Source organism: Lissotriton vulgaris, chromosome 12 (assembly GCF_964263255.1).
Source record: "Lissotriton vulgaris chromosome 12, aLisVul1.2, whole genome shotgun sequence".
NCBI lineage: Eukaryota > Metazoa > Chordata > Amphibia > Caudata > Salamandridae > Lissotriton > Lissotriton vulgaris.
Window position 1 is genome coordinate 567891325 of NC_141700.1, and position 144179 is coordinate 568035503.

The 144179-nt window shown below is 43.0% G+C and overlaps 1 protein-coding gene across 1 annotated transcript; it reads left to right on the forward strand.

The window, feature by feature from the left end:
* The first annotated feature begins 48493 nt into the window (after positions 1 to 48493).
* LOC147677757 (intelectin-1-like) lies at positions 48494 to 96087 on the forward strand. The gene is made up of 7 exons (XM_086945397.1): positions 48494 to 48560; positions 53495 to 53788; positions 72838 to 73085; positions 79506 to 79664; positions 79772 to 79892; positions 85320 to 85423; positions 95725 to 96087. The coding sequence occupies exons 1-7, from the start codon at positions 48497 to 48499 to the stop codon at positions 95875 to 95877; spliced, it is 1143 nt and encodes a 380-aa protein (XP_086801523.1). The 5' UTR covers positions 48494 to 48496; the 3' UTR covers positions 95878 to 96087.
* The last annotated feature ends 48092 nt before the right edge of the window (positions 96088 to 144179 follow it).

Below are 144179 nucleotides of genomic sequence, written 5' to 3' on the forward strand. Positions count from 1 at the left end.
ATTCAGTCTCTCTCAGTCAGTCAGTCTCTCTCAGTCAGTCTGTCAGTCAGTCAGTCTCTCTCGCTCTCTGTCAGTCTGACAGTCAGTCTCTCTCTCTGTCAGTCTCTCTCAGTCAGTCCCTCTCTCTGTCAGTCTCTCTCTGGCTATCTCTCTCAGTCAGTCTCTCTCCCTGTCAGTCCCTCTGTCTATCAGTCTCTCTCTCAGTCTCTCTCTCTGTCAGTCTCTCTATCTCTCTCTGTATGTCAGTCTCTCTCATTCAGTCAGTCTCACTCTTTCTGTCAGTCAGCCTCTCCCTTTCTGTCAGTCAGTCTCTCACAGTCTCTCTCTTTCAGTTTCTCTCAGTCAGTCAGTCTCACTCTCTCAGTCAGCCAGTCTCTCTCTCTCAGTTAGTCTCTCTCTCTCTCTCTCTGTCAGTCAGTCTCTCTCTGTCAGTCTCTCTTTCTCTCTCTCTCTCTCTCTCTCTTATTCTCTCTCTCTCTCTCTCAGTCAGTCCCTCTCTCTGTCAGACAGTCTCTCTCTCTGTCAGAGTCTCAGTCTCTCTCTCTGTCATTCTTTCTCTGCCAGTCAGTCTCTCTCTCAGTCAGTCTCTCTCTCTGTCAGTCTCTCTCAATCAGTCTCTCTCTCAGTCAGTTAGTCTGTCAGTCAGTCAGTCTCTCTCTGTCAGTCAGCCAGTCTCTCTCTCTCTCTGTCAGTCAGTCTCTCTCTCTCAGTCAGTCTATCTCTCTGTCATTCAGTCTCTCTCAGTCAGTCAGTCTCTCTCAGTCAGTCTGTCAGTCAGTCAGTCTCTCTCTCTCTCTCTCTCTCTCTCTCTCTGTCAATCTGTCAGTCAGTCTATCTCTCTGTCAGTCTATCTCAGTCAGTCCCTCTCTCTGTCAGTCTCTCTCTGGCTATCTCTCTCAGTCAGTCTCTCTCCCTGTCAGTCCCTCTGTCTATCAGTCTCTCTCTCAGTCTCTCTCTCTGTCAGTCTCTCTATCTCTCTCTTTCTGTCAGTCTCTCTCAGTCAGTCAGTCTCACTCTTTCTGTCAGTCAGTCTCTCCCTTTCTGTCAGTCAGTCTCTCACAGTCTCTCTCTTTCAGTTTCTCTCAGTCAGTCAGTCTCTCTCTCTCTCAGTCAGCCAGTCTCTCTCTCTCAGTTAGTCTCTCTCTCTCTCTCTCTCTGTCAGTCAGTCTCTCTCTGTCAGTCTCTCTTACTCTCTCTCACTCTCTCTCTCCTATTCTCTCTCTCTCTCAGTCAGTCCCTCTCTCTGTCAGACAGTCTCTCTCTCTGTCATAGTCTCAGTCTCTCTCTCTCTCTGTCATTCTTTCTCTGCCAGTCAGTCTCTCTCTCAGTCAGTCTCTCTCTTAGTCAGTCTCTCTCAATCAGTCTCTCTCAGTCAGTCAGTCTCTCTCTTAGTTAGTCTCTCTCTCTGTCAGCCCCTCTCCTTGTCAGTCTCTCTCTCAGTCTCTCTCTCTCAGTCAGTCCCTCTCCCTGTCAGTCCCTCTCTCTGTCAGTCTCCCTCTCTCAGCCTCTCTCTCTCTTAGTCTCTCTCTCTCAGTCAGTCAGTCTTCCAGACAGTCTCTCTCTCCCTCTGTTGCGCGACTGTGTCTCTAGCATTGCTACCCTTAAACAAGAATTGAGTAGCCCCCAGGGAAACATGAGGGGGGACTAGCGATGTGGAAAAGAGTGGGAAGCTGCCTTTTCACTTGCATTGTGCCTCAACTGGTCTGCATGCCTGAGTGGCCCTTGAATATTGCCTCAAACTTCCTTGGAAAAAGTATAAGTGAACTGGCAGGAGGTAATCTAAAGCCACCCTATTGTGAACTATATTATACAAGACAGTGGTCCCTATTCATGGGAAAATGATGTACAGAACCAATAATCATACACCTGATAAGTGTTACGTCTTTTGTCCAGCTGGACAAGGAATTTATTTTAGCATTCTAGTAGATAAAACAAGCAGTTTGAACAAATTATTAACAAGTGGGCACAGTCGTGACCCACAACATTCAAGACAAAACAACGAAAAGAATGGCCAAAAGGGGCAAAGGAAAAATATGTCTGTGGAACTAATAAAAGTTAAATTTGATAGAGATGTAACGTAAAGAGTACTAAACACTTACCTTATAATTATTATTAATTTAGTCAATTGTAATTTTTATACTTTTAATCTGTGTAAGAAAGAACAAAAAATTTTAAATTAATAGAAGGTAGTAAAAAAAGAGTGAGCATGAGACAAGATGAATACATATTATAAATCACAATTCAAAGTACAAAATTAATTATACATATTTAATGGTTTATTTTTGCTGTTCTCAGAATATATCAAATTTCACTGAAAACAGTGAGTTGAAGGTATTCATCATATAACAGCGGGGAAAAAAAACACAGTCAAAATGATTGTGTTTAAAAAAAACAAATAATATAACTAATCAGAAATTAGAACTCCTCAAAAGTAACTTACTTTCTATGACATCAAAGGATGTCCTATGAACAGCTTATACTCTGTTGTGCTGTTACTATTTTCTGCCCACCACTTTCTGTAAGATAAACTCCATCGATGTAAGAAAAATGAGACATAAAAAGCAATTTAAAACAGCACACTAAATTACAGCAACACCTAGAATCATTATAGTCCAGTTACCTACCCTAAATTCTCACTTCAGATAACAAGTCAAAAGGCAACATTGCTTCATACTCAATTGGTAATGTTTCCTGAAAGACTAGCCTTTTTTTTATTTCAAATAAGCAGTGTAATATCCTGATGTTGTCAAAGGACCATATTAATATATAATAGCTGCAGTTGCAAATGTTCTTCCTGAAATCGATGACTGTGTAGCCAAAACATTTTTAATTAGACTTAACAACTTTTTTTCATCTAGTTTATGTAGTTGAAATTGTAAAATGACATTTCACTCATAAGTTTCCATAAATATTATGGACAGCATTGCAGACTTACATTTCCTCTACTCCTTGTTTTGATCTGCTGCTTGAATTAGCTTATAAACACAAACAGTTTTCGCTCTGTACTACACTTATCCACAAGGCCATATAGAGTAGGAGCCATTAGAACCTCTTGAAATTCCTCAGAACAAATCCCAAGATTCCTTTCCTAAAATTTTGGTTGTAAGAACACCAGGTAAGAATTTTGAAGGTGGAAAGGCAATCTTGTTTTGAAAGTTAAAACAGAATCATTGCAGAATGACCAGCCGTTTCCAGATTTTAAATAAGCTGCGTAATGTCCTGAAGTAGTTGAAGGACCGTCATGATATATAATTGCTGTAGTTACAAAAGTCCTTCCTGATATTGACAACTGCGAAGCCACAAAATTATTAATTAAAGTTGTCAATTTAGTTCCATCAGGCCTACATCGTTGGAACAATAAAATGACATACTGGCCATAACTTCGTAAAATTAACATGGACAGCATTGCAGACTTACATTGGCTACACTCCATGTTTTGATTGGCTGCCTTTACTAGCTTATTGAAGGATACTGATTTACTGTCAGGCAAAGTTAAATATATAAATCTTTCTGAGTCTACACTAGTAGTACTTGATAGCCTACAGTTCTCGCAATCATGCTGCCATTGATAAGAAAGGCCAAACAGATAATCTACATCTACACCTTCATCTTGCAATACATCAAGCATATACATTAAAAACTCCTGACAATCCTGCTGAATTTTTGAGAGAATTGTGTTTGACCTGAACATTCATCTAACAGATAACGAATTTCAGACACACTTTCTACTCTTGTTCTATCAGCGCTACATTTCTATAACACAGAATTCAACAAACAGCATAAACTTTGTTCCGAATTGATCACAATCTGTTCTTTTAAAGTCTCTAGTGAAAAGAGAACATTAACCACTACATTAGCATAGCAGTTGACACCAGAACTATTTTCAAAATGAAAACCAACAACATCTTCAACAGAATTCATTTTATTTCTGCTTACAATTTTCGGTTCATCGACTTTTGGTCTTTTTGCTACAACTTCCCTACTATTACTGATATCTCTTCGTTTCCGGCCTACCACACGTTTCTCAAACAAAGGATATTGAGGCAAATGTGGCGCATACTCTCTTCTTAACCTATGGTATTCCTTAACACAATCTAGATCCGCACAAATGTTTGTGACATCACAGTCAATCAAGTACAATCCCGATAAAGTTCTGACTCGTGACAATGCTACATAAGCCATACCCTCTTTGAACACAAAACTGCCAATATTCACCAAAGCACTGTCTACACTTAAACCTTGCGATTTATGAATTGTCACCGCATATGCCAAGCAAACAGGAAACTGCTTACGGCGAACATATAAGTCTTTTACAAGCAAAAACCTAGCTGTGCAACGGCCAATTAGCTGTACTTCCTCAATGTCATCAAATTTAATTTTTAAAAATTCAATTCCATCTCTACTTCTGTATTTCTCAAAATCAACAACATTACCCATTGATCCATTTACCAGACCTCTTTCTACATGTAAATTTCTCTCAAAATGATACGGCAATTTAAGCACACATTCAGAGTCTTTTCAAAACCCGCAGTTTTAGATATAGTCTTCTCTAATTAATCCAATTTAGATTTCAAATTCTCAGACAAAACAATTGTTGCACCCATATGCTCTATTCTGTCAATAGCTTCCAGTTTCACAATCTCTTGGTTCTCTAAATTCAACATTTTGTTGTTGAAGATGGAACATTCTGCAAGAGTTGGCATCAAACATATTGCAGATTTTTTCTCAGTAATTTTCTGAAAAATATCCTCTGGCAGAACGTCTTCTTCTGGATACAAATTTGACAGTAATCGTGCATGTAAAGCTTCTTTCCCACGCTCAGTCACTTTCCCGATTCTAACATCTTGTAGAATATTCTTGTAATCTTCATCCTTCGCCTGACGCATATTTTCACGCAGCTCAGCATAATTGAAGTTTAACCATATGTTAACGTTGCCACTGCTCCCTAGGCACTTCCTGGTATCTTCATGCGTAAGCAGTTTAAACACTGGTTGTCCTTTCACTGGTGTCAGCTGCAGAAGATCACCGAAAACAATGATGTGTTTGCCACAGAATAACACATCATACTCTGTTTTAAGAACTTCCTGCATTCTCAAATGCACAAAGGCAAGCATGACATTGGAAACCATGCTTACTTCGTCAATGATAAGAAGTTTCATCTTCTTCAGAACTCTAGATACTTCCCAACAAGCATCCCCAGATAACTTGTGGTATTGTAATTTGTTATCATGCTCCACTGGCAGCATCAGTAGCCGATGCAAAGTAATCCCTTTAATGTTATGTGCTGCCAGTCCAGTTGGAGCGGTGACAACACAAGATAGCGATGACTCAGTCCTTTTCTGCAGATAACATGAAATTGCTTTAATGAGAAAACTATTTTCCAGTTCCTGCTTCTCCACTCACGTACAGTCGGACAGGCTTCAACGACGTACATGAGCACTCTTTCTTCTCATGACTTAATCCATGATCAATTTGTTTGGTAACTTCGTCATATATTTTCCTCTGCTCAACGTTGAGTTGTCTTTCCAAATCTTCTAAGTTAACCGCATCCTTCTGAGCATGTGCCATGGCTCTTTCCACTTCAATCATAGCAGTGGCAGCTTCATTTTCGATAACTGGTTCTCCTAGTGGATCCTGACTCAATGAAACAGAACTCTGACTGTCCTGAGAACTGTCTCTAGCAATCTCAGCTGCAATTGTTGCTTCCTGCTCGATTTCTGCATTCAACATTTCTAGATATTTTGGAAAAACAGGACATTCTATGGACTCCTTGGCTGCATTAAAAGAGTCTTCGTAACAGAGGAAATCTCCAAGCAGTTCCTCTTCTGCACGCCAAGGCTTGAAAAGTTGCAAAAGAGCTAAATAGAAAAACTCTTTTCTTTCTGGAGATTCGCAATTCAATTTTCGATGATTTACCAAATGACATTTTCTTTGCTTGACCAGACATCCCTCACTTCCAATTACAGCATACACTCCTTTATCAATATCTTCTTTGATGTTCCTCTTGAAAATGTAATTTTGTAGAACATCATACAGACAAACATTCTCCAGGTGACTGCTTCTATTTGGATAATATGTATCCAACATGTTGGTCTTCAAAATATCTGTACTGCCTGGCTCCTTCTCCGCCAAATACTCAATTTCCCGTACAGGTTTCAGAACTCGATTACGCGTTGCAGCAAGACCAAGACTCGCCCAAATGATACTCCTAGATTTGGCATAGAGAATTGCTGAAGATAACCGGTCAGAACATTCGTAAGCTCCGATTTCTCGATGCGACAACATCTTCAGACTGAAACTGTACAACTTCTTACTGAGGCTCTTTTCATGGGAAATATCCTCCCACATATCCTTCAGTTCTGTCTTTTCTTTTTTGGTGATGTAAGACGTCACATACCGAGCCACAGCCATACAGTTGTCAGCCACAAACTGTATATCCATGTTAGCATTCCACATGGACAAAATCACTGGGTTGTAGTCGTTAATGTACTTGGACTCTTCGTTTCTTTTCAAATTGTATGTGTTTTTGGGTGATTTCCTCGTCACATTATGTCGCAGCGAAGACATCAAATTGTTCACTCTTCCTTTAGAAATCACCGACCGTGGAAATGCAAAACGACATTTGGTGTAGTACTTGTCCTTGTTTCTGAATTTACGACGACAGTACTTTCCACAACGATGGCTTTGAAACCGTAAAACTTGTTCTCTTAGACTTTTATCTTCGTTTGTCTTTGGAACAGCACATGTAGCATACTGTTCTATGAAACTCATCACTAAGTCATCCGGATCTGTTCCAAATTTGGATGCATCTTTGATCCATAGCAGCATATGTATATGAGGAGCACCTCTTGCTTGATACTCCTTTCTCCAGAAGAAATCCAACACCTCTCCAAGAGGTGGATTTTTCTTGTTCGTGATGAAAGACATCATAGCTTCAAATCTATGATTGAAGTATCTGCATACATTCACTGGATTGAAAGAGCACAGTTCTCCGGGTGTCTTGAATTCGATATTTTCAATGTTTCCATTTGCCTCTCGTAGAAATTCAAGTAAGTCTTCCCAGCCATACTCAGCACAGCTGGGAGTGAGGAACCATGTGGGAGTTCCTAAGTTCCTCAGCATACATTTTAAGTCACCATGACGGCGGTACCAATACTCATTAGTACCACGCTGACAAGCCATGAGATTAATCAGGTGAGAATCCAAAAATACTGTCTTGCACATTGACTTTATCCATAAAGTCCCTTGCCGAGATATTTCGCAGTTGTACACCACTTTTCAAGATGTGGTTCACTGCATAAGACAATACAGAGAGATCACTTTCAAACAGTAGATGAAATAAATAGGGAATGCATTGACGAAACCTAGGATCTTCTGCATACAATCGTAAAGTCCGGTATTCTGAAGCAGGAATTTGAACAGGTCGCTCATCATATCGTCCTCCTCGACCTGTGGGAAATAACTGTGGGAAACACAGAGCTTCCAAACTTTCCTCCCAAACAGTAATGGGACTCCCTTTGGCTTGTTTCATTTGAAACAACTCAATAGCATTCCCCATGAGTTCCTTGGAATGCAAAGGATGAACACTATAATCTTCATATATTTCTTCATTTTTAGAGGCTTCTACTTTCTCAATTTGTCCAGCTCACAAATCGCTGTCCTCTTCTTCACTTACTTCCTCTTCTGCAACACATACATTCTTGTAGTACTCATTGTTTTTTATCAAATACAATGTTGCCTTTTTGACTTTCCTAACATCCACTAAATCTTGCCAGATTTTCTTACTCTTTGTCGGAACCCCATTAACTATGATAACCAGAGGTTCCTCTTCCACTTTCTCTACTCCAATTGTATTAATGTTTTTCTTCAAATCTAAAGGCAAATAAACAACTCTTCCCTTTAATCCTCCCTGTAAATCTGATGGAGGCAATTTCCCTGTTTTTGGCTCCATTCGTACAATAGCCTGGAAGGGATGGACACTTTGAATCAAAATAGATTCATAAGTATTTAAATCCTTCAATTCAGAAGGAATGTCAACCAATTTCAGATTATTATAAACCGCTCTGGCAGGCATCTGGTTTTGGTTTAATTTGTTATAACAATAAGTACGCATACGTTGCTCAGCTCCCAAATCAAAACAATTTTCTACCATCAAGTATGTGGCAAAATCCTTCCATTCACTATTGTTTTCCATATCACTTTTTGCATATAAATCCACTAACTTAGTCTGATTCCGTCCGTCGACAACACACACAAGTGAAATTAGGCCTCTCACTTGATTTCACCATAAACGTGGAAATTTCCTTGTGAAACTTATGTTTACTGAAAATCTGTACACTCTCTTCCACATTACCTTCTTCTAGTGGGTCAATTTCAACATTGTTCTCTTTACCAGCAAAGTAACAGAACTCAATTTCTTGACAAATATTCTTCACATCTACTTCAGAACCATGCAAAAGAACACTGCTTAATTGTTTAAGCATAATTGCTGGACTCTTAGCATAATACAACATTCTAACAAATTTCCTCATTTTATTATGATGCACTGCTAGCATCCTGAAATGATGAAAAACACTCTGGCATACTCTCCTGGAAAGACAAGCCAGTGAATGACCATGCAAACCTGTCACTTGTCTCACTCTACAAGGATCTAATTCTTGCAACAACTTTATTTTTTGTTTTAAACTTTTCTTATTAAATGTCCGTACAAATTCACAAAGCAAATTGATGGAATCCTGTCGCACACTGCAAATAGAACTACACTTCCAGGTGTACACTGGTCCCTTAGGATGTCTCCCTAAAACCTCATCACTTAACACCTCTTCTGCATCTGCAGACACAAGTTTTTCTTTTTCAACCGGACGACCATCTTTTACCTCATATGCTCGACCATTGCTGTCAACTGCATGCACCAAATCATTGTCCTGAAAATAACTCTCCTCATTAAAAAATGCCTCACTATTTGAACTATGCATCCATTCTCCTGAGAAAACTTCACAAAAATTACTTCGATTACCTACTCTCTTCCATCTACTATTTGATTTGAAAACATAAATTACCTTGTTTAGTTTCCTAATTCTATTAATTACCAAAATAAATAACTTTCGCTTAATTTCGAAAGCCTGATCAATAATTTTCTCTACATTTTTCTTTTTCTTAAAAAATGCCACTTTCTGTTGGCCTTTCTTAAATTGTTTTAGCAAATTGACAATTACCCTGTTGCGGAACATTCGCCTACGAATGTCCCTGAATGTATTTTCCCTTCTACTGCCATGCACAGAGTTATCTCCTGCTCTAGCAGAAACTTTTTTGACGGGCCTTTCCATTCCATTTAAATTGGCTCTCTTTTTCTGGACTAAAACTTGTTCTGTAGTTATACTTTTGTTTCTACAAATGTTTCTAAGGAATGATTTTGTTCTCTTACCCGGAGCTTTCTTCATGCGTTGACGTGATTTTAATGTAGAGGACTGCTGCAAGCATTTAGTAATCTGCTGTCTTTGACGTTTCGTAGCCTTTCGGATTCTATCCTTAGACGGCATTGTCTAATTTCTAAATAATCTGCAGTTGAATCTGTGTTAAAATATAATAAAAAATGTTATTAACCACTATTACCAAACAGTAAATCAATAACAGTAAGGATTTGATTCAGCAATGCCATAAAGATGATTCAGTGAAATCTTCTTAATTTTACTGTGATAGTTTTACAGGGTTTTCATGCAAATGACTGCCCACCCTGCAACAAAAAGCCCACATGAAACTTGACGCACATTAAATTGTCTACTTACCTGCAATAATCCATATGCCAGTGTTTAGGTCCCACCACCCTGCCCCTCCCCCTCCCCACCTCCCTGCCCCACCGTAACTCCCTCCACAACCCGCGACTGCTATCTTGCAACATGGTGCATCTTGAAAATCTCTCCTGCATTATAAAAGTGACGCAACAGCAGCACAAAATAGGCGCACAGCCATCATAAATCTGCCCCTAACACTTTAAATGATTGATTCAGGATGACGATAAGGTGTGGACTATCTAAAAGTTTGTTTGAGGTGAGGCCTACTCAGGGTTGCAGATGAAATTTAGGCTTGTTGAAGAGTACAGAGGTGATAATACATGTACAGGCCTACCAATGAAGTGAATCATGTCCACTGCACTCTTGAACAAAGGCCAGACGTCCTCTATCTCCCTGAACACGCCTAAACCTCATCTGCACAATGTGATTCGTAATGTTAGGAAACACAAGTGATATAATTGAAAAACGTGCAAATATTTTTGCACATTTAACAATCACATCACCTGTATTTCTTCAGCTTACTTATCTCATTGTGCAGATGTACTCTACGTCCTATGTAGAAGCACACCTTATCAATACTTAAATTACCCAAGCACACATGGGAGCGTATTTACAAGGACCTTGCTCCAGGGGAAATGTCTTAAATTAAAATTGGAAAAATTACATCAAAGGGACTCAAAGGCCTTGTAAATATGCCCCAAACAACCTATGAAACACTAGCAGTACATATCAAGAAACCTAATTGATTTCAAAAAACGTTTTTAAACCTTTTATGTAAAACAATTATATACCTACATTCATGGGGAACTGACTTAAAATGCCCTAATACACATGAAAACGTTTTTTTAAGGTCCTTGCACCTTTTTTTCAATCACTTTTAACATGGCTATGTAACTCAAACAATCAAAATCTAAATTTACCAAGCACACATGGGGGCGTATTTACAAGGAGCTTGCACCACGGGGAAAGTGACTACAAATGACCAAACACACATGGGGACGTATTTACAAGGCCCTTGAACCAGGGGGAAGTGACTTGAAATGGCTAAGCACACATAGGGGTGTATTTACAAGGCCCTTGCACCACTTATGCATCACTTTTAACATGTACACTGTAGAGCAGCATGGGGCAATAACAACACAGATGCATCATGCATCTGTTCCGCAAAAGCGAGGCATTGCAGGAGTCACATCGCAAGTAAATACATTTTCATTATTTTTAAAAGCATTCCTTTTCCTTAAAAAACGATTTTCTGATCATAATTTGAAAACACAGCACAGCTCCTATGTACAACCACACCTTGTCAGTACTAATACTTTACATTATCTGCAATTACAATTGGTAAAAGAATGCAAAATCTTCTTTGAAAACATAATGCAAACACTTGACTCAAAACATCATTTTAAATGCACAGCTGGCTTTCTTATTTTCTCAAAAAAGCATACTAGTCTCTATCTAAAATAAAGAAACGATAACTCACCTTAACAAGTGCTTTTTGAATTTCAAAACAGTCTCAGAAACACACCAATTTTTCTTTAGCAGAACAAAAGGTATGCACTCCAGAGGCTGGAACCAACAAAGGCACTGAAATGCTGATATTCATCACACATATCTCTCATGTCAGCCAATCAAAACTCTTCCCTCACTATTTTCATATCAGCACCCTTCCCCCCTCTGCCCTTTCTGCCCTTTTTCCATAGCAACTACCGCCTGCCAGACCTCTCATGTTTACAAGTTCACACAACAATGTTTCAAATGAACTCTGAACTCTCAGTACACCTGATAATCCCCTGCAATCTTTCATAGCATCATTTTTTATTAACCATTCAAATTACATCTTTCAAAGAACACATCCATGCACCCTAACTTTCTGTTTTCAGCAATGGAAATCCACGAATCACTGCTAATGAATCATTAGCACTCAAACTCCACAGTTTTTTTCTTTACAAACTCCACTGTTTCAACTGCCATTTCATTCCCATACTTCATCTGACTGCAGCAGAACCTCCTCTCGCCATGTTTTCTGTCTGGATTCTAGGACATAGCTACATCCACTGGGCTCACAGGTATGCTGATAACAGAAATTTACACAACCTCAATTTACAAAATGTGGAAATCAAATGGATTGGCCAAAGAGGATTGAAATGTCACCAATTGATACCATTGGTGAAAACCTTTTTACATTTGCCAAACCCTGACCTCATAATAGTGCATTGTGGAGGAAATGATTTGGGCACTTTGACTGGGGTAGGTCTGGAAATGCTTTTAAAAGACACCTTTGAGCAATTAATGGCACTTTTTCCTCAAACTGCCTTGGTATATTCCAATATATGCCAAAGACAAAATTGGAGGTGGTCCAATCAATTTTGTCCACAAATTGAGAAATCGAGGAAGCATGTAAATAAGTCTGTTTCAGCTTACATGAGAGACCATGGAATGGGCTCCATCTACAACAATAACTTGCGTTATTACATGCAAGATATCTACAGAGGAGATGGTGTGCACTTCTCAGATGAGGGGAACAGAGTTTTCATACAAAATTTAAGACTGTGTATTGGTACCTACTTATAAGTACCTAGAACTTACACAGAACCCAAAAGCTCTTTTCAGAGCTACCTTAACTTTAATTACTCTTTTGAAATTTCGAATGTACCTTTTTTCACTAATTTTCACTTATGTTCGCTTCCCGGTTCGCTACCCGGTTCGCGTACCGGCAGCTAACAGCGCGAAAAATTCAAATTTTTTTTCCGACATATATGAGCCTCCTCAGCCACCCTCAAAAAACCTAGGGGGTCAGGATACGTCTACCGTGCCCCCTTCTACCCATTCTGAACATTATTTACCCTCCATCCTGTATCTCAATTCTACCGAAACACAAAATGGAGGACTCCCGTAACGCTGCAGGTTCGCGTACCGGGACACGCACTGACAAGCACTCGCTCAAAAAAGGTGGGAAAGTAATTTACAGAAAAAAAACTGGAGACGCTTTCACCAATTATACATTAGCTCATACTACATACCAATCCCTACCATTTTCACAAATTTGGTTGGAATTCCATTTAGCCATTTAGCATGTAGACCTCTCTAAATTCCCTGAGGTAAATTACTTCACAAAACACATATGAAGTGTTGGAATTGACAACCAATTAAAATGTTACTTTCATTTTCTACTATTATATCATGGCATTTGATTGGTTATGTACCTGAATATATATAAAGAAAGAGAGAGAAACACAGCCATTTTGACTACTACTTCCTGAAGTACATTTCAAGAGCATTTTCACTGACAAATTAAACTTATTTTTGAAAGGTAAGAAGTTATTTTAAAAATTTGAAATGAGAACTATGTTATGGTAATTTGTGAAAACGTTTTCAGATAGTTATATACTGTCCCTCTGTAAGAGTTAGAGATTGAGATAGGCTTCTCTGTTATAATTATGGATTGAGTTAGACTTCTATGGTATAATTATGAATTTACTTAGTCTTCATCACAGGCACTTTGTAATAGTTCTACTTCCTGCCTGAATCCATACAGTGCCCAAAGATAACTTCACTGTTAAAAACTCACAAGTACCTGCCTAAACTTTAACCCAACAGTAACCTATCTCTACTGATATATTTTTATTTGTTATGCAATTTACAGCAAGAAAATGGAAGCACAACAGAAAGAAAATAATATTTCCTTTCAAATAAATATTGAAAACAATCCAAATGAAGAAAAGGATGAAAATGACTTTTTGGATGACACATTAGACGAAGAATTAATTGAATGTGTAGAAGAATATGAATCATGGAATGAAAAGGAGGACATACCTGATGAATTGATGTTACAAATTCTTTTCATTTCATTTCATTCTTTTAGATTTTGAAAAATCTGAACAATAAATTTAAATTTTAAAATAAAAAATTGTTTGAGACATTATTCTTTTTTATATGTAAATTATGAAATAGTACCAAAAATAGATACAATATAAAGTGAGACTTAAAATATACTGTACAACTTTTTTGTGTTACATAGTAAGTTTGCTCATAGTTACTTCCTTTCTCCAACTATATTATCTCCAATGTGTATTTAACATCTCTTTATCATCTCCTGCCTCCATATTGTTTCGGCTTTCCAGACAGACTATGGTATGAATTCCATATACCACAATAACTTCTGAAACAACTTGCAAGATATCTACAAAGGAGACGGCGTTTATTAATTTTTAGACTCTGCATTGGTACCTACATGTTGCTACGTAAATAAAAAAAAACAAAAAAAAAACAACAAAACGAACAATCAATAAACATACAATATTTAAAAAGTCTATCATTCTTGTTTCCTTATAGTACGCTCCCCGTACCGCTTTCCGGTGCGCGTACCGGGCGCACCCCACGCAAAAAAAGCCTCCACATCAAACCTAGGGGGTCAGGGAGGATCTACTATGCCCCCTTATGGTCATTTGCCCCTTCGTTTTGGCCTCCTCTTTTCTCTCGATCCTACCGAGAGACAAGATGGCGGCCGCTCTGGACTGTTTAGAATGTTGACAGACACCGGAGAGCCAATCAGCTTCGCTTCGCAAAGTTCCGTTACGCGAAAAGTACGCGAACCGGGTCGCTACCCGGGACGCTGTCACAGATATATCTGTTTTTTAAAACGTTAATTTCTCAAAATCCACTGGAGCACATATATTGAGACCCAGCAAAGGCACATCGGGCTAACAGTCCCTACAATTTTGCCAAGTTTCGTGCAAATCCATTCAGCCGTTCGAGCTAAAAGTGAGGCCAAACACCCTATGGAAAATGAATGGGAAAAACGTGTTTTGGGACCCCCCTTTTTTCTCGGCCCCCCCTTGTTGAAACCCCCCCAAATTTTCAGGAGCTGCTCAGAAACAAAATGTGCCATTTTCCTGAAAATTTCAGCCGATTCCGTCCACAAACGCCAAAGTTATTAGACATAGAATTTTCAAAAGTCCCATAGAGAAAAAATCCTAACTATATATACCTACTGGCGACCGCCAGTAGGTAATATATATATATATATATATATATCCGCTTATCCGCTCCAACTGTCCCTCCCCGCAATGCTCGGGAAACAGGAAGCAGCACTCCAAAGATAGGTTTTCACAGAAGTTTTAATCTCACAAAAACGCGCGTTCGCCACTCGGCCTTCCTCAGTTATGAGACAGTGAGAAGTTTCAACCATCATTCATTTAAACCTTCACGTTACGTAAATAATAAACATAAAGATAGGACTTAAAAATAAATCGGCATCCGCCATCTTTGAATGGGGTTTGTGTACATATATGAAAGCATAGTGTTAAACAATTATGTCGACTTATAATATACATAAATCAATGTTATGTGCAAAAAGCCCAATATGGCTAAGATCTCTACTCAATGCAATCGATCTCCATGTGTCGTCACTTTATCACGCCCTGGATGGGCATAAACCATTCATTATGTCAGCAACGTGATACAACCCCCAATTAAAGTTATAACTCTTACTGAAAATCAGTTCATCATCATTATGGACAAATTGGAAAGAAACCAACAGAAAAAGCAATGATGCAGTCAATCCATTCTTATCAAACAATTCAATTCAAAATTGCGGTAATCATACTAAATGAACAGCTAAGTCCTCATGCATATTTAGTCCAATAGGCGTTTTACTTAACAAATCTATAATGTACCGCGATTCTAATCGCCTCAACTTCAAGAGTCTATCACCGCCCCTGGCACTAACCGGGACAGAATCCAAGCAGAAGAAGGTTAGCAATTCCCTGTTGCGTGCATGCTCTTTGTCAAAGTGTCTGGCAACCGGGTAGCTCACATCTGCATTCTGGATAGCTCTCTGGTGTTCTAAAATTCTTAGCTTCACCGGATTGGTTGTGCTGCCCACATACCTTCTGCCACAAGGACATGTCAGACAGTACACAACGTAAGGCGTGGTACAAGTGAGGAACTTTTGTATTCTCTTAGGTTCTTTAACACCTGGTATGCTGTATTGAGTGGTGCGTTTGCTCCCCTTACACGCCTTACAGCGTCCACAGGGAAAAAAACCCTTCATGGGTTCTATTTTGGGTTTGGACTTCAGTTCCTCATGGTGACTATGAACCAAATAGTCTTTTAATGCTCTGGCTTTCCTGAAAGTTACTAGAGGATAGGAGGGCAGATCTTGTTTTATAACACTATCCGTCATCAAGATATTCCAATGTTTACGCAAGATGCGTTTGATATCATTGGAATTTCTAGAGTAGGTAGTTATAAGGCTGGTGCGAGTGGAGCCTTCATATATATATATATATATATATATACACGCTCCAGTTGACACCATGGAAACAAGTCACTCTACAAGCGGGTGCTTCTACCGCGATGGTGTCCGCGGTCATATGTCAGCTCTGTATTCCTATTATTGCCCAGCTGGGTTCAGGAAACAGCACTCACGAGCACAACAGTGTATTTAGCAGGGGGGTTTATTCAGAACAGACGCGTTTCGGGAGAACACTCCCTTCGTTGGTATTCAATCAGTAAGACACATTTTATCACTCACTTAAACAGTCAGTCACACACCTACTAAATCCTTCACCCAGACACTCATACATCCACTCATTCTTCAATATGTAAATTATTAACTTTAACTTAATTGTATTTTAACTTTTCAGAAACACACAGACACCGGATGATGTCATCAGTGATGTCATTTGAGATGTCATCAGTGATGTCATCAGTGATGTCACTGACCATGTCATGAATGATGTAATATGTGACATCATCAGCAGTGGATTGCGGGCGCGCAAGTTATCGTGAGTCCAACTAACTATAACGTGGGAATTTCAATGGTTTTGTATGAGTAAAATGTTCAGCTAACTATAACTGGTGTGAAACCTATGGTTTTTTTAAGTGTATTTCAAAGGTTTTTTTTTTTTTTTTTTTAATTTTTTAAAACCTTTATTATAAAAGAGCACACAGCTATTCAGCCTAACATCCTGGAGGCAAGGCAGCATAGACTCAGGAGGAGAAAAGTGCAAGGTGATACACATCAGAACATTGCAGGTTGTTTTTTATTTTTTAAGAAAGATAACTAAACCAAGAAAAGAAACGCCAAAAGGCGCGTGAGATTGGCAATGGAGCAACAGAGCATAAAGGAGTCGGCTAAGGGCAGAGGAGGACAGGCAGAGAATCGATAAAAAGAATGAGTGGTAGGATGGGGAGGGGGGGAGGAAAAAGCAGGAGAAGTGCAAGCAGTATAAAACAGTTGGTGTCACAGGTTACGGTGATAAGTGTTCGTCCAGAGGGACAGGTTCCGGCGGCAGGCACACATCGCCCCTGTACGCATTCCATGCCCCCCACACTTTATTCCATGTCTGAGGCCTCCCCCTAGCAACATAGACCGTCTTTTCTCGGAACATGCACCAATCCATGTTGGCTTTCCATTGTACCACCAGGGGGGCTGTAGCAGCACCCCACTTTTGAGAAATATCACGCTTGGCAACCATATTGCCCAATGTCACCCAACAAGTCTGCGCCGTGTTGTGATCAGACGGTTCCCAAACGTTAAGGAGGCACCTCCGCGCCTCTGCTGCCAACACCACACCAGTCACCTCTCCCATAATCCGGTGCACTCTCGCCCAGTAAGGGGCAATGACGGGGCATTCCCACAGGATATGTAAAAAGGTTGCGAGAGCCCCGCAACCTCGACGACAAAGGCCATCGGGCGAGAATCCCATGTGTAAGAGCCGGGGGCCGGTAACATACACCCGGTGAAGGAATTTGAATTGCACCAATCGGAGACGTGAGGAGATAGCGACCTCCTTAGGGGATGACACTGCACTCTGCCAGTCCTCATCGTCAAGTTCCAGGCCGTCCGCCGTCCATTGGTCTCGCAAGCACAGGAGGAGATCAGTTCGAACGTTAATCAATTTCTTATAGGACAGGGAAATAGCACTATCAGGCATATGGCCATCCAGAATCCTGTCCTCTAAGGGGGAGCTCTCGGGGATCTCTCCCTCCGTCGGCTTGGCAGAGAGCAGCGCGTGTCTCAGTTGGGCGTAGCGGAAAAACTCTGAAGCGCCCAAATGGTATTCGGCCTGCAACTGAGGAAAGGTTTTGACTTCGCCCTTAGTAACCATATCGTCCACCCTGGAGATGCCTATGAGATCCCATTTGTCGAAGCCCTTGGTGTGCCACAGCCTGCCCAAGATATCAGAGTCATACAGTGGGGTAAACCTAGTCAGTCTGCCCTGCCAACCCTGCGCTTTAGTGATCGTCCGCCAAATGTGAACCGCTGCCTTGGTCGGGCCTGATAGGCGCTGATCGAAGGATCTGGAATACAGGGCACGATAGTAGTTGCCACCGCGTAAGAGCCACATGTCCATTGCGTAGCCTGGGCTATCCATAGGGCCATAGAAGCCGTGGTTGATAGCAGTGAGCTGAGAGGACCAATAGTACCGACGTACATCCGGTAGGGCGATGCCTCCGTCGTACCATGGCAATGGGAGCTTCTGGATGGCGACACGGGGTCCACCATCCCAGAGCAAGGCCCGTTGCAAGCTCTCAATCTCCCGAAAATAGCGGGCCGGAACCGGGTCCTGAGTGTTCTCTAAGGCGTACAGAAACCTGGGCAAGGACATCATTTTGAACAATGCTGCCCGGCCCAGGAGAGAGAGCGGGAGCCTGCGCCAACTATCCACGTCTCTCCGCAGCCGCTGGAGAGGGGGGAGCAGATTGTTATCGTATCGCACCTTAGAACTACCGGAAATGTATATTCCCAGGTACTTAAAGCCCTGTCCGGCCATCTGGATATTGCAGCCTCTGGGGAGGCGCAGTGTGTCCCCCTTTAGAATGTAAAGAGAAGACTTGGCCCAGTTGATGACCAGGCCAGAGTGGAGTCCAAACAGTCTGAGCACGTCGCACGCCACAATGAGCGACTTGCAGGGGGAAGTAAGGTAGAGCAGAATGTCGTCTGCGTACAGGGAAACTCTATCTTCAAAGCCCGGGGCCCAGGTTATACCATGTAAGTCCGGGTGTGTACGTAGCATGGCCGCAAGCGGCTCAAGAGCCAGGGCAAACAGGAGAGGTGACAGGGGGCAACCCTGCCTGGTACCTCGGTGAAGGGTAAAGGACGCTGACACGCGGCCATTAACTGTGACATTAGCCAGCGGGCAAGCGTAAAGGAGTTGTACCCAACTCAGAAAGACCGGTCCAAATCCAAGCTTCGCCAGCACCGCCCAAAGATAACTCCACTCAAGGGAGTCAAAAGCCATCGTGGCGTCAAGGGAAGCAAGTACCGCCGGTTCCTCGAGGGTGTGAGCTCTGGCCATAACACCATGGAGCCGACGCAGATTAAGGGCAGTGTTACAGCGGGGAATAAAACCCGACTGGTCCGGGTGCACCAAATCACCAATGACTCCAACCAATCGATTGGCAAGCAGTTTGGCTAGGATCTTAGGCTCCACATTGAGGAGAGAGATGGGGCGATAGGACCGGCACACGTCTCTTGGTTTTCCCTCTTTGTGAATAACCACGATGGTGGCCAGCCTCTGATCTAAGGGAAGGAGGCCCTCGTCCAGTGCCTTCAAAAACATAGTCCGCAGGTGCGGGGATACCACGTCCGGTCGAATTTTGTATAACTCAACCGGGATACCATTGGGGCCAGTCGCTTTACCCGACCTTAGCGCACGGATCGCCAAGGCGACCTCGTCAGCGGATATGTCTCGGTCTAAGTCGGCACGTCCTCTTCAGAAAGACAGGGAAGGTCAATCATTGAGAGGAACGCAGCCGAGTCAGCCTCGGAGCGGTCTGAGTTGGAAGTGTAGACACCCCGGAAATAATCAGCAAAAGACTCGGCAATAGCACTTGGGTCCATGACGGCGACCCCGTCGTCGCCCAAGATCTCAGGCACCACGCGGCTAGCCATCTCGCGCCTGTCCAGCCAAGCCAGCAGTTTCCCAGCTTTATCCCCAACGTCGTAGATACGACCTTGCTGTTCCTTGGCCAGGGTAAGGGCAGCATTCGTGGCAAGATCATGGTATTCCGCCTGTTTAAGGGAAAGGTCATGCAAAAGAGAGGGGTCGGGCTCGGGCCCCAGTCGGGACTCAAGGCGCAAAACCTCGTCTTCAATACACGTGAGGTCGGCATCTCTGACTCGCCTGGCCGCCGCAATGAGAGCAAGAGCCTCACCCCTTAACACAGTCTTGAATGCCTCCCACAAGGTAATAGCCGAGCCAACCGAGCCCACATTCTCCGAGAAGTAGAGGTCGATGGCCTTAGCAAGGAGCGCACGAGTCTTGAAATTACGGAAATACCATGGGTTAACCGCCACCGGCCGGTCAGACAGGACGATGTTAAAATCAAACGAGACCCACAACGGGGAGTGGTCGGAAATACCCCGTGCCAAAGAACGGGCCTCAGACACGGCAGACGCATGTGCAGCTAGGGTAAAAACGTAGTCTATACGGGAGAGACTACCATGGGCACTCGAAAGAAAGGAGAAATGGCGGAGCGCGGGATGCAGTAGTCGCCAACTGTCTACCAGACCCATGGAGTCAAGAAAGGAAGGCAACCACAGTTGGGAACTGCGGAGATCTCTCGGCGGTTGGCGGTCCAGGGTACCAGAGCAGACTGAATTGAAGTCACCCCCCATTATCAATAGACCATCAGGCAGGGACAAAATGGTGCCACCAAGGTCCTGGAAGGTACTAGATTGTAGGCCTGGGGGAACATAAACCGAAAGTAGCGCTAGGGAACGCCCTTCCCATCTCCCCGCCACTGCAGCGTAGCGCCCCCTCTCATCAATCACAGTGACGTCTATCTCAAGAGGAAGGGACGCACGCACCAGGATACCCGCCCCCCGGGAGCCCGAAGAGAACCCAGAGTGGGCCACCATCTTGTAGCCTTTACGGTTAAGAGCCTTGCAAGAGTTTCCTATCAAATGCGTCTCTTGTAAAAGCACAATATCGGGCATATGTCTCTTAAAACAGTTGAATCACCACCCCTCTCTTAACACGGTCACCCAACCCATTAACATTCCAACTGATCACTTTTAATTTCCTACCCCCCATCGTCCCGCAACCCGTCCCACCCAACCCCAGCCCACCCAATCATCAAGTGGAAAACAGCAGTAAACACGATCCATTGCTAGAGGAAAGAAGAGAGAAAGAACGAACAAACAAATAAACTTGTATAATTGCACCCCCCACCCTGCACCCCTGCATCAGACTAAAAAGCCCCCCCAACCAGCAGTGTGCCTGTCGCCCCATAAACTACTCTACAAAAAGTCCCAGAGGAGTAAGGAATCTCCGCGAACACCTCCCGCCACCCTCCATGTAACGACAGGAAAGTCAACAGAGTCACTTAAGAAACAATACCAACAGTCTCATGAAGCGGGGTCACCAAGCGCCGGTGTTACACAGTAGAGCCAAGTCTCATAGACCCGAGCCACCAGCCGCACCTCCATCTTGTTCATCTTGAGCGTCCCGACGTGGCGACAAAGTGTCCAACCATTCACTCACATTTTCGGCGAAGTCAAAGAACAGGGCACGGCCCTCATGCTCAATCCGGAGTTTGGCAGGAAACATCATAGAGTACTTATATCCCATATCTCGCAGTCTCCGCTTTACTCCCGCATAGCTCTGGCGCTGCCGCTGAACAGTCCTGGTAAAGTCCGGGTAGAAGTGTATGTCAGCGTTCTGGTACTTAAGCGGCCCATGCCGTCTGGATGCCTGCAGGACCGCATCTCGGTCCCGAAAGTTGAGAAGCCGTGCCACGATGGGCCTAGGCGCCACGCCAGACTTCGGCGGGCCGCCCGGCACCCGATGGGCACGCTCCACAGAGAAAAAGTTACTAAGACCAGACGGTGCCAAATGGGTCTTTATCAGTTCCTCCACAAAGAGGTCCGTCGCCGCTTCCTCCGATCCCTCCGGGACACCGACAATGCGGACGTTCTGCCGCCTGGCACGTCCCTCAAAGTCCTCCAGCCTCCTCGAGAATTGGTCCGCAGTCATCCGCAGGTTCCGGACCTCGGTTTGCAGGTCCGAGACGTCGGCCGTCAGGCTGGAGGTCTTAATGTCCAGTGTCTTCACTCGATCATTAGTCTTGCCCAGGTCGGCTCTAATGAGAGTCAGATCAACAGCCATAGTGTCCACCTTGTGGGTCAAGATCTCATGTTGCTGCTGCATGTCAGCCCGAAAACTGGTGATGGCTCCCATGATGTCGCTCAGGGTGGGCTCGGAGCCGTCAGGCGAGCTCGCAGGTGGAAAGCTCTTGGCAGAGGATCCCGTGACAGGCGGCGTCTTCGGCTGGACATATCGCTCAATTCTACTCTGTTGCGACTGTGTTTTTCCGCGGACGCCTTTGTTTGACGTCTTGTCGGGGTCCCCTCTGCCCGCCATGTTGGTTCCGATGAGGACAAAGGGCTGCACCAGCCAAGCCCGAGCCCAGCGAGCCAAGTAGAAAATCCGGGCTAGACAGTTAGGTCAGGCCGATGAAAGAACACACTGTAGGCACTAGCACTCCGCCAGCAGGGACAACAGGCAGTCACTCCGCAGTCCAATCGTGCGGAGTGGCGGAGACCGGAGAGACAATGGCACTGCCCTGGCACGGAGTTCAACTCGACGTAGCTCAGCGTAGGAACCACCGATTCGAAGGCGGAAGGCAGCTCCCGCCTCAGTAGACCATCAGCAATAAGAATCCACCCGCGTGGAACAGGATTTCAGACAGGATATATGAGGAGGATCGGAGGGTCCGCGGAGCTCCGGGCTTACGCGGCCATCTTGGTTGCCCGCGAAGCTCCTCCCCCTCTCAAAGGTTTTTTAAAAACTAATTCCTAACTATAACGTTCCTGAAACCTATGGTTTTTTCAGTGAATTTCAAAGGTTTTTTAAAAGCTAATTCCTTTGTCTGTCAACTTTGTAACCTACGATGTTTTTTTTAATTATTTTTTTTCCCCGTGGTGCGCTCAGGGTGCGCGTACCGGAGCACGCACATGGGAGCGCACCCAGCGCTTACCCCGCGAAAATGTAAAAAAAAAAATACTTTTAATTATTTCCCCCTTTATTTTTCACCTCTTGTGTCTCTGTTCTTCAGAGTCACAAGATGGCGGACTATGCAGACCATTTAGAATGTTTACAGACACCCAAGAGCCAATAAGGTTTTGAAATTTAGAACCAATTAATATGTTTCTTTGCATCTGAATTTCTGTGTGATGAAGTTTCATTGGTTTTCTACATGAATATACATGAGAAATGAGAGGGAAACACAGCCATTTTGTGATAGTACTCTTTGAGGAACATTTGTGAGGAATCTTTGGTGTTCTATTTCTGGAGTGAAATTTACACAGTACTAACTCTTCAACTGCTTCTAAAAGGTGAGGTGTTAATTTGTAAGGGGAATTTAATACTTGATATCTATTACTAAAAACGAAAAAGGAAAGTGATTTTTTTCCTGCATTTTACAGCAAGAAATTTGAAAAGAATATGGATCTGAATGAGGATACCAATGATATTAATTTTGAAATTTCTGCAACTTTTGTTGAGGCGAGTTCTATTGAGGTCTTGAATGATCCTGTTGATAACACTATCCATGATGAAGACCTTATTTTGACAGGAGATGGAATGGAAGATTTTAATGATGAGACTTTGGATGCTGAATTAATCCAACGTTTGGACTATATTGTCAAGTCAAGTCAAGTCATAAAATTTGTATAGCGCACTACATACCCAGAGGGTTTCAAGGCGCTTAGGAAGGGGAGGAGGATTATTTGTCAAATATCCACGTTTTAAGCTGCTTTCTGAACGCTAGGTGGTTCTGGGTGAGGCGAAGGTAAGCGGGGAGTGAGTTCCATGTTTTAGCAGCCAGGTATGAAAAGGATCTGCCTCCCATGGTGGTCTTGTTGATGCGAGGTACAGTGGCGAGGGCTTGGCTGGAAGAACGTAGTTGGCGGGAGGGGGTGTAGAAGGACAGTCGAGAGTTGAGGCAATCTGGTCCGATGTTGTAGAGTGATTTGTGTGCGTGGGTAAGCAGTCGGAAAGTGATCCTCTTATTGACGGGTAGCCAGTGGAGGTCTTTAAGGTGACCAGAGATGTGTTCGTTGCGTGGGATGTCTAATATGAGCCTGGCAGAGGCGTTTTGGATTAGTTGGAGTTTCTTCTGGAGTTTTGCGGTAGTACCCGCGTAGAGGGTGTTTCCGTAGTCTAGTCGGCTCATGACCAGAGCGTGGGTGACTGTTTTCCTTGTTTCGGAGGGGATCCAGCGAAATGTTTTTCTGAGCATGCGAAGAATGTTGAAGCAGGAAGAGGATACAGCGCTGACTTGTCTGTTCATTGAGAGTGAAGAATCCAGGATGACGCCAAGGTTCCGTGCGTGGTCTGTCGGGATGGGTGCTTTTCCGAGGGCTTCCGGCCACCAGGAGTCGGCCCATGCAGAGGGGGATGTACCTAAGATGAGGACTTCTGTTTTGTCTGAGTTCAGTTTCAGACGGCTTTGTTTCATCCATTCGGCAACTTCTTTCATTCCTTCGTGTAGGTTAGTTTTGGCGGTGCTGGGGTCATTGGTGAGAGAAAGGATCAGTTGAGTGTCGTCCGCGTAAGAGATGATGTTGAGGTTGTGTTGGCGTGCGATGGCCGCGAGGGGGCTCATGTATACGTTGAAGAGGGTGGGACTGAGTGAGGATCCTTGAGGTACGCCGCAGATGACTTCAGAGGCCTCGGACTTGAATGGAGGAAGGCGGACTCTCTGGGTTCTTCCGGTGAGGAACGAGGTGATCCATTCAAGTGCTTTTCCTTGGATTCCGATGTTATTGAGGCGTTGTAGAAGGGTGCTGTGGCAGACTGTATCGAATGCTGCAGAGAGGTCGAGGAGGATGAGGGCGACTGTGTCTCCATTGTCCAGTAGAGTTCGAATGTCGTCTGTTGCTGCGATGAGGGCGGTCTCAGTGCTGTGTTTTGCTCGGAAGCCAGATTGTGAGGGGTCGAGGGATTTGTTGGCTTCGAGGAAGGCGGCGAGCTGGTTGTTGACGGCTTTCTCGATGACTTTGGCCGGGAATGGAAGAAGCGAGATGGGGCGGTAATTTTTGAGTTCGGTGGGGTCTGCTGTTGGTTTTTTCAGAAGGGCGGTGAGTTCAGCGTGTTTCCAGTCTTCTGGGAAGGTAGCGGAGTTGAAGGAGCAGTTGATGACGTCTCGGAGGTGCGGTGCTATGACGGAGTCTGCTTTGTTGAAGATGTGGTGAGGGCATGGGTCTGTGGGGGATCCTGAGTGGATGGAATTCATCAGGCGGATGGTGTCCTCAGTGGAGATTGGGTTCCAGGCGTTAAGGGTGTTCACGGGGGGAAGATGGTCAGCAGATGGTGGGGTGGGTTGGTTTCCGGGTTGGTTGTCAAAGCTGTTGTGGATGTCTGCAATCTTGTTGTGGAAAAAAGAGGCTAGGGAGTCGCAGAGGGTTTGAGAGGGGGTGATGTCGTTGGAGTTGGCCGATGGATTGGAGAATTCCTTGACGATGTTGAAAAGTTCCTTGCTGTTGTGGGCGTTGTTGTCAAGTCGATCCTTGAATGCTGTTTTCTTGGCTTTTCGGATCAGTTGGTGGTGAGTGCGGGTGGCGCTTTTGAAGGCGTCCTTGGTGCTGGTGGTTGGGTCTTTTTTCCAGGCCTTTTCAAGGGAGCGGCAGAGTTTCTTGGACTTCTTGAGATCATCGTTGAACCATGAGGCTTTCTTGCTGCCAGGTTTGCTTTGACGTTTTTTCAGTGGAGCTAAGGTGTCGGCGGTGTTGGATAACCATAGGGTGAGGTTGGTGGCGGCTTCGTTGGCGTTAGAAGAGAGGGCTGGGGAGTTTCGAAGGAGCGATGCGGAGATTTGGTCCGTGGTGATTTTGTTCCAGTTTCTTTGCAGGGTAGGTTGGGAGTGGTTGATGGGTTTCGGCTTGTTGTAGGTGAAGTGAACGCAGCTGTGGTCGGTCCAGAGGAGATCCGTAGTGTGGCTGAAGGAGACATGATTGCTGGATGTGAAGATGGGGTCGAGTGTGTGACCTGCGATGTGGGTGGGGGAAGTGACTAGTTGTTTAAGTCCGAGGTTAGCGAGGTTGTCCAAGAGGGTGGCGGTGTTGTGGTCGTTTATCTTTTCAAGGTGAAAGTTGAGGTCTCCCAGAAGGATGTAGTCTTTGGAGGGGAGCGCGTGTGGGGTGATGAAGTCTGTGATGTCTTCACTGAATTTTGCGCGGGGTCCTGGTGGTCTGTAGAGGAGGGTGCCTCTGAGTGTGGTCTTGGGGTCGATGTGGATCTGGAAGTGAAGGTGTTCAGAGTTAGCGAGGTTGGCGTCCGAGCTGGTTGAGATGCGGATTGATTTCTTATGGACGATAGCGATTCCTCCTCCTGTGTGGCTGGTACGGTCTTTGCGGGTGATCTTATAGTCTTCAGGGATGGCAATGGTGATGTCTGGTGCGGAGGAAGCATTCATCCATGTTTCCGTAAGGAAGGCGATGTCCGGAGAAATGGTGTCTAGTAGATTCCATAGGTCAATGGCGTGCCTGTGGACCGAACGGGTGTTGAGAAGGATGCATTGTAGGTGGTTGGGGTCGGGAATCTGTGGTGTGGTTGTAGCGGAGATGTTGTCGGTGCCGCTGAATTTGCAGGAGTAGCAAGAGAAAGGTCCATGGGTGTGTCCAGGAGCGGCTTGGACGCAGTTGGGGGCGCGACCGGGGTTAAGGGCTAGGAGGGTGGCGGCATCGTAGGTAATGCGGGAGGGCTGGGCAGCGCGAGGGGCAGGGGGTCTGGCGCTGGGCGCGGTCCAGGCGCGGACGGGCGTAGACGGGCTTACCTTTGGCGCACCTTCGGCGCGAATGGGGCGCGGTCGCTGCGCGTAAACGCTGCGCGCGGGAACTACTGTCATATATGGATAGTGGAGGGGGAGGGGCGAGGGCGGCTCAGCTGGGAGGCGTGGCGGGCTCAGGGGAACACAACAACAGCAGGATCAAAATGGAGGGGAGGTCAGAGCAGGGCGCCGGGGGATATCACACACAACAATGCAATGTAATGCAAGCAAAGCAATGAAAGCGCTGTGGAATAATGGCGCTATGAAATTACGAAGCTTACTAACAATGGCGCTATGCAAATAACAGAACTTGGTTACAATGCAGCAATACGATACCACGCTGTAAAGAGCAGCGAGGGGAGCGATCACTCAAGGCGGAAGCGGCGAGTGAATCACAGCGCTGCGAGGTTTGGGGAATGCTTTTGAATGCTTGTGGGAGGGCGGCTCAGCTGGGAGGCGTGGCGGGCTCAGGGGAACACAACAACAGCAGGATCAAAATGGAGGGGAGGTCAGAGCAGGGCGCCGGGGGATATCACACACAACAATGCAATGTAATGCAAGCAAAGCAATGAACGCGCTGTGGAATAATGGCGCTATGAAATTACGAAGCTTACTAACAATGGCGCTATGCAAATAACAGAACTTGGTTACAATGCAGCAATACGATACCACGCTGTAAAGAGCAGCGAGGGGAGCGATCACTCAAGGCGGAAGCGGCGAGTGAATCACAGCGCTGCAAGGTTTGGGGAATGCTTTTGAATGCTTGTGGGAGGGCGGCTCAGCTGGGAGGCGTGGCGGGGTCAGGGGAACACAACAACAGCAGGATCAAAATGGAGGGGAGGTCAGAGCAGGGCGCCGGGGGATATCACACACAACAATGCAATGTAATGCAAGCAAAGCAATGAAAGCGCTGTGGAATAATGGCGCTATGAAATTACGAAGCTTACTAACAATGGCGCTATGCAAATAACAGAACTTGGTTACAATGCAGCAATACGATACCACGCTGTAAAGAGCAGCGAGGGGAGCGATCACTCAAGGCGGAAGCGGCGAGTGAATCACAGCGCTGCAAGGTTTGGGGAATGCTTTTGAATGCTTGTGGGAGGGCGGCTCAGCTGGGAGGCGTGGCGGGCTCAGGGGAACACAACAATAGCAGGATCAAAATGGAGGGGAGGTCAGAGCAGGGCGCCGGGGGATATCACACACAACAATGCAATGTAATGCAAGCAAAGCAATGAAAGCGCTGTGGAATAATGGCGCTATGAAATTACGAAGCTTACTAACAATGGCACTATGCAAATAACAGAACTTGGTTACAATGCAGCAATACGATACCACGCTGTAAAGAGCAGCGAGGGGAGCGATCACTCAAGGCGGAAGCGGCTCAGGACTCATGTATGGAGACTTCTGATGAGGAGATTCCTGATCAGTTAATGTTAGAAGTTCTTCTAAATTATGAAAACTCTGAAGAATAAATTTATATTAAGAAATTATAAATTGTTTGAGACATTTTTTATTATTCTATTTGTAATTTATGAGATAGTAGCAAAATGATTGTGGTATAAAGTCAGACTTATAGTATAGAGTGCAACATTTCTGTGTTACATAGTAAGTTTACTCACAGTTACTTCCCTTCTCTCACTATATTTTCTCCAATGTGCATTTCACATCTCTTCCTCATCTCATGCCTTCTTTCTCTCACTGTCTCTCTCTAATGTATGTATGTATGTCCGGGTATGAATTCCTGCCGGCCAGTAGTATATTGTTTTGTTTTGTAGGATTTCGTTTTAATAGCATTTCTTATCTGTGACAGGCCTGTGAAACTCTCTGATTCACAGTGCACTGCTGATGCACTTAAGAGTGCGTGTGTTCAGTAGTGTGTGAACTCGAGTTTCCCTACTTTATTCTTCCTTGCAATATTATATAGCGCAAACTCGACAACATGGCATAAGCACAATTTACATTACAGAAGAACACATTCATTTGTGGTAGGCATGGGGAGACAAAGTGATTTGCCTGGAATCACAGGATGTTGAGCTGATGCCGAGATTTGAACGTAGCTCCCCAGCTCTAAAGTTCGCAATTCTAGAACTGGTGGCGGGAGGTGTGTCTAAAAGTTTATGTCGGTGCTGGCCATCAATGAGGGAGACCTTTGCATTTTTCAAATGGGTGGTGAAAAAATATGAGTATGTTGCTGGAGATGTGGGCCGCCGTGCCACCAATGTACTTACCGGGGGAGGGTAAACACCCATTATTCCGCAACTTTCTTTTCGCATACCATGACTCCGCATACTTTCATTACGAAAGTACCATGACTCCGCAATGCCATTATAACGCATGGCATTACATTTTATATGCTTTTACCACGCATACATGTACAACGAAAATCGTTGTAAATGCATGAATGGTAAAAGCATGTTTTTTTTTTTAATGTTTGGCTAAGATAAGTATGGGTATAGGGGTATATGTTTTGGGGACTGAGGTATATGTTTTGGGGTGTTTGGGTATTTTAAGGGTTCAGATATAGTTTTGGGTTATGGGGTAGAGTGGTAGTTTTAGGGTTTAGGGATAGGTATGGGTTTTGGTGTACAGGGGTATTTTTAGGGTTCAGGGGTAGGTTTGGGTTTTGGGGTATAGGGGTATTTTTAGGGTTCAGGGGTAGGTTTGGGTTTTGGGGTACAGGGGTATTTTAAGGGTTCAGGGCTAGGTTTGGGTTTTGGAATACAGGGGTATTTTTAGGGTTCAGGGCTAGGTTTGGGTTTTGGGGTACAGGGGTATTTTAGGGTTCGGGTACGTTTGGGTTTTGGGGTACAGGGTTATTTTTAGGGTTCATGGGTAGGTTTGGGTTTTGGGGTACAGGGGTATTTTTAGGGTTCAGGGTTAGGTTTGGGTTTTGGGGTACAAGGGTATTTTAAGGGTTCAGGGCTAGGTTTGGGTTTTGGGGTACAGGGGTATTTTAGTGTTCAGCGGTAGGTTTGGGGTACAGTGGTATTTTTAGGGTTCAGGGCTAGGTTTGGGTTTTGGGATACAGGGGTATTTTTAGGGTTCAGGGGTAGGTTTGGGTTTTGAGGTATAGGGGTATTTATAGGGTTCAGGGCTAGGTTTGGGTTTTGGTATACAGGGGGATTTTTAGGGTTTGGGGATAGGTTTGGGTTTTGGGGCACAGGGTATATTTATAGGGTTAAGATGGGTTAGTGTTTAAGGGTGTTGGGGTATTTTAAGGAGTAAGGGTGGGTTATGATTATGGGGTGTAGGGGTATTTAAAGGGAGCAGGGTGGGATTAGCACACGATATGAGACATGGCATGAAGGGCGGAACGTACCGCACGCCCCCAGCATTTGTCACGCCCCCAGCACACGCCCACAGCACAACGCAGACACGCCCACAAGGGACTACTTTGCTGGCACGGTTCTTTTACCTTTTAAATGTATATGGTGGGCGTCTGCATAGCCTATGTCCTTCTGCTGCAACTGCCCTTTCCAATGCTGTATTGGGTGTTGTGATTGGTGCTGTGGTTCCTGAGATTACCCGCCTCAAAGGTTTGGGCTCTCTCTTTATTATATTAGTATGGATATGTATATATATATATACACATATCAGACCCAGTTAAAAACGGTTGCTGAAATGTGACAGTCGTGCTCATTTGTAGCATTTGGTGTAGACCACATGACCTTGGAACTTTCATTTACAAATTTTAAAATAAAATAAGAAGATCGAATGGTCAAACATCTTGAAGAGTCTTGGATCACCTTTATCCATCTGTGCCTCTGCAGGATTTCTATCTATCTATCTATATCTATATCTATATCTATATCTATATCTATATCTATATCTATCTATCTATCTATCTATATATATATATATATATATATATATATATATATATATATATATATATATATATATATATATATATATATATATATATATATCCTTGTACTCGTCTCACACCACTGGAATTCTTTTCCAAAAGAGACGAGGCAAACCCAATTGCGTGCTGAATATTTTTCCTGCTTGTTCTTGCCCAGCCCCGCCGCCTTGACGCTTTTCGGTCCTACTCGGACCTTGATCACATGACCTTCCCTATATATATATATATATTCACTGAAAAAAAACATAGGTTTCAGGGGCGTTATAGTTAGTTGGACATTTCACTCGTACAAAACCATAGAAATGACCCCGTCATAGTTAGTTCAGCTAACTACAATTCGCGCACCCGCAATGCACTGCTGATGGCGTCACATATTACATCACTCATGACATGGTCAGTGACATCACTCACAACATCACTCATGACATCTCAAATTACATCACTGATGACATCACTGATGACATCATCCAGTGAATGTGTGTTTTTCTGAAAATTAAATATGTTTTATATATGTATATCTCAAGGTGGATGGAAAAATAAATGGGTATATAAGTGTCTAACTAGATGGTTTTTTTTGTAAAATTGATTGTATAACTGACTGATTAAGTATATCTTAGTGAATACATGGGTTAGCAAGTAATGATTAAATATGTAAATATCTGTATCAGTCTCTCACTTTGTGTATAAGTGGCTGTATGGGTTGGTGAGCAGCTACATGAGTGTCTATATGGGTTATTAGTTTTTTTTGAGTATCACTATGAGTGTCTGAGTGTCTGTATGGTTCGGTGGGGGTATTACTTAGCGCTTAGATGCATGATTGAGTGACTCACTGTTTGTATGTGTTGAAGACAGCATGTGTGCAGGTCTGTCAACTGTTGTTTTTGCATTTGTCACCCCGAGTGGGACGGATATGCTCAGACGTGAGTCCCGTGCTCTCCACGCCACTGGAGACAAGCTATCCTGGCTGAAGATGGCTGATAGCCAGAAACTGGTCCTAGGATGCTTGATTCCGGTCCAGGGAAGACATGGCTTGGTAGTTCGGGCTGGACTGTTCCCATGAGGCACAGGGTCAAGCCTGATTTGCATATGGCCATGTCTGAACTGGGGTGGTGAGGTGAGCAAAAAAACGATGGATTTAGGCCCAGATCTCTGTACTTGGGTGAATGTATGACATTGTTATGCATTCTGTCCATCAACTGTTGTTTTTGCACCGGACTGTATGGGTGGCTGCGTGTGTGTATGGGTGTGTTAGTAAGTGAATGACTTTCTCAATAGTGTCTTTATGAGTAACTACATCTTTTTAAAACTAGTATATGTGAGTATTGGTGTATATAAGTGAGTATATGGGAGAGTGAGAGATTGGAAGAGTTCCTGTATAAATAAGTATGTGTTTCTATAAGTGATGGTTTAAGAGAGTAAGTATGTGTAGGTTTCTATAGAAGTAAGTGTGGTGATGTGTGTATAACTGTATATGCAAGTAAATGGATGTTTGATTCGTTTGCACACTGATGAAGGAAGGGGAGTGCCTGAGGTGACATGTGTGCAAACACGCCCTGTGGCTGTTTTACATTCGGGGATAAAGTCCCCTTGAATCCTGAGTGTCCCTTGGGTCCAACTAGCCCACCAGTTATCTCCAGTAAGCGCCACAGAGCTGCGTTGCAAAGAGGTGTAAAAAGGGGCACGGCCTGGACCACCTCTCTGCAACGCAGCGCAGTGGCGCTTACTGGAAGCTCCTGGTGGGCTATTTGGCCCCCAGGGGCCCTCAGGATTGGAGGGGAATTATTTCCCCAACTTAAAACTTGCCACATCGCCTGTTTGCACACTTCACCTCAGGCCCCTCCCCTCCCTTCCCCACTGTGTAAACACACCCTGTGGCCATTTTAAGTTGGGCGATTAAGTCCCCTTGAATCCTGAGGGTCCCTAGGGTCAAAGTAGCCCACTAAGAACCTCCAGTATGCCCCAAAGAGCTGCGTTGCAAAGAGGTGTAAAAAGGGGCATGGTCTGGACCACCTCTCTGCAAACCAGAGCAGTGGCGCTTACTGGAAGCACCTGGTGGGCGTTGCAGAGCTCCATTTTACAACACTATGCAATGCAGCTCCGTGGCGCTTACTGGAGGTACCTGGTGGGCTAGTTGTCCCCCAAGGGACCTCAGGATTGAAGAGGAATTAATTCCCCAACTTAAAACATTCCGAAGGGCGTGTTTGTACACATATCACCTCAGGCTCCGCCCCCTCCCTTCACCACTGTGCAAACGCGCCCGTGGCATGTTTGAAGTTGGGGGATTAACTCCCCTTGAATCCCGAGGGTCCCTGGGGAGCAACTAGCCCACCAGGTAAACCTACATTAAGCGCCACAGAGCTGCGTTGCAGAGAGGTGTAAAAAGGGGGTGGCCTCTGATCACCTCTCTGCAACGCAGCTCCCTGGCGCATACTGGAGGTTCCCCATCTACAAACGTGCCAGGGGGCGTGTTTGCAGAGTGCTGCAGAGAGTGGGCGGGGCCTCCAGTGCGATGCTGGTCTTTTTTTTAATGTATTTTGTTAAGAAGGGGGGGCTGTGTGGCCCCCCTTCTTTTCCTATTTTATTGGCCCTGGGGACCTCATCCCCGGGCCTGACCACTATTTTATTTTTTTTAAATTGGAAAGGGGTTGCGTGGCCCCCATCCCGATGCCATAATCGGCCCCGGGGACCCCATCCCACGGGGCATGGCCAGTTGTTTTTTTTTCATTTATTTGGAGGGGGGCTGTATTGCCCCCCTCCTCAGGCCATTTATGGCCCCGGGTACCCCATTCCCTGGGGCTGGGCTTTTTTATTTTATTTTTTAACATTTTTGAGGAGAGGGGCCGTATGGCCCCCCTCCTGGGCCACTTCTAGCCCCGGGGACCCCATTCCCCGGAGCTGGCCCTCTCCGTTTGGAACCGTGGAGGGGGTCTCCAATCCCCCCATGGTCCCTGCCGGTTCCCGCGTTCTGCGGGAGCCGGCATTGCTTTTCCACATGGGGTGCTGCTAAGATGCAGCTCCCCGTGTGGAAAAGCAATCAGCTTTGGTTTTTGGAAGAGAGAGCAGAGTTCTTGCTCTCTCTTCCAAAAACCAAAGCAGAGTTTGGCTCCCGCCCTGCCATAGCAAACAGCAGTGTGAGTGGGTGAGTGGGTACCCCGTGACACTGCAGGAGCCAGCCCTGGGTGGTGGCAGTCCCCAGGGCCATCGAGGGCTATATATATATATATATATATATATTACCTACTGGCGATAGCCAGTAGGTATATATAGTTAGGATTTTTTCCCTATGGGATTTCTGAAAATTCTATGTCTAATAACTTTGGCATTTGTGGACGGAATTGGCTGAAATTTTCAGGAAAATGGCACATTTTGTTTCTGAGCAGCTCCTGGAAATTTGGGGGGGGTTCGTCAAGGGGGGGCCGAGAAAAAAGGGGGGTCCCAAAACGCGTTTTTCCCATGTTAATTTCCATAGGGCGGTTGGACTCACTTTTAGCCCGAACGGCTGAATGGATTTCCATGAAACTTGGCAAAATTGTAGGGACTGTTAGCCCGATGTGCCTTTGCTAGGTCTCAATATATGTGCTTCAGTGAATTTTGAGAAATTAACGTTTAAAACAAGATATATATCTGTAACAGCGCTCCGGGCTGCGCTCCGGTCCGCTTACTTTTCGCGTATCGGAACTTTGCGAAGCGAAGCTGATTGGCTCTCCGGTGTCTGTCAACATTCTAAACAGTCCGGCGCGGCCGCCATCTTGTCTCTCGGTAGGATCGAGAGACAAGAGGAGGCCAAAACAAAGGGGGAAATGAAGGAAAGGGGGCAAGGTAGACCCCTTCTGATCCCCTAGGATTGATGAGGGGATATTATAGAGTCACGCTGGGCCCAAAAAAAAAAAAAAAATCCGATTTTTTCGCCGTAGAGACGCGTCTTGGTACGCGAACCGGGCAGCTAACCGGGAAGCTAACTGGCAGTGTAACGGGAGTCTGACGAGTAGCTGATTGGCTGTCAACATTGTAAACAGTCCGGAGCGGCCGCCATCTTGTCTCTCGGTAGGATCGAGAGACAAGAGGAGGCCAAAACAAAGGGGGAAATGAAGGAAAGGGGCAAGGTAGACCCCTTCTGACCCCCTAGGATTGATGAGGGGATATTATAGAGCCACGCTGGGCCCAAAAAAAAAAAAAAATTCTGTTTTTTTCGCCGTAGAGACGCGTCTTGGTACGCGAACCAGGCAGCTAACCGGGCAGCTAACCGGCAGTGTAACGGGAGTCTGAGGAGAAGCTGATTGGCTGTTATCATTGTAAACAGTCTGGAGCGGCCGCCATCTTGTCTCTCTGTGGGATCGAGAGGTGGAAAAAAAAAAGGTGTAAATGAATGAAAGGGGTAAGGCAAACCCCTCCTGAACCCCTAGGATTGCTGAGGGGGCTATTAAAGTTCCCTGGGGGGTGAAAAAAAAAATTGCGATTTTTCGCGGTAAAGGTGCTTCCTGGTACGTTAACCGGGCAGCTAACCGGCAGCGTAACGGGAGTCCGACATATTGTGTTTTTTGAACGTTTATGATATGTGCACGTGTGGATTTTGTCTAATTTAGGTTAAAAAATATATATATATCTTTAAGCGTGTTCTGGCGCGCTTACGTTTTGGGTTTGGTTTGCGCTGCAGAGACGATACGTCACGGTTATGCGATGCATCATGAGGCGTCTCACGGGCTACGTGATACGTCACTTAATAAAGAATATATTTTACAGCTATAGATATTAGCTTTTAAAAAACCAATGAAATTCACAGAAAAAACCATAGGTTATAGACCATATATAGTTAGGAATTTGCATTTACAAAACCTTGAAAATTCACTGAAAAAACCATAGGTTATAGACCATATATAGTTAGGGATTAGCATTTAAAAAACCTTATTTTACTCGCACAAAACCATTGAAATTCCATATATAGTTAGATGCACTAACTATATATCGCGGACCCGCAATCCACTGCTAATGATGTCACATATTACATCATTCATGACATGGTCAGTGACATCACTGATGACATCACTGATGACATCTCAAATGACATCACTGATGGCATCACTGATGACATCTCAAATGACATCACTGACATCTCATTTGACATTACCGATTACATCACTGATGATATCATTTATGTGATAATACATCTTCAGACTCTAATATAACCTTAGATACACTCAGTGTAAACAGGCACTCACAGACTGTCACACATCCATGGAGTTACCCACACACCTAGTCAGTCATGCAAAGAATCAATCCCACCTCCATTTCCTCAACTATACAGTTATACACACCTTACTTATTCAAACATATACTAACACATATTTACTCTCTTATACAATCCTTGATACAAGTTCACAATAATTCATACAGCCACTCTCACATTCACTGGCTCTTATGTTCAGTTATTTATATGTCAACTCTCACATGGAGTGTGTTATACATATGTACTTACTTTAACATGTAGAACTGAGATATCCATTCACTCACCAATATACTCATGCACACAGTCAACTGTCCATACAGCTGTTTCTACATGCACTTTTGAACCCATACACCTAGGGAATCAACTGCTCACACATCTATGCACAGAGTTATACACCTCCCAGCCACCCACACACATACTCAGTCTCCCATACAAATACTTGGGCAACCATTCAATAACCCATATAGTTAATGATATAGCTACTGATTTAAACATGCAGCAGTTTACAGAAAAACATAAATAATGATTGCCAAATTAAGACACTTTAATCACTAACCCATGCACTCAGTGAGACACATTTAATCATTCTCTCATACAGTCAGTCATGCACCTACTAAATCCTTCATCCAGACACTTATACATCCACTCATTCTTCAATATGTAAGACATATTTTAACTTTACAGAAACATACAGTCACTGGGTGTTGTCATCAGTGATGTCATCGGTGATGTCATTTGAGATGTCATCAGTGATGTCATCAGTGATGTCACTGACCATGTCATGAATGATGTAATATGTGACATCCTTAGCAGTGGATTGCGGGTCCGCGATATATAGTTAGTGCATCTAACTATATATGGAATTTCAATGGTTTTGTGCGAGTAAAATAAGGTTTTTTAAATGCTAATCCCTAACTATATATGGTCTATAACCTATGGTTTTTTCAGTGAATTTTCAAGGTTTTGTAAATGCAAATTCCTAACGATATATGGTCTATAACCTATGGTTTTTTCTGTGAATATATATATATATATATACATATTCAACACACTCCTGGTCAAACTTCATCCATGAAAGAACCAGAGTCGGAGCCCAAATGTAGTACGGCGCTGTCAGTTTATTCAGCAGCAGAGAGAAACACCCAACTCGTTTCGAGATCCGCCGATCTCTTGCTCACGGGTGGAGCTTACCAGTACCAACATTCTTTTAAAGCAACATGCTATTTTGAAAATGTCACACGTGATCATCGACATAAAGAAAATAAACAGATTATGGCTATGTCTGCCACAATAGAAACAATGTTTCATGTAAACAATAGTATCAATTTCTTAACAGAAAATTAGGTTGGATACACATGGATTGCCACAGTGAATGAGAGGTCAATTAGGACTTTCGTGGGTATTTAAACAGTGATTAAAGTTTTTTTAACTACATTAGATAATTCTGTAGTTCACCTTTAAAGCGCGCCGTTAGTAGCCCGGCATTAGATTACGGTACCGTGTTTGAAAATTCACATCGGTACGTGTAAAAAATTTGTCCATGAGTTGTCTTGCCCCAGTGGGCGAAATTCAATCAGTTACCCAATTGCCGTGACCTCCAATAATGTCCAAGTGGGCAATGAGTTAATCCATATTCCTGTAAGGAAAAAAGACATAGCTGTATGTGACAAGAATTACAATTTGGATCAGTGCATAGTTAAAACCAATTAAAATTTTGAATTTTGTTACCAAAGAAGCAGCAGCATTATCATTTCACATAATTAAGAACAGTATATTAAGTTTGGAGATGGATAGCTAGTTCTTCCCCCAAATTATGACCTGTGGGTTGCAAGGTGTTATACATTATAATGTATTTCGATTCAAGTTTCCTTAAATCTATCCACCTATTACCTCCCCTCTCATTGCTTTCAATGCTGTCCAGAACGCAGAATTTCATTACATTAGGGTTTTTGTTGTGTACATCAGCAAAATGCCTGGCTACAGGATACTGTTGGTTTTCATTCCTTATTGCTCTTTGATGTTCTAAGATCCTGAGTTTAGCCTGTTTTGTGGTGCACCCTATGTAAAATTTGTTACAGGGGCATTCAAGGGCGTAGACAACATACTCTGTAGTACAGGTAAGGTGTTTGGTGATTTTATGAGCCCTTCTTTCCTGTGACAATTTTACTGATTTGCAATTGTTGCTGTATTTACAGGCTTTACACCTTCGACATGGGTAAAAGCCTTGAATGGGATTGATTTTCTTACTCTCTTTTACCAGTGTACTACTCAGTGTGTCTTTGAGTGATTTCGCCTTCCTGAATGTCTGCGAAGGGATTTCATGGATTGCCTCTTTCACATCACTGTCAAGTTTTAATGTTTCCCAATATTTGGTTAAACATTTGCGTAATTTCCAGGATTGATTACTATAGGTAGTGATAAAACGTACCTTTTCATCAACTTTGTGTTGTTTAGGGACTAACAATTCCTCCCTGTTCATGGCATTAACTTTGGTAAGGGCCTGTTTTATTATTTGTTCACTGTATCCCCTCTCAGAAAATCGCTGTGCCATAATCTGGCTCTCTTTAAAAAATCCCGCTGCCGAGCTACAATTTCTCTTGGCCCTGATAAGTTCACCTAAGGGAATACTGCGAATGAGACTGGGGGGATGTCCGCTCCCTGCATGAAGCAGGCTATTTCCAGCAGTGGTTTTGCGGAATAAGGTGCTTTTCAACTTCCCCTCCTCAACTTCAAGCTTGATATCCAAGAATTCCAATTCTTCTTTGCTGATTACACTGGTTAGTTTTAAGTTCAGAGAGTTTTTATTTAGAATAGATTCGAATTCATGTATCTGGTCGAGGGTGCCGTGCCAAACTCAGAAAATATCATCAATGTACCTTTTCCAGAGGATGACGTGGGTACTATAGTGGGAGATCTTATTCACCACTAACTCCTCCCACCAGCCCAGGTATAAACAAGCCAGGCTGGGGGCAAAGCAAGTACCCATCGCCACCCCCTGCTGCTGGACATGATATGGGAATGCATGACTAACAATTATTTCATTTTCAACAAATTACTTTTCAAACAAATCCAGGGGGTGGCGATGGGTACTTGCTTTGCCCCCAGCCTGGCTTGTTTATACCTGGGCTGGTGGGAGGAGTTAGTGGTAAATAAGATCTCCCACTATAGTACCCACGTCATCCTCTGGAAAAGGTACATTGATGATATTTTCTGTGTTTGGCACGGCACCCTCGACCAGATACATGAATTCGAATCTATTCTAAATAAAAACTCTCTGAACTTAAAACTAACCAGTGTAATCAGCAAAGAAGAATTGGAATTCTTGGATATCAAGCTTGAAGTTGAGGAGGGGAAGTTGAAAAGCACCTTATTCCGCAAAACCACAGCTGGAAATAGCCTGCTTCATGCAGGGAGCGGACATCCCCCCAGTCTCATTCGCAGTATTCCCTTAGGTGAACTTATCAGGGCCAAGAGAAATTGTAGCTCGGCAGAGGGATTTTTTAAAGAGAGCCAGATTATGGCACAGCGATTTTCTGAGAGGGGATACAGTGAACAAATAATAAAACAGGCCCTTACCAAAGTTAATGCCATGAACAGGGAGGAATTGTTAGTCCCTAAACAACACAAAGTTGATGAAAGGGTACGTTTTATCACTACCTATAGTAATCAATCCTGGAAATTACGCAAATGTTTAACCAAATATTGGGAAACATTAAAACTTGACAGTGATGTGAAAGAGGCAATCCATGAAATCCCTTCGCTGACATTCAGGAAGGCGAAATCACTCAAAGACACACTGAGTAGTACACTGGTAAAAGAGAGTAAGAAAATCAATCCCATTCAAGGCTTTTACCCATGTCGAAGGTGTAAAGCCTGTAAATACAGCAACAATTGCAAATCAGTAAAATTGTCACAGGAAAGAAGGGCTCATAAAATCACCAAACACCTTACCTGTACTACAGAGTATGTTGTCTACACCCTTGAATGCCCCTGTAACAAATTTTACATAGGGTGCACCACAAAACAGGCTAAACTCAGGATCTTAGAACATCAAAGAGCAATAAGGAATGAAAACCAACAGTATCCTGTAGCCAGGCATTTTGCTGATGTACACAACAAAAACCCTAATGTAATGAAATTCTGCGTTCTGGACAGCATTGAAAGCAATGAGAGGGGAGGTAATAGGTGGCTAGATTTAAGGAAACTTGAATCGAAATACATTATAATGTATAACACCTTGCAACCCACAGGTCATAATTTGGGGGAAGAACTAGCTATCCATCTCCAAACTTAATATACTGTTCTTAATTATGTGAAATGATAATGCTGCTGCTTCTTTGGTAACAAAATTCAAAATTTTAATTGGTTTTAACTATGCACTGATCCAAATTGTAATTCTTGTCACATACAGCTATGTCTTTTTTCCTTACAGGAATATGGATTAACTCATTGCCCACTTGGACATTATTGGAGGTCACGGCAATTGGGTAACTGATTGACTTTCGCCCACTGGGGCAAGACAACTCATGGACAAATTTTTTACACGTACCGATGTGAATTTTCAAACACGGTACCGTAATCTAATGCCGGGCTACTAACGGCGCGCTTTAAAGGTGAACTACAGAATTATCTAATGTAGTTCAAAAAACTGTAATCACTGTTTAAATACCCACGAAAGTCCTAATTGACCTCTCATTCACTGTGGCAATCCATGTGTATCCAACCTAATTTTCTGTTAAGAAATTGATACTATTGTTTACATGAAACATTGTTTCTATTGTGGCAGACATAGCCCTAATCTGTTTATTTTCTTTATGTCGATGATCACGTGTGACATTTTCAAAATAGCATGTTGCTTTAAAAGAATGTTGGTACTGGTAAGCTCCACCCGTGAGCAAGAGATCAGCGGATCTCGAAACGCGTTGGGTGTTTCTCTCTGCTGCTGAATAAACTGACAGCGCCGTACTACATTTGGGCTCCGACTCTGGTTCTTTCATGGATGAAGTTTGACTAGGAGTGTGTTGAATTATAGGGGTTGGCGTACCCCGTCGAGAGCCCGCCGTTAAAGTAGGCTTGAGCACGCCATTCCGTGTGTGTTTATATATATATATATATATTCACTGAAAAAACCATAGGTTATAGACCATATATAGTTAGGAATTCGCATTTACAAAACCTTATTTTACTCACACAAAACCATTGAAATTCCATATATAGTTAGTTGCACTAACTATATATCGCGCACCCGCAATCCACTGCTGATGATGTCACATATTACATCATTCATGACATGGCAGTGACATCACTGATGACATCACTGATGACATCTCAAATGACATCACTGATGACATCTCAAATGACATCACTGATGACATCACTGATGACATCTCATTTGACATTACTGATCACATCACTGATGATATCATTCATGTGATAATACGATGAACCTCTTCAGACTCTAATATAACCTTAGATACAATCAGTGTAAACAGACACTCACAACTGTCACTCATCCATGGAGTTACTCACACACCTAGTCAGTCATGCAAAGAATCAATCACACCTCCATTTCCTCAACTATACAGTTATACAAACTTTACTTATTCAAACATATACTAACACATATTTACTCTCTTATACAATCCCTGATACAAGTTCACAATGATCCATACAGCCACTCACACATTCACTGGCTCTTATGCACAGTTATTTATATATGTCAACTCTCACATGTACTGTGTTTTACATATGTACTTACTTTGACATGTAGCACTGAGATATCCATTCACTCACCAATGCACTCATGCACACAGTCAACCGCCCATACAGCTGTTTCCACATGCACTTTTGAAACCATACATCTAGTGAATCAACTGCTCACACATCTATGCACAGAGTCATACACCTCCCAGCCACCCACCCACACACACACACACACTCAGTCTCCCATACAAATACTTGGGCAACCAATCAATAACCCATATAGTTACTCATATAGCTACTTATCAACACATGCAACAGTTTACAGAACAACAGACATAATGATGCACAAATTAAGACAGTTTAGTCACTAACCCATGCACTCAGTGAGACACATTTAATCACTCACTCATACAGTCAGTCATGCACCTACTAAATCCTTCATCCAGACACTTATTCATCCACTCATTCTTCAATATGTAAGACATATTTTAACTTTACAGAAACATACAGTCACTGGATGTTGTCATCAGTGATGTCATCAGTGATGTCATTTGAGATGTCATCAGTGATGTCATCAGTGATGTCACTGACCATGTCATGAATGATGTAATATGTGACATCATCAGCAGTGGATTGCGGGTGCGCGATATATAGTTAGTGCAACTAACTATATATGGAATTTCAATGGTTTTGTGTGAGTAAAATAAGGTTTTGTAAATGCGAATTCCTAACTATATATGGTCTATAACCTATGGTTTTTTCAGTGAATTTTCAAGGTTTTGTAAATGCTAATTCCTAACTATATATGGTCTATAACCTATGTTTTTTTCAGTGAATTTTCAAGGTTTTGTAAATGCTAATTCCTAACTATATATGGTCTATAACCTATGTTTTTTTCAGTGAATATATATATATACATACATATATAAACATATATCATCTGTATATCTATATAAATACAAACATAAATGCATCCATACATATACTTATATGCATACAGATGCATGTTATTTACATGAAAGTTGAAAAAACACTAATAAAAGCAAAGCTAAAAAGCCACCTCATTACAAACAGAATGGCTTTAACTTAAACGAGGGCGAGATCTATTGCATTTTCAATGCTTGTTTACTTTGGTTCCATCAAGAAGGCATTCAGATGTGTCACACATTTGCCATAAATTCTGAATGTTAGCACTCTAGTTGCACATTAGATCACTGTAGTAAAGCTACTGCTCACCAGGGATGTCTGCTGCTGGTATTCAAAGTGCATGTTTCAGTCTGCATGTCAGAATTTTTTTAATGAAATAGAAGAGGATTTGAGAAGTCACTCAAAATGATCCCTAATTTTTCTTTCTGAAGCACTAATCATACTTTCTATGGCAAAATTAACCCCCTCATGTTGTTCCTTTTTAAATTGAGTGTTTTCAGACTTACCACTTCATTCCAATCAAGATGGCTTCTGGTGTGCCATACTTTTGTCATAAGTAAGACTGTTAGCGCTCTAGTTGTTCTTTAGAACACGCTGGGACATTCTGTCATTGGGCTATACTTGGGGTACATCTGGGTGATATTTGGGATACATTTAGGCTCTTTTGTCTCTGGTGGCCATCTTGGGAGACTGTATGTCAGAATTTTTTTATGAAATTGAAGAGGGTTTGAGAAGTCACTCAAAATGTGCCCTAATTTTTCTTTCTGCAGCACTAATCATAATTCATATGGCAAAATATACCCCCTCATTTTGTTCCTTTTTAAATTAAATGTTTTAAGAGTTACCACTTTATTCCCATCACGATGGCTCCAGGTGTGCTATACCTTTGTAATAAGTAGGATTGTTAGCGCTCTAGTTGTTCTTTAGAACACTCTGGGACATTCTGTCATTGGGCTATACTTGGGCTACATCTGGGTGATATTTGGGCTACATTTGGGCTCTTTTGTCTCTGGTGGCCATTTTGGGAGACTGCATGTCAGAATGTTTTAATGAAATAGAAAAGGATTTGAGAAGTCACTCAAAATGTGCCCTAATTTTTCATTCTGCAGCACTAATCATACTTTCTATGGCAAAATATACCCCCTCATGTTGTTTCTTTTTAAATTAAATGTTTTAAGAGTTACCACTTTATTCCAATCAAGATGGCTTCAGGTGTGCCATACCTTTGTAATAAGTAGGACTGTTTGCGCTCTAGTTGTTCTTTAGAACACTCTGGGACATTCTGTCATTGGGCTATACTTGGGCTACATCTGGGTGATATTTGGGCTACATTTGGGCTCTTTTGTCTCTGGTGGCCATTTTGGGAGACTGCATGTCAGAATGTTTTAATGAAATAGAAAAGGATTTGAGAAGTCACTCAAAATGTGCCCTAATTTTTCATGCTGCAGCACTAATCATACTTTCCATGGCAAAATATACCCCCTCATGTTGTTTCTTTTTAAATTAAATGTTTTAAGAGTTACCACTTTATTCCAATCAAGATGGCTTCAGGTGTGCCATACCTTTGTAATAAGTAGGACTGTTAGTGCTCTAGTTGTTCTTTAGAACACTCTAGGAGGCTGCAGTAGAACACAAAGGAATCAACTGACAGTCTCTGTCCTTGTTGGATGTACATGTTTTACTGAGAATGTCAGACTTCATTTTCACATGACTGAGAAAGATAATGTGAATTTACAGAAAATATGCTTTCAGTTTAGCTTATAGATCCCCTTCCAAACCACTGTGGGAAAATCATGAGATATTAGTTTTCTTTCAAACAATATTCATGATATCCCAGCAGAAGGTTTTTTCACATGGTAAAATCACCTTAGAACCCACCACAATTCCTAAAACGAGTATGGCACCATCAACAAATGATTTATAATGTAACTAAAGTCCTAAAACCCTCTATTAACTACAATGCTTTTTAATGAGGTGCTATCATGTATATTGGTCCCAAGATGGCTGCCAACACTTCTTGGATGAAGTGCTGACAGCCAATCAGATCAGATGTGTGGTTAGGCTCCGCCCAGATATATATCTTTTTTGAACCTAAATTACTCAAAATCCACTGGAGCACATATATTGAGACCTAGCAAAGGCACATCGGGCTAACAGTCCCTACAATTTTGCCAAGTTTCGTGCAAATCCATTCAGCCGTTCGAGCTAAAAGTGAGGCCAACCGCCCTATGGAAATTAACATGGGAAAAACGCGTTTTGGGACCCCCCTTTTTTCTCGGCCCCCCCTTGATGAAACCCCCCCAAATTGTCAGGGGCTGCTCAGAAACAAAATGTTCCATTTTCCTGAAAATTTCAGCCAATTCCGTCCACAAACGCCAAAGTTATTAGACATAGAATTTTCAAAAATCCCATAGAGAAAAAATCCTAACTATATATACCTACTGGCGACCGCCAGTAGGTAATATATAATTATTTTATTGCGTGATGTTTTTCATTTTTTCACCACCAGCTAAGTTTAAATTATTCATTGACCCTATCATCCTATTAATCCGAGATAGTACCATTAATATTAATGTAAATAAAATGTATGCAAATATCCTTCTGTAAGTATATCCAATTGTACATTTCAGCTTTCAATCCATAGGGTGTGGTTATATTACACGAGAGAGTGTTTGCCAAAACTCTGTTTATGCAGACACTTTAATGTTGGAAAAAGCCCAACAGATGATCCTTAGATAAGCTGCAAACAGACCACACCTGAACCTGAAATGGAAGCACCTTATGAAAACAACAAAGATATTTGAATTGGCATAAACCACTGGTGTGATGCCAATGAGCTAAAACTGTCACTCCTACACCTTAAGAGTGTAACTTCCAAGGCACACGGGGGGGGAGTGCTTGACATTTAATATTCCAAGGACAGGCAGGAGGGAAGAGTTTGCTAAGAAGGATTTCAAATTTGCAAGTATGCCTAAATCTTGTTTTCAAACAAAATTGGTTAGCTTTCAAGCAGAGGCTTGGAGCTTTTGGAATGGAAACTCAGGTTTGTGTCAGTTCAGTAGTTAGCAGAATCCATTAAAATGGTTGGAACTAATATAAATGAATTTCCCAAGAAATGTCAAGTGCAGAAGGTTTTTCCTTCCTCCTTGTTTTATACACTTACAATATAGAAAAATAACATAATCCATAATAGAACATGGGTATGTTGAGTGCTCCATTGAAGACAATGACGTGGCTTAGGGCTTATAACGTCTGGCATAAGCCTTCTATTCCAAAGTTCCAATGTGTGCCTTCCTGTTACTCCCTTTCTAATTTAGAACATTCTACCCTGTTATATTATGTTATGTATATCTATATAGTGTGGCTTATCACCCAGTAGAGTATCCAGACGCTAGAACGCTCTCAGTGGGTGGAATGTTCGAATAGTCTTATTACCCTTCTACCTCGTGTTATAACAGTTGTTAAAGGTCCTCTCCCCAGACTCGGCCCATAACTCGGGTTCAGGGTGTTTAACAATCAGTACAGCCCTCAGTAGTAGGCTTTAAGGCTATATTCTGTTATATAAATAGGTAGTCTCCTGGGATAGTGAGCTTGCTAAGAGGAGCAATTGGTAATCCTTCTTGCAATTTGTTTATGTAGGTATTTAAATGATTTCTTTATGTGTGTATATATTTATTTATGTATTTATTTACTTATTTCCAATGTCTTTTGGAAACGATGCTCCTTCACCGTAAACAGTTCACCCCACTTCTTAAGATTAAACGCACTGGTCCAAAAGCTCATTCCTGGACCTTAAGGATTTACGTGGTGCCTTCTTCTTGAAATATCACTCAGCGCCAATGCCTTTTGAAAGTGGAAACCTGGTGAATTTTAATGTCTGTAGCTTTGAAAGCAATGCTCTTCAATACCAGAAACCAATGCGGTAGACACAGGGAGTTGGAGACCAGATCAAATTATTTTAGACTAAACTATGTTCGTGCAGTGGCATTTTGCATGTTAAATCTGAAATGGATTAAGGTGAGCATGGTTAGAGGCATTGTCTCTGAATAAAAGATAGAAAAGGAAAAATGCTTTACAGTACTTTCAAATGAGAATATTTAAACTCTGACACATTTATCACAAAAAATGCAAGTGTCCAGGCAGACACTCTTGGGTAACTTGGTATTTTAAGTGCCTTTTTACCTAAACCTCTCAATTAGTCAATCTCCTTCTTTAATATAGAGCTCCATTTAGCCTAAGATCTTTGGGCGAGCAATGTGGTCAAGAGGAATTTTCAGAGGTAGACGTGTCTGCCAAATCTTTTTTTATAGCTGGATCCCAGCCTATCTGCATACCTACAGCAAACGCTGCTATAGTTGCTATCCAAAAAGCATGTGGGTTGCTGCGCTATGACCTATTAATCAATGAAGGGTGGGTATACTAGGGATTATAAATTGTACTTCAGAGTGAAACCATCTAACATTCAATTGCCCCAATTAGGAAGTAAGGCAGCACCCTGTTTTGCAATCACCTACTGGAATTGAGAGTTTTCTCTGCTGATGCTGTAAACAGGAAATAAATCCACAATAATAAGCACCTGTGAATAAAGGTGGGGTGTGCAACAGCAAGGACACTGAGCCTTTAAAAGTTCGTGAGATTGGAAGACAGCAACTTTACCTTTCCAAGAACCAGATGAGCTGCATTACTGCAGGTGAAAAAGAGAAAAGAGGTAGGTTAGTAGGGTTGCTTTTTAGAATCTATATTTATCAATTTTCATGGTAGCTTCATTTGCTGATTTTACTTCATTTATTCTATTCGGCTTTGTACAATACAGCAAATAATTTATCAGTAACAGTAATTGAGAACTGGCGTTATGAGATTTGACTGTGTCCTGTCCTTTGCCTCAAGCTGTGCTACAGCAACAAAATCATGGTGTGGTGTAATTCCTTCTAAATGTTTCCCAAGCACAAAGACATAACTCTTCTGTTAAACATCCCTAAAGTGCCATTGTGTAAATCTAGCAAAAAAGGGCGAGCTAGAAGATCCCTAAAAATTGGATACAATTGTATTACGATGATACCGTAGATAGCAGAAAGCAATCAACGTATATGCGTACTGGGCTATTGTGGCGTCATATTGGCATTTTGTTGATGGAAAATTAGGGATTGACTTTGTCAGAACTATTTCTAATTTTGTACTTCTTAGAAGAGCTAGCTATGTCTACTGCTACATATACAATAGACATCTGCATGTACACGTAGGGTCAATGGTCCACTCAAGTCTGATGAATGACAAGTGGATCCTTCTATTTTAATCAATTCCAATTCACCATCACACATAAAAATGCACTACTTCAAGCCAGGCCACAGAGGGGACCAGGGACTCTGGTGCCTATTTCCTTTCCTACTGCATTTTAAAGGGGTTGGGACGCAAGCCCCGGATCAGTGGGAGACTCCAAGGAGGGGGAAGTAGTGGTGTCCTCAGAGAGAGCATTGGTGTGACTCTGAATGGGGGATATCTCATCCCAAAGAGGCGGCCATGTGGTTCCCCCCGCTGGATCAGGGGAGGGCTCAAGATGCTGCCTCAGCATCTAGCTCTTATTGGAGCCCTGTGGCATCTTAAAGGAATAGGAGAAGCTCTGATAACGAGATGAGAGATGGAAAACTAGTAAACAAAGCAAAAGCGCTGTGTACCAGACCATGCATAGCAGAAGATGAAGCAGGAAAGACCTGTACTGTGATCTTCCTTTATCTCCTTGTAGGGGAGTAGAGTGGCTCTTGGACACTATCATGTACGCCACAGCTGTAGATCTTTTCGGCAGAGAGAGGCTCAGTAACCATTGAATGTGTAAATAATGGATACGGGCCCTCACTGGAACTAGAGAGGGGAGGGTACTCCAAGAAGTGTGGGAATTTTTGTTTGTATATTTTCAATACATTTTAATGCTTTAATCTACACATTTGAAATATTTGAATGCCATTACAATGTCATGTATAATCTTTAATAGGCAGATCATTAATGGATATCAATGGAACATTAGATATTTGTTTACATCTCTGTTAAAAGGAAGGTATTTGCGATTAGCATACTGATAAGCAGGTATTACAGCAAGCTGTGAAATTCGTCCATTCTTCATAATAGTAAATACAATATGGTTTAATCTGGATGCTATCTGTGTCTCTCTAACTATATCTATCTTACTTTTCACTGAAACAGAAGATGAAAATATTATGCCTCCTGCTACCAATCCTCCTCCCACTGACTGTCGCCCACTATGTTTGTGGTAAGCTAACCTTACAAACCTGTTTTAAATAAACAATTTTAACCAAAACAAAGCAATGGAGAAGCCTTAGACTGAATTCAACTATCAGTTTTTCATTAATCCTTACTTAGTGCACCTGAGGTCACTATAAAGCGCCCTTTCAATTGCAACCAAAAAAATTCTACAAGACTGTAGCTCAAAAGATAGATGACTTTGCTTTCAATTGTAATCTCTGTTCTCCATCCTAATCTGGTGGAATGCCCTAAAAAGTATATTCAATTCTGATCTCATCAGTAAGTTCACCTCTTCGTAATAGTTTGCCTCCATTGCCTACTTTACGCTCCAAATCAGGGCCATTTCTTGGAATCCTCATGCCTCAAGATATATAGCATCTTGCTGTCCAATTGTCAACTGGGCTCCATTCATTGGTGATTGAAGAGTAGGGAGGTACTATATCTACTCGAGATGACCAACATTTGCTGTTTGTGAGGACTATCATCCTTTGTCCTGCTGGTGGGCCTCTTAGCCTTCTTTGTTCCATGTCTGTGTTCATTGTTGAGAACGTATGAAGTATGTGGAATGCATGCTGTCTGTGTACCACATTGGTCAATAGGGAGAGCCCATTCTAGGTTAGAGTGAGCAAGCATGCTCCTTCTGCGTTTAGCTGGAACTTGAGTCTTATCTGTATCCAGATGTGAACTTACTGTAAGTAACCTACTAGTTTACTTAATACTGAGTGAACCACCACTTCCTAATAATGAGCATAAAATGGGAACAGTACCTTATGTATATGTGCCCAGATCCAAAGGTTCATGTAGGGCGCTTATAATTCTACACAGTTTCATTTGCCATATTCTAATTTGTTCTCTCCTATACTCTTCCTACATGGAGCTATCTGTTGACCCATTGGCCTTATTAGTATCTATGTGGTTCCTTGTTGTATACTGTAATGGTCAGATAACAGACAATGGGTGAAGAGGGTGGGCTGAAATTCAGCATAGTACTATCTATTATATGAATTGCGATTTCAAAGCTTTATTCGAGCAATATACTCATTAAAAAGCACAACATACATTTAGAAAATACAAGACATAAAATTGACCCTCTTATACATTCAATAATAAAAACCGTTGTGCAAGCTTTAACAGAAAAGTAATAAAAACAGTTAAATACACATTTACACAAAAATCAATGTACATTAAAAGAGATAGCCCTCCGTCTGATAGACCATGCCCACCCCAGGTATTTTGCTGTTCCCAAAACAATTGGCAAATCAGTGGAGGTACAAATAATTCTTAGCGCCTCAACACCACTAGATGTCCCTAAGTTCCTACAGAAGGGAACTAGCCATACTCTTCGAGGGGTTGCGTATGCCTTACAGAGGAATAAAAAGTGGCCTATGCTTTCCTTGGCTGCACCACACACCGGGCAGCACAAGGTGGTTGTACTCCTCCACCTGCCCGTCAAAGATCTCAGGGGGAGAGAACCAGATCTTAACTGGAACATTAGCTTCCTGTCTCCTGGGACGGTGATGCTGTCCCAGTATTATTCTAACAATGGACACTGTTTAATTTCCAAGAAGCACCCCCCCCCCCCCATCGTGTCAGATCTCGTTCTGCTCCAGAGTCTGCCATCAATCCTATCCCAATATAAACTTTTGATGGTGTTTTTACTAGGAAAAACTTCCCCAGGGGGATTATTCCAGAGATTGGAGAGGCCGAGTTCACCTAGAGCAGCCCTGAGGTGTTTAAGCCATGTTATTTTATGGAAAACATCAGCTTTGATTATTGCAAGGAACCCATCGGCATAGTGCCGTATCTCTGGGGTGGTCCAGAGGCGTCTCCAATAAAGGATTGGGCGCAATCTTACTCGGTCACTGACTGATCTTCTCCCAAGATCAAGACCAAGCGGGATTAGTGGGGTGCTCTGGGGGAGTCCCGTTATACCCTTAATAAACCTGTTCTCTGATGTCTGCAAGGGAAGAACCTTGTCAAAGCCCCATAGTTCCGCCCCGTACAGGGCAGACCCAATGGCCTTTGCGTCATAAACTGCCAGGACTGGTTTAATAGGTTTAGATTTTGATTTTTTGTGTTCAACCCTTAATGCTCCCGCGATCTGTTGGTGTTTCAGGACCGCCTTTTCTATATGGTACGACCACTTTAGATTGTTAGTGATCTGGACCCCGAGGTAAGTAAATACACTGACCACCTCTAACTCGCAATTATTCAAAAGTATTTTTGGGCGGGCTCTACGCTTAGGCGAGAAAGTCATCAGCTTGGTCTTGCCCACATTCACTTCCAAGCCGTGTTCCCCGCAAAAGTGGTCAAAGATATATAGGGCGCGCTGCAGGCCACCCGGTGTTTAGGACAGAATTAATGTGTCGTCGGCGAACATCAGGATCGGGACCCTGAGGCCCGCCAACGAGGATGCATCGACACAGGCATCCAACATCCGAGCCACAATTCCGTTAATAAATAACAAAAAGAGCAAGGGTGCCATTGCGCATCCCTGGCGAACACCACGTTCAATGGGGAAGTCGGCGGAAGATTCACCGTTCGTGCCCCATTGGACCCTGGCAAAATTAGCCTCATGCAGCCTCATAATCAGGGTAAGTAACTCGGCTGGGAGACCAATTTCACTCAGGACTGCCCAAAGCTTTCCCCTTGGGACCAGATCGAAGGCAGCCCGCAAGTCGACAAAAGCGACATACAGGCTGCCCTCGCCAAGTACCACCGTTCCCCATTGGAGTAAGGCAAACCGAAACACCTGGTCAACTGTACTTGTGGCCCGCCTAAAACCGGCCTGGTAAGGGGACAATGCGCTATTCTTTTCAACCCAATCCATTAGCTTGTTTACCACCATTCTCCCTACCACTTTTTGAATGGTGGCAATCAAGCTTATTGGCCTATAGTTAGCCGGGAGGGACCTATCCCCTTTTTTATATATGGGTATAATGATCGCCCCCTTCCATACTTCCGGGACTTCAGCTCCTTTGGCGATAGAATTTCCCAGAAGGGAAACATACCTGACCCACCGACCCATGTCATTTTTAAAGACGTCAGAGGGTATCCCGTCAAGACCCGGGGCCCTTCCCCCTTGGGCAGCACATATTGCAGCTTCTGATTCTTTAAAAGAGAATAAATTCCCAGTTGCAAATACCACTGGAATCGTTTTCACAAACCCAACCTCCTTAGACTCTGCATATTGGGGTTTAAAGTATTCCACCCAGGCACCCTCGGCGACATTGTTATCGGGTTTGTTCGGAGTGCCACCACTACCCCACTTTAATAATTTCCAGAATAACCTGTCCTTGACCCCTGACGCTTCCTTCAATTCAGCCCAATACTCGTCATCCCATGTTTTTTTCGCTAGTAATATACTAGCCTTGTATTGCTTCCTGGCCTTACTAGTAGCTTCCATATCCCTATTCCTAATAGCGCTACCTAAGGCTAACCTGGCTTCCCTGCACTGGTGGTTGAACCACCTAGCTGGTTTAGGTGGTTGTTTCCTGTTTGTCTTACGTGCTCTCATAAAATGTGGTCTTATGAGGGTAAAGAGCTTGTTTTGTATATCCTTTATTTCCCTAGACCCTGGGTTAACGGAATTTTCAGATTCCATTGCAGCAATTGCAGCATCCAACTCGGAACTTATAAAGTCCATTGAATCTGCATTCGCCAAAACACTTGGCCAATTAAGTCTACGCATATCGTTAGTCATTATGGGCATTAGATCATCATTCAATTGCTGGCTACCAGGCATGATTGACCACCAATTATGGGTCACACAGAGTGGATTGTGATCACTTTCCAATCTACCCTCAACTTTCATGTCCCATACCCACTGCCATAGACTAAGGCTGCAAATGACATAGTCTATCCTACTATGATTAAGACCATTGTCAAAGGTACAAGCACCTTCCCTATCACCTTTCGTTCTCCCGTTGAGAGCTCTCAACCCATATTCCAGGCAGATATCATTCATTAACAGGATATCTTTCGTCCACCGTTTGACAGGAGCCAAGGTTAAGGTCGGGACACCCCATTGTGTGTCCTCGTCCTGCCCCAGGGGATCATCCATACTATCAAGTGGCTCGAAAGTCCTATTCAGGTCACCAGCTACTATAATTTTGTTCCCCAAGGACTGTGATTCTAGGAAAGTGGACAGGGCCTCTAGAGTGGGGGAGCTACCTGAGTTGGTGCCCCTAGCATAGATATTATAAATATCTATCACTCCCCCCTTTTCTGAAGCCAATCTTAGCATTTGAATGTCCCTACAGCCCAGATCGACCAAGTTTGCTTCAATTTGTAAGCTTTGTTTCACCCAAATTGTGAGGCCACTCATTGGTCGACCCCTGGAACCTTTACTTGCCGGGATTGAGAAGTTTAGATAGCCGGGGAGGAAAATAGGATCGCATGCCCATGTCTCCTGGAATAGACAGACTTCAAAACCATTAACAAAATCTATCCAATCCTGGGACATCAGCTTGGTTCATGTAGGGCGCTTATAATTCTACACAGATTCATATGCCATATTCTCATTTATTCTCTCCTATACTCTTCCTACATGGAGCTATATGTTGACCCATTGGCCTTATTAGTATCTATGTGGTTCCTTGTTGTATACTGTAATGGTCAGATAACAGACAATGGGTGAAGAGGGTGGGCTGAAATTCAGCATAGTACTATCTATTATACGTAAAGTTTAGTAAAATAAATAGGTCTTGGCTAATTCCGGACCTAAAAAACTGATTCGTTGGTATGGCACTTCTCCTACTGCACCAGCAACAAAGATATATAGATGTTGTGGCTGACTGGCCATCATTACCTTGATAGCAAAATAGTCATGTGAAAACACTGTCTCCTGTCTAGAACAAACACAAGGAAAATGCATCTTGTAAACTGATGCCAACACTTTGATGAAATGACTGCTTATATCCTCAATCTGTCTTTATTTAGATATCTATGACCCTCTCACTGTGAAGAAACTGGCCATACTGGACCTGGTGGCCAGGTGGGATGACACCGGGGCTACGGGAAAGGATGTTGACGAACATATTCATAACTTGAATGAGGATCACGATGATCATGATGAACACGAAGATCACGACCATCACGATGATCACGAGGAACATAAGGGGCACTCCCATGTGCATGGCCATACACATGAACCAAACCTTTCCCCTCAAGGCAATATCAAAATGTACAGCCACAGCTGCAAGGAAATCAAGACAAGAAATCCGGCAAGCCAAGGTATGTGAAATGTGATGTTCCTCTTAAATGTTCTAATCTTTAATGCAGAAATGTTTCTGATCATTTCAGAAACATGACTTCTTTCTTTAGGATGCATCCCACCTGTCTTTTGCCATTACAGGCCTGGTGAAGATTTTTAAAAGAGAACTAAGTCGCCGCACACTATTAAAACATCACACTTAAAAGGTGCACATTTTTACTGACTCGCAAGGGTGGTCAACATGTTTTCTTCAAAAGAAGCCAGTGCATTATTCAGGACAAACCTGTTGTTCCACCTTAACATGGACTTAATGTAGAGGGAATATCATAGCCAACAGTAAGTAAGTGCACTGAGACAACACACTTGTTTTTCCACTTTTCCAAGTTAAAATCTCACTGGTTGCGTAACTATATAAGCACAACAATGAAAAGTTAAAAATACTATTGTTATAGTAAAAATGCACAGTATTAAGACAATATTCAGCCATACTATTGATGCAAGATAGTTCATACAAAAATAAGCATATATCAAGCATTATTTTACTTTTTGTATAGTAGATCCTCTTGTGTTTGCCTACACCGAATGAATAATTGTTAGAAGCTCATAGGGAAATATCATCAAACTCTACTCTGGATCTGTTCTTTAATGTATATGATCTTAGTCTATCACAGCACTGCATTATAATGCACCCTAATAATAACTAGTTGATACTGTACATCAAGGCCAGGGAAGTAGTCATTTATTCCCATGGCTGTGCATAACCCTGTAAGACTTTTTTTACAGAATTTCACAACATTCCCTGAATATTTAGCGAAACTGTGATTTTATAATTAAGGTAATTTGCATATGTCTAGCGTCACTGTATTACGCCTGCAAGTTCTTTACACCACAAGTGTTTGGATCAACTTAGAATTTTATCCCCCATTTCTGCTAATTCAGTCCTCCATGAAGAAAACATTCAGTAAGATGGTCACACAAAAACTTTTGAAATAGAGTCAACTTCCCAGTTAGTTGCCTGCCTTAAAAAGTCTCAAAGGTAGGTTGGATTCCAGTCTACTCCCAATGGTGATTTGTGAACCTTCCTTCGCAAATTAGGATTTCATTTTAAAAAGTTGGTGCATAATTTCAAGAAATTCCTTGTAATACAATTAAATCTTCATTAAAGATTAATTCCCACTATATAGTTAAATAGTAGTCTAGAGAACAAGTGTGCAATGTAAACTCACTTTCAGAGGACAGAAACCTCTTCACTACCTTGAAGTTGGCACCGATTTTAGAGGTCTAACCAATAAATGCAAGAAGATGTAAGAATACTATTAAATTACAATCCTCATTCAGATATCAACTGTATGGGGTTGAAGTATATTTTTGGGAAGATTTATCTTTATTTTGCAGCCTTTCTTATCATGATATATTGTGAGATTCATGGTGAGGGACAACAAAGTGACAATACGCATGAGTGATGCTTTGGCATGCCAGGACTAGCTTGGATGTCGGTTTGTAGATTGCCCTTGTGTCAGGCACCCTACCTTGCTTGTGATGACACTGTTTTTAAAGTGACAAGAGTGTTAGTGTAACCTGCCAATGAAGGAGGAATTAGTATCACAGCGCCCAAGACAATTTTTTGCCTATAAATGAGAAATTGTGGGGCATAGTTGCTCAAGACACAACCAGGCACAAGTTAGTCAACACCATTGTTGCCTGGGAGGAGAACACTAAGGGGCTGATTAAGATCGCAGGCTTAACGGGGAAGGGGACCACCCAACATAGTGTTGGCAGTCCCACAGCGTACATAAAGATGCAACTGCCACTGTGGCGGTCGTGTTGCCTGTCTTTTACATTGTGGTGGGAGCTGCTGGCTGCAGCACCCGCCGCAATGTAAACAAGCATTGGCATAGCCAATAGGTCTCGCTTTTGGGACCTTATAAGTATTTAGTTATGCAGCACAATATCCTTGGTGCAACAACAACAACTTTTGCATGGCTAAACACTTATAAGGTCCCAAAGGCGAGACCTATTGGCCATGCCAATGCTTGTTCAGAAAGACAAGGATAGATATAGGACCCAGTCAGACACACAACCGCACTAGGATGTGGACGCATTGACAGGCACTGATTGTATCATCCTTCCATCATGTGCAAAGCTTTCACAGGGTATGAATCTGCATATGTCATACAGGTGCAAGGGTGGAGTTTGTTTTGTATTTACGCCACTTATGCAGCTCTGAGTCTGGATTCTCATTTAGTGAACATTTATCATTGGCTACATATTCTTGGCATAAATTGATGAGGTTCAAAATATTCATAGTTGTTTACCTCTTGTTCAGTACATTTGTAAAACTTGCAGCTTTGTCGAGCATTTCCTGCTGAGTGGCGTGTGCTCTTTTTGGGCATTCTGATGTGTTTCACAGGAGTAATAACTTCTCCAGTTTCCTCTTCTCCACCCCCATTGCCCACGTGTGCCATCCTTTTTGGCACTGCGAGAACATCACAATATTTTTTCACTCGGGCCCCATCTGTGACTAGGAAGTGTACACAGAAAGGCAGCTTGGCTAATAGAGTCCTGTAAGGGTTGCCCGTGTGGCACAGCCGTGCTCGCATATGGGGTCATTAAACATAGAAGATGTACATACCGTAATGTTATTGATTTAGAATGTGGAATTTCAAAACCAAGCTCTCTCTCTTTGCCAGACACTGACTGGCTGCTATAACCAGGCCCACTTAACAAGACTAACAGAACAACGTGTTTTACGACCAGACGTTTAGGCTGCAGTGCCTCTGTGCACGATTGTGAAATGAACCGTGGGTATGTTTCACAGAAGTCCAAAGTAGCAGCGTCGCAAGGGCATCTCTCCTAAATGAAACACTGTTAAAAATGAAAAAACACAAAAAACAAAAAAAACAATTGTCTTATCAAGAAACATTGCTGAGCAGGCTGTCAATAGGAACTTACTGGCAAATGTACATGTGAAACAGATGGCGTGAAGGAGGGAAGAGGAGCGAGTGGGACAACACATGACATGGCAGTTTGCAACAGCTATGAGTTGTGGAGTTTACAACTGCAAGGGGCAGTGCATGCTTCTGTGGATACAGCATTGCATGTGTTTGCATGGAATGAGGGGCTCTGCATGTGCACTTGTGTGGGAAACACGCACTTGTGAAGCAGGGTGCATTTGTCTGAGTGTGGATGCAAGGTGCGTGGTTATGTGTTCGGAAGGAGCGTGGGCTTGTATTTTAAAAGAAGAGTGCACACTTTCACCCGGGGGGCCAGACTGTGTGCTCTTCTGTTAAGAGAGGGAATGTATGCGCCTAGTATGTGACTCTTGTTTCGTGCCAAATGCCGCTGTAGAGAGTTTACTTGGCTACCAGTTGCATGGATTGGCTGGGGGAAATTTATGTGTCCGATCCAAAAGTTGTGAGTGAAGGCTACATATGAGTGCGTATACACAGGAGATGCATGTTTGGGAGAAGTTGGACAATGCATGCCTGGCATGAAAGGCGAGCGCCTCGCACAGAAGGAAAAACAAGCTGCGAGACGTGCTCTGTGGTGGGGGAGGAGGGGCATTGAAGTGAGGTGCGCGCCCTGGCTGAGCAAGAGGAAAGCCAGATTGCGCCTCTGTTATTGCCTGTGCACGTAACCGCACACTGTATGCCACACAAAGCTGTGGTTGCACTTTTAAAATTCCACTCCCTAATGTCTCGCCAGAGCAGCGCATGTGCTGGCTCAGGAGAGACCTAAAAAGGGATGTTTTACATATCCCTGTACTACGTGACAGGCACTACGCAGAGCCTTTTCCATGGTACAGGGATATGTAGGGGGCACCATAGGTGCGCCCCAACACCCAAACAAACGGGCCAGAGGGGAAGGCAGCTGCTACAAGACCCCAGTGTCCATCTCCGTCAGCCTTTCCACTGTGGGGGAACCGCTATGGAAAGGATGATGGGCAGGGACCATCCTAATCCCTACGGCAGGCCCCACCACCATTGTAAGGTTTGGGAGGCCCTCTGCAACACCGGCGGGCTCAAGGAACCCATCAGATTAGTGACGGTCGGGCTTGCCGCCTGCCAGCACACCGCCCGCCATCAAAATCTTGAGGGCGGGAAAGCTGATTAGAATGGCTGGGAGACCACCACTGACAGCATGTCAGTACTGGTCTCCCCGCCATCCTAATCAGCCCCTAAATCAGGCCCACAACACCACAATGAACACTTTTATGGTCATTAAGGCTCACTTGCTTTGCACACTTGGTATGATCAAAGTGGGTGTATTTTATTTTCTGGCTATTCGATTACATATAATTTTATCTGCTCCTTTACCAGCAAATCCAGCTATTACTTCCTGTACATCTTCCTGGCCGTTGCTTAGGTGATACCGCGGTCCAAGTCTCACTCATGAGCCAGCATGATAAACTTTTCACCAACTCCTTCAAACAGCACCAAGTGCTCTCTTTTATTCTCTTCCTTCACCAGTGCTCAGTTTCTCTTGCATCTGTTAACTCGCCTTCATTGCATGGTGTGCTTGTCTGGCATTCTTGCACAGCACAGTCCATCAATTTCCACACCCTTCTCCCTCTCTCATCTGCTTCTTCCAATTCTTCGCTAAACAAGCAGACTCATAAGCTAACATTACTGGTTCAATCCCTTGTTCTCTATATCCCTTCTCTTTCAATAGACAGCTGAGTAGAGAGACTTGCTTTTTTTTAATCATGAAAGATTCCCAATACCAAGTTCCAATTTTCAGATACCGACAACCCTCCTTCACACACTCTGGGTGCTCCTATCCTTCCTCTTACATGAAAAGTTATGTACAAGAGGTGTATAAATAGTCCTACATGTAAAGTTTGAAATGTCCCATAGCTCCCAAACACTCCAGAGCTCCTTCTCTTTCTATCACTGAGTAATTTCCTTCTCCACCTAAGTTCTATAGACATACTGTATGAAATCTTATACTCACATCTGTGGTAAGGGTGAGGATCCTGAATACTGAGCAAGGAATATGTTTATAACTTGGTGCCATAGTATCCCATACAAAAATATTGATATAAGTTTAGATTTTCTATACCCAACTCTACATATATGTAACTTGACAATATTGATATCATCAATGTATGTACGTATGGAGCTAAGAATTGTACATCTGTACTTCTGTACCTGCACTTATCTTTCAATATCATTGTACTCAATATATTGGCTACAATATTATGGTGTAACAATGTTCCCTTCTCAATATTCCAGATTACAACCAGTGATAAGCATATTATTCCTCTTCACATGGAAATGCTCCAAAGATTTGCCTTGCAAATCTCTTTCACTACTACTGGGCATCTTGATCTTCTCAGTCCAATAAAATCAGCACCGTTATTCATGGTCTCTCTCTCTCTCTCTTAGTGGTATTACAATATTTAGTAAACTCCTTGCTGAACATGGAGTAGTATTTCCTGAGTCCCAAGAACCACTTCACTTTATCGTTTTATGAAAAGTTTGGCTTACCACTGTCTTGTGGACCAAGTGACCCAAATACACGATTGACAGTAAGCATATACATGACATTTTTACCGGTTCACTGATAGAATATCAATGCTAAAAACATTGATATAAAAAATATCGCAAAAAATATATAGAATGAAAAAATATCGACTCCCTATATTTAAACAGGTAAGTACAATAATATTGAATCAAAACCATTGAAGTTAAAAACATAGATGAAAAAATATTTATTCAAAAATATAAATAAACTAAAATAATATATATTCGTTATATACGTTATTAATATTATCTTTTAACAAAGTAAATTAGATTTAATATACATTTTAACTAAAAATAAAAAATAAACTTCATTAAAAAAATATAAACATGCAAATAATAATTTATACACACACCTATATTTACTTTAAAATAATTTATTAACAATTATCTTTATTTGATTTTTTAACTTTTAAATGATATACAAATAAAATATTTAGATATATCAATAGTTAAACATTTTAAAAAAACATTGTATAATTAATTAAAACAGTAAACTATTAAAATAAAATTCAAACGTACATTTCGCAATAAAATAAGTACAACAGTAGGGAAAATGTTGGATAGCGAAATAATTAAAATTACTATTCCAACCACAGTGAGTGCAACAGTAGGGAAATTATTGGATAGCGGAGGGGTAAACATTACCATTCCCACTCCAAAGAGTGCAACAGTAGGGAAAGTGTTGTATAGCGGAGGGGAAAAATTTACTATTCCCACTCCAGCGAGTGCAAGAGTAGGGTAAATGTTGGATAGCGGAAGAATTAATTTTACTATTCCAACTTCAGTGAGTGCAACAGTACGGAAAATGTTGGATAGCGGAGGGGTAAAAATTACTATTCCCACTCCAGTGAGTGCAACAGTAGGGAAAGTGCTGGGTAGCGTAGGAGTAAAACTGACTATTCCCACTACAAAGAGTGCAACAGTAGGGAAAGCGTTGGATAGTGGAGGGGGAAAAATTACTATTCCCACTCCAGTGAGTGCAACAGTAGGGAAAGTGCTGTATAGCGGAGGGGTAAAATTACTATTCCCACTCCAGTCAGTGCAATAGTAGGGAAAGTGCTGGATAGCAGAGGGGTAAAAATTACTATTCCCACTCCAGTGAGTTCAATAGTAGGGAAAGTTCTGGTTAGCTAACGGGTAGAAATTACTATTCCCAGTCCAGTGAGTGCAACAGTAGGGAAAGTTTTGGATAGCGGAGGGGTAAAAATTACTATTCCCACTCAAGTGAGTGCAAAAGTAGGGTAAATGTTGGATAAAGGAAGAATTCCATTTACTATTCCAACTTCAGTGAGTGCAACAGTAGGGAAAATGATGGAAATAGGAGGGGTAAAAATTACAATTCCCACTCCAAAGAGTGCACCAGTAGGGAAAGTGTTGGATAGCAGAGGGGCAAAAATTTGTATTCCAACTCCAAATAGTGCACGAGTAGGGAAAGTGTTAGATAGCGATGGGGTAAAATTTATTATTCCCACTCCAGTGATTGCAACAGAAGGGAAAGTGCTGGATAACGGAGGGGTAAAAATTACTATTCCCACTCCAATATTTGCAACTGTAGAGAAAGTGCTGGGTAGTGAAGGGGTAAAAATGACTATTCCCACTAGAACGAGTGCAACAGTATAGAAAGTGTTGGATAGCAAAGGGGAAAATTACTATTCCCCTCCAGTGAGTGCAACAGTAGGGAAAGTGTTGGATAGCAGAGGTGTAAAAATTACCATTCCCACTCCAGTGAGTGCAATAGTAGGGAAAGTTCTGAATAGCAGAGGAGTAAAATATACTATTTCCACTCCAGAGAGTGCTAAAGTAGAGTAAATGTTGGATAGCGGAAGAATTAAATTTACTATTTCAACTTCAGTGAGTCCAACAGGAGGGAAAATTTTGGATAGCAGAGGGGTGAAAATTACTATTCCCACTCCAGTGAGAGCAACCGTAGGTAAAGTGTTGGATAGGAGAGGGGCAAAAATTACTATTCCCACTCCAAAGAGTCCAACAGTAGGGAAAGTCTTAGATAGCGGAGGGGAATAAATTTCTACTCCCACTACAAAGAGTGCAACAGTTGGGAAAGTGCTCGATAGCGGAGGAGTAAAAATGACTATTCCCACTACAGAGAGTGCAACAGTAGGGAAAGTGTTCGATAGTGGAGGGGTAAAAATTACTATTTCGACTCCAGTGAGTGCAACAGTAGGGAAAGTGCTGGATAGCGGAGGGGTTAAATTACTATTCCCACTCCAGTGAGTGTAACAGTAGGGAAAGTGCTGGTTAGTAAAGAGGTAAAAATTACTATTCCGCCTCCAGTGAGTGCAATAGTAGGGAAGGTTCTGGATAGTGTTCCCACTCCAGTGAGTGCAACAGTAGGGAAAGTATTGGATAGCGGAGAGGTAAAAACTAAGGGGCACATTACGATCGCGGACGCTGAGTAGGAGGGAACGTCCGCATGTGCTGCGGCGTTCCCTCCTGTGCAATTAGGATGTGACCGCCACCCTGGCGGTCACATCCTCTATTTTTAACATTGCGGCGGGTGCGGCTTTAAGCTCTACGCGCCGCAATGTTAAAAACGCATGCATTGCATTTACATGCACAAAACGGCAGGCACCGCGCGGTGCCTGCCGCTTTCTGCATGTAAATGCAGGGGGGTACCATAGGTACCCCCCATGTGCACCCCCCACCCCCCTTCACCCAGGGGGCCTGCAACGGGCCCCCGAAGTGAAGATCCGTATGCTTTTCCACGGCGGAAAAGTATGTCTGGGAAGCCATCCCAATATGTCTGGCGGTGTCTGAGAGACACCGCCACCATATTAGAGCTTTTCCGCCGCGTTGTAAGCCGACCGCAGCGGAAAAGCGTCGGACTGAAACCAAGACCCACCAGCCATCCTAATGTGGCGGTGGGTCTTTGGTGGGTCCGCAGCGGATTTTCCGCATCCTCCGGGCCGGCGGTGGCTTCCGCTGGCCCGGAGGATGCGGAAGATCCGCGATCCTAATCGACCCCTAAGTACTATTCCCACTCCAGTGAGTGCAGCCATAGGAAAAGTATTGGGTAGTGGAGGGATAAAAATGACTATTCCCACTCTGGTGAGTGCAACAGTAGGGAAAGTGCTGGATAGCGGAGGGGCAAAAGTTACTATTCCCACTCCAATGAGTGCAACAGTAGGGAAAGTGCTGGATAGCAGAGGGGTAAAAATTACTATTCCCACTCCAGTGAGTGCAACAGTAGGGAAAGTGCTGGTTAGCAAAGGGGTAAAGTTACTATTCCCACTCCAATGAGTGCAACAGTAGGGAAAGTGCTGGGTAGCGGAGAGGCAAAAATTACCATTCCCACTCCAATGAGTGCAACAGTAGGGAAAGTGCTGGATAGCAAAGGGGTAAAAATTACTATTCCCACTCCAGTGAGTGCACCAGTAGGGAAAGTGCTGGGTAGCAGAGAGGTAAAAATTCCTATTTCCACTCCAATGTGTGCAACAGTAGGGAAAGTGCTGGATAGCGGAGGGGTAAAAATTACTATTCCCACTCCAATGAGTGCAACAGTAGGGAAAGTGCTGGTTAGCAAAGGGGTCAACATTACTATTCCCATTCCAGTGAGTGCAATAGTAGGGAAGGTTATGGATAGTGTTCCCACTCCAGTGAGTGCAACAGTAGGGAAAGTATTGGATAGCGGAGGGGTAAAAACTAAGTACTATTCGCACTCCAGTGAGTGCAACAGTAGGGAAAGTATTGGATAGTGGAGGGATACAATTCACTATTCCCACTCCAGTGAGTGCAACAGTAAGGAAAGTGCTGGATAGCAGAGGGGTAAAAATTACTATTCCCACTCCAGTGAGTGCAACAGTGGGGAAAATGCTGGATAGCAGAGGGGCAAAAATGACTATTCCCACTCCAATGAATGCAACAGTAGGGAAAGTGCTGGGTAGCGGAGAGGTAAAAATTACCATTCCCACTCCAATGAGTGCAACAGTAGGGAAAGTGCTGGATAGCGGAGGGATAAAGATTACTATTCCCACTCCAATGAGTGCAACAGTAGGGAAAATGCTGGATAGCAGAGGGGTAAAAATTACCAATTACAACCCAGTGAGTGCAACAGTAGGGAAAGTGTTGGATAGCAGAGAAGCAAAAGTCACTAATAACATTTAAACAATTGAAAAACATTTAATAACATCTTGAAAATAAACAAACAATATTTAAAAAATATCCAATTACATATATAAAACACTAGTTTACCAGTCGCGCGTTGCTCCAATCTCAGAAGAAAGGAAATTCAAGGAAAATCGTTATGATAACCTTAAATTTACATTGTGTCATTGTTATTGAAACGTATTCATTTTATTTTTAAAAACATTTCTAAGTGTGGCTTAAGCAGTGCGTCCTCGATTGGCTTCCAATCTTGATTCTGGTTGCTCTCCTGTTTCATTTGAGCGGGCTTGAGCAGTGCGTAATTGATCATTTTCCGATCTTGATTCTCGTTGCTCTCCTGCTTCATTCGTGCGGGCTTGAGCAGTGCGTAATCGATATGTTCCCAATCTTGATTCTCGTTGCTTGTTCGTTTGAGAATTACGGGCTTGAGCAGTTTGTATTCGAACATCTTCTAATCTTGCTTCCCGTTGCTCGTCTGTTTCTGAATCTCGTAATGCCTTTTTCTTTCGTTCTTCTGATGTAGATTGACCAATCGATTTCCGTTTGGGGGCCATAACTGTCGACGATGCTTGCAAATTCGCTGTCTATTTCAGTATTCGAAGGATTATGGAGGCCCAGGGGGCCGATTTAATTTTTTTTTTCCAGAAACCTTCGCGGGAGTGTACTCAACAACTTCCCAAAGTTTCATGGCGATCGGATGAATGGTGTAGTAATGCATAAAGGGCAAACAGACAGACAGACAGGCATACTTTCGTTTTTATATATATAGATATAAAAAGAACACATATTATAATGTTAATTACATAAGACAAATAGGTACAAATATTATATCAAATAAATTAATAAATACATTTATAAAAAATATTTATTTAAAAGGAGCAAATATTAACAAACACACAAATTATGTCAAACAAATGAATGCATTTATTTTATTTCCTACCCTATAACACCACACCAATAAAAAAGACTTCAACATTTTTATTTACATTTATTTCCATAATTAACATAATTAATAATGAATAAAAAAATTGTATTAATAAAAAAAGATAATAAACATTCATTGAGTACACATTCTTTAACAATATATTATCCTCAACACACACCTAAAAGTAATTACACGATTGCCTTAATTAATTACTTATTAATTAATTTAAATGAATTAACAACTATTAATTCATCAATAAAAATAAATTACTTCCCACCCTTACGACCATGTACACCTATAAACACCACAACACACACCTAAAATTAATTACACAATTACCATAAATAATTAGTAATTATTTATTTTAAATTAATTAACAACTAATTAATAATTCATCAATAAAAAAATGACTTCCCAATATTTACGCATATAACCACCACAATACACACCTAAAATTAATTACACAATTACCATCATTAAATACTAATTAATGAATTAAAATTAATTAACAGCTAATTATTAAATAATTAATAATAAATGAGTCTTCACATTTTACACTATAACATCACAATTACACAAATATTAATAAATGAAAATTATTCAATACATTTAATATAATTAAATTACTTCCCAACGTATTACCCTATAAACCCACAACCCACTACAGAACTAAATGCAAAAGTTTTAAATTAATAAAAATTAATAACTACTAGAAATAATCAATACATTTTATATAATTAAATTACTTTCAAGCCTATTCCCCTATAGACCCACAACCTGCTATGGAACTAAAAACGCAAAATTCAAATGAAATTTGTTTTATAACTACTCAAATTATAACACATATAATAAAAATACAAACAATTCTTATACAAAAAACAAACATCCCATACATATGAAATATATACTAAAATACATAACATGAATAAAAAAATCAATATTTTTAACAACTGTATTTTTTGCAAACGCTAATAAACACTTTGATATTTTTTAAATCTATATTACTTACCTAAAATCGATATTCTGGACCACTGGAATTTGTCTGTCGATATTCCTGACCCACAATATTTTTCCCACAATATTTGTGCAATTCGATATGTTTTACTCGATATTCTGTCCCTGCACCAGTTTTTACCATTTAACTATATAAACACCATTTTCCAAACTTTCCAAACCCTTTCATAAACTCACATGTTCTTCTGCATACTTGCCATAATTCAGGACATTGTCTAGGGTCCACATTAGTCTTTCAGTCCCCTTCATAAAATGTTACATTGTTCTAGTAAAATATGAATTGTAAATGGTAGCTCCAGGCGCATGCTCACAAACCTGTATACACATGAAGACATCACAAATGGTATTAAATGCCTGGATCCTTCTTACAGCCACACCAGGTGGTAAGTGGGAAACATCCAGTAGCTTCAGCTAACAACTTTGGGAACTCTGGAACTTTGCGTATTATATGGTTTTCTACCCAAATGTTTTGGTTGTGGGTGCTGAGATCCATGCATACTCTCAATCCTTCTCTTAAGGATACAAAACCTATGAGAGCCAACCTCTCTTTAGATCAGAGGTCTTCAAACTTTTTGTACGTTGAGCCCCCCCAGCTGAATTGTTTTAAATGTCGGGCCCCCCACCACCTGACAGAAATTTCTGGAATCTTGTACACTACATATTCGACCGCCACTCGCATATCCCGGCCATATCCGGCAAATAATGTTCAACACAATAAGAGTGTTTAGTAAACTGCAGGTTTGTGAGTGGGTGTGGTTAAATGAAAGACGCTTATTACACAGCTCAAAACACAATTTTCCAAGATAAAATGTCCACAAATTGTTTTTACTAGGGTGCTTTGTTTTACACATGACATAGATTGATTATAACTCCACCAAAATTAATGTGACAGGTGTGCCTGTTTTTCGCCACAGAGACCTTCAATCTGTGGATGGATTTTCTCTACAGCCATCCTCAGGTTGTGCTCCACATCCAGTCTTGAATGGTACTTGAGGCTCCATTAGGATGGCAGGTGAACTTTGTCTGCCCGCCATCCTTGCGGGAATCGGGAACACCCGCGATATGTGCGGGGGTCCCGCCGTGCAAATGATGATGTGCCCGCCACACTGGCGGGCGCATCATGCATTTTTAACATTGCGGCGGGCGGTGCTTTAAGCAGCACCCGCAGCAATGTTAAAAATGCATATTTTGCATTGGCATTCACAAAGCGGCAGGCACTACGCGGTGCCTACCTCATTGTGCATGCAAATGCAGGGGGGTACCATAGGTACTCACCATGTGCAGCCCCCACCCCCCTTCACCCTGGGGGCCCACAACGAGCCCCCAAAGCAAAGACTGAATGCCTGGAAAGGCATAGGACCGCAAGCATTGTAATATGGTTGGCGGTTTCTCGCAGACACCGCCACCATATGTACGCACTTTTTCCACCGGTCGCAAAGGCGGAGGATCATTTCAGTGAGGATGGCAGGCGGATTGCCCCCGCCGGGCTGGCGGTGGCAAACCGCCAGCCCGGCGGGGGCAATCCGCCCGCCATCCTAATGGGGCCCTTTGTCTTTAATACCGCAAGTGCTGAGAACCCTTTCTCACATAAATAGGACGAGCTGAAAGGCAAGAGAGTTTTGATAGCAGTTGTCCTGTGTGTACAGATTCCATGAGGATGACGCACTCTTGCTTTATTTCCTGAAAATAAAATGTCTTTGCTCTCTTATGTTGTTGTTTTGTCTGGTAACAAGTGGCTGCCTAAGAGTGAGTTGGTGATTCCCATTTGTATATAAGAGTTTTTGTAATAATGTAAAAATGAAAATCTCTTTGAACAGGAGAAGGCGCTGTGCTGCAGGTTTTTGTTGTCTATAATTGGGCACACAGAGTTTGTTTCTTCCTTGCTTTGTTCCTACAGACCTTGCTGAAACCCCCAGAGATGTTTCTTTACACTACAGAAGCATGGGCACCCCATACCCCATTGCAATTTTCTTTAAATTAACTTGCTCTGCATAGGTGTGCCAAGGTTTCAGATTGAAATGTTTGACATTTTCATAATTTCAGTGTAATTGTGAGTGACATTTCAATGACTATAAGTGACACTTTCTCACGAGTAAAATCAAACGTTGAAGACGAGGGAAACATAAGTATTTGTAATTGCACCCATTTGAGCAACCTGACTGCGCCAGCAAATGCACCTTTTCATAGCATACCAAGTCAGTGTAACAGTAGATCATGATTTACACTCTCTTCCTTCACCTGGGCAATGGAGGTCTGACCTGTGTCACCTTAGCACAGTGAGTAACTGAATGTGTTGTACTGTGACACACTTTACAACTGGCACCCACTGACTGTAGGCAGTTCCCTGATCGCGCAGTGCCAAAAAGGAATTCGCTAATTAACACAAACACACAAGGGTGGCAAGTGCACTGCACAATACACTGAGGCCGAATAAATATTTAGGCCTTAACAAGAAACATTTCAATATTTCCTGCCAGGTGACTTGGTGTGAGCTGCGCTGCTCAGCTCACTTTAATTAACTGCATCAATGTATTCTGGGAGCTGTAGTGCAGATCGGGTCCGGATTAGTTGGTCCAACTGAAGACCACACATTGCTGATTTGTAAAAGAAAAGTCCATGGCAGGCACATGTGTGAGAGGGAGGTCTGGAGAGCCACAGGCCCTTTCTAAATAGGTTAGATTTAAATAACCTGCTGAACACGAGCGCTAGAGTTTGCTGGTAACTGTACTAGGGTGAGCAGATTTCGCTCCAAGCTTCCCTCCTCTCTCCCACATCAATTTTACTTGATGCATCTTATTACATCGAGAAAAAAAAATATCATGTGTACAGAAACAGAACAATATTGCAGTTTCTGCTCACAGTACGTTGCAAAACCGGGTACCGTAACCGAGAAGCCATTTTCAATCCTCCCAGATAAGAAACAGTCCTCTGTTCCTGACAGACCTCGCTGAAACTCCCAGGGAGGTTTCTTTAAATTACAAAAGAATGAGCATGTTGTGCCCCAGTGCAAGATAGTTAAAACTAACATTGTGTGCCTTCGATTTCCCTCTCTACGTGGGACATTTGAAAACAAAGGTGAGATTTACAGGTGGAGTGCGCACCACCCTGAGATGATGGCCCTCCCCCTGCCCCCAGAGGGGCGCACCCCACAGATTGAAGAAGTCTTCTTTAGATTATCATTTCTATTATATCATCATTCACCAACCTCTTTAACTCCAACTCCAGAAACACACTCAGTAGGTGGTAACATATTACATTTTATTTATTACCAATATGAACCTACATATCTTAACCTTCCAATGACCTGCAGCTGCATTTAGGGCCTGATTCTGATCTTTTTTGTGAAGACCTCCGTACTACTCGGATCCGTAGGGCTTTACGAGCGATTTGTGCCCCTAGAGTTCGAACGAGCGAGTATGATGCATTCACATGCTTACAGACTCGGTTCGCTCGGACTCCCCTTGAACTCTATGGGAGCTGTATACTGGAAGCGTAGACAGGCTCCCATAGCAAAAAGGGATTGATGGGGAAAAGAGTGCACCCTGTGGCGGGCACCCCATGGTGCCCGCCACACTGTTCATGCATGGGAAGGGGGACCCATGGGAATCCCAAGGGTCCGAATCCGAGGTCTCCAGATGATGGGAGCTCACTATGGGCCCCAAAAGAACCATTCTGGCAGCTTTTTTGACCCAGACATACCAAATCGTGAAGGCTGTCCGAATAGTGCATCTTACTTGCTCGCTCAGAAACAGAGTCCATTGAATTGTACGAAGCGTCTGCGTACGAGTCGTATGGATGGGATCTGGTTGGGAGATGATTCGGTCAGCAAGTACGCCTCCAAAAGTAATTCACGTCCTCTTGCTATTTGGAGGAAGACTTCCCACTACTGATATTTTCTACTTTCCATGACCATGGGAGTGCCTTCCCAGTGTTTTCCTGTGGTGGGAGTGTCTGCCTTTTTGCAGTATTCTCCATGTACTTGTGTTCGGTGCCCTTTTGTAACATGCACACAACACTTTGCCCTTGTAACACACGGTTGCTACCTCACACATGTTTTTACCTTTGATACTTGCACAAGTGCCACCTTGCCTACGCAACGCCTGTTCTTGTGCCTAGCACTTATTGCAGTATTATACCTCAAATTATACTCTGTTTTCTCTTTTAACTGCACACTTGTCACTTTTCCTCTTGTGCACTTTTGACTACCTCATGTATTTTTTGTTGTTCACAATTTTTACTACCTCAAGTATTTTGTTTGCTCACAATTGTCACTATCACCTTTACTACCTCATGTATTTTTGGTTGCTCACAATTTTTACTACCTCAAGTATTTTGTTTGCTCACAATTGTCATTGTTACCTTTACTACCTCATGTATTTTTGGTTGCTCACAATTTTTACTACCTTATGTTTTTTGTTTGCTCACAATTGTCACTATTACCTTATGTAAGTAACGTATGTTGTAGTAATCTGCTCTTCTGTAATGTTTCTCATTATGTTTCATTTCTGTTCCTAATGTGAAGCGCTCTGACGCCTTCGGGTAAAGTCCGCGCTATATAAAAATGCATAAATAAAAATAAAAATAAATAAAATAAATACGCGATCTTTGCATCGTACTTGGTCGTTCAGACCTGTGTACAATTCGTTTGGAAAAAAGGGCTACGAATCAGATCCGTAAAAGCCTAATCCGATTTGTAGGCCTTCCGAGCGAGATTAGAATCGACCCCTTAGTCCTTGATGGATGGGCTACCAAATGGCTGAGGAGGAGACACCACTTCCCCCTCCCCCTCCCCAGCTATAGCCCACCCACTAGTTTTAAAGCCCCCCCCCATACAGTGGGGATGATTTTTCATCCAAACTACTTATGTCTACATAGTAGAAGCACTACAGCAGAATGCTTCAAAATTAGCAATGCTAGCTGGTCTTTCAGCACGGTGGCATAAAAGACCAGGCAGAATTTTTATTTAACACTATATTATCCTCAACACACACCTAAAAGTAATTACACAATTACCATAATTAATTACTTATTAATTAATTTAAATGAATTAACAACTAACTATTAATTCATCAATAAAAAATAAATTACTTCCCACCCTTCCGACCATGTACACCTATAAACACCACAACACACACCTAAAATTAATTACACAATTACCATAATTAATTAGTAACTATTTAATTTAAATTAATTAACAACTAATTAATAATTCATCAATAAAAAAATGACTCCCCACTATTTACACCTATAACCACCACAACACACACCTAAAATGAATTTCACAATTACCATCATTAAATACTAATTAATTAATTAAAATTAATTAACAACTAATTATTAAATAATTAATCATAAATGAGTCTTCACATTTTACACTATAACATCACAATTACACAAATATTAATAAATGAAAAATTATTCAATACATTTAATATAATTTACTTCCCAACGTATTACCCTATAAACCCACAACCCACTACAGAACTAAATACAAACGTTTTTAAATTTAGAGACATTGTTTCTCTTTTTAAATAATGTCCTGAGGCACTGGGATTTGTCTATCATTCCCTGCAGGGCATTAGTCTTGTTTCTATCCCCATAGCTACACTGGGCATGGCTGTCCCACCTGGTAAAAATATACAAAGAGAAAGGCACAGCTTTAATTATATCTGGAGCCATATAATTCATATAGTGACCTTTTCAATACCACATGAGCCAGTTGTGCAACATATGGCCCAAGTCAAAGGTGTTTTAAACAGTGGAGCTGGCTGAAGTTCCACCTTAAAAAACACTGTGATAAACACTGTGGTTAGCACATCTCTGAATAGCATGAGGGAGCCAACAGTTGAGTGTACAGGAAACATGCCACTTTTTTGCAGCTGCTCCAATCCCACCACTAGAAAGTAGACCCTTGAAAACCAACATATCAGGCTCATCCAACTTTAACTGTAGCATTAGCCTCTGGTATTTTGTGAGGCCACTATGTCCAGATGGGCGCTTGGTCAAGGAATTTCCACTTTCTTGTAAGGGCTGCATTCTAACAGACATGGAAACTGCCCAGAGGCTCTTCAGAAGCCTCCAAAGAGCGTTTTTGGCTGGAGGCATATGTTGCAGTGTGACAAGGAAGTATATATCGATATTTTGTGTGAGTGGCATCTCCATTTAAAATCAATGGGCCCGATTCACAAAGGTGAACTGAGAAGAATGTCTTACTTTACGACTTTCGATATTCACAAAGGGCATTTACGAGTAGTAAAGTTAGACTTTTGTCTCAGTTAAACTTAAGTTTTGGTCTTATGTTTAACTGAGACCAAAAAGTTAAACTTAAGACCGAAACTTAAGTTTAACTGAGACAAAAGTCTATCTTGACTACTAGTAAATACTCTTTGTGAATACCATAAGTCATAAAGTTAGACTTTCGTCTCAGTTCATCTTTGTGAATATTGCCCAATGTGTCAATAAATACAACTGGTCTAAATATATTTTGTTTACAATTTACTACTTTTAATGTCTTTAAATGTAGAAAGGTTTTAGAGTATTACTCTTTATCAGAGGGGTATAACATGAGTTGTGAAGGTGAAAATTTGCCTTGAAGTTTTCTTAGGGGAGGGCATAACTCTGGGACCTGCCGTTTTTGGAGTTTTGATTACTTTATCTACTCTGTCTTTACAAATCTGTGTTTCTAGGAATGCATTGCCATATATACATTCCTGAAGTCGGGGATGACTCATAAAACCTGGGGCTATGGACTTTATTGAATGAGGAGTATTGCTTGTCTTTTCCATTCCTAATCATGGTAAACTAATAGAAGCTCTACATTTTGTGGTTTTTCTAGGTTAAATATTTAGGTAATTGGCTAGAAGCCTGCATGCTTTACTATTGTCCAACAATCTAGTTGCAAGTGTTGTCATTGTTCTTTTTTCAATCTCATTGGATTGTTTTTAGAGGGTACTATAACTCCACGCAGAAGATTGATTTACATCATATCCTTTCTAGCAGTTTAATATCAAAAGCATCTTCCTCAAGAAGGTGACTGGTGTCTTTGGTATTTTATAAGTACTCTTCGAAAGCTTTACCTCATATATTACTCATACATAAATTAGACTAGGAAGTAGGTCATAGTTTTATTGTTCTCATGTTTTGATACACTTTGATGTGACTCTACCATGTTACATCTTTATTCAGTATATTCTACTCTTTGAAATTGAGGTAAACTTTTTTTATGACAGTCATATACATAATTCTACCTAACAGTGGCTCATACTCTTGCTAACTCTTAGTATGTCCGATATGTCAAAGTAGAATGTAACAAAAAAATCAAATAGGAAAGCTATCATCTTTTATTTGCATGAGCACTTGGAAACAGTTTTATACATATGAACATACATATGTGTGTGTGTGTGTGTATATACATATATATAAATATATATATTTTTTTTTGCATACATCATATCACAGTAGTCTGTGTTTTATTTATGAATAGATGGGCTATACCAACTCATCACTGAAAATGGAGTGGTGTACCAGACATTCTGCGACATGACAACCAGTGGAGGTGGCTGGACCTTGGTGGCCAGCGTACATGAAAATAACATGGCTGGAAAATGTACCGTGGGGGATCGCTGGAGCAGCCAGCAGGGCAACAACCCTACAAATCCAGAAGGAGATCGGAACTGGGTGAACTATGCCACATTTGGGGCCCCTGAAGGAGCAACCAGTGATGACTACAAGGTAAATGGTTCAAAAACATAACCTTCTTTAGCAATCCCTCAGGAAAACCTAATGGTGCATGAGATTGTGTTTGGTGATGTGTTGCTGTGGAGCTGCTGGCACGAACATTGTTTAAAATGAACAGGTCACAGATTACTGTAGAGACATTTACTGGAACGCCAGTTGTGAAAAACCTTAAATGGCTATTATCATGAATTAATTCTTCCTGGCAACTAACCAACTCCAGTCTTTTACCCTCAACCCCACCAGCCATCATCAGCAAAAAGAGGCCTTAAGACCAAATAAATGTCCCTCGAGCTGATGCATATATAGTATAAAACAGAAAATTAAATGAAATTTGTATAGTGTTAGTCGAAGGAGTCAACTAAAACAAGAGTTTTTAGGGTATTTGCCTGCCTGATGTATAGTATTTCTTTTTATGTCCTATCATGAGTCTAAATTTACACTCAAGTTCTGAGTTGTTTTGGCCTAATGTGGAAGCTGTATCTCTGGTCTGGAAAGTCTTGCTGAGGGACACATTTGTATTCAACCCACCTTTGAGAAAAAGAGTACACTTCTCTTAGGAGTAAGTGATCCATCTCAAAAGCTTCACCGATGACTGGCATGTTGATTTATTAAAGAAAGCTCCCTCTTATCCAATCTTGCAAAAGTTATTTTGGGTCTTAGGGTGTTCAATTACCCACGAGGAATGAACATCCTGTGGTTTTTATACCTAATATGACCAACCCAAGAGAATGAAATTGAGAGCATGTGTTAACTGAGAATTAGTGTGCGAGTGTGAATTTATGTATATGCAAGTGGCACAAGTGTATGAGTGTGCCTGCATTTTTGTGAGTAGCAGCAGTAAGGGGTAGAAAGACTTCCTCACTTTTTCAATCATTGCACAGATTTTACCCTCCTTGACTGCCACCTTCACATCCAAGGTGTGCATCAGTTCTGGTTTTGTCACGCTCTTCTCATTATGTTCCTGGTGACTGGACTAGTTCCAAGGTCCCTAAAAAGGTCCCCATCACAGAGAATTATACAAAAAGAACTCTAGAGTGGACACAACTGCTGATGGTAAGTTCTACGTTGCTTGATCCCGTCCTGGGAGAAGGGCTTTGCCAAAATTCCTACACAGAAACCGAAAAACAGGAATGTCCCCTGTTTTTTTCCTTCCCAGCAGTGAAATTGGGCCATATCCACTGTTAAGTGAACATTAAAAAAATGCACATTTGCTTTTTGAAGATCTGTGAGGGCCTGGGCAGTGTCATTTCCTTAATCCTTAAAGTTAGATGAATTGCCCAGCCCCTGAAATGTGCACTTCAAAGCAACTTCCTCACCAGTGAAGTCTGTCTGCAGTGTCTGCCAGCAGGGTCCAGAGAGAAAGGCACCACACTCAAACTACTGTCTGGCAAGTTTCTTTGGAAAGCACTATAAGATGCTGCTCTTTGTAACTAGCTGAATGTTACTTCCATTAAGTCTATTAAAATGGCACAATGATTCCTCGTTCCAATTAGGAAGCGGGATACACCTGAAATTAGATGGTTTAACGCTGAGTGCTCCAAGGTGCAAAAAGATCTTAGGAAAGCCCTGCAAGTGGTCCCCCGGGATATGGTCCAGGTAAAGTTAGCTAGACAGAATTACAAAAAAGTAATTAACTCAAGGAAAAACGAACTAAGAAGGACAGCCTGGGAAAATCTAGAGAGAGCCAATTCCCTTAAGGACTCTAAAAGTTTTTGGGAGGTTATAAACCCCCCACTCTTCTCTAATGATGCTAGAAGCATGGATTCGACCATTACAGGTGAAGCCTGGGAAGCTCACTTCCTAAAAATGTTTAATCCTGGGGGGATCCCAATACAAGATCAAAGGGACAAGACAGTTATTAATTCACAATCTGCCAATTAATTAAGTATATCCCTTTCCCTAAGTGAGTTCGAAGATGGGATAGCTAAGGGCATATCCCTAAAAGCGCCAGGGTCAGATGGGGTTTCCCTAGATTTACTTAAAAGCAATCTTCAACTATGGGCACCCTTAATACTTAACATTTTTAAAGCAGTAATAGTAGGACATATTCCATCATCATGGAAGGAAGCAGTGGTAGTACCAATTTTTAAAAAAGGAAACAGGAATGACCCCACATGTTTTAGACCAATTTCCCTAATAGGTGCGACCTGTAAGGTCATGGGGAGGGTGATTTTAGCACGATTGGAGTCGTGGGCAAACGCCTCAGGATTGATAGTTAATACTCAGTACGGTCTTAGAAAGGGGATATGAACTAATGAACAGTGCCTTAATTTGTCTCTGATTTTGATGGGACCTGTATAAAGAACTGACTCTAGGAGATCTTTTCGTGGTTTAACTGTAATCAATTAAAATACAACTCTAATAAATCAGAGATCATATTTTTTGGGCTCCCACCCTCATGAAGCCTGGCACTCTTGGTGGCCACAAGGCATGTCCCCCCATTGGCTGAGGTCACTACTTTGAAAAATCTGGGGGTCAAATTGGATTCTGCACTCTCTATGAAGGTGCAAGTCCAATCAGAGGCCGGTACATGTTTTAGGACTTTGAAAATGCTGAAAAACGTCCTCCCACTTTTACCAGTCTCTCACCGTAAAACAGTTGTCCAGGCCTTAGTGATATCGAGACTGGATTACGTCAATTCTTTATATTTAGGACTCCCTGAGTATTTACTGGGTCGTTTGCAGATCATTCAGAATATGGCAGCCAGGGCCATTTTCATAACTACTCCCAGAACACATACCGCTCATCTCTTGTCTTCACTTCACTGGCTTCCAGTGCAAAAAATAATTTCTTTCAAAGCCTTAGTCCTGGTTTTCAAGGCTTTCCATGGGATCGGGCCCCATATCTAAGGGAAAGATTTCAGCCTTACATGCTTCAGCGCTCTTTAAGATCTTCTACCCAGTGCCTGATCTTGACTCCAAGGATCAGACTCTCACGGGTAGGAGGAAGATCTTTCCAGGTAGGAGCATCCCGACTCTGGAATACCCTCCCCCCCTTGCTGCGACAGATCCCGGACCTTCTGACTTTTAGGCGGAATCTGAAGACGTGGCTTTTCCAGCAATAGGATTTTCTTGCACTGTGATTCGGAGTATCTGTTTGTCAGTGGTTATGGTGGTCTTCTCTTAGCACCGGGGCACTCTTTGGAGTAGCCGCGCGCTCTATAATTTCCAGATAACTTAACATTATGGGCAAGTACATGAGGGCCAGGGGCGTCTCGATTCACCTGGCCTTCATGGACTTGTGCAGTGCTTTTGACACTGTTAGTAGGGAGAAGTTATGAACTTTGATGGGGGAAATGGGTTTTGAAGAACCCCTCATCCCCCTCCTATGCAAGCTGCATAAGTCTACCTCAGTAGCGGTTAGTTGTGGACCAGAAGGAGATAAGACCAGGCCGATAGCCTCTACAGAGGGGGTTCGCCAGGGCTGTATCCCGGCCCCCTTCCTATTCCTTATATACACAAATGGTTTACACAAATGGTTTAGAGGCATCTTTGATTAAATAATAACTGGATTTTCCAAAAATAAATGGTATACTGGTCCCCCTGCCTTCATATGCTGACGACACAGTTTTAATGACCCTGACGGCGAACAGCCTACAAAAAGCGTTGACTGTTTTTACTGATTTTATGTTAACTCTGAACCTTAAAGTACATTTTAGTAAATCGTTTGTTATGGTCTGTGGTCCAAAGAAAACTAAAACTAGGAAATTTATGGTGAAGGAAAAAATTATTGAGAAGGTGCCCATTTTTACTTACTTAGGTAATGTTTTTAACAGTTGTTAAACTGGAATGCCCTTGTTATGTTAGGGGCCCAACAGACCAGTGGAATAATAGAGGGGCTTTTCTGTTTTGCTTGCAAATTGGGACATAAGCCTGTAGCAGAGATGATAACTCTATATGAATTGAAGTTCCCATGTGTAGCTACCTTTGGGGCTGGAGTATGGGATGATCATAAGAGCTACCAGATTCAGATTTTAGAGAAAACTTTCTTAAAAAGATTAATAATGATTCCTAGTAGTTCACCAACATTATTTTGCCATTATGAGGTGGGCCTGGAATGTGTGAAAGACAGGATAAATATTGGCCCACTCATGTTATGGGGGAAAAATTGGTCCTCAGAAGATTTAATATTCTCTAGGAGTATACTTATGGATTGTATGAACTTGGACAATGCAATGTCACTCCCTTGGCTATCATATGTAAGGAACACCTTCTGTAGGATTGAACATTAGGAATATTATAATAATCCAGAAATTATGCAGAACAACTGGAAAATGATTATTAAAAATGCATACCGTATTCAATTAAGTATGCCTAACCAGGATCAGGGATTGTTGGATGGTGGGATGCCAAATCATCAGCAATTTTACCTGTCTTCTACTCTACAGGCACAATCGCGTTTTCTGATGCCTAGATTAAGACTTGGCACATTGCAATGTTTAGTGGCCTATCCTAAACAGGCTGGTTGGTGTGAGAGACTAACCCCCTGTCCATGTAATAGATTGGCCAAACAGAGCACAATGCACTTTATGTTGTTCTGCTCTTTGTATGCTTTATCAAGCCCTTATTGAAGACCATTCGGCCTTGCTCTTATATGGAGGGCTTTGATAATTTGAGATCATTATCTACGGATGCAATCTGTAGTGCAGTACTTAGCTTTATTAGAATAGTACTTTTAATCCGAAAACGCTATGAATTATGAAAGGAATCAAATTTTATATTTATTGTAGGTCCTTTTATGAATTAATTAAATGTCTAAATTGTGCTGTCAAAGGTTGGGAGAATTTTAAAATTGATTGAGTTTTGCTGGTATATCAATAATTATTGCAGAGAATTTGTTCATTCCTCATAAATGTTTTTTAATTGTATTTTTATATTTGTAAATATGCATACTTTTATGATTCACAAAAATCTAATAAAGTTATTTGATGATGATTCCTCATTCCTTACATATACGAATGAGGATTTCATGTTATTCAGTGTATTTCTCTCCCATTCCTCTCTTTTTCTAATCCTACGGATGTGGAAAAGGCAAATCCTTCCCACAGACAGGAAATAGGTACATTTTCATCTGCCCTAACTTGGAAGCGGGTGTGAAAACTGTCTTAAAAAGGAACACACAGGAAGTTCATCATCCACAACCTGGAAGTGGCTTAGATTCATCTTTACTCTAGTCCAACCTCCACCATGTAGTCTACCCTAACTTTAACACTTTAGCTGTCTCCAACTCTTTCTCCAGTTTCCTGTTTAGCTTCATGAAACTCCAGACAAACTGCAGATACCTAATCCTTGTAATTATTCACTACAGATTCATTCATGCCACCGTAAGAGTCTCATATCTTTAGACAACCAATGCACAACTTTGTTGTTGTCACCTTAAATACCCTCCATGGTAAAACCATAATCTTGACGTTCGCCAGTGAGTTGACCATCTTTTAATGCCAAGTCCTTAAACACTTGTGTACTAAATAAGTGTACCAGCAGCTTTTGATTCATCCTAACCTTTTAGGGGACTCCCCCTGAATAAATCCAGGAATTACCCAATGTATAGTACACAGCTGAAGCTTGCCAGTTCTGTCACCATTTATCGTTGCTTGGTTTCCCACGCTGCTGTAGAACTGAAGAATATGATAACATAACACAACATGTGTATTTGTAGAGCGCATGCTCACCCAAGGGTATCTTGGCACTGAATAATGGATGTCTATTGTTACCCAACTCAATGGTACTAATTTTATTCACCTTAGAAGGATCAAAGGCTGAGGGGACTCACTGGGGTTTGAACCTGTGACCTTGAGGTTGAACACAGGCCCTTACAGTGGGCACAATAGTTTACTAAGCTACCAAACCCGGGATTGCACATCCCACTACTGCATCAAGTGCCTGCTGACACTCCAAGGTTGACTCTATAGTGCACCTTATCCCATTCAAATATTCAAAGCTCTAGATTTACTAGCAACGCTGGGGACAATTGTGAAATGGACTCAAACTAGACCTTGGGCATTGTGGGCAAAACTTTCATTTTGACTTCCACCATTTTCCCTATAAATGATTGAACTACCTACATCCTTTAACTGTCTAAGCAGGTTCATTTTTCCTTGCTTCATTTCATTCGCAATCTCTTTTTCCTAACAGAAAGGAAAATCTGAAAATAGTTTTTCCACGTTTCCCAAGGGACCATGGCACAGCTCACCAGGGGCAGGCAAAACATTGAGGTGGCACTTTACTTTCCAACATGCTTAACTACTTTTTAATTACTACAGGAAACAATGCGATCTAAATAACATTCGATAGTGTATAACCAATTTGCCCCAAAGAAGTCATCATCATTTTTCCTATTTGTGCAAGTGTGGAACTATTGATGGACTTTATATTTCACGATTATGCATGCAGTGCTCCTTATTTTTCCTTATAGAACCCTGGCTACTATGCTATCCAAGGAAAAGATCTGGCGGTCTGGCATGTGCCAAATGATACTCCATTGGAAGACTGGAGGAATGCATCTTTCCTGAGGTACCACACAGAGACTGGATTCTTTGCATCACAAGGTGGTAATCTCAGGGCCCTTTACCAGGTAATGAAAGCCATTGACCATACAATTTCCAATATCTCTTGATGACTGCTAATGTTTTTAAACACCTCCAAGTTTACCTAAAGATGCATGCATTCTCTTTAATGTAGAAATATCCAGTGAAGAGTAATGGTGGAAGCTGCCCGAACAACAATGGACCAGCTATTCCAATCATCTATGACCTTGGCAGTGCTGAAAATACTACTAAACTGTATTCGCCACATAGTCAAAGTAAGTGTTTAACAATTTTTCAGAACAAATTTAAAATCTTCAAATGGAAGTTGGTGACCAGTTAACTCTACATTACCTTCCTCATAGCACCCCTCAATTAATCTTAAATGGTTGTTGTTTAAGAAAGTGAAATTGCTTAAAATTCAGGGAAGGTGGGATAATTTTGCTGCGTATGAGACTGCATAATTGTAAATTTTGGGATATTTTACTTCCAGAGCCAAATGTGGTATGCTGGTTTCATGTATGACTCTTTTCATGTGATGTTACACTTCCCATAAAACAGTCTTGGGAGATAAGGACAGGAAAAAGCTTCAGACAGAAATATCCCTTCCTGAGAATTTTACTTCACAAAAAATGTATCCAACAAGCAGAAATTGTCCAAAATTGAGTAATGTGAAATGCGGAGAAATTTAGGGTCTGATTCCGATTCGGTAAAATCCAGTCCGAATCTCCGTACGGATCGTTTTTCCCATACGAATCGTATGCCGAACCTTCCCCGTACGTAAGAGGTAGTACGATGCGCACCCAATGCAGTTCTCCGTACGAATCGTACCAAGGACCGTACGACTCAATAATCCGTACGGATCGCACTCGGAACACGCAGTACGTGATGTCCGTACGGATCGAAGCAGCTTTGTACGACCCAGCAAGTACGATTCGTATCGACAACACTATGTACGACTCTTTTTTTTACGGGAGCTGAAAACGTCCGGAAAAGCAGATTTCGCCTCGTAATGCGTACGGAATGGACCCCCCCTGATACGGTGCGTACACCCAATGATTGCAGGGGTATGGTGCGTCGGTGTACGTTGAGTACACCCCTGGATTTCAGGGGTACGGTGCGTATGTCCCTTTGCGTACACCCCATGTATGTTGGTGTACGGAGTAGGGGTACGGTTCGTACCCCACAAGGCCGTAGGTGTACGGTGCGTACACCCTTTGCGTATACCCCTTGAATTCAGGGGTACGGTGCGTATGTTATTGTGTGGCTCCCCATACAATTTGCCTATTCGTGACGTTTCCGTATGAATCGCGTACTCAGTCCCCGGTCGGGATCGTACTTGGCAAGTCGTACGGCATGTTTATGATTCGACGGTTCTATGTGAGGGTCTATGTTGTACGGATTGACCCTTGTTTTTCATACGGTTCGCACGGATTCGGACGGATTTTCTACCTACAGATCATACTACGCGATTCGGACGGATTTGTACGATTCGTACGGAAACGGCTACGAATACGAATCATCGTACGGATACGTTTCCCGAATCGGAATCCACCCCTTAGTGTGACATAACATTCTGTGTTTTCATGGATTTCGCTGTTGTAATTAAAATGTCACATGGTTTCATTAGATCATCACATAGACGAATACTAAAAACTAGTTTTGGATCAGTTTGTAGATATTTAATTTATGAGTACTCGTTTTCATATCTATTTGTATCCAAATGTCTGCAGAGATCAGCTTAATTTTGACCAAATGGAAAATTGATTGGCTCACAAATCCTCAAAACCTAAAGTGCAAGCTAATAATTACTTTTATAAAAGAAATACCCTGTCTTTGTATAATACAGTAAACCAGGATTGAGTTGGGATTTTGTGGAATATTGGAGCAGTGCTCAACATCCTTAAAAATTGTGTTTTGGTACCTAGTGATGCAGAAGTTAAATCCTTTGAGTCCAACAATTTTAACATCTTCAAGGAGGATAACTTCATTATTTTCTATTGAATTCATTTACGGTTTACATATCTGTCACTCATATGTACATATATCTATATCTGTTTTCAAATGTATCATTGATATGTCAATTTGTAAAACTAACGTACTAAGCCACAAATATTAAAGGAGAAATCTGAATGTGCAATATGTAAGAATGTTGATCCTGTATAGCACTCTTACACCAAATAAAAGTTTACTTTGCTGATGTATACTGGATCTGAAACCCAGACCTACCTCACAAGACTGACAGAGGCATTTGATAGTGAGACATGGAACAACCTAGAAAGGCTTTTCCGAAAGGTTCTGTCTAGTGCAGAGAAAGCCTGGTCCCCTTCCATTGCTTCTTGAAAAAGAGCAGTCTCAGCATGTGATGTTCCACAAAATAAAGTTGTCCAGCAGGGATCCACTCAAGAGGATTTCCTTTAATAACAGAGATAACTCTAAACTAACTGAAGAACAAGGTACATCACCTTGATGATAATCCAATGAAATTGCAACCTTTTGAAGAAGGAAAAGGGAGTTAGATCAAATCAACCATGCCCATGGCGGGATATAGCGCAAGTACCCCTCGTATGCCTCCCGATTCCTCAAAGTTCTACACACAACAAATGTTCACTCTTGATGGGATGAATATGACTGGGAAACAGGAAAGTAATGCTGATGGTATTGTGGAATTGATTTCTATTACAAACAAACTTTTTTAGTGAACCAGAAACCTACAATTCTACAAGGCCAATCAAAGTTAATCATTCTGGATTTGGAATCATGCAAAGGTTCTGGTGCTTGAGTCAGACACAGAACAGGTACACATGAGTCACTGCAGCAGTAAAAGCATTCCTCTAAAATGAAAAGGTCCCACATACACAACAACAGTAGAAACATGGTGGTGCCATTCATATGCAGCAGCTTCCAATTAGGCTAAACTATTCTGCAGTCTCTTATTGTGGGTGCATGAAAGGGGGGACTTCGCCGAGCTGTGTGGATCACTTGCTATATGATAAGATACATGTGTTACAGGGAAGCGAACCATCAATCTATATTATGGAGGAAGAGGTAGCGGGTGTGTGATCTTTTTGCAGGTTGATTGAGAGGAACTGCAAAATGGGGCATCAGCCAAATGTTCCTCTGCCTCATGAAGATGAGGTCAAGCATGGGTTTCCCAACAGTGGAGATGGTCCCAATACGGCTGTCAGAAAAACATATAAAACAGACACAACTGCCGTGCGAATAGCATCAAAGGGGCAGACCCTCCAATGCCCTTTCTGTCAGCATAAAATCTTTACAGGTCTTCCATAGAAACTGTGAATGCTCTCAATATATAAAGCCCAGGCATTTTCCCCACTCACTTGCAGAAAATATTCAGGACATGCAAACATTAGTTACATTTTTTCAAAGGTCTGTCTTGAGAAGTAATATAATATAATACAAATGACAAGCAAGTTCACCAAACCCCCATGGAATAGTGGACATACCGTTACTGTTTTGTTCCGCCAAACCTGCTTTCTCCAGGCTGCAGGACCCCTTTGGAGGAAAATAAATCTATTGTGAACCTTCACAATTGGTATGCCTGATGAAGGTCAATTGGAGAATTCCATTTCATTGCCATCCCAATCAAACAGCATTCTGCCTACCAAATTTAAATATGGCCAATTATTGATCTGAATCTTTTTCATTTATTCTCATATTCTTTTGCTCATATTTATCAAGACTTTCTTTAGTGGGAGACTGTGTGTTACGCCCATGTAATTAGTTTGTTAAGTTTGCTGCTGAACACATTTCCTAAACATTTCCTACAATCGGGGAATTTTAGGGACCGGCAGATGTTCCATCGGTGAACAGTCAGGTCCATTGGGCTTTGTCTTTTCTTTCAAGGAAATGGTTACATGGACATTTTATGAGGATTTTGGGGCATATTATCAAGCCTGTGCGCTAAAATTATCGCCGCTTTATCGGCCGAAAACGGCCGATAAAGCGGCGATAATGGGCTTGATAATATGCTCTATCGAATTCCAATCGAAGCACATGTTAGATGTGAAGACATCTAACATGGGCTTCGATTGGAATTCCACAGAGCATATTATCAAGCCCATTATCGCCGCTTTATCGGCCGTTTTCGGCCGATAAAGCCGCGATAATTTTAGCGCACAGGCTTGATAATATGCCCCTCTGTTTGGTACTTGACGAGACTACCGGGTCAGAAACATGGAAGAACAGGTCCCGGGCGGGTATTCACGTTAGTCGGTTACTCTCTTCACTAAGCCACAAAGGATATGTTTATTTTTATCATGCAGAGAAAACAGAGGCTAGTTGTGTTTTGTGTCAGCCGCTAGGCAAAGCATTTTGCATGTAGCTATGGCAGCCACCTTAAATCACCAGGAAGAGGAAGGACAACAATGCAATGCAAACAATGCGTGCAAACTTGCACTTCATCAGACTCGAAAACGCACCAGCACACAAAACTGTCGCAGAGATCAAACATATAGCCAAACCCACACAAACTCACACTACACAAAAGCCGATAAGCGCAAACTTTAACACACAAAAAATCTTTCACACACACACATAAATACAAAATAAGGCATGTATAAGTATAAATACGCACACATAAACAGACCACATATACATACCTGACAACCAAACACAGACAAACATGCTTGAAAACATTATTTTTGCAGTTTATGTTAATGTTTATCAGTTTGTGCATGTAATGCTACTAATCTGCAAACAAAAAGATACAACCAACATCCTCAGAATGACACACACAAAACGCACACACTCAAAATACAGATGTGCACATAGTGACATAAAACACAGACACAGGAACCCCTGTTTCCTCTTGCTCTCAGACGTGGGTGGGCCTCCAGTTCGGACAAAAAAATGCCCTCAAACCAAAATATCTAAAAGCTACACCTCTTGGTGGCTGACACGCAGGTATGCTTTCAGCACCTGTCGAAACTTGTTTTTTTTTTGGTGTCTGCCTTTGACTCTGCCTGTGTGACATCAACAGTTTACACGAGTAGCTCATAGGTTATTTACAACACCAATAGCTCTAACTCAAGCAAATGTGAGACCTATTGCATTTCCAATGCTTTTTTTTTAATCTGATACTTTACCATTGGGAGATCTCTACCACGGTGGCAGAAACCTCTACTTATGTGTGAAAAGTTACTATGAGTAACTTTATACATAAATATTTAGATCTACTCCCTGTTTCTATATCCTGAGCTATGTAAAGCCAACACTTTGTAGTACTTTACACTCAGTAAATGGTGAAGCCAAACTTAGTAAAATGATTACTATGTCTAGGGTTACATTTATATGGGCAGATTTACTCTTGTGTAAATTTACCTTTGTGAATAGGCTTTTATGGAGTATAATAAAGGATGCTTTCCTTTGTGATTAAAGTGTAGAGTTGAGAGAAAGTTTCACCAGGAAACAAAAAACCTTGTAGCTGCCCGCAGTATTTATAGAGGTGATGCACAACACACTCATAGGTTGTCTAATGTACAACCAAATAGTGAAAACACTACAAAATATTGATACTTAAATTGAAAGACAGGAAAAATCACAGGTTGTTGGAGGGAAAATATACATGTAGATAACAAGTTAAGATGTATGTTGATCCATAGCCTGGAATCCATGAGCCTATGTATGCTTTTTATCTGAAACGTGGATCTCTCTAATGATATCATTGCCTATTATATCAACAGAGGAAATTGTTGGAGGCTTCGTTGAGTTCTGCGTGTTCAACAATGAAAAAGCTTCATTTGCCCTCTGTTCTGGAATCAAAGTAACAGGCTGTAACACTGCACACGTATGTATTTGGGGGGATGTGCTATGTTGGGTGATCCATGCCTAGTTTGTGTCAAAGTAATTTGGTCAAAGTAAAAACCTTCGATTGTATGAGAATTTAAGGGTTGCAGCAGTTTTAGAGTTTAAAGAAATGTCATGTGAAATGTTCTGCTTAGCTGGGACAGCTTTGACTTAATTGCACTGGCTGCACCAACAAAGGTGAAAAACTAAAGCCTGACACCGAATTAAGGGGTCTATTATGATGGCGGGCAGGCGGACAATGTCCTCCTGCCACCGTAACAGACAACGGGACCAACCGCTAAAGGTGCGACGGTCCCGCTGTACCTAGCAGGATGCGACCGCCACCATGGCGGTACCATAGGTACCCCCCATTTGCCCCACAACAGGCCCCCAACTGCGATCCCCACATGCTTTTCCGTGGCGGCATTGAAAGGCTGCTTCCCACTTGCATTCTAATATGGATGACGGTGTCTTGCAGAGACCGCCACCATATCAGGCCACTTTTCCGCCTGGTCACCTGTGTGACCGGTGGAAAACCGGTGGACGGCCTTTCTGTCCACCGGGGTCCCCCCATCCTAATCGGGGGGGACATGGGGGAAATGGGTGGCGAGCGGGGAATACTGTCGGGCGGATCGCCACCGTCATATGGGCGGTGGCGATCCGCCCGACCTTATAATTGACCACTAAGGGTTATCATGCACTGCATTTACTATGATGCATCTGGGCAAACTTAGTGAAGGGATGTGAGGCAGTGTGAACCCACCCTCCTCCTAATCAATTGAACACTGTAATAACAGTACATCACTTGAGCTTATGGCAAGCAAGCTATTGCACGATACGAATTAGGAGTATTCAAAATGTTAACATTGCAAAATGTAAATATTTTACATTACACTGTGTAGGTGTGAAATTTCACACCATTTTTTACTGTTTATATTTTTCTCTACCACAATATGTCTTGCAAGAGACTGGATCCAGTTCCAGTAAAAAATTATTTACAGGTGACCTATTTCCTTGCGGCAGTCCCACTTGTACGCATCTCCAGTGATTTCTTTACTAAATGTATACCCTGATTTCAAAATGTTCACAATATGTGGTGTGTATTGAAGGTCTTTTCACATAATTTTAGTGAAAAACATTCATGATTTCACAAACCTTCACAATGCATAAATCACAAGTCTATCGCTTCCTGCAGCTGCAACATGCCCTCAAGGACTATCTAGACCCCTTAAAGCCTCTCCCTCAATTTAATCCCCTTGAGGCACACCTGCTTGACTCACACCTTGTTGAGAAAGGCATGTCCAGCCATTATCGCACAACTCTGGATCTCATGACTACTCTCAAGGAGCGCTGGGAGGGAGACATAGGCCCTTTGGACAACAAGGACTGGGTTGAGGCAAAAATGATCTCTAGATCCCTGAAGATATTGATGGAGCTCTGCCTCATCCAATTAAAATATCGACACAGCATCTATTACAGCCCCTCACTACTACACAGTATGGGGTGCGGGACATCTCCGCACTGTTGGTGGTGCTGACACCCATTGGGGTCCTTTTTCCATGTGGTATGGGACTGTCTTGCCATCCAAACATACTGGCCATGCATTGCACTACCTTTTCTAATGTAATACACAGAACAGTTCCCCTGGAACCGAAGTTGATTCTATATGGCCTCCTGGACACCTGGTGGGGGGAGCCGCGGTGACTTCTGGTCAGAGTGGGCTTTATTAATGCGAAAAGAGACATTTCTCAGTACTGGTGATATCAACGAGCTCTGCCTTTTCTTGAACAGATAAGGGGAATGGACTTATCTGATGTAGCAGAGAAATACATTTATAAATCCAGGGGTGCCCTTAAAAGCATGATAGGATATGGGCAAACTGGTTGTCCTACTCAGAATCGCTCGTATCAGGGGAATTAACTTTATAATGTATATCCTTCCCTTACTGCTTATTGTGAATTTGCAAGAACGGACTCAATGCAGCTTTTTTTTATTGTTATTTTATATTGATTTCATTTTCCTGATTCTTCTGTTCTTTAAAACTAAAAACAGATTTAAAAAAAATTAAAAAAAACACAAATGCCCAAGTGCAACGTAAAACATCCACAAGCGCTCTAGTCTTTCACGCTGTTGCTTTGCTCCAGTGATTTGGATTTTTGTGCTGTCTTTAATTATGCAAAAAGGCATAATTCATGCAATTTAGCTTAACAAACTTAATGCAAATGACAGAAATTAGGGGAGATTACCCCGGTGTAAAAAAGATTTAGCTCAGGTGTATTTACTTATCAGTATCTTCACCAGCTGCATTAAGCTGTCCTGTGAGCAAAACATGTGAAAAAGGCAGAGGTGTATGGATTTATAGCCAATGTCATGCTGTGGAAGGCTGTTAGGGATTGAGAGTGATCAATACCATCTCTGGTGGGAACACCACATCCTTCCGTGCAGCCCGGGACTGGCCATAGCGGGCACCGGGCAATCCCCCCGGTGCGCCGCACGGGTGGGGGCCGGTTTTGGGCCCCTGGGGCCGTTTTTGTTACAGGGCCGTTTTTACAGCATAGCTGCAAAATCGGTGCTGTACCAAAATCGGCCAAAAACGAGCCCCGGCAAAGAGCTCAGTGACACCTCCAACCCCACCCCGAGTGGGGAGGGGGGGCAACCGAGCACTTTGCCAGGGCCGGTTGTGGCTCCCAGTCCGGCCCTGCTTCCGTGCCGCATAATGGGTAACAATTATTTTGATAACAAATGGGAAGCCGCGGCCCGTGCAGGTAAGAGTGGTGGGTCTGGGTTGGGGGAGGGAGGAAATCAACATACCACCACGAGGGACAATTAAATAATTAATTAATTTTTATTGTGAAACACAGGGGCTTGGACTACTATATCCATGCTCAGTACGCCATCCAGAAAAGCTTAAGTAGCTTTACCATACCGCACACAACATAGCTCTTTGAGCCTTGAAAAAGTATTTTCAAGATGTAACACGTGTCGGCTGTTCTTTCTGTCTCTACGTGTCAACATTGGTGAAGATCTGCGAATAAATCTTTTTTATCATCTTTGGAGTGGTGCTATTGTTACTGAACAAAACTCTGACTTACTTGAATCAGTTGTGTAACTATGTTTGGGTTGTGCTCTGTCAACTAATGTATTATTGTGTATATATGGAGGGCATCCTGCATATAAATTAATACGGTAGATGGCACAGTGCTAGACATTGAGCCCGCTGGAGAAGGAGTAGTTTCTTTTCTGTAACTCCAGTTCTGTAGTAGGGGTATCTCTGTTATGGTCATAATCTAGTGAATAGTCCCGCCCATGTGTGTGGACCCCGGAGCAATCAAAAATAATCTCTAAAGTGTCGAAAAAATGCAGAACTGCACAGACACTTAAGAGAGAATTTAAAGACATATAATGCAGCCTAAAAAGGCTACACTGTCCAGTACTTCAGCTAGAAATTCCACCAAAAATCCACAAAACAGCAAAGCCTGTCCAGATTTCCCTTGCCTTCAGCAAAAACCCCTCTGAATGATAGAGAGGAAGACATGGACAGACAAGCCCCATAGGCTGCCATTATGTGGCTCAGAATAGGATACTGTGCCTTTAAGAGAACTTTCCAGAACTTCACAGTATCCCAGAATGCCCTGCAGGTCTCTCTTACTTTCAGTTCTTTTTGAAGGCGTAACACGCCAGACCTGTAGCATTCCGTACATGAACATCTGTCTCCACCGGGGAGGAGGGCGGGCGCTTATGACTATAACAGAGATACCCCTACTACAGAACTGGAGTTACAGAAAAGAAACTACTCCTTCTGTAGTAGGGGATCTCTGTGTATAGTCATAATCTAGTGAATAGAATGGCAAGCCCATCCCCACACCAAAAAGGCGATGGAGAAAAGAGAACCAACACCACTATTGTGCGAACAAATTCCGCAGCGAAGCCTGTCCCACCTGAGCATCTGCCCTGGCATCAGCATCCAGACAGTAATGCTTAGCAAAGGTATGAACCGACTTCCAAGTGGCGGCCTTGCAAATTTCTGCAATCGGCACATTACGGAGCAAGGCTGTCGTGGCAGCTTTGCCCCTGGTGGAATGAGCCTTAGGCTTACCCCCTAAGGTCTTATTAGCTTTCTGGTAACATAGTTGTATGCAGGACACAATCCACCTAGAAATGGACTGCTTAGAGGTCGCAAGACCCGTCCTGACTGATCCGTAATTGATAAACAATTGGTCTGACCTACGAATATCTTTAGTCTTATCCAGATAAAATTTCAACACCCTCCGAACATCCAGGTAATGTAAGGACCTTTCCGCTGGAGATGAAGGATTCTGAAAAAACGTAGGCAAAGATATAGTTTGATTGACATGAAAGTCAGAAATAACCTTGGGAAGAAATTTAGGGTGAGTACGCATAACAACCTTAGCAGCATGAAATACAGTATACGGTTCATTGCAACACAACGCCTGAATTTCACTCACCCTGTGGGCCGATGTAATGGCCACGAGGAACGCCACCTTCCAGGACAGGTGCTGCAACGAAGCCTTATGAATGGGTTCAAAAGGCTCCTTCATCAAACTGGACAGCACCACATTCAATTCCCAAGAAGGCGAAGGAAGCCTGACAGGAGGGAACACCTTCTTCAAGCCTTCCAAAAAGTCTTTGATCACAGGGATCTGAAAGAAGGAAGTCTGTGAAGGGCTTTTCCTGTAGGCAGTCAATGCAGCGAGATGAACCCTAATAGAGTGAACATTAAGGCCAGATCGCGCCAAATGTAGAAGGTAGGGAAGGATGACATCTTCCTTGCACGTCGTAGGATCGAAGTTCCTGGACACACACCAGATACAAAACCTCTTCCACTTGTAAGCGTATGACGTCCGAGTGGAGGGCCTCTTAGACTCCTTCAGTATGTCCATGCAATCGTCTGGTAGATTCAAATGGCTATATTGCACTACTTCAGGAGCCATGCCGCCAAACTCAAGGATGATAGGTTGGGGTGCACCATCCGCCCCCCGAACTTCGTGAGAAGGTCCGGCCTGCACGGCAACCGAATGTGTGGAAGGAGGGACCGGTGTAGAAGGTCCGTGAACCACCACTGTCTGGGCCATTCCGGGGCAATCAGGATCATCCGTGCCCTGGACCGGGACAGCTTGATGAGCACCGCCGGAATCAGAGGGATGGGCGGAAAAGCGTAAACAAAGCTGTTCGACCAGTTGATCCAGAGTGCGTTCCCCAGCGTCCCTTGCTGGTAGTACCTGGAGGCGAAGTCTCGGCATTTGCTGTTTTCGGCGGTGGCGAACAGATCTACGTCTGGAGTCCCCCACCTTGCGAAGACTTCTCCTAGTACGTCGTCGTTTATGACCCACTCGTGATTTTCCAGAATCAGTCTGCTCAGTGCGTCTGCCTGAACATTCTGCACACCCGGCAGATGTGTAGCCGTTATCGTCAATCCTCTCGCCAGAAGCCAGTGCCAGATCGTCTGCGCCTCCCGAGACAGGGTGCACGATCTCAACACCCCTGCTTGTTGAGGTAATACATCGTGGTCGTATTGTCCATCTGTACAAGCAGAGAGTTGGTCCGGAAGGACGGATGAAAGGCCTTCAGTGCCAAGTGAACAGCCCTGAGTTCCAGGAAATTGATGTGATACGTGGACTCCGCCGGAGACCACGTGCCTTGGATCTGTAAGTCCCCCGAATGCGCTCCCCAGCCCTGGAGAGAAGCATCCGTCACGATTGTCTGAGTAGGGATGTCCTTGTGGAAGGGAACTCCTCTGAGGAGATTCTCTGCTGAACACCACCACTTCAGAGACTGAAGAGCATGCAGAGACAGTCGTATCTTGTCGTCCCAAGATCCTTTCCTCTGGTCCCATTGGTCCTCCAAGCACTCCTGCAGAGTTCTCATGTGTAGTCGTGCGTGAGGAGTGAGGAAGATACAAGAGGCCATCGACCCCAGTAGAGAAGACACCGTCCTCACTGTTGTAGATGGAGCGGTCATAAGAGCCTGAGCCTTCCGAAGGATCAATCTCCGTCGCTCCTCCGAAGGAGACACGCTTGCTGACAGCGTATCGATGGTGGCCCCCAAGTATTGAATACATTGGACCGGGATCGGGACAGACTTGGACATGTTGATGTGAAACCTCAACTTGTTCAAGAGAACGCACGTCTTCTGGAAGTCCGCTTGGGCTTCTGAGAAAGAGGAGGCCTTGATCAACCAATCGTCCAGGTACGGGTAGACAAACACCTTGTCTTTCCTCAGGTGTGCCGCTACCACTGCCATGCACTTCGAGAATGTCCTGGGTGCAGATTTCAGTCCGAAAGGCAGCACCGTGTATTGGTAATGATGGGTGCCGACTTGAAACCGCAGAAACTTCCTGTGCTTGTGCGCGATGGGCACGTGGAAGTACGCATCTTGTAGGTCTATGGCACAAAGCCAGTCCCCCTGTTGCAACTGAGGATAAATCTGATGCAACGACAGCATGCGAAACTTTTCTCTGCGAATCCACTTGTTTGCCTGCCGCAAATCCAGAATGGGCCTGAACTCGTTCTTGTCCTTTTTGCGAACCAGAAAGAACCGGGAGTACAGACCTTTTCCTCTTTGAGACAGAGGTACGTCTTCTATCGCCCTTTTTCTCAACAGAATATCGGCCTCCGCCTGGAGCTCGCGCAGTTGATACTGCGAGCTGACCGGAGGCATCGCCGGAGGAGGGCTGATGAACCGAAGACTGTATCCATTGCAAACAATATTCAGCACCCATTTGTCCTGAGTAATTTTTCTCCACTCTGCCAGAAAAAATTGAACGCTTCCCCCCACCTGAGTGGGTAACGGATGACGGGGAAGAAACCGCTCAGGGTCGAGACCCGGCCGGGCCCTTGTTCGCGGTAGAGGGCTGCTGTCCACCTCTACCCCTCTGACGCTTTTGGAAAGGTCTTCGGAACTGCTGCTGTTGATGCTGCTGCTGTTGTCCCGAAGACTGTCCTCTTCCTTTCCCTTGCGAGCCGAACCGCCGTTGGAACTGGCGGTAGGGTTTCTTGTCCTTGGGCTTCTCCAAGCCCACCGCCGTCAGGGTTTCCGCCTTGGCCTTCATCCGGGCCATCTCGTCATCTGCGTGTTTACCGAAGAGCGTGTCCCCGGAAAACGGCAGGTTGGCCACTCGCTGTTGTGCCTCAGGCTTGAGAGACGTAAGTCTGAGCCACGCATGGCGGCGCTGGTTGATACCGTGGCAGTAGCCATGTGCGGCCAACAAGGAGATATCCGCCGTGGCACTGATGGCCTGGTTCGAGACCAGCATCCCCTCCTTGACAATCTCCATGAAGTCCTCCCTCCTGTCACGCGGCACAAGGTCCGCGAACTGCTCCATGGAGTCCCACAGCGCACGGTCATATCGTCCCAGTAATGCCAAGTCGCTGGAAGCCTTCATCGTGGTGGAAGAGGTCCCACATGCCTTCCTTACCGCCGAGTCAATCCAGCGGCTCTCCTTGTCCGGAGGCACGGTGGAGGACGGGGAGGTGGAGTGCTGTTTCCTGGCCGCCGTAACAATCACTGAGTCGGGGACTGGGTCCAAGCTCAGGAAGGCAGGGTCTGAGTCCGGTGCCCTGTACTTTTTCAAAAGTCTAGACGGGGCGGCCTTCACCACTGCAGGTGTAAGAAATAGTACTTCTGCCGGTTCAACCAGTCCAGGAACCAAGGGCAGCAGAGGGCGCGACAGGTGCTTCTTGTGCAAAGTCTCGAATATCACGGACGTCGTAGGTGTAGGAGCCGTCACCGTGATACCCAGCTTCTCTGCCCCCCTCAGGAGAACCTCCTGGAATGTACCTATGTCATCGATAGGAGACACCCTAGTCTCCGGGGAATCGGACAAAGTAGGGGAATAGGAGCGGGTCCTGGAAGATGTGTCGGTCCTGGATCTATGTCTCCTATGGCGCCGTCTGGAGCGGGTGGAGGACCTGTGCCTGCTCCTCGACCGTTCCCCGTGTCTGGAGCGAGACTTCGATCTCCTGGGCCTCGGCCGGTCCACCGATTTCTCCGGGGTGGCCGACTTGGGCTTCCGCGGTTCCTTAGAGGTAGGAGTCTTCTTCGGAGGGGTAGGGAGATCGGGCAACGAGACCGACCTCGGCGGAATAGGTGGAGGCTTTCCATGCGGAGGAGGCAAAGGAGGAGGAGTAGGCATCCTCGGACGCGGGCCTCTAGGTAATGGAGGAGGGGGTGGAACAGACTTCTCTGGAGTATACACCTCCGAGCACACCGATCCCGGTGACCCACCATCCATCCTGGGCTGAGGGGAGCCCCCCACAGCCTTAGGCCTCGCAGCACAATCCTTAGACGCCTCCGACCGGCGTTCAGGCGGCGACCGTTGGCCCCTCGACGTCGAACGACCCTTCGGCGTCGACCGTCTCCTCCTCTTCGGCGTCGAACGGCTGCCGTGTCTCGACGTCGACCCGGACCATCTCGATGACGACCCTCTGTGCCTTGACGGCTATCTCTTGCGCCTCGACGGCGACCTCTTGCGCCTCGACGGCGACCGCCTCGACATCGCCTTGGAGCGTCTCGACGTCGACCTCGACCTCCTACGCCTCGACGGCGAACGCCTCCGTCTCGCCGTCGAGTGCTTCGACGGCGGGCTTGACGACGAGGATCCCCTCAACGACGATGAAGCCTTGTGTCTTGAAGGCGATTGACGGTATTGCCTCGGCGGCGTGCGTCGACGCCGAGAGCTCGACGTCGACGCCGAAGACAGCGACGATGAGACAGTCTCTGCGTTCGACGGCGGCCTATGCAGGTCCCTCGACGTTGACGGACGACGTTTACTCGACCCAGAGCCCTGGGGAGATGGGGAGCCGGCCTTAGACCTTCCCCTCGATGTCTTGGGGGGTGCCACCGACCCAGACGGAGAATGGGGACGTGTGCTGGTCTTCCTGCCCCCGGGGAGCCCCCCAGGGGCCTCAGCATGGGCAGATGAAGCCCCTCCAGACCCACCTTGCGTCTTCTGTCTCCTTTCTCTAGGCCCTGAAGCCTGATTTTCAGTCTGTCCTTCAGGGTCCTGCCAGAGAAACCTTGGCAGATCTCACACTCCTCAGGGATGTGGGAAGAGGGAAGGCAGAGGATACAGACCTCATGGGGGTCTGTCTTGGCCTTCTTCCTGGAGCACTCCGGGCATTTGTCAAATAATGCAGGCATTATGGACAACAAAAGGGTGCAAAAAGCCAAGAAGAAAGTCACCAAAGTACTTTAAAAGTACACAAAATCGAAATAGTGAAAAAAACACCAACAAAACCCTTGAAAAGGGAGAGCTCAATGCTCCAGGGTCCTGCTTGCAGGGGCCGGAAAAAAGAACTGAAAGTAAGAGAGACCTGCAGGGCATTCTGGGATACTGTGAAGTTCTGGAAAGTTCTCTTAAAGGCACAGTATCCTATTCTGAGCCACATAATGGCAGCCTATGGGGCTTGTCTGTCCATGTCTTCCTCTCTATCATTCAGAGGGGTTTTTGTTGAAGGCAAGGGAAATCTGGACAGGCTTTGCTGTTTTGTGGATTTTTGGTGGAATTTCTAGCTGAAGTACTGGACAGTGTAGCCTTTTTAGGCTGCATTATATGTCTTTAAATTCTCTCTTAAGTGTCTGTGCAGTTCTGCATTTTTTCGACACTTTAGAGATTATTTTTGATTGCTCCGGGGTCCACGCACATGGCGGGACTATTCACTAGATTATGACTATACACAGAGATCCCCTACTACAGAATATCTAGGTTACTATATCACTTTGAGGCAAACAAATACAGAGGTGCTGGCTAGTGCAAACCACTGCCATCAATTATATTTCTACAATGATAGGTGTATGTTGACATTCCTGAACAAGATGAAGAGGGCAGAAAATACAGAAAAGTCCTTAAGAAAGAAGTCGATGTCTTAAAAAAAGACTTGTATTAAACGTTTTAAATTGTTTATTCTTTCAATGATTTCAAAGATTTCAAATATTATGTGTGTCAGAATTATGTTTATAATCCTGTTCTAATCTTAAATCACATTGTGCTTGTTGGACATGTGCTTTGAGGCCTACAAGATACTACATTGATAGTTGATGAATTCTTTAAATAGGGAGTAAAATATGTAGGAGTTGTAGGCTAGTTTCTCGGTTATTTATTATTCAAGTGAAAGACTAGAATTCTTATCTTGCCGAGTCCATAGGAGTGAAAGCATTTTTGGGTGAGGTGAATTGCTTGATTTTCGGTCTCTCTGCTAAAGACATATAAAACAGGACCCTGAATGATAAAACCATTTTTTTCATGTATTTCAATTTTCTTTAAAACTCCATTTCTATTTGCAGCATTGCATTGGCGGGGGAGGTTATTTCCCAGGCGCTGATCTGAAGCAGTGTGGCGACTTTCCTGCCTTTGACTCGGATGGGCTTGGAAATCAGACAGGATGGAGTGTCAGCCAGACGATGGCAGAGGCAACTGTGATGCTGCTATATCGTTGATTTATGCCTTCACAGTGGTCGGATCAATAGCGACTGATACAGAGTTATTAAAGACCACGCTGTACAAAGTACAAATCACTGTAAATAACTACACCCAGAAACTTTTTCTTTTATTTTTCTCTATTTGTTTTTGTTCCTTGCAAATCTAACTCTCTTTTCAGCAATCTGCATTAATCTTTGATTTAAAAAATAAAATGGAATTCAATGTCATTGATGTAAATTACTTCATTTATTTTAAATTTACAACCCTTAATCGATCTTTTGATGAATCTATCACATATTAATTAGAGTTCAATTTCATAAATCTGAATGCAGGATGTGAAACTATTGATTCAATTTAACTTGTTTACCCAGGACACAATAAGCTATCTAGTAGTGGGATTGTTAGAAATTGGGTTTTAAGTTGCACCCTAGGTTATACACCCTGTCCAAGCAGGAACCACAATCCTAGTCAGGGTAAGTCAGATATACACCCTAAATTAACCTGTGCTCACCCTCCGGTAGCTTGGCATGGAACAGTCAGGCTTAACTTAAGAAGAAAGTGTAAAGGATTTGTGCAACACTTTGAACAATAAAACAGTGCAAACATCACACAAAAAGATATCAATAAGATAGAAACACAGAGCCTAATGTAATGAACAAAGCAAGACCAACACAACAAAATTACAGTGAGTAGAATCAGAGTTATGAATCTTTAAAGAATAAAATGATATATGGTGCTTAAAAGCATAAAGTGCCAACGGGACCTATCTGGTACCGCTAGACCAGGTCAAATCCAAAAGTGCAGGCAACCATGATGGAGCACAGATGGGATATAGAGACCAGTTTTGGCCTGCTGCAAGGTGACTTGTTTGCGTCGACGTTGAGAGTGATGCAAGGAGCAGAGGAGCCGATGCATTGTCGTCGATCCTTAGGCTGAAGGTGATGCGTCAACCCCACGCCGTGCAAAGTCGGAGATGCATCGGAGAAGGAGGTGATGTGCTGTGCCATCAGCGGTGCGATGCACTTGATCCTCACAGCAGTGGTGATACCTCAGCGTAGATGGAGGTGCACTGGTTCCGAGCGGCACAATGGCGTAGATGTGTGGATCTTTGCTGGAGAAGCATTTTACACCCACTTCAAAGGGCACAGGACTGATTTGGCAAAGCTTGGCAGGGGAAGAATCACAGATATCAGAGTCCAGGTGCTGTAGCAGGATGATTTGGAAGTCTTTGATGTCCCTGAGACTTCAAACGGGAGGCAGACCAGCAAGCCTTTGGAGTCACTTTAGTTCTGGGGTGGGGAGATGCTGATCCAGCCTTTCTCGCTCCCAGGCAAGAGGACAGCAGGCAGCAGGTCAGCACAACAAAGTAGGAGTTAAGCAGGGTAATAGCCTAGCAGAGTTGCAGGGATTGTAGCAGCACAGCAGTCCTTCTTCCTTGCAGAGTAGCCACAGGTCCAGACATGTACTGAGTTGGTGGTATCAGATGATCAGTACTTATACCCAGTTGAACTTTTGAAGTGGGGGAGACTTCAAAGAGAGGCATTTGAAGTACACAGAGCCCCTTTCCTACATGTCCTGGCTCCAGACTCCCTACAGGGCAGTATGCAGCCCTTTGTGTGGGGACAGGACACAGACTATTCAGGAGTAAGTTTCAGCTCCTCCCTCCCATCCTGCCCAGGATGGCCCATCAGGATGTGGATGGTCCACCAGTCACACCTAAGCTCCCTTTGTGTCTATCTAAATCGAATGCACAAAACCCAGCTCTCGTGCACCCCGACATGTATTCAGAGACATGCAGAAGGCACTTAATGGCTAAAGTAAGAAAATGTCAACTTTCTAAAAGTGGCATTTACAGAATTACAATTTAAAATCTGACTTCACCATAAGTTGTGATTTTAAATTGTGATTTTAGAGACACCAGAACTTGGTGTCCCATATCCTCCCATTTGGAAATTACACTTATAGAATGTAATAAGTTAATCCCAATGTTATCCTATGAGAGATATAGGCCTTGCACTAGTGAAAAACAAATGTAAGCTTTTTTTACTGCCAGACTTATAAAACTTAAAAGTGCATGTCCTAGTTTTTAAGTGTACTGCACCTTGCTCTTGGGCTGTCCATGGCCTACCTTAGGGGTGGCTTATATATGTATTAAAAAAGATGGGTTGGGCCTGACAAGAGGGTTAACTTGCCAGGTCGACATGACAGTTTAAAACGGCATAGCCAGGCTCTGCAATGGCAGGCCTGAGACATGTTTAAAGGGCTACCTAGGTGGGTGGCATAATCAGTGCTGCAGGCCCAGAAACAGCATTTAATTTACAGGCCCTGGGCAAATGTTGTGTACTTTACTAGGGACTGATAAGTAAATTAAATATACCATTTGACATGGTGGTCTGCTGACCCCAGCAGGCCACCATCCCTGTGATGGCTATCATTACTAATGGTCTACAAACTGCGACCTGCCTCATTAATATTCATTAGGTAGGTCAATGTGCGACCCATTCAAATACAATATTTACAAGTTTTAGGTTTTCTTACATTAGGAATTGTGATTTCTGATAAGCGTGGCTCAAATCCACCTGAGCGACTTACCTCACTCATATACCATTACCATATAATAAGCCAGCCGGACAGTGGAGAAGAATTAGTAATATATTTATTTGGCCATAATATTCATCTGCAGATGGGCCCCGTCAGGTCTACACCCCAGGGAGTGCACCGAGAGGACTGCCCCATCCCATCACAGCAATACATTATAACATAGCATGGCAGAGTAAAACCATGCCCAGACTGGAAAAGTACTGGGCTTAGCAGAGGGTGAACAATGAACTCAGACACTAGGCATCTGCACCTGCAAGGGCAACATTATTATCTTTACTCCAAGGCCACGGAGTCAAGACTCTGCTTCTCCAGAGCATGGAAACATTTCTGCTCATAAAGGAGGGGGGAAAACCGTACCATGAGACATTGGAACTGCAGAGCAAATGTCAGCATCAGAAGTCTCTCTGCCATTGACAAGCTTCTCTCTCTTATAGAAGAGTGTACAGAAATATCTATTCTGTAAACTTAACCAAGGGAAAGCAATGTACTACAACAGGTCTTCTAACTTAGAAGGCAAAAATAAGACAAAAGCTTACACATTACAGAAACAATTCTATCCAGCTGAAGCTTGCATATTACAAAAAGAGCTCAGTGGGTTGCAGCACATGAATAATAAGCTGTAACTGCATATTGGTTAGACACATTAGGCTAGCACATTCACAACATCATTAGAACATTCTGCAACAGGAAAATTACTATATATCAGATCCTCCTTTTAGCCTATTGTGGCTAACATAAGTGCAGCCTTTATTGCTTAAAGGAGGGGACTGTACAATTCTAAAGGAGAGAACGGGGACGGCATCAATCAAAGGGAAGCAAAGAAAACAAGAATAACCAATAATATGTCATCATAAAAGATATCTGGTATCAGGGAATGAAATACTAGGATGAGCATGATCATAGAAGTAGTGCAGCATACTATAGGACAGGAAGTGCAGAGGCAACAAGTAAAAGAACAACCCCTGCAATACCTACTAAAACAATAATTATTCTCTGGGTGTGAGGCACCCTCCTTTTTGACTAATCTAAGCATATGTTCTCGGTGTACCATTGCTCTATAACACCATGTCATGATCGGACTACTGAAAAATGCATCACTGTTCAAGTCATGAGCAGGAATTAATGCAAATAAGATCAAACCGTCATTATCAGGGAAAACACCCTATTGAATTCTATACTGAGTGTTCACTTGTATTATCAGCGAGGACCTATATCTAACATCCATGAAGTAGATCTTTATCGGGCTGAGATTTTTGTTTTTTACTAAACTATTCAAAGTATACTAACCCTCACAACTACTTCCATAGGGCAAGAATACAAGCAACACTTTTTCACCCTTGTGTGTGTATGAAGGCAATGACCCACACACCCAATAGTCTGCAGTACTATAAGTAACATGTGTCTGGTGCAACAATTGAATACTACATCATCCTAATGAACTTCCCAGTGCTCCTCCTCGTGAGGAACTAGTGTCACTCTCAGGTGATGTTGGAATAGTACTCATGAGGGTATGCGCCAAGCAACAAGAAACTAATTCTCTAACGAGAAATATGAAAGCAATAGTTAGGATACAAACAAACACAATATTAAATTTGTAGACCATGAGGACCAAATATGGGGAGGGGCATCTAGACAAGGAGCCGCAGAGGCTGCTCCTCCTGGGGAATAGGAACAATCGAAAGGGACTAATTTTCCTAGCTAAAAGTCCAAAGTAAACTAGGGGAAAAACAGTTCACACTGAGGCCAACCAGAGGGGATCTTCTCCCTTCAAGGGATCTTCTCCCTGTGTCCGTTAAAGTCTCACAGGCAGGCTTCTATTGTTCATTCCCTAACTCCCACAACGGAGTCCCACAGCTTCACGACTCGGAGGAGCACTTAATCTGGGCCCAGGCACAACCTAATGTTCTTGGGAAAATGTCTCGGCCGGTGCACCAGGGCCTTTGTCTGTAGTCCTTCCCTACCACTTTCTTTAGTCCTTCCCTACTTCCCTTACTCAGCCCTTCTTCCGGTGCCCTGCTCTCCTTTTCTGGGCCGCAGATTGTAGCGAGTGCTCCCTCGCACCTCTGGATCTGTGAACAGAATGGGGGGCTCAATGGCAGGGGAGTTATCCGCTGATGTTTGCTCACTGTGATCAAGAGAGGCCTCACCACTAGCAATCAGAGCCGGCCTCTTCTCCTTTTGATCTGGCTCCTCACTTCTCACTAAAGCATCCGAGAAGGGTATGTACCGAGGAACTACTTCGTATTCGTCATCAGCTACGCCATTTCTCACCCATTCGTCATATGGCAGTGGTAGTGGGACACACTTCACGTGCGACGCATGTGTCCACGCCTTGCGGCCCTGGATCCGGAGTGTGGTGCGGGTGGCAAGCAGCACCTGCCTCGGCTCACTCCACCTCGGCTCCAAGCAAGACTTCCGTTGATATCTTCTGACAACAACCCAGTCCCCGTGTTGGATGGTATGTCCAGGCCCCTCCGGTTGCGGCTTCTGTGTGTCTGCTACCTGCTGATGAAGGGAACGAAGATCTTTAGTCAAAGCATACAAATAATCTGTCAACAAAGGGTATTCAATATCAGCAAAACATTTTGGTCTCGGGACACCCCAAACATTTGCTGGGCGGTGTGAATTTGAAGGTGAAAACATCTCAGACCTATCAATAAATTTGTGCACTGACAATAGGTAATACATTACATATCTGACTTTTTCCACTGTATTACCTGTGGACGGACGTATGCATTTACTGAATTCTAAGAGAAGAGAAAAAATAAAACAAAACAGACATGTTGTATTCCCGCATTTTCACTTGAGAACCCTCAAAAAGGGAATTCCAAACCGCTATTCCTATAGCATGCACACAGCGTCTACTTTGTGAACCTTCACTGTTGTGCAAAACTTCAAACACTTCTAATATTCTTTTTCTTACGCAAAACAACTATATTTTTGCTCATGACCATGCTCACATATTATAGAAGCAGCAGGAAACTAACTTCTACAAAGCTATAATTTCTAAAAAAATAAATAAATTTTGCTGAGGATCACACAAGCATCTTTCACCTTTCTCACTATTTAGACCATGTAACATTTTGTTTAGGGGAAAACCTGTTCATTAGCTCTAATAGGGATTGTCAGCTCAACTATACAGGCTAACTGATAAGAGACTTGTGATACCTGTGCACCTTTACTTAGTGCTGCACAATAATGATGTTGTTACCTAGGAATGTGAAACAAAAAAAAGTACAGACCTATTGTTCCCTTCAAAGGTCAAATAAGGAAACACTAGTCTGGGGCGTCTGGGCGGGTCTTTTCATCCCTTTCATCCCTATTCAATTAAAATAATTCTCTAATAAAGACTATCAGTTTATTTTCACAGACTAGCTAATAAAGAACTAGCAATGTACTCGCAAGACTACAATAATGGTGTTATCACCCAACACTTGTAAAACAAAACAACCCACATCTAATTCCCCTTTTAGATCAAAGCAGGACAGGCTAATAAAAATTTGAGAAGAGGAGGGAGCAATATACATGTTTCCTAGTCCTAATTTATAGGAGAGCTAGCGGGGAGCTAGCTTCCAGCGGGGAGCTAGCCTCCTCCCCCAGTTTGACAGGAGGAAATCGGAAACATATTTCACTTCAGTCAACATCATCAACCCCTGAGTTTAGGACTGAGCATAAACAAAATTCTAAGAGATACATAGCACTTTTGAGGGGACTAGAAAGCCTTTTAGCACATGTACAAATGTCATTGCCACAAAATGATGTGTGTGCCTATTAATATCTAATACAATGTAACTAAGGAAAATTCATTATAATTATTTATTTATTACAAAACACACTATTACTTTTGTGGGCCTTTCATTCCCATGAAGGAATAAAGAAAAGGAAATGGGACTGGGACACAGCTAAAGTCCCCCATAACTAGGCACTATGCGACATTCATTAGGGAAATGGCGGCAAAAGGAAAATCTATAAAAGAACAAAAATTACTTAGGTGATTGTCAGGCTTGTGACACAACATCATGAGTACACCGTATAGCTCTTGTATTTTTCTTCTATACCATTTGACCAAATAGACATACACTGCTGAAGTGTTGTCTGTGAAATTTAGGGACCAGAACAAATTCCCCAAAGAGGAGCTTGTACTAGTATCAAAAATAGAATTGTCAAAACAATACAAAACAGAAACATACATAAAATAAAAACAAGCATACCAAGGCAGCTGGTATACTTGCTGTGCTAAGCACAGAAAGCATAGACAAATCACAGTAACACATGCAAATAAGTTGTGACACACAACACGATGCCATGCATTTCATGCACAGTGAACCTTTAGCCCAAAACCCAGCATGCTGGCCCACTTAATTTGTCAGTCTTAAGATCGATCAGCATACCTACCATGCAGAACAGAACAAACAATGTACAATAAGCCAAAGAAAACATAAAACACACAATATATTTACATGCATATAACATAAAATAATACACAATAATACATATACCAAACACAAAGGCCACAAAAAAGGAAAACACAATAATAGTTACTCAAAGGACTATATTTTTCTCATGCATGTCATGCATCATGCGGTATCAGTGCACACTTATTCTGTCTAGCACAAAGTTGCATCAATACTCACCGTAACACATGGATACAAATATTTCCCATTGCACTGAAACAAAACAAATCAAACCACAAAAAAACAACAACACACAAAATATTGGACAGAAAGGCAACCACTTAGTAAAAATACCTTCTACAAATACTTACTTTAAAACCTATGCTTGGAGCTCATTCACACCAGTTCATCTATATTATCTATCATCACCCTATATACACTTATCCCAATCCTAAAGGAAAAAATAACATCTTTTCAATGTAAAAAAGCCCAAGTTCTCTTCTAACTGTCCTCCTTCCGTTCTGAAAACCCTGTCTGTTGTCTTAGACAAGAAACAGACCTAACTATTTTAACCTTCAGCCAAAAAGACAAAACATTTAGCAGCATTGAAAATCACATGACAATCTTGTAATGACATTTAAGGCAGCATCAAAAAGGGAAAAAGATATACATTTACTTTCGCATATTTCAATTGTCATGAACCAGGAATTTCCATACTGTGCGTAAACATTTCATTCTTGTTATTAAGAGTACCAAATCTATTTCTGTACAGACATCTTTCACTGTCTAAATGGGCCATTCTATAACCAATGCACTTTCTCATCTTTAAACAAAAAGGGTCATCTTACTTCTGGGTACAATCACAGCTCTAACTGTGTTATGTTAACATTTCAAACTTCTGAATCATACACATTTAATCCTGTTGCCAAAGGTATATTCTCACCCCCAGAACATACTAAATACTCCAGTGCACACTAGCAGACATTTGCAGAAAACACACACTCTGCACCTCCACTCAGCGGGTGGGGCACTGGGCCCACTGCAATGGTGTCCCATGGACAAACTGCATACAAAGACTGTTATACAAATCCAATATATATACACACATATATACATTCCCGCCAGGCCGCTCTTATGAGCAACACAATCAATATTTCTTTACCTACTAGGTGCTATGCATTTACCTACCCTCGCATGATCAGTACTCTCCACTAGGGATCCACTAGCAAAGTCACTAATCAGTATGCCAATCAGAGACCCCCCAACTCAATATTTATTTAAATAGAAAACGTTTATACTATGACATGGACCAACAGTGAAACAAAAAAAATCAACAACAAAAATGGACACAAGAGACAACCAATAAATCTCTTTTTCTTTTTGCATTTAAACTGCACACAAATCAATCACTCATTCTGAATACAATTCAAACAATAGGAGTAACATGTACTTAAACTATTGCATCTGAAACACTCACTAACTTATTTAGTTAATACATTTTTCTCAAAACAATCCTTCTTTTCTCAGACTAGGCCATTTTAAAGTGTAATTCTCCTTGTCCAAATGCAATAACCTGTTGAAAGTTATTCATAGTTTTGTTCCTAATACTAAATCACATGTGTTCTGAACAACTACAATATACTTTAGTCTAAACCAGCAGCAGTTTGCACTCATAATCATGCAGACTCGCTCCAAATTCACAATTCACATGGCTCCAACTGTGTATCTCTGCCTGTCTGTGCCAAGAGCAGAGCCTCCTAGCCCCCACTTCACAATCTGCTGCTTGTTTCTTCTCCTGCTCTCTGTGCTCTGCGAACCCATTGGAATGCTCTTATCACATCAAGTTCACCGCTGCTCTGCTCTGCTGCATCTATCCCCCCTCCCTTCTCCCTCTCTTATTGGGAGGGGTAGGGAAGTTGCCTTCTTTGCAAGCATCTATATTTCCATTCTACATAAACTTCCATACTAGCCCTGCTCACATCCTCTCTTTTCTATTTAACCCTTCCAGAACGGAATAGAATTCACACACTGTTATTCTAAGCCTTCCCAGCCCAGAGCTCTGCAACATTTTTTTATCATGGTTTGAAACACATCCACTCAACTGTTCATGTTTAAAACTGACTAAACAACTCCTGCTCTCCCCCCTTCTTGAGGCCCGCTTTAGCAGGGCCGTTCAGGAATGCATTTCACTCACAGTCTTCCAAGAGCTAAGAATTCTGGGCTGCTAGCCAGCCTTCTTTTCAACGTGCAAGCATTACACATCTTCCCAGTTGGAGAAGCTTTCCAAGCAGTTATTTCTCCATCTGTTGTACTCACTCTTAACCCCCCCCCCCACCTTACAGACCTCAAGGCCAAAATCTGCCTCACGCTTCGTGCTCCATAGCCCCCCTCTTTCTCCTTGGTCCGGAGCTGTCAAAGACAATAAGCCTTCCTAACTCTTTCTAACATGCAATAATTAACCCTATTTAAACAAATACATTTCTCTTTTTCCCTCCTTTTTTTTCCTTTTCCGTAGAGCACAGCCCTGCATGCACTTTTAAACTACATGAAAAATACACAGCAACAAATTAAATTCCAAATGTACACATTTGGTCTTCTTTTAAAACTAAACTTTTGATCTGTCCATATTCTGGGCTATCCTTTCATCTGTCTTTGCTGAACCTCTTTCTGCCACAACCTTAGGGAATTAAACATGCTCTGACAGCTGTGCCTAGCAAACAATCTCTCCTGCAAGTAATCTATCTTAGCTGCATCAAAAATATTTAACAAAATCGAGATAAATCCATATTCACATACATCTCAAAAATAAAAAGAGTCTTCAACAGGAGCGGGTTGGCTCTCAGCCAATCTGACATCAGTTGAACTGCAGCAACACCCAAAACATTGCAACTTACTGAAACGCGGCATCTTGCACACTCAATCAAACACCACCAAACTCACCCAATCAGACACCGCCAAAGAACCCACACATACCCGGACACAAAAGAACCAAGCAACTATCTCCACACACAACCACTTACATACGCCCACGCACATACATCCTATGCATTAAGTCCCTGCCAAACACGTGTTACCATAATGGGACAAGGCCCGTCGACCAAGTCCTGGGGAACCTGGACCCTACAGCAGACCGAACAGTACACTAACTGTTCTGAGGTTGGAGGACACATCCGCCACCCGGGCGGCACTCCAGACCGTTGCGCACTTTACCATGGGAGATCTGGGACTCTTCCAGCAAACTACTCACACTAGGGGTTTGGGTCCTTTCCCAGTATTCAACCGTGATGAGCCACACTCCAGCCCAAGTACCATCCGGTCGGATGCTCTAAAACAGACATCCACCCGAAACCCTCATCACCAATAGTCTGTCAGAGCGCCACTTGCACTCTGAGTTCCCCGGAGCACACTAAACCCAGGAGCACACCGGCTCCTTCAACCACTAGAGACACACCGGTCTCGGAGACACACTAGCTCCCTTAACCACTGGGGACACACTAGTCCTTGGAGCACCCTAGCTCCTTCAATCACCAGTCGGACCACTCACCTCCTGTTTGCGGAACCCGACATCGACTGTTCTCCATCTCCAGCTGCTGGGACCAACACGGTCAGCACCAAAGTTCCGCCTTCCGGACCCCGGCGCAGGATCATGAACCGGGACCTCTCCTGATCAGCAGGGTGGGGCAGCGCTGCGAGAACCAAGCTCGGCATCAAAGTGGGTACCCAGACCCACCGTGCAGACCAGAGGGTCCCCGGCCTTCTGCTACCCACTTACGGGTGAGAAAGATCCTTATCGCGGGGTACCTATTCGGGCGCCATCTGTTAAGCGTGGCTCAAATCCACCTGAGCGACTTACCTCACTCATATACCATTACCATATAATAAGCCAGCCGGACAGTGGAGAAGAATTAGTAATATATTTATTTGGCCATAATATTCATCTGCAGATGGGCCCCGTCAGGTCTACACCCCAGGGAGTGCACCGAGAGGACTGCCCCATCCCATCACGGCAATACATTATAACATAGCATGGCAGAGTAAAACCACGCCCAGACTGGAAAAGTACTGGGCTTAGCAGAGGGTGAACAATGAACTCAGACACTAGGCATCTGCACATGCAAGGGCAACATTATTATCTTTACTCCAAGGCCACGGAGTCAAGACTCTGCTTCTCCAGAGCATGGAAACATTTCTGCTCATAAAGGAGGGGGGAAAACCGTACCATGAGACATTGGAACTGCAGAGCAAATGTCAGCATCAGAAGTCTGTCGATGTGACATAATATCGATAGACAGAATATCGATATTAAGGTATGTATGTAAGTAATATCGAAATTTTGTTGTTTAGTGTTATGTATTTTATTATGTTGTTTATATGTTTGCTAAATATGTTTAGAAATGTATGTTTGAAAATTTGTAATTTTGTTTACATTTTGCGTTTTAGTATTAGAGCGGGTTGTGGGTTTATAGGGGAATAGGGTGGGAAGTAATTTAATAATAATGAATTAATTAATATATATTTGTAAATATATTTAATTAATAATTAATTGGTAATTAATTAAGACTAATTAGTTAATTACATTAATTAGATTTAATGTGCTAATATATTTAATTTAGTGTTATTGTTAATTAATAATTAATTGGTAATTAATTAATAATAATGAGTTTATTAAATTAATTAGATTTAATGTGCTAAGATATTTAATTTATTGCTATTGTTAATTAATAATTAATTGGTAATTATTTAATATTAATTAGTTAATTAAATTAATTAGATTTATTGTACTAATATATTTAATTTAGTGTTATTGTTAATTAATAATTAATTTGTAATTAAATAATATTAAGTAGTAAATTACATTAATTAGAGTTAAAGTGTTAATATTTTTAATTTATAATTTTTTGTTATTGTTAATTAATAATTAATTGGTAAATAATAATTATTAAGTGATTCAATGATGTGATTTATTTATGTGTAGTGGGTTGTGTGTTTATAGGGGAATATGGTGTTATATAATTACATGTAATTAATTAAAGAGATTGTATTTATTAATTTGTATTTATTGTTAATTAATTGGTAATTAATAAGTGTTAATTAGTTCTTTATACTTACATCAATTTAATCATATTTATTGTTATTAATTGATTAATTGAAACTTTTATTAATTGTGTTTTTTTTAATGTTTAGTGTGTTGTGTGTTACAGGGGGAGTAGTGTGGAAAGTAATTGAAACCCTACGCAATCCAACGCTTTCCCTACTGTTGCACCCTCTGGAGTGGGAATAGTAATTTTTACCCCTACGCTATCCAACGCTTTCCCTACGGTTGCACCCTCTGGAGTGGGAATAGTAAATTTTACCCCTACGCTATCCAACGCTTTCCCTACTGTTGCACCCTCTGGAGTGGGAATAGTAATTTTTACCCCTACGCTATCCAACGCTTTCCCTACTGTTGCACCCTCTGGAGTGGGAATAGTAATTTTTACCCCTACGCTATCCAACGCTTTCCCTACTGTTGCACCCTCTGGAGTGGGAACAGTAATTTTTAACCCTACGCTATCCAACGCTTTCCCTACTGTTGCACCCTCTGGAGTGGGAATAGTAATTTTTACCCCTACGCTATCCAACGCTTTCCCTACTGTTGCACCCTCTGGAGTGGGAATAGTAATTTTTACCCCTACGCTATCCAACGCTTTCCCTACTGTTGCACTCTCTGGAGTGGGAATAGTATTTTATACCCCTACGCTATCCAACGCTTTTTCTACTGTTGTAATATGTGGAGTAAGTATATTTATAAATGTATATGTAGAATTTTAAATTCATTTTAAATGTATATGTATTAGTTATAATTTTTTTAATATGTTTTAATGTTTTTATTTAATATTTGTACAATTATATGTATTTTTAAATTAATTTTAAATTATTGTTAATACATTTAAAAAAACGATATTTTTAATTTCGATATTTTTGTACTACGATATTATGTTTTTCGATATTTTTGTACTTACCATTATGTAGATATTTTTGATTTCGATATTTTTGTGTCGATATTTTTGTATGGAGATATTCTGTCTGTCGATATGATGTCATAGATTCATTACAAAAATACCTCAGTGGGTTGCAGCACATGAATAATAAGCTGTAACTGCATATTGGTTAGACACATTAGGCTAACACATTCACAACATCATTAGAACATTCTGCAACAGGAAAATTACGATCTATCAATTTCCTAATTGTGAATCGCTAAGAATCACAATTTGGAAATCGCAATTCCTATTTTTGTAGATCTGACCCCCTAGTCACTGAATTCAACCTGCCATCTAATAATGATATTCACCTAATCAATCTTCATTCCAAAAGAAGGATAGCTGTTGTCAAACCAGTGCGTGGGGATTGTATCCAATCTTTGCTTTTGGCAAGGCCCAATCACAAAACATTCTAAGATCTTTGGTGTTTCAAAAGTTGTGCACTGTTTTCCTTTACAGGTTCATTGACTCTTTTTGAGAAAGAGACACAATGTATTCTGTACAGCACTCAAATCTGCCTACACACTGTGGGTGATATGTATAGAACTATGCAGTTTCATTTCTCTGACAAAAAAATGATACCTTCAAAACTCCATAAAACATATTGAATTTCACACAAGAATTGGCTTGCCTATTTTGCCTGGTTTAGGAAGTGTGAGTGTGTGTGTATTTGTGTTTGTGTGTGTGTGTGTGTTTGTGTTGTGTGTGTGTGTCTGTCTGTCTTTGGAAGGATGTTTAACACTTGTCTGCATATATTGTTATGCTGGGTCAACTTGTATGGTGCAACGTATTGCCCATGAGCGCAACTAGGCACATGCTTCACTCATCACCTCCTTCGGCACTTCAATCACTCCAGCACGGTTCAGGTATTTTCACTACCCATAATACCTACAATGCTTTCCAGAAGCACACCACCATGGGGCAGCTTCAATAGTTTAGTTTTACCTTGAACACTCCCTTGTGGTTGTATTCATGTGGTTATTTTGTTTTATTGCATTGTTGTTTGCCCTTTGTTCTACACTACTTGTGGGTCTTAAACTCCTTTAATCCCATACCCACAGTCGGTAAAGGGGGCTTCTGTCTTGTTTTTATGATGGTTCTTTGTTCTGAGGAGACCCATGACTTAACATTTTCAGTACATCCACAGTAGCTATTCGCCTGGAGAACTGTGTGTAGGCAACAATAAAACAGCATTAAGTACAACCTACAGCAGTATATGGCCATCCACGGATAATGAATGCAAATTGCACTTGTGTGGATGGTAAGGTAGAAAGATCTATCAAATCAAATTCAGCAGAAGCCTGAGTTTGTGGTGCCTTGCTTAATTGAAAATTATTTTCTGCAGAAGTTGTAGATGCAGAGTAATGTCCCTGTAGCGCTGTATAAACCCGTGGAAAGCCTTTACTGCATGGCATTATCAGATTAAAACACAGAACTAGCTTTGTGCCTTAAGCATTCTGTGTTGGGTATGGTAATAAATATTAGTAGTTACATTACATTGTAAAAACTATTGATCCACTGGCTGTGTTGTCCTTTTGTAGCTGCCTTTGGCCAAACACTGTACTTACAACTAATATGTGTGTCTGATTGGCCTCAAAATATTGTGCCATAATTCACTGGAAAATAGATGCATGAAAACTGAAGTCATGTTTGAGGGTTCACATCTTAGGGACTGCTGCAAATAAAATTTACAAGCAGGCCTCTGATTTGCCAACAGTAGGTCTATTTACACTTTACTTATTGAAGCCATTATAGACTGAGAGCACATCCCTCCCTGAACCAAGATTAAAATGGGAGATGGCTCACCAGACCTTGCCCAATATACCTGAAAAGTCCAGTTAGATTAGGGCAAATTCATGACAGGGTTTAAATCCATATATAAAATAGTCTAACTCTATTCTATTTTAACTAGCACCTGATTTTTCTGCTAACCAGGATTCATCTACCTGGGCATTTGTGTTTTTTCAGGAGAAGACTCTGGAAGGTATACATTTGTTATGGGGTCATCTCCATATATTCTGAGGAAATGTTTCTTATCTTCATAATGGGTATCTTTCCATTCACAAAAGCCAAGATTCCACCCTCCAACCTGCATCCACAAATATTACTCCGCACAACAAAATTCCAGCGTTACCAGGGATAGCTCACCCTCCCGTTTTGGTCTCATGCATGTCTTTAGCATGTCCTATGCTACTACAGCCATTCAGTATCATTTTGTTCTTAAATGAAAACATCTCAATCTGTAGGTCTATCATAGTTGTCTAATCATTTATTCAACATAAGAGTCAGTCAGTACTTTCTATTCTTTCCATGTTACCCCCCAGATGTGTCTTGTAAACCTGTAACATAAAGTCTCACCGGCTTCAGTCAAATATATTATGAAGGTCAACAAGTGGGCACAGTAGTAGTGCCCAACACATGTTTCTGCGGTTTATGGGTATTTCCTGGTCCACTTTGAATGAGTTATCGTGAGGGTAAATAGGCACTGATAGGCTTTACTCATCTGGTAGCTCAAAAGCTTGGCCATCTAATGAGTTATCATTGCACACATGCCTCATTAATGGTTCCTGGCATGGGGGTGCAAGTTCCATTTTTGTGAAAGTAATTTAATGCAACCATGAGCTACCAATTATAGCCTGAGCCACATTCAAGTAACTTCTGCCAAAAACTAGTGATAAAGGTGATAGTTAAAGTGACCACTAATTGTGAAAAGGATGTTTGCAAAGCTGCCTTAAATGAATTCGCCTAGGAACATGGAAATTAAAATTAACAGACGGATTTGAGTTAAATCTCAATATTATTGAGCTATGGGCGTATGTGCATGGCCCTCCTTACATGAATGGCTAAGGATATCTTGGGAATACTTCACAGATAGGTAGGTATGTGTCCTAATGGTGCATTTTGCTGCTGGCTATGTTAGTTGCTGATGCCAGTTGCAGTCCAGGCGGAGTGGTGCAAGTGCTGAATTAATTGAGGGAAACTGGCCTGATAACATGCCTAGGCTGGGCTTGATTGCTGGAACTCATATGGCAGGAGTGTGATTGGTTGGGCAGGTTAAGGTTAGTGGCTGAAACCTTTATGACAGAAAGAAGTGTTGAAGAGCAGCTGGTCCACAGTTTTGGGGGTTTCTACCAGCTACCCCCTTCAAGCACCACTCACCCACATTTGTCAGTTGTGTCTTCATTATACTAGTGTGCCCTGCCAGAGTACCAGCAGTCATGCGGCTTCATTATCTGTGCACCTCTACAAGTTGGAAACACGGATCCAATTAACAGCAGGACTGCAGCTACTTAACCTCCTGCAAGGAACTCTTGGAACCGCAATGGATATTCAACACATACTCTTTGATCTAGGCCGCGGAGCCTGAGATGTGCAGGCCGCAAGACTCTGGGTTACAGCTGGGCCATTTTGCTAAGAAGAAAGAAAACGAAACTTGAAGACTGTTGTGTATTGTTGCAAGTATTTTTGTAAGGATGCACAGAGTCTGAGTTGTTTTGCAATCTTGAAGCCATCCATGGGCCTTGCCCAGCCAGGATATCGACAAATACCCATAAAAGTACCTCGGATACTGAGTAGCAGAGCCCGCTCAGGAGTTGAAGGGAGCATGGGAAACTCGCGGGTTACCTAGACTCAGGTATGACGGTTGGTGTTGGGGTTGAGGTTTTTTGCCTTTCATGCCCCAGGGTGAGTCCTACTATGTCTCAGCAAACCATGCTAAGTGTAAGCACTTCATCACTTGACTCTCCTTGGTAGTAACGGGAACAGTCTCTGCTTACTCAGGAAGGTAGTGTTGGGGCTCAGTGCTCAACAGTTACTTGGCAACACCATCACTGAAAATCCCCAAAATGCACATCAGAACTGGATACTACACTTAAATATAGTCTCAACACCATTTAATGTCCTGGGCGCTGTTATCGATGACTGCGCCTTTATCCGCTTTCCCTCTGGACTCCCCATTTTGCTGTCTAGGCAGTTCTACCTCCTTAGCGAATGGGTTGCAGCATGATTATAGCTTATGTGCAGATCTCCCTCTAATAGGCCTGCATTCAGTCTCTCTCAGCTCAGTCTTTTATTCTTTTTTTACCACGTGCAGTGAATCAGTCCTTCAGGCAGCTGCCTAGCTTCCTTCTCGTGAACAGATAATGGGTAACCCAATAAACCCTTGTAGGTATGGGCAATGAATAGTTCAGAACATAAAAGCTACAAGGGATTTAGGGCCAGATGTAGGTCGGTCGGTAACGGCCGGAAATTGGTATTTTCGGCCGTTACCGACCGGTATACATGATTTGGCATGTAGGGGCACAATTTTACAGAATCTGTAACTTTACCGATTCGGTAAAGTTACCGATTCTGTAAAATACTGAATCGGTATTTTTACCGATTCGGTAAATCTCAGATGTAGGTGGGACTCTTCTGAGTCCCAAAGGCCCTACAAAATCGGTATTTTACCACACAATCCTATTGTGTGGTAAAATACCGATTTCAGGTGTGCATGCACATGTGTGCATGCACACCTAGCCATGTGACAGACAGACATGCCCTTAGGGCATGTCTGTGCGCCACATGGCGCACATGCCTATTTGTGGGGTGCCAGAGGGTGTCAAAGTGACACCCCCTGCACCCTTGCAAAATTCGGTATTTACCGATTCTGTAAATACAGAATCGGTATTTCCCATTGATTCCTATGGGCTTTTAAGCCCATAGGAATCAATGGTAAATACCGATTCTGTATTTACAGAATCGGTAAATACCGAATGTGACAGATTCGGTATTTACACATCTGGAAATACCTACATGTCCACCACATTAATTTACCGATTTTCAATTACCGAATCGGTAAAATTCGGTAATTGAAAATCGGTAAATCAATTTTACCTACATCGGGCCCACTGTTCAATCACTGAGTAAAATAAGATCGGTGGCATAAGTCATTGTAGTTAGTTCAAAGGAATCTAACTAATTAATATTCCTATAATATTAGCTGAATTTATAGAAAACAGTCAAAGTTAACAGGAAAAACAAGAACACACGGGCAAGTGAACAGGTCTGAAAAAGTTTTTATATAAAGAAATTAATCAAAAAGTAAATTCATGGGGAATCAGAAACAAAAGTTGGGAACAGTGAAGTTATGAATGAATGTACGCAGAGGTCAACAAATCAATACATAACAAATCATCAACTCCTTTCTTTGGAGAAGGGTAACCAAGTCAAACGATGAACAAAGGTGTACTCTTGAAGCAAGATTTAGAGCTTAAGGAGATGATGATAAGGTCGACATTTCGGTCTCCAATGCTGTTGTCTATGAGACCATCATCAGGACTAATATTATGCACAAGGTTGCCCCCTAAACAAAAACAATATAATAAAATTACTAAATTGCCGTGACACAGATTGAAAATTTCTATATCGGCAAACAATAGCCCTATACACTAAACTAAGCACCGTGTGATTCACATATAATTAATGTGAATTAAAAACATTCATAATTGTTAATGTTGAATCATATATAAAATCAAGATATATATTTTATCAAATACAAAATTGAACAGAGGAACATTCCTGGTCTTTCATTAATGTTCATGTATTAAAAAAACATCGATATTTAATAACATCGCCAGGTCACAACACATATTTGAAACCAATGTAATGACAGCACACTACTGTATATAGAACATTATTGACATTTGTGGCTTAAAGCGCTCCATTGGCCCTGTGCTGAAAAACACATTATACCATGACCCCAGTGTTCACTGCACCATTGGGTTGTTGAAGTAGAAAAATTGCTTACTTGACAATATGGCAGGCAGTGGTACAGCCAAACGTGTTAATGGGCGAGTCGGATACCGCAAGTGTATCTATTGTTAAAGCAAAACAAAAAACGACAGGGGGTGTTTGTATCTATTTACATGTTTGGTGGTTGAATAGAAGGACATCAAAATGAGTTACAAGTCAGCAACCATACCTTCAGAGGATAATTAATCTCAAGGCGTCAGAGGGATACTCGATGGAGTATAAGTATAAGTATAAGTATAAGTATAAACCATTTTATAACGCGCTCCGTTACTGGAGAGTATCCTGGCGCGGGAAAAAAGAGAAAAGCAGACAACAGAGCACAGGAAAGAACCTTAGTTTACACTATTAAATAGATGTGTTTTCAGATGTTTTTTGAAGGCAGCTACTGTAGGTGTGGAGCGCAGGTGAAAAGGAAGAGCATTCCAGGCGCGAGCCACAACCACAGAGATCGACTGGCCGCCAAGTCTGGCACGTTTAAAACGGGGAAGGGTCAGTTTAAACAGAGTGGAGGATCTTAGGGTGCGTGCAGGGGCATAACTGATGAATCTTTTTCTCAAATACTGGGGACCCAGATTGTGGGTAGCACGAAACGCCAGTACCAGAGATTTAAACAAGATGCGCTGTGCAACAGGAAGCCAGGAGTAATAAGTCGAACTCGAAGTATCACCAATCTTTGATTTCTAAAGGTGAGAGAATCATATAAAATAATAACCCTGTGTAATACACGAGGATATAATTCAATAATACACCTCGGGTCCTAACAGACAAGGCGTTGCAACTAAAGGATTACAGGGACTTAAGGCACAGTCTGCAAGAGCGTGACCGACCGGACAGTTATATAAAGTCCATCAAAAAGTGGTAACGCGAGGAAACGAAAGCTAGCGTATTTAATAAAAGTGTCCCAAACCAATGAAACTCGGACTACAAACACAATTTAATGTAGCAAGGCCGCTAAATGAATTAATTAGAGTACTCACGGGAACAGTGTCAGGAGACACTGAACGCTATAATGCTACGGGCGTCACAGTTGGAATAGGGTGCCAAACCTACTTAAGACCACTCAAAAAGATAGACAGAGAAAACATGCCCACACTTTTATGTAAGTACGACCATACGCAACAGCGGTTCTCCCATTTCCGACTGCACTCTTTAATAACATACCGGACATCACACGGTGATGTCCGGTATGTTTTTGAGTGGTCTTAAGTAGGTTTGGCACCCTATTCCAACTGTGACACCCGTAGCATTATAGCGTTCAGTGTCTCCTGACACTGTTCATGTGAGGTCTTTAATTAATTCATTTAGCGGCCATGCTACATTAAATTGTGTTTGTAGTCCGAGTTTCATTGGTTTGGGACACTTTTATTAAATACGCTAGCTTTCGTTTCCTCGCGTTACCACTTTTTGATGGACTTTATATAACTGTCCGGTCGGTCACGCTCTTGCAGACTGTGCCTTAAGTCCCTGTAATCCTTTAGTTGCAACGCCTTGTCTGTTAGGACCCGAGGTGTATTATTGAATCATATCCTTGAGTATTACACAGGGTTATTATTTTATTTGATTTTCTCACCTTTAGAAATCAAAGATTGGTGATACTTCGAGTTTGCTTATTACTCCATTGAGTATCCCTCTGACGCCTTGAGATTAATTATCCTCTGAAGGTATGGTTGCTGACTTGAAACTCATTTCGATATCCTTCTAATCAACCACCGAACATGTAAATAGATACAAACACCCCCTGTCGTTTTTTGTTTTGCTTTAACAATAGATACACTTGCGGTATCCGACTCGCCCATTAACACGTTTGGCTGTACCACTGCCTGCCAAATTGTCAAGTAAGCAATTTTTCTACTTCAACAACCCAATGGTGCAGTGAACACTGGGGTCATGGTATAATGTGTTTTTCAGCACAGGGCGAATGGAGCGCTTTAAGCCACAAATGTCAATAATGTTCTATGTACAGTTGTGTGCTGTCATTACATTGGTTTGAAATATGTGTTATGACCTGGCGATGTTATTAAATATCGATGTTTTTTTAATACATGAACATTAATGAAAGACCAGGAATGTTCCTCTGTTCAATTTTGTATTTGATAAAATATATATCTTGATTTTATATATGATTCAACATTAATGATTATGAATGTTTTTAATTCACATGAATTATATGTGAATCACTCTGTGCTTAGTTTAGTGTATAGGGTTATTGTTTGCCGATATAGAAATGTTCAATCTGTGTCACGGCAATTTAGTAATTTTATTATAATGTTTTTATTTAGGGGGCAACCTTGTGCATAATATTAGTCCTGATGATGGTCTCATAGACAACAGCATTGGAGACCGAAACGTCGACCTTATCATCATCTCCTTAAGCTCTAAATCTTGCTTCAAGAGTACACCTTTGTTCATCGTTTGACTTGGTTACCCTTCTCCAAAGAAAGGAGTTGATGATTTGTTATGTATTGATTTGTTGACCTCTGCGTACATTCATTCATAACTTCACTGTGCCAACTTTTGTTTCTGATTCCCCATGAATTTACTTTTTGATTAATTTCTTTATATAAAAACTTTTTCAGACCTGTTCACTTGCCCGTGTGTTCTTGTTTTTCCTGTTAACATTGACTGTTTTCTATAAATTCAGCTGATATTATAGGAATATGATTTAGTTCGTTTCCTTTTAACTAACTACATTGATTTATGCCACCGAACTTATTTTACTCAGTGAATGAACTAACTCCCTTGCAGGTTTTATGTTGTGAACTAGCTTCCTTCTCAGCAAGCTCTCCCTCCCTCTCTTTGCTGGGAGGTGAAGCGCTAACCTGTAACTTGGAGTTTCATGCAGGCTGCTGGGTCACCCACAGGGCAGGTGAAGGTTCTGTAGGCTGACTGCAGCACGGTCCCCAGTGCCTCTGTGGTAAAAGAGCAGACAAGAGTAACACTTGGAGCTGAAGCCTTCAGCTCTCCGCGAAAAGAGTAGCCCAGCATTGGCGGTCTCTGAGTGCATGGTTGGCCATTGCTGTGCGCTGATTCACTGAGCCCAGTGCAGCCAGGCACAGGCCCGCCACAGCTGGGGGTACAGCCACAAACAAATCAATCTCCAGTTGGCAACATGGCCAGGTCCAGGCTGATCTATGACTCAGGATCACAGCGGGAAGAGGACTCGGCAATCCCAGTTTGAGTTTGTGTGGCTTCTGCCTGAACCACCAGGTGTGGACTGTGGGCCCCACAGACACAGACCACTCCCATCAGGCTTCTTCCTCTGAGTGATGCCTCTCACAGACTGCGTAAACCAGTTTGCACTACAGACAAGACAACCCCAAACAGGTATGCGGTTTCCACAGCTGGTTATCATCAGCCGTATTGAAAGGTTAATCAGGGAATGACAAAAGGACTGGGCTCACCTAGGACCAACAGAGTCTGCAACCCTACTCTTCAATTTCAAGTACAGGATTTGTTTTGGGAAAGTTTATGGAACACAGAACATACCTGCAGATTTCGAAGTGGTGTTTTTCCTTTTTTTTAAAACATTTATTTAACACAGTAGAAATCTGCAATTAAAGGAGTTCTATGTATAAGAGGTTGTGTTGTACTTTTCCTTCATGTCCTCTTCTAAAGTCAATAACAGAAGTAATAATGCTAACCCTGTTCCTTGGTGCCTGTTGTGCAGTCCGGTTTCACAAAAATGTCACGTGACAGGATCCATCAGCACTGATTGTGAGGATCCTACCGGAAACTATAAGCATAAGACCAAACAAAATTCCAAACACAGTTTGGTGCTTTTGTCCAACCTGTCCCCTTGATCTTGCTCAGGGGCCTCACTGTTTGAGATTGTGGTGTCTGCCTCAGTATAGTGAACTTAGTGAGATTTGTGTTATACAGTTATGAAAGGCGTGCAAACAATCGGACTGTTAGAAGGATGAAACTTTGAATTTATAAAAAGAGAACTTACTAAATTATATGAAAGTGACTGGAAAAATACTGGTGTTAAGCCAGATCAAGAAAATCATAAATGAAAGGAGCATTTGTGAAAGATTTTCAGTCTCAAATTAAATCAAAGCCGAACTATAGTTCTGTGAATGCAGAAAAGTCAACTCCGAAAAACATGTACTGGTTTTTGGTGCCGCTCGTAGCAGTGTGCTTTGGGCTAAGGATTTCCTGTACCTTTTGCTGAACAGAGGAGTGGTGTTTCTAGTTACCGGGACTGACAGCACGCCGACTCGGGATTGCGGGACTGCGAGGACCAGCAGCCTCAGCTTTGCCACAGCTGGTGCCTCTTCCCGTATATACACATGCCTTCTTTTCGCTACGCGGGACGTGCGCGGGCGCGCGCCGGGCGAATCTCGGGCCAAGAGTGGGCACGTTTTAGCCCGTTCTAGACCGAGTAAGACCGGACCGGGCCATCCCTCTTTAGTTTTTTCCCAGGGAAATTGTATGCATGTTGATACAGCAGTAAGCTTTGTTTAGAATTTCTGTAAAATACTATGCCCACATGCAGGGGCGTAACACAGCCCACGCATCCCCCGCAGTGCGGGGGGCCCTGAAGCTCAAGGGGGCCCCCTCAGCACTGCACTTCGGCCTGAGAGGTCCTAATAGAGTCCGGAGGGGGCCCCTCCACGTACCTGGCAGGGGGGCCCCCTCAATTATTGTTACGCCACTGCCCACACGTGAGAGCAGTAGTAAAGACACTGTGGCGGGGTCCCTCTTAACAGGCACCTTGGACAATTTTATAACAAGAGCAAATTCAGTAATAGATCAAGGTATTCTAATGGAACGTAGGGTGTCCCAAGACCTAGTCATGGCTAAAAGATCATCTATGGGCCATTTTGCAACTGCCCGCACCCCAGAGCATACCGCAAGAGCTAACATTACGGAAGTACAAGCACTGGTGCATAGTATTCCTAGCTCTCAGGAGCAGTCACATACTCAGCTTGCGATTGACTCACACTCATCTATGGCACTAGAGGTTACCCCAGCAATAATAAGGGTTAGTTCGCCAGAAGAAATTAACACCAGGCAATTACGGGAGAGACGGGAGGGTGCAATACCAAAGAGAAAACGGGTTAACCCCACCGTCATGGGAGGTAGAAAACCGAAAGTAGCCAAAGCCACGGGTATTAGTGATATCTCTGATAAGCAAAAGGGGGAAAATGAGCGGATCATCCAGAGTAGGCAGGCCTCCCCGTCATCTGACTTACAGAGTGAAGACTCGGCTTCCGGAGGCGCAGCAAATACTGTGGTTAGCACTGAGGGAGATGATGACCCATTATTAAAAAAACTGGGGGCATTAATTAAATCTTTCCTCACGCCACTGGAAACCAGACTCTCACGTATTGAACATCAGCTCTCTCAGCTGGATTTGACCACGAGGGGTTTGTCAGATACTATGAAAGCAAAGATGTTATCCCCAGCACAGTTAGGTACTGCATCCGATGGACAAGTAATTAGTAAATCCCCATTTCCTGCCCAGCAGCTGAACTCAAATCACACAAAGGCACCGATGAGAACATCCCTGATAAAATCATCTGGGCCCAACCAGCCCCCGAGACGAGAACCTATTCTATCCAATGTTCTTCCTAAAGATCTTAGAGTGGGCATGCCAGTGGGGGTACCTCAGGGGGGACTTACTATTAATTTACCACCAGAAACTAGTCCATACTTAGTCGTACTGACAGGGGTCCCAGAATTGGGAAAACCAACAGAGGAATCCTTTATGTCCTTGAAGAACAAAGTGTCACATTGGCTTAACACTAACCGACCTCTACCCCCACATATGACAAGCAAAATTCTAATGGTAAGTAGAATTGCATGGGTGGGGAACAGTACAAAAACAATCTCAGGTGATTGTGTGTTGGTCAATTTCAAGGACCCACGCACAGTGGACTATATTTGCACATGGAGAAACAAAAATATAAGGCCAGCCATAGAAGCCAGACCACTTTCATATTTTTATCCATTGAATGACCTGTGGAGGCAACTGGACTCGGGTTATGCGCCAGGTTCGGGGTGGGATGGAGAATGGGGAGTTTGGACAAACACATAGTTGGGGAGAGTTACCCACTGCAAATAGGTTTAGCTGCCTAGAAATGGTGGACTGACTACAGTCGACCAAATAGAAAACAATTGTCATTAAAGAGGGGCAAGGCAATCAAAACCATGTAAAAACGTATGACCTGACAAAGAGAAGCGATGTAGGGGGCAACTGTGGTAAAGGCCATCGATGTACATGCATCACATCAGGTGAAGGGGGTGATAGTAACCCTGATATTACTGGGTACGCTGCAGGGACTGCGTGTATTTTGGCTGATACAGCATCTGCTGCTGATCAAGAACATGTTACGTTAGATTATCAACGGGATTTAGAGGCATGCCCTGCTCCAACACCCTGCGGTAACAGTTTAGCTACCTCAAAAAATGAAAATGCTCTAAGTAAGATTGCAGTTAAGGGCGATAACATCATCCTATTATCCTGGAACGTAGCAGGCCTATTAAATAAACTTAAGGAACCAGCCTTCCTGCCTTTTATAGATAATTTTTCTATAATTTGCTTACAGGAATGCTGGGAGTGGGATGAAATCCATATTAATGGATTTCGTACTTTTTTTTTACCCTCCAAGCAGACAAGGAGGGGTAGAAACTCAGGAGGTCTTTGCACTTATATATCTAATATCGCAAATGTTACGGTCAGGAAACATAACACGGGATCCAACTATTATCAGTCCTTGTTACTCCTAATGGGAGGTAATCAAGTTGTTACCTTGATTAACTTTTACAACAATATCCCGAAGACTGAAATAAATAAGGTATTTGATGAACTTATATATATCTCACAAAGTGCATCAGAAAATAGTAAGGCGGGGAACTGTGTTATATTGATGGGTGATTTAAATTGCCATTTATGTCCTTATAGTTACTCAGGTATCTGTGGGCTGGTTAACCTCAAGGGTGACCCTTGCACCCATTTTGAGCATTCCACCATTGGGAACCTTCTCAATAATTTTTTATTTCAGCTGGATCTGGGGTTTGCTAATGAGCTATGCAGCCCACAGGCTGCCTTTTTACCTACGTTTAATGGTAGGGGGTGCAGTTCAGTGATAGACTTTGCCTTGATCCCCAATAGCTACTTTTGCAATGGTCTCAGTTTTAAAACAGGAGATATTGCAATAAGTGACCATTTTCCTATCACCATTTCTTTAAATTTTAGCTCGAGAAACAGTAAGACCGACAATGTAATCGACAATCTGTACAGTTATAGGATAGCCCTAGCAAAAGTAAATGGTCATTCTATAAAATGGAACAGAGTAGAGCCCACTGCCTTTCTTGAAAGTTTAATAAGAAATCAGTACAAAGATTTTATGACCTGCCTATCTGAAAACACTGACTGTGTTTCAGTCATTGCAGCTTTTCAGAACATTTCAGAGGAAATTTGTAAAGCTCTAACTAGAACATTAAGGAATGGTCCAAGAATTAAGGCGGAGGGCTGGTTTGATTCAGCGTGTAGTAAAGCGCACTCAGCTCTAAAGACGACCCTTAAAAGAGAACCGAAAAACGTTTCCGAGATAAGAAAGGCTAGAGCTACTTATTACTCTACAATTAAAAATAGGAAAATGGAATTGAAGCAGGAGGCGTGGCGAGCGCTACATCAAGCCTGTATTCTGAAAGACAATATTGCCTTTTTGAAGGCAGTAAATGCCCCTTTCTTTGTTGATAGAAAAACAGATTCAATAGAGTTTGCTATAGATGAAGGCACTTGGGTAAATTATTTCACTGAATTATATAAAAAAGACGAGCAAGTGGATTTTAAGCATGCTGAAGCTCCCGGAATAGTGGAGATTCATTCACAGGGTCTATTCCCATTAGACATTGAATTTTCTTTACCCGAAGTTGAATTAGCGATAGCAGAAAGCTCGGCAGGTAAAGCTGCATGGCCGGATGGGGTCCCGGTAGATATTTATAAGTCTAACCCTAAACTATGGGCACCCCTCCTGACTAATGTCCTTAATAGTAGCAACAAAAAAAGGATTCCCTCAGACTTGGCAAGAGGCAATCGTGGTCCCAATTTTTAAAAAGGGGGACCGAAACGATCCAAAGTGCTATAGGCCCATTTCTTTATTAGATTCCTTGATGAAAGTGGCAGGCAGAGTTATACTTAATAGGCTACAGAGGTGGGCAGAAAAAAACAGCTGCTCTTTCAAAGTTCCAGTATGGCTTTAAAGCAGGACTAGGCACTGTGGAACAAGGGTGAAATCTGGCAATAATAATGGGCAAGCATGTGGCAGCAAAAAAGGGCAATTTATTTTTAACATTTGTCGACTTGAGCTCGGCATTTGATTGCCTGAGTCATGAAATCTTATGGGATACCTTATTACAACTTGGTATTGAACCTAATATCTTGAATTTCATTAAAGAACTGTATCGGGGGGCGGGGGCAAAAGTACGATTTGGAAGTAAGGGTGAATGTACATCTAACTTCCCCATAAAGAAAGGAGTCCGTCAGGGCTGCATTCTCGCGCCTTTTTTATTTAATCTTTATATAAATAGCGTGGCCAACCATCTAACGCGAGAAAAATCGGACTTCCCCCAAATCAGAGGAACCCCAGCCCCTATTTTATTTTACGCGCATGACGCAGTAATCATGGCCAGGACTCAAGTGGGCCTCCAGAGAGCGTTAACCACCTTCTCAGACTACATGAGAGCCAGAGGTTTAAAAATTAACATTGGAAAAACCTTTAGCATGTGCTGTTCAGCAAAGGTGAATGTCCAATGCAATACTTTTTTAGGGAAGTCAAAGATAGAACTAACTAATACATTTTCTTATTTAGGGATTACTTTTAACAAAAAGGGTACTTGGTCGTCAGCCGCCAACACGAGGAAATTAGCTTTTTCTCGTGCAATTGGTGCGGTACGACACTTTGCAAACAAACTGGGGGGCCAGCCGGCACACATTCTGGTGGATATTTACAAATCGAAATGTGTGTCCACCGTAATATACGGAGCTGACATATGGGGGATCGCAGATTGCCGTGAAATTCAATTATGTGAAAACGCTTTCCTGCGGTTTTCATTAGCTGTCCCCAACTCAACATCTACATATGTATTCCATAAGGAATTAGGACTGGATTATGTTTCGGACCTTATTAAAGCAAGTCCTGCCTTGCTATGGCACAAGGTTTGGACTTCTGATGTAACTGAGCTTAATAGGGAAATAATCCAGGATTGTTTAAAGCTCCAGGGGGCACACAAAATTGATTGGTTCACATATTTTAAGGTTTTTTTTAATAGAGATCGGACATCCTGAATACTTTGATTCCCCTTCTTCTCTAACCTCAATTACAAGGAAAAAGTTTAAAGAAATTTGCCTTGTGTCGTTAGAGAACAAAGGCTGGCAGCTAGAGGGAAAAAAGGTGTCCGTCCTACAGAATCAACTGTTTCTGCAGGGACCTGGCATGAAGCAATATCTAACCCTTACTCAGAGCAGTTACAGTCGGATGCTACTAACGCGATACAGGGGAGATAGCTTTTTTAGACTAATCACGTTTCCAGAAACAAATATCTGGTCAAAAAATCTGATCCTGTGCCCCTGCGATGATGTTTCTCAGCAGTCTACGATACACTGTACTTTATTCTGTAAATTTTACTCGCTTCCCAGGAAAAGATATTTGATACTGTTATTGAAGAAATGGGGCCTGAGACAGTGTAGACTCGGCCTCTTGAAACTCCAAATGTTAGAAGATGAAATGTCAATGTATTTAGTATCAATGTTTTTAAAAAGCGTGATTAGATGCAGACTAACAATGCATTGAATCCTAAATAAATCTGCACCTTGCACTGCCCTGTACAAATTGATTTTAAATTTTTTAATGTGTCTTTTTTTGTGCTTTTGTGATTTTAAACTGAAATCGAATAAAGCTATCTTTGACTTGACTTGGACACATAAAACAAGATTCTACTAATGATATGTTTTTAAGATATGTCTGTAAATTCTATTATGTTTGATTACATTATTTTGCAATTATCAGTGTAATGAAAGTTGTATTTTATAATATTAAGAAGTGAATATAAGTTCTTTTTACCCCCCTCCGATAGTAACCCCTCATCTGGGGTATTACAGTGGAAAAATGTTCCCAAATTAGGTTGTGCTTAGTTGAAGAAACAGAGCCAGTTTGGTTTCAGTTTAAGTAGGGCCATAGCTGTGCACCTTGTTGCACTCTTTGTAGTTTTAACAAGAACACACTATTTCGAAAGTTTTTCTTGATATGGTATTGTCTTTTGAGCCCAAACCTTTCTTGTGCTGTGAAAGTGGCATTTTTATAGTGCAAAAAGCAACAAGTGGGTGTTCCATAGATGGTACATGGGCATTCCAGGGCAAGCACCCATGAGTATTGACACAGAGCTCTCTCTACTAAAATTAGTAGACCATACTATAAGTGAACTAACGCAACTCCTCGTGCTGGCAGGCACACAGCAGAAGAAATGTTTTTTCTATTTACCTAGATTTCACACATGAAATCCATTGTTCACTGTTTAACCGCTTCGCCGCAGCGCACATTCCCACGTGGTGCGGGGGCGAATTCCACGCGTGCGCAGATCAGACGGCCTCTGGCCGTCCGATGCACACGCCCACCATGACGTCGGACGCATGGAAGAGGTTAACACACTTCCAATGTGTGAAATGTTTTAAAACATTTATAGACTTAGAATTTTGTCATAGAAGGGTACCCTTCCAGGACAAAACCTATGTTAGACAACTTCCACACTTTGGAACATGGTGCAAAGATGTGCAAGTGGTGTTAGGCAGCCTTAAAGGGCACCAGCGCTGGAAAAGACAGCAGCTGTGGACTAAATTTAGTAAATATGACTATGCGTTGCTTTGTTTCCCATGCAAAATGCAGTACAGCAGCACTCATTGTTCCGCTGCAGATTTTGTAAATTTGCCCATCTGTGCCCTATGAAAGCTGTTCTTAAGGTCGCAACAAGAACACGGAAGGATGCTTTCCAGTTCCACACCAAGTTTCACAATCTATGAAGCGTTGGTGGCTTTGCCAAGAAACAAAAATTTGTACTGGCAAGGGAAAAAATTTAATATACTATCACTCCCTTTAGAAATTTAGTCAGCATCTCACTTTTCCAGGCTCTTGCTGTATCTTGTCCAACATGTCCTCTTATACCCTGAACCAGGAAGCTCAGCCAATGGAAAGGTACCTGGGAAAAATTCAGGGGTGTGAACCACCTGGACTTTAAAAAGGCATGAGATCAGGAAGGAAACAGTTTATGGCCTGGAGAGTCCAAGCAACGTCAGTGAATTAGGGTTGAAAAAGTGGAGAGGTGGGTTTTAATAGCGCTTTTTAAGATTTTATTTTTATTTTATTTGTTATTTTTGTTACTTCAATGTTGATTTTGAATAGTAAAGCAAACTAGTTTTTAGAAATTGACAATAAATGTACCACATATAGATAGATTGACTTTTGCCTGGTTTCAGAGGTCACAATCTATATGTTGAAGGTTACCGAAGACCCTCTATGGTATTGCTGTAATATTTGAAGGTTTTTTCTTGCTAAACAGTTTGGTTGCCAGTTGGTGTAGATTACCAGGTTGTACGTTTACTGTATTATTGAGTTATAGGTATGCGTAGTAGAACATCTCACCAGGAGCAGCATCCTCTCAGTTCAACATCCACACAGTCACCCACCAACTTTGTATGACTTTATAAAGTAGGTTATTCAGTACAGGGAAAACAATAAAAACAGCAGATTATAACAATAACTATTTATTTATTTATTTATAGAGTTTTATATAGCACGAACGTGCCCCACAAGAGTATCAGAGCGCTTTACAGTAGAAGAATATTAAAGGATGACGTAGACTACAGTCAACAAAAACAAATTTCCCAGTTTGTAAAGAAATAGAGAGAGAGAAGAAAGAAAAAAAAGCAAATACATAGCAAACATAGAGGACCAAAATAGGATTCTGCAGAGCGTTGTACATTGGAAAGTTGGTGAATGTTTGGAAATTGTGCTACCAGACATACATTAAGATTTTGAGCGAATAATAGAAAATATATATATAAAAAGAAAAAAACTAAATATATATATATATGGGGCACTAGAGGGCGCACAAGCGGAATGGCTGCTTAGTCGAGTAGCTCCCGCTCCTTGGCAATTTATCCGTTAAATATCCTGTACCACAGGGTGAGAAACCATCGGATTCACCCCCCATCTGCTGTAGGGGGGTGCCCTCTACACTCGGCCTGATTTTGGGGCCGCTGTGTGATCCGGAACCAGCGGTGGCGCCGATTGAAGTTTTACCGCGATCCCGCGGCTGGCCCCGAGGGGATAGGCCAGGATCGCGGGTGAATGCATGGAGCCCGGATGGCCTCTGCGTGGGACCTCGAGGCCGTAGTGTGGCGATACCATCCTCCCCTGCACCTCGCCTCCGGCTGGAGGACTGACTCAGGGCTCTCTGATTCGAGGTGAGGAGCTGCACAGAGCGGGAGAGCTCGGGCGGTGTGGCGGCCCCTGAGGCTACGGCGGGGAGCCGGACTCGAGCGGCGCCATCCACGGAGCAGCGCGAGCTGTGAGGTTCCCGAGCCGGGAGGAGACGGCTGCTTCTGCGATCCCTGTGGGCGGCGGGGGTGCCGGGGACGACCGCGCATACCAGCTCTCCGGAATGCGGGAGGGCCCCCTGATGACCTGTTGTTTTGCGCGCTCCGTGCATTGCGCTTGAGGTAGCGCTGACCCCCGGGGGCCTCGTGTTCTGCTTCGGCCCTCGCCCCTCGCTGGCGGATTGCGGAGCCTGGCTGTGTCCCGTGCTTGGACCGCGGTGAGGTCTATGACTCTGTTCTAATTACAGCAGGCGCTGCCTTCCACACTCGCCGCAGGCTGACGGCCTATGCACCTACCCTCACGAATTGGGGCTGACTTTGGGGCCTACTTTTCCTACAAGGTGACTGTCTCTATACCACTGCTGCGACTGGGCCTCATAACCCATCTCCACCGAAGGGGCCAAAGGCGCGAAGAATGTCGGACGGCCTATAACCCCCCCAAGCTGTGCTCACAGTGCATTAGAGGTGCCTCGTCCGCTACATACCGCGCAGCATTGTATCTGCACATTTGCGCGCCTCCTTTTTAAGATTGTATCGCCACCCCCTCAGCGGGCATCTGGGCAAACAACAGCGTTCGGTCACGCAGCAGCGGAGAGGCCGCGTCCAGCCACCAACATGGTTCGACCTGAAAATCGCCAAACGAAACTGAGCTTTGATAGCGCCAAAAAAAGCGCATAATCGGTGCCTGCCGATCCCGGGCCCAGTGATACGTCCTCTAGGGCAGTTGCTACTCCTACTAAAGATCTTGACTTACATAGCGTGTTTCAGGAGATGAGGCAGGGGTTTGCCACTGTGGTGGAAAAGGTTGACGGCGTCACCGCCAGGCTAGATGCCCCGGTTCGTAAAGTGAATCGTCACGAGGAGCGGTTAACTTCTACGGAGCAACGCATATCTGATAACGACGATATAACTTCGACTCACACCACACAATTGGCCAAGAACGAGGATTTGGAAGCCCGTAGCCGACGCAACAACATACACGTCACGGGCATTCCAGAATCCACGGACACGGGCAGGATGGAGCTCTATGTTGAAAGACTACTCAAAGGCTCGATCGGAGAGGACGCTTTCTCTCCTCAATTTATCATCGAGAGAGCACACCGATCATTGGCACCTGTTCCTAAGCCCGGTCTGCCGCCTAGGCCAATTATCGCCAAGCTGTTAAATTATCGAGATCGCGATGTCGTGCTGAGGGCGGCCCGATCTAAGCAGACCCTACAATACAATGGCGTTAGCTTCTCCATATATCCGGACTTCACCCCCCTGGTGCAGGAGGAGCGACGTAAGTTCATCCCTGTGAAAAAGAAGCTGCGAGAAGCTCAACTGGACTATGCCCTACTTTACCCGGCAAAGCTGCGGATCACACATCAGGGGAAGCAACGTTTCTTTACGAACCCTCAAAAAGTGGAAGATTTCCTAAAGTTGATCCGTAAAGCACGTAGGGAGGAACACAATGATGCGGCGGACCTAGAGGACGAAGACCTATCTTTGGCAGCGGACGGACACTGATCGCTTGTATCTACTGAACTCTTTGTTTCACCTGCACTGTCATACACTGACTCTTGCTTCGAGTGCATGAAAAGAGACGATCACATATGATGGACCCACACTGCCTCATCACTCCTGTGGTAACGTAATCCAAGGACCACTCTCCTAACCCTGGCCTCCACCAAGGGCGGTACAGACTTGGAGGCCATGGGCGGATGCGGTGGCTGTGGGTACTTTATGCTGTATCCCTACAGGGTGTTCCCCATGCGAATCTTTATGTTGTTGATGTTGTTGCAGAGGTTGGGGGGAAGGGGGTGGAGGGAGGGACAATGGGTGGGAAAAGGTGGCTACTGGCATGATTGGGATGCTAGGGTGGGAGGGGGGTTGGGCTGGTTCAGAAAGAGGCTTTTATCGCTTGGAATGTTTGTTCGAATTATGCACTGGCATGAGTATCTATATCGGCTACTTAGAGTAGGCTCTGTCTCATTGCACAGGCTAGAACTGGTAAAATTGTTATTCTTCTACCTATGGCTGCTTTGAATGCTGACGCGCAATTGACCTGTATGTTTGGAATGTTAGAGGTCTCAATGATGCTAAAAAATGTCGCAATGTCATCGCTTATCTCAATAGGCACCATGTCCAGGTGGCCATGTTGCAGGAAACCCATCTGTCGCCACAGGGGAAAACACATTTGCGAGCAAGTGGGCTGGAGTTCGTACCTTCTCCTCATACTCCACCTATGCGAGAGGAGTCACCATCCTTATAGCACGTAGTGTGCCGTTCCATAAATGTGGTGATGTGGTGGATGGTGAGGGGCGTTATGCTCTGTTATGGGGCAGACTGGGTCGGGACACATTTACATTTGTTGTCAGCTATGCCCCTAACGTAGACACACCCGCTTTCTTCACCACATTATGGGGCAGGATCATGGATGTAGGCTCGCGCCACGTTATCAGGGGTGGCGATTTCAATCTAGCGTTGATACCACATCTAGATAGGGCAGATGAAGTGAGCAGCTATAAGCCCAGGGCACGCGAAGCGTTGGAGGGAGTGATCACGGAGGGCGCACTGATTGACATATGGCGGCACTTACACACCCATGGGAGGGAAGGCACACACTTTACCTCACACACGGGAACATGGGCGCGACTAGATTTTTTTCTCCTTACTAGAGGGATTACCACAGAGGTGTTAAGGGCGACAAACTTGCCAAGAATATACTCTGATCACAGTCCCGTTCTACTACACCTCCGCATTCCTGGGTGGGATAGCCCCAGACCACATTGGAGACTCCGGCCTGAGATCCTGTTGGATAGTCTGTTCCGAATTGAGTTGGGCGAAGAGATAGCTGCTTTTTTCCCCAGGAATAAGGGATCAGTGGATTCAGTCGAACACATCTGGGAAGCCTTTAAGGTGACCATCAGAGGATACTGCATTTCCAAAGGCTTTGGGGTCCTACGAGATAGTAAAAACACAATTCGCACATTAGAGAGGGAGCTGCGAACACTGGAACTCCGCATGGTGGCGGATGGTAGCCCTGATGTACACGCTGCTTTTAGGGAAACATTGTCACAGTATGAGGAAGAGGCTGCTAGGGAGGCTCAGTTCCGTGGGAAACACTGGCAGGCCGAAAAATACTGTGAGGGAGATAGGCCTGGAAGGGTCCTCGCTACACTGAGGCGGCCTCACGGGGACGCAACAACATACTTGAACTTACTGACACACACGGGACCACGGTCAGGGACTTGGACGAGCTGCTTACTGCCTTTACATCTCACTACCACACACTTTATACCTCTGACACAGTGCCCGATACATCTTATGCTGCTTACCTGAGAGATGTGGCGCTCTGCTGGCTCAGCGATGGGGACAGGGCGTTTCTGGCAGCTCCCTTCAAGCTGGACGAAATTCGCGAGGCCATTATGTCCCTCAAGAACGGCAAGGCCCCTGGCCTCGATGGCATCCCTGCTGAATTCTATAAGGCATACATAGATATTATGGCCCCTGTCCTCCGAGAGGTTTACGAGGAGTCGCTAGGCGATGGCGTTCTCCCTGGCTTTATGCGGGAGGTGGTTATCACTTCCCTCTTGAAGCCCGACAAAGACCCCAGCTCCTGCAATTCTTACCGCCCGCTTTCCCTCCTAAATTGCGATGTCAAGATACTCGCTAAGGTCCTGGCTACTCATCTCTCACTACTCATGTCCAGGATCGTACTGCCCGATCAATCTGGGTTCGTGGCTGGCCGCTCCACCTCACATAACCGCCGCACTTTATTCTCCCTACTCCGCACTGTACACCCCGACATGCCGGTTGCAGCCATCTTCCTCGATGCTTCCAAGGCATTCGACTCGGTCGAATGGCCTTACTTATTCTCTGTATTAGCTAGTATGGGGTTCCCGAAACTCTTCATATCTTGGGTCCGCCTGCTCTATACTCGACCCACGGCGAGAGTACTTATCAATGGCGCCTTTCGCAGCCAATTGACATTACTAGGGGCACGCCCCAGGGATGCCCTCTATCTCCCCTCTTGTTTGCTATAGCCGTTGAACCTCTTGCCTGTCGCTTACGACAACTGCAACGGGAAGGGGCGATACAATGCTTGCAATGCTTGCAGCGGCAAATCGATGTGTCCCTTTACGCGGATGACATCACGCTTTATGTTAAACACCCTGAGGTGCACCTTAACCCCCTACTCCGAGAATTCGTTGTGTTCGGTAGAATGTCAGGAGTACACATTAATTGGTCCAAGTCGCAATTTTTCTTTAACGGAGGCGGTTACCGTTTTTCCCCTTGACTATCCGCTGGAGTGGTGTCGGACCGAACTTCGATATCTGGGGATACAAATTTCCCGAGATAGGAGCGAAACTCTACGGTCCGATTACGGAGTAGCAATCACTAAACTAGCTGCCACAGTTGATCGCTGGATAACCCTGCCGCTCTCCATGGCCTGAAGGGCATCCCTTATAAAAATGGTGATTCTCCCCCTCTTCCTATATCTCTTCCTTAATATCCCCTATTATCCTGGGGCTTTCTTTTTCAAAACCCTGAGGTCGGAACTGCGTCGGCTGTTTTGGGGGGGTAAGAACCCACGGTTGAAATGGTCCACGCTTACCCTTCCATATGACAAGGGAGGCTTTGATATCCCTGACTTTGAAGCGTACTATCAATGCGCACAGGCACAATTTGCCTACCACTGGCTGGCCTCTACCCCTTTCATGCCTCACATCGCGGTGGAAGATTGGATTGTACATCCTATTCCGCTCAGTGGGCTGCTTCACTGCCCGGAGTCGTCCATACCTACATCGAACACCTCGGTATCGTGTACACTTGACGCATGGCGTCGTATTGCCAAGAGCCTGTCCTGCCGCCTGCCGTATTCACCCAAGCTACCGCTGACTTTTCATCCTGATCTCGCACTGCTACAGGAACAGGGTTTTCGCACACTTTGTGCGAGGGTACGAATTGCTTGCTGGGGTGACCTATTCTCGAACGGTCAGTTTAAATCTGCAGAGTTGTTTTTTGCATCTCATAGCCGCACTCCACTTGAAGTTTTCTATTATATACGCCTGCGCGCGGGGATGAGGGACATTTTGCCTGATTTCCCAGATGAACCCGAAATCCTACTCCCACTCCATTTCCTACTCTGCTCGCAGGATGGGACACATCTGGTCTCTGGCCTATACCGTCAGCTCAGGGCTGCGGCTCCAACGCCTGACGCTGGTGCCCGGGAACATTGGAGCGCTGAGCTGACTGCTGAACTTACCGATGAGCAATGGCAATACTGCTGTACCCTCACGTCTCGTATCTCCGCAAGCAATAGACTAAAAATCATACTTTATAAATTCTTACAACGGATATATTTTACACCTGTGCGGAAACACAGATTCGGACTAGCAGACGGTGATCGATGTGGGCGCTGCCGCGCCGACCAAGCAGACTTTCTGCACTTGGCGTGGGGATGTCCCCAAGTACTGCATTACTGGCAACAGGTAACGGACGCCCTCACGGCGATGACAAAGGGTACCGTGCCTATGGACCCTCTACTGGCACTCCTTGGGCATACTCCGCATATTTCTAAATCTTGTCGGAAATTTGTCGATACTGCATTGCTCTTGGCTAAGAGACAGGTGGCGTGCCGATGGGGCCGAGGTAGAGCGCCTAAATTTAAGGATTGGCTAGCAGACTTGACCAACTGTCAAGAGCAGTATACTACCTTCGTTGAATTGTTGCCGGTCATGAGTCGGCCTAAAGATATCTGGGGCCCCCTAGTGAGCTATATACTCGCACAGACAGATGGCGACGATGCATCTGAAGGGAACCATACTAGTAATTAGCGACACTGCGGAGATTCCAAGTGTGACCACAATTCCCATCAATACATATGCATTTCCCCTCCGGGCTGATAGGGGGTATCTCCCTGTTCCCAAGCCAAGAGTTCCCGCCCAGTGCACCCCATATGTTGCTTATAACCACAGACCTTCCTATTGGTGACGCCTGTCCCCCTTGCTCTATCCGGGGTCCTTCCATGCCACCCATAACATATAATCCCCCCCCACATATTCACTGACATTCCGTGACACCATATATGTTGCTTACTGTAGCGTTGATTATATGCCGTCAGGACTCTTGATCTATGACTGTTAAGATGAGTACGATCTTGCCTATCTATATTGCCCTATTGGCTCGGGCCTTCATATCCGAGCGTGTCTATAACGCCTCTTAGTTTGTTAAATGTTGGGAAGTTTTTTTTTTCAACCTAAAAACTAATAACTGAAAACACTGTTCTGCTGCAGTACATCCTCAAGCGCTTGGCAATGCCGGCTGGGCTACTACTACCGCCTGATCCTATGCTATGCTGCCGGGCCTCCGGGATGCCGGTCACAAGGCTGTGTTATATTTGATTGTCACGCTGCCAGCCTCCGGGTTGTAGGCGCAAGAAGCTGTGCACTGTTTTTTTCCTATACAATAAAGCAGTCTTGAACATCAAAATAAATAAATAAATAAATAAAATATATATATATATATATCTATATATATATATATATATATAAATATATATATATATATATATATATATATAGATATATATATATAGATATATATATATAGATAGATAGATATATATATATATATCCAATTACCACTCCGGTGCCAGTACCACCCAAAGGAGAAAAACACGAACACGAAAATCTCTTTAATCACTGCTGACTACAGTGACTTTTTATTCTGCCAGGTGCGAAATATTTTCAGTCAGGATGACGCGTTTCGGCTAACAAGTAGCCTTGCTCACATACCTGAGCTGCTCAAATGAGTGTGTTTAAATACATTGGTGCTTACAGTCATGTGATAACAGAACTACACAAATAATGACAAGTGAAAACGTACTGCGTGCATGAAAACTACAAAACCAACATAATACTGGGCTAGTAAATTCAAACTATTTTTGTCCCAATCATAAGATAGCATTCATATATATTTAAATCATTCATGTACAAATACTTGGTGTAGTTTTTGAGCTTGATATAAAATTACTGCATCTTTTATATAAAATGAATACATATGGCACATAATGTCAATACGCAAATATATAAGATATTTAAAATGTCCGTTTGATTTTATGTACAAATACCTCAGTATACTTTTATGTGTAGTATTCGATTACTGCACCCTTTGGAAACAATAAATAAATGTATGAGTACATACTTGGGGAGAAATTGAGCATGCAACTAAAATTCATCCCGTTGCAATACAGTTAATAGTAGACGGTCTGTGATTGTACAAATACCCTCCCCCATGGTGGTGTAGGTTCTACTATCTATTTGTACTTCTATAATGGTAGAACATATTAAAAACACAATAAAAACTGCGGATTATAACAATAACTATTTATTTATTTATAGAGTTTTATATAGCGCGAACGTGGCCCACAAGAGTATCAGAGCTCTTTACAGTAGAAGAATATTAAAGGATGACGTAGACTACAGTCAACAAAAAACAAATTTCCCAGTTTGTAAAGAAATAGAGAGAGAGAAGAAAAAAAAAAGCAAATACATAGCAAACATAGAGGACCAAAATAGGATTCTGCAGAGCGTTGTACATTGGAAAGTTGGTGAACGTTTGGAAATTGTGCTACCAGACATACATTAAGATTTTGAGCGAATAATAGAAAATATATATATAAAAAGAAAAAAACTAAACATATATATATATATATATATATCTATATATATATATATATATATATATATATATATATATATATATATATACATATATATACGCATATACATATACATACACATATATACATAAACATATACACGTATATACATATATACACATATATATGTATACACATGTACATACACACAAACAAACACATGGATGATCACTTTCCCCTTAGTCAAAGGCAACATTGTAACTTAAAGTGGTATTTCATTTCAGTGGTTTGATTTAATCAATCCTATTCCTAATTAAGACCACAGCTACCAGAATTTATTTAGGTGAAACTATGAAAAACGAAGAGTAGGCAACTTGACAGTATCAGTCCCTGAGGCACGCATTACTTGAATGTTTCTTCTCTAGTAGTAGAACAACTTTTTAAGGTGCAATGGAAATTTGGTACATTTCTAGATTGTGGTTGCAACCTTCTCCAAGGCATATTTTCCTTGAATATGTCAGATATTTACTTATGTGAAGGTCAGGAGTTCCTCTACATCCATGATCAGAAAGGGTGAGGGGCACACTCATAATTAGTGTAGATAAATTGGTTTTGCACACGTATTTCACTTTTTCTCTTATGAGTGTTCCAGAGGAATATATGACGTTACAACGCAAACATTTACAACGCATGCTTTTCCAACGCAGTTTTTACATCGCTACTAAAATTACTTTGCATGATTTTACAATGCATGCCATTAAAACGCATTTTTAGAAAAACTACCATTACAACGCATTCCATTACAATGCATACCATTACAACACATAATACTTTCAGAGCAACAGTAGGGTAAGTGTTGGATAGTGTAGGGGTAAAAATTACAATTCCCACTCCAGTGAGTGCAACAGTAGGGAAAGTGTTGGATAGTGTAGGGGTAAAAATGACAATTCCCAATTCAGTGAGTGCAACAGTAGGGTAAGTGTTATATAGTGTTGGGGTAAAAATTACTATACCCATCCACCCCAAACCACATACCCACCCTAAAACAAAAAAAATATCACTACTTACCTTATAATGGCATGCCTTGTAATGGTATGCATTGTAATGGCAGGCATTGTCGTGACATGCATTGTAACGCATGCGTTGTAATGGCATTCGATGTGAAGGCAGCTGCGTTGTAACAGCTGCACTGTAAAAGCAGTGCGATGTAATGACTGCGTTTTAGTTCATCGTCTAAAGCCTTGTTTAAAACAATTTCTTTGCTTGCAACGGCCCCCAGCCCCAAGACTGAGAGCAATATTGAACTGCGCGAGACCCTAGCTACTTTCTTCTCACAAAAGGTTGGAAACATCTTCTCCTCTTTTACTCTCACCTCTAATGAGGTACTGTCCTCAGCAACTGCTGTCCAGACCATTTACCCCCCCAATTCGATCACTTTATCCTGCTGGAACAGCAAGGAGTAATCAAACTGATCTCAGAGATCCAGTCTGGCTCTCCTCTGGACCCTTGCACAGTTTCCGTATTTAAGGTAGTACCAGAAATCGTGGGGGAAGCTCTCACTCCACTCTATCTCTCTTTTCAACTCAGGTCATTTCCCTGGCCCTTGGAAGACAGCCTCTATTTTGCCGTTATTAAAAAAATCTAACTTGGACCCTACAGATCCGAGTAATTACAGACCCATCTCTCGTCTTCCCTTTCCGGGTAAAATGATTGAGAGGGCCATGAACGGTCAACTTAGTCGCTTCCTTCAGTCCAACTCCCTGCTTGACAACACGCAGTTTGGTTTTTGATCGGAGCACAGCACAGAGCTGGCGCTAATAAAATTTACAGACGAGATCAGACAGGCCTTAGATCAGGGTGGGGCAGCCATACTTATCATGCTGGACCTCTCGGCCGCTTTTGATATGGTCCAGCATAAAGTTTTGATGGACCGTTTATCAGCGGTCGAAGTCCATGGCAAAGCCTGGGCCCTTCTGAAGTAATTCCTGGCAAATAGAAAACAAACAGTGAATTTGGGCGGGGATAGCTCTAAGCCTTTTTCTCTCCCTTGTGGAGTCCCGCAGGGCTCCTCGCTTAGCCCGACACCGTTTAATGTGTATGTTGCTCCATTGGCACCATTAATCAGATCGTTTGGCTTTCAGCTAACCTCATATGCCGATGATACACAAATTGTGTTATCTAATAAAAAAGGCACTGAGGGAGAGATTGGTGTAAATTGTCACAACTGCTTGCAGGCCATTGCCGCTTTGATGACGTCAAACTGCCTTAAGCTTAATGCAGGGAAGACCGAGGTCATTATCTTTGGGAATTCGGCCCATTTGTGGACACCTAATTGGTGGCCAGACACAATGGGCACACTTCCAATTCCGGTGGATAGAGCAAAAAACCTTGGGGAGATTGTTGACTCGAAACTGGCTTACTGCGATCAAGTCAGTAGGGTCGTTTCCTCCTGTTTTTATGTTCTGCGCATTTTGCGCAAGATCAAATTTTTCCTTCTGGAAGACAGCATGAAAATAGCAGTCACGGCACTCATTCTTTCGCATCTGGATTATTGCAATGCTCTCTTCATTAACATCCAGAAAGGACAGTTGGCAAGACACCAGATGGTGCAGAATGTGGCAGCTAGACTGCTTGCTGGGATTCCCAAGTTCGCCTCAGTTAGGGCAGAACTTAGAGCCCTTCACTGGCTCCCTGTTGACTCTCGGATTCAGTTTAAGGCTTTGTGCCAGGTATTTAAAGCCCTAAATGGTATTGGTCCGGATTTTTTTAAGCATTCTTTTCAATGGTATGTTCCGGGAAGGGCCCTTCGCTCCTTGCAAGCCAAACAAGTTTCTCTCCCCCGCGTTGTGAAACAGAGCTGGAGTGGAAGGAGCTTTTGCTATTGTGCTGCTAAAGCACGGAATAGTCTTCCTTTTTCTTTAAGGAGCTCAACAGAACTGCTCCTGTTCAGTAAAGGATTAAAAACTTGGCTCTTCAGGTAAACCGCTCCTGCCCACTGTGTTGTTCATAATTTCTTTCAGATGGTAGTGTACAGCGCCAGGACACCTCTGGGTAGCAGAGCGCTTTAAAAATCTTATTAACATATTAAAATTAATGGATGCCTCCCGTTCAGGAGACATGTTACGGTTGCAGGTTCTCAAGTATAATGAAGGGGGCGGATTATATAAAACAGTGATCCTTAACCTGTGGTCCGCTGACCTATGGGGTTCCATGCCACCTACTCAGGGGTCCACGACTGTGATACAAATTAAATAATATTAGCAGATTAAGGAAGTGTACACACATAAAAAAGCAAAACTGAACATTTTCAAGCACTTTGGGTCCAATTTCGATCTGGGTCGGAAGGGCACTAAATGCGATCCGGCCGGAAAAAGTACGAGCTGTACGCATTTTTTCTGCCTGACTCGTACACCTGTACGCGCAAGCTAGTACGATGCAAGCAATGCGAAATTCACCAACCGAGCCGTTTCCGGGTCTGAACCGCTCCCTACTCTACTACTCGTCTGTAAGCTGACCGTTCCGTGCAATGGATGCGAATTACGACCGAGCCAGTACGATGCAGGAGTCGGACAGCCGGTGAGAGACGAGGATTCCGGCTTGCAAAATGTCAGGGATGTTGCCTTTGGGGGTCCGCGTCAGACCACCTGGCACCCGCAGCCTCACGACTCGGACACAGGGGGAGACCTAAGGGTCTCCCCAAAACAGGCATGTACAGTGTGGATGGCACCAATGCGTACCGACTGTAGGGGGCGCCTTTGTGCGACACATACAAAATCAGTCAATAGGAGCCCATGTACGCGTCGTTCGACTGACTCCCATTGACTTCTATGGGAGTCTGACCGAACCGAGTCGGTTGGAAAGCACTCCGGATCCGGCTCGGTCGGAGAGGTTTCTGATCCAGATCGGAATCAGTCTCTAAGTGTCAATGAATTCTACACTGTAATGTATAAATTACGTTTCAGCGTTTCTGTGCGAATTAAATAAAATGTTTCATCATTTGTGTATTTGATGTAAACGTGTTTCTGTTTTTTTGTGTGTTGTTTTGAGGTTCACATAGAACTTACTTAGATGTGATTTCCCGGCTTCCAGCAGTGATTCAGTGTGGGTCCACAGAAGTCAAATATATAAGAATGCTGATGTAAAATGTTAGTGAATTTAAGGACGCATGCATGCATACACCCTTGAATGGGACCAGATTTATACAATTCCTCCAATTCATAAATAGTTCAAGCAGTACAAGAGTCATAGGCTTTTCTGGGGTGTGTCCAGAAAAGATTTGCACATTTTTACATCCTCCTCTGTAGGGCTTACATTTACATTGCAAATTCTTCAGTAGAATGTATTGTTTGTTTGTTACCTGTGAGCAATTGTAAACGTCCTTTCCATAGTTCTCACAACAACCTCCCCTTGTGACAGACTTACACCTGCCGTTGACAGCCATAAATCTACAACTCTCTGCAGAATAAGAGTGAGTCATGAAGGAGTTTGTGAATGCCCATACTCAAGACTATGTGAGCATTCCCAAACTTTCCAGGGTATGTCTGTCTGTGAAGAACCACTTTACGTCCTTGGAAGCAGATCTACACGTGAAATATTACCACCTACTGAAGCAATGGATTGTATATACAAACACATCAATACTTGAAGCTCAGGTCCTGGCACTTCAAGCCATTTACACATGTATGAACTTACACGTAAAAGTGTATTCATAAGTGGTCCCTGGAATTCTTTGAGAATTCAGAAAAGATGTGCAATGTAGGCATAAACCTGTGGGTGTAGGTTACAGATTTGTTTCGTGAATCTTGTGTTTGGTTTGTAAGATCTGGAAAGGAGCCAGACAATCTTTGAGTGTTATAGTCTGCCAGAAAAAGAACAAGGATCCATTCCGGATATTGGTTAATACATTTCTAGAAAGTAGCCAAACAATCTCTGTACCAGAATAAAAAGGCACAATAAATAATGGTTGTAAACGGGTAACAGTCAATCTGAGTTCCTCCACAAGTAACATGTGGAGATAAAATGATTAAAAGTGAGATCATTTTCTTATTCTTGCTTTTTTCTATTGCTTCCTCAGCAATAAAATAGAATGTGATGGCAACTGGGGAGTACTGAGTGCATCTAACGTGCCCACCTCCTTTTCCACTGATACATGTCTCACCTTGTATCCAGATTCACTGTTTCTTTCCAATTTATGTTACTTCCAGTGGAGGGATAGCAAGGGCTGCCATGTACTCTAATGCAAGAAGGCAAAATGCCTCCATTTACTTATTGAAGTACAGTCTTAGTTGGAGAGCAGTGGCCCTTACCCCACCTGTGCCACTGCTCCTGCCTTCCACTTTCTGCAGCCAACATTTTAGGTCTTGGAAGCGTAGCATCTTTACCATAATTTGGATTTGCTCGCCTTTAACTGCTTACATTTAGGGAACTACTTCTTTCGTCTGCCTTTAGCATTCTCTGTGAGTGCATGTGTTTTCTTGCTCTCTCCCTCAAAAACTGGTAACCTCCTTAAATCCTGCCACCCCATTCCCTACAAACGCTTTGGTGATAAAGTTATATCTTGTTATGCGTTACGTTGCCTCTCTCTATGATATTCCACCCTAATATAATTATTATTCTCATATTTGGTGTCCCTTTTGTGCCTCATTACCACATTCGCTGCCACGCTCCCGCCTCCCAGCTGCTCCTCCCTCCCACTTCGCCATATATGGCGGGGTCCGCGCGTACGCGCAGCGGTCACGCGCAGCTGGCGCGACGATGGTGCGCCGAAGGCGTGCCAAAGGCAAGCCCGTCTACGCCCGTCCACGCCTGGACCGCGCCCAGTGCCAGACCCCCTGGACCTGGCCGGAGCCAGCCCACCCGACGGAGATACAACGCCGCCACCCTCCGCGCACTCAACACCGGCCGACAGCCAGCCTGCTACCAAGCCACCGCGAAACACACCCACGGAGCCTTCACCTGCCATGCCTGCAATTTCACCTGCACTCGGTCCTGCACCGCGCCAGCCAGAATAGCCGCCAACAACAACCACCTCAAGAACATCCTGCTCAACACCCGCTCCGTCCACAAACACGCCGTCGAACTCTGGGACCTCCTGAACAAAACAGCGCCGGATGTCGCCTTCCTCACGGAAACCGGGATGAACGCCACCTCAGCCCCCGACATCGCCATAGCCATCCCGGCTGTGTATTGCTTTGCCCACTTGCGTAATCTGAACTTACGCACACCACTTACTCACAGAGAAACTCCAACACTCCACTGGAGGTAAAAATGAGCTTTATTAATATTGTAGGCAAAGGCAATAAGTCACTGCAACTAAGAAAGTGTTAGGCACCGAGTGAAAGGCAATAAACAATGAATACACCACACTATATACATAAATATGAAACTGTGAATACAGGTATATAAACAGTTAATGTACAAAGCACCTCACCAGATTCATTTGCAGCACCGGAGACTTCAACATCCCTAGGCCAAGCACTGAACACCAAGTCGGGAACCCGCAGACCGGCAGCTCAGGGAGTAATCTCTTCGGGCACCAAAGTTGTCCCGCGAGTGCGTCCACTCCAAGACTGAGTTCCTGAGCTCCACCCCACAGACACCGCTTTTTATAGCTTAAATCAACCTGTTCGAGAAGCCTCTAGCAGGCGCTCTCGCCCATCTATTCACAAGTGCTGGCCCTCATCTCTGCATCAGACCCACCCAGACAGACCTGGCCAGATTCTGTTTAGGCGGTGTTGAGGCAAAAGACATTCCTTTCCCACTCTCCGGCCTTGGAGACTGGCACGGCCATCCTCCCTCTGTTCTAGCGATAAGTATGGAATGCATGAAAACACTCTGAAGGTACAACATAACCTCACGAGGCATCCTCACGAGATGCCTCGCACCTGCTTGTACTGGTTTACGTGAATATGTTTATGTTACTGCTAAAGTGTAACTCCAGGTCAAGGCAGCTCAAGATGGAAGTGCGATGCAACAAAATGGAAGATCAGAGCATTGCATGGAATCGAGGTCAACATATGATTTAGCACGTTTAAAATGGCAAATGCAACACATATGATTTAGCACGTGTAAAATGGCAAATACAACACATTCCACCCCTTGACCTTCGATTCACCCATCATACCCCCTTGGTCTAAATACCATGGATCTGGGACGAAAAAGGGAGAGCACCCCTTGACCCTTGAACATCATCATTCACATATATCAAAAATAAAATCACTGAACTAAAGGCACAGCTATGACCGCATCTTTTAACTGCAAAATTGGAATTATTGCAAAGTAACTAGCAACTGAATATCATGATTGAAAAACAAAACTATCATTGGGGCACTGTATCTGGTAACTGTAAAAGCAGCATCAATGCATAATAACCAGCAACTAAATAAAATCTAACTGAAGATCTGATTGTCATTAAAACATTGCATGTCTCATTTAAAGGCAAAACCTTAAAAACTAAATTGTCAGAGTGAAGGATACAAGACTGTAGGCCATATTTGAAAGAGTAAAAACTGCATTACAGAATCAAAAACGTAATCAATAACTCTCGTGTTAAAGTGACTACTCAAAAACATTGAATTCAAAGCAGATCATAATGAACTGGTTTTCTCTTTTTGTTCTTTTTACACTTACTGCATTACTTAAAACAAGAACTCAGGTGAAATATCTAAAAAGAATTCAGCTTGTGTCATTTGAACCTCTAATAATGAAACTGCAAATTATACTGCCAAGGCAGCCAACTGTAGCTCAGAAAATATCTACTCCAATTGCAGCAAAGTGTCTCTACTGAAAAAAAGTGTTCTTTTCTGTGAAAAAAAGCAAAACAAAAACACCACTGTCTCTTGTCAGGGTACACAAGCAGTTCTCCTGTGTGAAAGACACACAGCTCTCATGCTTTCACAGTCAGCCTCACTTGAAGGGGACAGTTCCAATTGTAGCACACTCTGCTGATCCCTTCTTCGCTTAGAAAGAAGCAGTCCATCTATGTAGATGACAGCTCTCTGGCATCCATCTTCATCAGTATCCCCTCGACAAGGAAGAACCCCATCTTATCTGGTTCTCCATAGATCATCAGCTCCCGTCTGCCATCAGCCCCAGGACATCACCACCGTCCAATCTGGCTCCAGGCTTGGGGGGGTTTGGGGTTCCACTCTCCAAAAAATAACAAACTAAAATAATAAAAGGGGGGGGGGGGGGGTGAGGGCCCATGCATACAGGGAGGGCATCACTTGCACCCCGGCACCGCAATCTGAAACAATAAACAAGTATCACATATCTTGCAAAAAACTTCAATTCAAAAACACAATGTTCTTTTTACATCTCTCAAGGTCCCATATTTTATTTCTGTCTGCAAAGCTCTCCTCTAGATCTGGGGAATAGTTCAAGAATACTACCTGCACTATATCCTCTAAATTCATTTGGGCAAAATCTGATTTTTCTTTCATAGCCAGAGGGGCTGGGGAATTCAGCTTCACTCCCTTTGCACTCCTAGCTAGCAGACCCCCTCCCTTCGGAGATGTCCGCGTCCCAGAGCTGGCTCAATTTCAACCCTAACAGAGCCTGCTCTCTGCCTCGCAACCCTCCCTTCAAGGAGCTCACATTCAAAGAGCGAAGCGCCTGCCAATTTCTGTCTGCCCTGCCTACCTCCTCATAGGGAGGGGGCATGATGGTGATGAAGCCTGCACCTTTGCAAGCCTCCCTACCTTTCCAATTAAAGGAAGCTTCACAGTCTGAAGAGTGGAATCCCCCCTCCTTTACACTGAGCTCTTCCGCGGACACAATTTGGGTGCTCGCCAAACATAACAAGCAGGGAAGACTCTGCTCCTGTACTCGCTTTTGAGCCCCGCCTTCACAAAATGCTCCGAGGCAGGCTGTGCGATCTTTTTCTTCAAGGTCAAAGCCTGTCAGTTCCCAGCCGTTCACAACCTAAAAGCTGTGGAATTTTCCCTTCTTAAATGGAACAGCATGATGTTAAAAAACCCTTTCTTTCGTCTAAGACAAAAAACAGACTCAACCTCTTTTGACCTCCATCAACACCCTGCGTTCTATTTCTAAATGCTCTGCTCTTCTGTTTAGCTAATTCAGGCAAATTTAAACTATCATGTATAAAACCTTGGCAACCTTAAAAAGTCACATACAAAGTCTCACTGTACTTCTGTAACAATATCTGGGACAGCAACAGTCAAAGAAGGTATATGTTTGTTTAATTTGTAACAGTCAACTGTCATGGGCAAAGAATTATCACATTTGTGCCCCAGCTACATAA

Coding starts and splice junctions, on each gene's coding strand:
- LOC147677757 (XM_086945397.1), top strand. CDS start 48,497: ATGAAAATATTATGCCTCCTGCTACCAATCCTCCTCCCACTGACTGTC. Junction 48,561..53,494: donor TGTCGCCCACTATGTTTGTG/GTAAGCTAACCT, acceptor GTCTTTATTTAG/ATATCTATGACCCTCTCACT. Junction 79,893..85,319: donor GTATTCGCCACATAGTCAAA/GTAAGTGTTTAA, acceptor TTATATCAACAG/AGGAAATTGTTGGAGGCTTC.